The 123,939-nt window shown below is 44.0% G+C and overlaps 2 protein-coding genes and 1 non-coding gene across 8 annotated transcripts; all 3 read right to left on the reverse strand.

The window, feature by feature from the left end:
- Nucleotides 1-19,839: 19,839 nt before the first annotated feature.
- LOC127492211 (small nucleolar RNA SNORA70) lies at nucleotides 19,840-19,973 on the reverse strand. The gene has a single exon (XR_007921371.1). It is a non-coding gene; the product is annotated as a small nucleolar RNA SNORA70 (small nucleolar RNA).
- A 17,092-nt stretch (nucleotides 19,974-37,065) lies between these two features.
- LOC100348315 (early activation antigen CD69) lies at nucleotides 37,066-98,342 on the reverse strand. Of its 6 annotated transcripts, XM_070048421.1 has the most exons (9): nucleotides 97,500-98,342; nucleotides 55,766-56,410; nucleotides 48,595-48,663; nucleotides 48,181-48,249; nucleotides 44,870-45,263; nucleotides 40,794-40,916; nucleotides 39,640-39,839; nucleotides 39,187-39,290; nucleotides 37,066-38,164 (listed from the first exon to the last, which is right to left on the reverse strand). In XM_070048421.1, the coding sequence occupies exons 5-9, from the start codon at nucleotides 44,937-44,939 to the stop codon at nucleotides 38,056-38,058; spliced, it is 606 nt and encodes a 201-aa protein (XP_069904522.1). In that variant the 5' UTR covers nucleotides 44,940-45,263; nucleotides 48,181-48,249; nucleotides 48,595-48,663; nucleotides 55,766-56,410; nucleotides 97,500-98,342; the 3' UTR covers nucleotides 37,066-38,055. The 6 variants fall into 6 exon arrangements, with proteins under 6 accessions (XP_069904522.1, XP_069904521.1, XP_069904523.1 ...); XM_070048420.1 differs by having other exon boundaries at nucleotides 44,870-48,249; XM_070048422.1 differs by adding an exon at nucleotides 70,671-70,809 and having other exon boundaries at nucleotides 44,870-48,663.
- A 10,311-nt stretch (nucleotides 98,343-108,653) lies between these two features.
- On the reverse strand, nucleotides 108,654-120,889 carry KLRG1 (killer cell lectin like receptor G1). The gene is made up of 5 exons (XM_008259801.4): nucleotides 120,710-120,889; nucleotides 116,620-116,721; nucleotides 113,670-113,839; nucleotides 109,759-109,859; nucleotides 108,654-109,419 (listed from the first exon to the last, which is right to left on the reverse strand). Exons 1-5 carry the CDS (start codon nucleotides 120,795-120,797, stop codon nucleotides 109,308-109,310), a joined length of 573 nt encoding a protein of 190 aa, XP_008258023.3. The 5' UTR covers nucleotides 120,798-120,889; the 3' UTR covers nucleotides 108,654-109,307.
- Between the last annotated feature and the right edge of the window lie 3,050 nt (nucleotides 120,890-123,939).

Consider the following 123,939-nt stretch of genomic DNA (forward strand, 5'->3'; position numbering starts at 1 on the left):
AGACCAAGTCCTTGCGCCCCTGCAGTCACGTGGGAGACCCGGAAGAAGCTCCTGGCTCCTGGCTTCGGAATGGCGCAGTTCTCGCCGTTGCGGCCAATTGGGGAGTGAACCAGCTGATGGAAGATCTCTATCTCTCTCTACCTCTCCTCTTTCTGTGTAACTCACTTTCAAATAGATAAATAAATCTTTAAAAAAAAAAAAAAAAGGATGGAAGAGGATTGAGGGAGAGAAGGAGAGAGAGTAGTATGGCTATCTTAGAAGTATACCTATGAAATACATTAAATATATTCTCTATATTAATAAAATGAGCTAGTGGGCTCTGTTCATTTAACCCCTCTACTAAATTCCATGGATTCCTTGTGTTTGAATCATGCCATGAATGTTCTCACCTACAGAGCTTCTACTCCCCATAATAGGAGGTAGTTCTCAAATTCAACAACAAAATATTTTCACTATTCACATCATGCTAAGATCATTGTAATCACATTATATTATTTTGATACAGGTAAAGATAGACACTTGTCACCCTCTATTTCAAAGTAAGGTGCTTGAGAGACAAACATAAAATAATGGATTGACAACGTTTTTTAAGCTGAGTTGTAAGACATAAAATTCTCTCCATTGTTATATGTTGAATTTTTATTCAATAGATATAATTACACATCTCCGTAATAATTTTTCTATAGTCAAGCAGGTGTGTATATGGGGGGGGGGGAGAAATTGGGGAAATCTTTAACAGATTATATTTTTCAAACCTTTAGCTCTAGTACAAATTTTCACAAAATTTAAAGTACTGTTTTAAAACCATAAGTTTTACTTTTGTATCCTTGGCTATTGCCATATTACAGTATTATTAGTGCTATATTACAAAGTATACCTCAAACTCTAACCAAAAGTAACATTTTGCCCTCTTACCAGAGTGTCCCGTGTTGGTTGAGGGTTGTCTGATCCAAGCATGCTACTGCAGGTCAGCCTGTGCACATCTCCTGCTGTGTCTGTTCTCAGGTTCAAGCTCAAGAGGCAGCAGCTCCTAGAAGCTCTTCTGGTGGAGAGAACAGACTGCAGGAGGAAAAGCCAAGCACTGGGTGAGCTCCACCACACTGTGCAAGCTCCACCGCACTGAGGACTTCCCTGTTGGCTCAGCTTCCCTCCCCCACTGACCTCCAAGGAGTAGGGAGGAGCCCTGTTTACTGCCAATGGAAGGAGTTGAAAGCCACACAGCCTTAAGCTTCGCTCCAAGGAGCAGTGAAGGGGGAGTCAGTAATTCACCAGCCAAAGCTTTCTGTAGTATTTCTTGAATCCTCCTGGTCAAATGTTTCCTTTGGTCTGTTTTTTTCAATCTTTTTGATTAAAAAAATTGTTTTGCCTTACAACTAAAGAGTTTATCTAGGAGTGCTGCTTTCAGCCTCATTCCCTTTCCTTTGTGAGGAACAGTGTCTTTATATTTGGTCTTTCTCCACTGTCCTATCATTTTCTGAAAAGTTCCCTCACTCGTGGTAACTCTGGACTCCTTATACTGATCCTGTTATGCTTTTTTTTTATTATTTTTTTTTGTCTTTTATTTAATGAATATAAATTTCCAAAGTACGACTCATGGGTTACAATGGCTTCCCCCCCAATACCGTCCCTCCCACCCACAACCCTCCCCTTTCCCACTCCCTCTCCCCTTCCATTCACATCAAGATTCATTTTCGATTATCTTAATATACAGAAGATCAGCTTAGTATACCTTAAGCAAGGATTTCAACAGTTTGCTCCCACACAGAAACATAAAGTGAAAAATAATAGATGATTTTTTTAAATGATGATGAAATCAGATCAGACCTATTGTCATGTTTAATCCCAGTGAGAGTCAAGTTGGGAATTGATAATTTCTTTTTTTTTTTTTTTTTTACAGAAGATCAGTTTAGTGTACATTAAGTAAAGATTTCAATCGTTTGCACCCCCATAGAAACACAAAGTGAAATATACTGTTTGAGTACTCGTTATAGCATTAAGCCTCAGTGTACAGCACATTAAGGACAGAGATCCTACATGAGGAGTAAGTGCACAGTGACTCCTGTTGTTGACTTTACAAATTGACACTCCTGTTTATGGCATCAGTAATCTCCCTATGCACCAGTCATGAGTTTCCAAGGCTATGGAAGCCCCTTGAGTTCTCCGACTCTTATCTTGTTTAGACACGGTCATAGTCAAAGTGGAGGTTCTCTCCTCCCTTCAGAGAAAGGCACCTCCCTCTTTGAAGACCTGTTCTTTCCACTGGGATCTCACTCACAGAGATCTTTTTGCCAGAGTGTCTTGGCTTTCCATGCCTGAAATACTCTCATGGGCTTTTCAGCCAGATCCGAGTGCCTTTAGGGCTGATTCTGAGGCCAGAGTGCTATTTAGGACATCCGCCATTCTATGAGTCTGCTGAGTATCTCACTTCCCATGTTGGATCACTCTCCCCTTTATTTATTCTATCGGTTAGTGTTAGCAGATACTAGACTTGTTTATGTGCTCCCTTTGACTCTTAGTCCTTTCATTATGATCAATTGTGAACTGAAATTGATCACTTGGAATAGTGAGATGGCATTGGCACATGCCACCTTGATGGGATTGAATTGGAATCCCCTGGTATGTTTCCAACTCTACCAATTGGGGCAAGTCAGCCCGAGCATGCCCCAAATTATACATCTCTTCCCTCTCTTATTCCCACTCTTATGTTTAACAGGGATCACATTTCAGTTAATTTTCAACACTTAAGAATAACTGTGTGATAATTACAGAATTAAACCAGTCATATTAAGTAGAACAGACAAAAAAAAATACTATGAGGGATAATGTATTAAGTTGTCCATTAGCAGTCAGGGCTATGCTGATCAAGTCACCATTTCTCATAGTGTCCATTTCACTTCAGGAGGTTTCCTTTTTGGTGTTCAGTCAGTTGTCACCGATCAGGGAGAACATATGGTATTTGTCCCTTTGGGACTGGCTTACTTCACTCAGCATGATGTGTTCCAGATTCCTCCATTTTGTTGCAAATGACTGGATTTCGTTGTTTCTTACTGCGGTATAGTATTCTAAAGAATACATATCCCATAATTTCTTTATCCAGTCTACCATTGATGGGCATTTAGGTTGGTTCCAGGTCTTGGCTATTGTGAATGGTGCTGCAATAAACATTAGGGTGCAGACCGCTTTTTTGTTTATCAATTTAAACTCCTTTGGGTAAATTCCAAGGAGTGGGATGGCTGGGTCGAACGGTAGGGTTATATTCAGGTTTCTGAGGAATCTCCAGACTGATTTCCATAGTGGCTTGACCAGTTTGCATTCCCACCAACAGTGGGTTAGTGTCCCTTTTTCCCCACATCCTCACCAGCATCTGTTGTTGGTAGATTTCTGTATGTGAGCCATTCTAACCGGGGTGAGGTGAAACCTCATTGTGCTTTTGATTTGCATTTCCCTGATTGCTAGTGACCTTGAACATTTTTTCATGTGCCTGTTGGCCATTTGGATTTCCTCTTTTGAAAAATGTCTATTGAAGTCCTTGGCCCATCTCTTAAGTGGGTTGTTTGTTTTGTTTTTGTGGAGTTTCTTGATCTCTTTGTAGATTCTGGTTATTAACCCTTTATCTGTTGCATAGTTTGCAAATATTTTTTCCCATTCTGACGGTTGTCTCTTCACTCTCCTGACTGTTTCTTTTGCAGTACAGAAACTTCTCAATTTGATGCAATCCCAATAGTTGATTTTGGCTTTGACTGTCTGTGCCTCCCGGGTCTTTTCCAGAAATTCTTTGCCTGTGCCAATATCTTGAAGGGTTTCTCCAATGTTCTCTAATAACTTAATGGTGTCAGGACGTAGATTTAGGTCTTTAATCCACGTTGAGTGGATTTTTGTGTAAGGTGTAAGGTAGGGGTCTTGCTTCATGCTTATGCACGTGGAAATCCAGTTTTCCCAGCACCATTTATTGAATAGACTGTCCTTGCTCCAGGAATTAGTTTTAGATCCTTGATCAAATATAAGTTGGCTGTAGATGTTTGGATTGATTTCTGGTGTTTCAATTCTGTTCCATTGGTCTATCCATCTGTTTCTGTACCAGTACCATGCTGTTTTGATTACAACTGCCCTGTAGTATGTCCTGAAGTCTGGTATTGTGATGCCTCCGGCTTTGTTTTTGTTGTACAAGATTGCTTTAGCTATTCGAGGTATCTTGTGCCTCCATATGAATTTCAGCATCATTTTTTCTAGATCTGCGAAGAATGTCTTTGGTATCTTGATTGGGATTGCATTGAATCTATAAATTGCTTTTGGGAGAATGGACATTTTGATGATATTGATTCTTCCAATCCATGAGCATGGAAGATTTTTGCATTTTTTGGTATCCTCTTCTATTTCTTTCTTTAAGGTTTTGTAATTTTCATCGTAGAGATCTTTAACGTCCTTGGTTAAGTTTATTCCAAGGTATTTGATTGTTTTTGTAGCTATTGTGAATGGGATTGATCTTAGCAGTTCTTTCTCAGCTGTGGCATTGCTTGTGTATACAAAGGCTATTGATTTTTGTGCATTGATTTTATATCCTGCCACTTTGCCAAACTCCTCTATGAGTTCCAATAGTCTCTTAGTAGAGTTCTTTGGATCCTCTAAGTACAGAATCATATCGTCTGCAAAGAGGGATAGTTTGACTTCTTCCTTCTTGATTTGTATTCCTTTGATTTCTTTTTCTTGTCTGATGGCTCTGGCTAAAACTTCCAGAACTATGTTAAATAGCAGTGGTGAGAGTGGACATCCCTGCCTGGTGCCAGATTTCAGTGGAAATGCTTCCAACTTTTCCCCATTCAATAGGATGCTGGCTGTGGGTTTTTTATAAATTGCTTTGATTATATTGAGGAATGTTCCTTCTATACCCAATTTGCTTAGAGTTTTCATCATGAAAGGGTGTTGAATTTTATCAAATGCTTTCTCTGCATCAATTGAGATAACCATATGGTTTTTCTTCTGCAGTCTGTTAATGTGGTGAATCACATTGATTGATTTGCGAATGTTGAACCATCCCTGCATACCAGGGATGAATCCCACTTGGTCTGGGTGGATGATTTTCCTGATGTGTTGTTGTATTCTATTGGCCAGAATTTTATTGAGGATTTTTGCATCTATGTTCATCAGGGATATTGGTCTGTAATTTTCTTTCAGTGCTGCATCTTTCTCTGGCTTAGGGCCTGTTATGCTTTTAAAAAGGGTGAGATACAGAACACATCAACGCTTTGCATGGGATAAAGTTATGTAACAATACAAAGGTTCTTCAAAAATTCCGTGGAGAAGTAGGCAAGTAGCTTAACAATTAAGATACCCATGCTCCACATCCCGGTACTTGGGTTTGACTTCCAGCTCCCTGCTCCTGCTTCCAGCTTCCTGCTAATGGGCACCCTAGGAGGAAGAAAGTCATGACTCGAGTACTGAGGTCCCTGCCATCCACATGGGACCCTTCAATTGAGTTCCTGATTCCAAGCTTTGGTCCTGGCCAAGAATCTGAACCAGCAGGAAGGGATCTCTCTCTTTTTGATTGCTTGCTCTCTCTCTTCTCTTCTCTTTCAAATACAATAAAGTCTAAGGAAAAACAGAATCAAAAGATAAGTTTATTTATGTGCCAAATATTTTAAATCTGTGAATATGAAAATTCTTCTAAAAGTTCATAGAAATGAATATTATGAAAATAATTTGCATTGATTTTAAGATTCTTTGGATCCAAAAGAAACTTATTTTTTTCAATTCTGTTTTCCCACTAAAAGTGTAAAGTTTCCTTATACAAGTAGTCAGAGCCATGAGGAATGAAACGTCCCTGGAAATCATCCATTCCAATCACTGTATTTTAAAGATGAGAATGAATTGAGCATAAATGAGCTAATTATACAAAGTCACTGAGATAGTCAGTGCAGGACTCAGATTCCCAGTTTGCCAGTTGATTTTCTTTCCAACATCTTTGTCCACCTTAGTAGATAAATCAGAGTATGATTCCATAGCTTATTCACTGCTCTTATAAAATATTCAGACTAGAAACTTGGGACTCACGTTCAACTTGTTAAGGTCTTTTACTCTCAACCTGCGATTGGTCAGCAATATAAATGAACAGCTCTCTAATTTTATCCTTCTCTCTTACCGGAATTTTACTAAATATTTTGTTCTATTATCATAATTGGACATTCATAACAGCCTCTTAGCAGAATGATTTTCTAGTTTCATTTTTCCCTTTTGATGCAATTTTCACATTACTAGCAGAACTGTTTTATTCTAGAGCACAAGTCTATTCATAAGCTTGATTGCTTTTTTCTCAGTTCTTTTCTATTTATCCTCAAGATAAAAACTCAACATCTTAGAGTGGTTCTTAGGGAACCCAATGCAAGCTTCCACTTCTTTCTTCACTTCTTTCTTTTCCAGAGTGAACTTTGCAGAATGCCATAATGAATCATGCTTATTTCTTCATAACTGTCTCCTCCTAGAAACTGTTGGATCCAAGATAAAAGGAACTCTGTCTTGGCATCTTTGTAATTCCATGCAATGATCAACCCTAAATAAAGTATTAGAATCAACATCTCTTGCATCAGTAAGTGAATGTTCCAGGTTCTTTTTACACTGCTTCAGCATTATTGAATTCATCCACGCTTTCTCTTAAAATCCTGTTTAATCATAAGGTCGGGGTGCATTCCTGTCTACCTGCCAGTTTCTGGCTACATCCCTCATCCCAGGATAAATTGCTGAGAACATTTTCCCATAGTCTAGAAAAGTATAACTCTCCTTAGAAGCCGTTGAGCAAACTAATACTATTTTCCTTTTCTCCACTTGTCCTTAATTTTGACAGGGGTACCTGAATCTTCAAAATTGTTCATGAATAGTCCACCAGAAAACTACATCTTGCTCCATAATAACCAGAAACACTTACTAGTTGCCAGATTACAAACTTCATGGTATCACGGAATCCACCCCCAACATCCATCTGGTTATGCTCCTTGTGAAATTATCCCTGTATGTTGTTACTTTGAAACTGTGTGTTAAATGATCTCTATATTCATTCCTCTAACTCAGACTTTCAAGAATTACTCACAGAAACTTTAGCAGAAAATTATCTAACGGATTTTTCCTTTCAAGTCCCTTCCTTGCCTGGTGGCCCAGGTAAGCACAGTTCTCTCTTGGCCCTTCCAGCATTTCTTAAACTCTAATTCATTGATATATTTATCAGGCATACAACACTTAGCACAGAAGTCTCTGAGCACTGTTCCTATAAAAACGAAGATGCTAACCATGGCATCTTTAGGTCATCGGTCTAATCCGTACAATCTTCTGACCTCTGCAGGATCTATCCTGAAAGAAACAACAACAACAACAACAAATGATTCATGTTTTTAATCATATTGTGGAAAGAGAGAGGCTGAGGCCATAACTGTATCCAAGAATCTGAGCACATGGAAATGTCCTAAAATAACCATGAGTCTGTGTCTGTAAGGAGGGAGGGAAAAAAAGCAAAATACATGATCATCTAACGGAAGCAAGTCTAAAGCAAGGGTGGGGACCAGGGAGGCATGATGTGCCAGCCAAACTGGAAGTCCCCTTGGAAGCTAAGCACAAAGCTTCACTCTTACATCCTGTTAGGATTGCAGCGTCAGTCGCCCTTCTCTTCACGAACATTCAACGCTGCCTAGAAAATAGCTATTGTGGTGCTGGGAGTTACTCAGAATTGTTCACACATACACCTGCTATTGCTGATGGTCTCACAGGCATAGGAAACGGTGAGCAAATGAAATCTTCCAGGCTGACGATGCTTAGTGCTTTGTTCCTCAAGCTCTTGCCCATCTCGTCTTCCTCTTAGTGGGGACTACAGAACCCACCAACTCTGAAGGTGAGAAATAGATCTGAAAATATTAAAAGGTAGTTTTACCACTTCGGTTAAATCACTTTTCATATTTTCAGTGAAAAAACACTTTTTCCCTGCTATGCCCAATCATTGCTTTTTGAGATCCTTCTTTTTTGTATGGGAAAAAAAGGCATTTTATTTCAAAACTTGTTTTTTATGATATTAATATTTTCAATATTCCTGAGAGTTAAATTTATAACATTGGATGTGAAAATTCTACTTAAGACTAGATTGTGGGGCGGGTGCTGTGGCGCAACGGGTTAACGCCCTGGCCTGAAGCACCGGCATCCTATATGGACACTGGTTCGAGTCACAGCTGCTCCTCTTCCAATCCAGCTCTCTGCTACAGCCTGGGAAAGCAGTAGAAAATGGCCCAAGTCCTTGGGCCCCTGCACCCGCATGGGAGACCCAGAAGAAGCTCCTGGCTCCTGGCTTTGGAGCAGCTCAGGCCATTGTGGCCAACTGGGGAGTGAACCACTGGATGGAGGACCTCTCTCTCTCTCTCTCTCTCTCTCTCTCTGTCTCTCCTCTCTCTGTGTAACTCTGATTTTCAAATAAATAAATAAATCTTTAAAAGAAAAAAGACTAGATTGTTTTTTCAGACCAAACTACTTAACACTGTACTAAGGACTGTGATTCTAAATAGAAGAAGGAAGAAGAGAAGGAGGAGGAAGAGGAGGAGGAGGAGGAAAGAAGAAAGAAAGACAAAAGGAAAATATAACCAAACTAAAACATACATTACAAACCAAGTTCTTGAACTTCAAGGGATTCATGAACCATATGTAGATGCTCCCCAATTTATGGTGTTTTGACTTAGGACAACTTTACAGTGATGGAAAAGCAATTCACATTCAGTAAAAACCATACTTTACTTGACAGACACAAAGAAATATTTGGGAGACACTGAGAGGGAGACAGAGACAGAAATCTTCCATCTACTGGTTCACTCCCTAAGTGCTCACAACAGCTGGACAGGGCCAGGCCAAAGCCAAAACCTGAGAACTTCAACCAAGTCACCCCTGTGGGAGGCAGGGACCCAAGTACTTGACCCAAGCAGCACTTGATGCTTTCCTAGGTATACATTAGCAGAAAGCAAGAAGTAGAAGGGAGCCAGGACTCAAACTCAGGCATTCTAAAGGATGTGTGTGTAACATGTGGGATCTTAACTATCCTGCTAAACACCCATCCCAGAAGCTGTACTTTGAATTATGAATTTCCATCTTTTTGCAGTCCACCCATATGCAGGCCAGGCCTCCCTAGCTATGCTGGGCAGTGGTGGGTTTCAAAGACTGGGAGTGAGATTGCCCAGTCACTGGTTCATTCCCCAAATGTCCCAACAACCAGGGCTGGGTCACTTCTGAAGTTAGGAGCTGGGAACTCAATCCAGATCTCCTACACGTGTGGCAAGAACCCAATTATCTGGTCATTGCCTCTGTCTCCCAAGGTCTGCGTTAGCAGGAAGTTGGAGTCTAGTACCAGAGCTGAGAGTTGTGCTGTGGTGTGGGATGCAGTTGTCTTAACTGCTGGATCAAACTCCTACCCCAGCAGGATGGCTTTCTTTCTTGTGAAACCTGAGTGGCCCTATTTTCCACATAAATAAATTACACCACCTCCAAGGACAGCAAATAACTTGTCACTTCATTTATATTTACATTTATATTTATATTTATATTTATGAGCCCTGTGTATTCTTTCCGAGCAACTGCAGGCAATAAAAGCTTAATCCTCATCATCATGATTTCATAAACAGCATGCACTACAATAAATACAATATTTCCATTTTGATAGAATGATTTGGGTTTAAAATTTTTTTAATTATTTATTTAATATTAACCCAGAAGCAAGCATTTTGTACATAAGCAGATTTTCTAGGTAATTTATACATTTAAGAGTCAACATGTAAATAACTAAATTTGAGACTAAATGTCTCAGGTGCAATTTTTTTTTTATTTATTTTTTTTTTATTTTTTTTGACAGGCAGAGTGGACAGTGAGAGAGAGAGACAGAGAGAAAGGTCTTCCTTTGCCGTTGGTTCACCCTCCAATGGCCGCCGCGGCCAGCACGCTGCGGCCGGCGCACCGCGCTGATCCGATGGCAGGAGCCAGGAGCCAGGTGCTTCTCCTGGTCTCCCATGGGGTGCAGGGCCCAAGCATCTGGGCCATCCTCCACTGCACTCCCTGGCCACAGCAGAGGGCTGGCCTGGAAGAGGGGCAACCGGGACAGAATCCGGCGCCCCGACCGGGACTAGAACCCGGTGTGCCGGCGCTGCTAGGCGGAGGATTAGCCTAGTGAGCCACGGCGCCGGCTCAGGTGCAATTTTTAAACATCATATCTGCTCATACCCACACTGAATTGTAAGCTTCATAGATCAACATGAAATAATTTATTTTTTTCCTTTTTAGAAAATTTACTTTTTTACTTGAAAGAGAGAGAGAAAGGGATCTTTCATCTGCTGATTTACTCCCCAAATGCCCTCAATGGCCAAGTCTAGGAAAGGCCAAAGCTGAGAGCCAGGCATTCCATCCGGGTCTTCAGTGCTGATGGCAGGGACCCAAATACATGGACCATCATCTGTTTATTTCCCACATATGTTAGCAGGAAGCTGGGTTGGAAGGCAAAGGAGTCAGGACTGGAACAAGCACTCTGATACAGGATGCAGGTGTCTGAAGTCGGAGCTTAATGAAGTGCACCATAACTCCTGCCCCAAAATAATCTTACTTTTTCTTTCAGTCCAAAAGTTATAATTCTGAGGGGCCAGCACTGTGGCGTAGTGGGTAATGCCAACGCCTGCAGTGCCAGCATCCCATACAGGCACCAGTTCGAGTCCCAGATGCTCCACCTTTGATCCAGCTCTCTGCTATGGCCTGGGAAAGCAGTAGAAGATGGGCCAAGTCCTTGGGCCCCTGCACCCGCGTGGGAGACCTGGAAGAAGCTCCTGGCTCCTGGCTTCAGATAGGCATAGCTCTGGCCATTGCGGCCAAATGGGGAGTGAATCAGCAGATGGAAGACCTCTCTCTCGACCTCTCTCTCTCTCTCTCCACTTCTCCTTCTCTCTCTAACTCTGACTCTCAGATAAATAAATAAATCTTTTTTTAAAAAAAATTATTTTAAAACATGGATTTCAAAATTTTTTGCACTAAAATTAACTTATCTTTTAATTCCACTTTCCCATGAACGTTTTGAAGTGTCACAGTGTGTGGGTCCTTCGTGAAAAGTCAGCCAGTACTTTGTCCTTTGTCCTTGGTATTTGCATCACCCTGAGTCTCCCCGTGCCGTGAGCCTGGGCTAGTGCTGTCACAGGTGAAGACATAAGGTCTTCTCCACTCCCAAAACTTGGATCCACTACTGCCTGTGCATTCAGGGACCAGGCAAACATTCTAGTTACTACAAGGCCTCGAAGCAAGGACTTTGTCTCGAGATGCCACTCTACCTAGTGTCTATTTTTCCTGAAGGGAGTAAGTGCTTCTGCCAGCTGCTCCTGACTCTCGTACCTCGTCTGAGACACTTGCTCTCCTGCTGCAGACCTAGGCAGGTGCCTCAGCCCCTCCCTCTTGTAATATCCGAGGCTGCATCCTTCCTAGTGAGCATCAACAGGGCTGGCCTGGCTCGAGTGAGGAAAAGTGGTAAAGGGAGTTAGGAAGTGCGACGTTTGTGTTTATATCTTCCTCTTTTCCAAAATGGAAAGTAAGTTTGAGGTCAAAATTGGGGTGTATTAACCAAAACCAAAAAACTTTCTGAAAATTTCTGAAAATTATAGTTAACATGAATTCCTGCTGCCTGCGAAAAAAGAAAAAAAAAGGGGGGTGGGAACAGATATTTAGTACAGAGGGTAATCAAAGAAAGGGCATCCAACACTGAAAAACAGTGTGTAGCAAAGGGCTGCGATGACCCTTCAATGCCACGGTATTGGATACCGTTTCTTTATTTACCTGTACTGAATATCTGCTTCTCTTCCTTTGTTCGCGGCTTCATCTTATCAGACAACAGCTCCCAGCATTTCCGCTTCCCTTTAAGACAAATATCTCTGGAACCTAATCAAGACCCACTGAGACTCAAGGATGTGCTGCCATCCTACCAAATAGTTCCAAAGTCATGCACGTGGAAAACACTGACCAGTTAGAATGTCCATTACTCAAACACAAAAAAACAATTTGGTAATGGAAGAGGGTGTGGGAACACAGGTCAAATGGGCAATCCGTTGATAATCAAACTGACTTATGGGTACATGAGGTTCCATTCTATTTTCTCTGCTTTGTTTACTCTTGAAACTTTCCTTAATAAACTTCTTGCTAAATGTTTAAAAAAGAAATTACTTTAGTAGATAATGTCCTGAACTAAGTCTTTCCTAAGTGTAATATGGGGAGTGGGGGAAGGATGAGATTTCTCTTTCTCTAGGGTCAGAAGTTGTCAAGAGTCTACACTGAAGCAATTTTCCAGCCTCCTGGAGGAAGCAACCTGCAAATGAAGGCCAGATTCACAGTAAAAGAGAATAAAAGGATGATAATACAGATTTCAGAAGAAACCAGTGGAGTCCTAGAATCCAGCCTTATACTGTAGCCAACAGAATATGCTTTATTGATAATCCAGAACATTGCATTTGATGGGTAGGTCATATTTTTGTATATCCATTTTAAAGATCAGGAACCAAAAGAAACTAAATAATCAGTTTCAAGCAGCTGAACCTAGCTAGATTCTCTGATTCTAAACCATACAGTTTTTTAAATTATTTATTTATTTTGAAAGTCAGAATTACAGAGAGGGAGATCTTGAGTCCATTGATTCAGTCTCCCGATGACCACAACAGCCAGGGCTGGGCCGGACTGAGGCCAGAAGCCAGAAGCAAGGAGTTCCATCTGGGTCTCCTAAGTGGATGGCAGGGCCCTAAACACATGGGTCATCTTCCACTGCTTTCCCAGACATTACCAGGGAGCTGGAAGGAAATAGAGGAGCTGGGACATGAACCAGTGCCCGTCTGGGATTCAAGTGTCACAGGCAGCAGTTTAACCCGCTACACCACAACAGTGGCCCATAAACCATATATTTTTTCTATTGCAATTCTCCTCAAAAGACATCTATTTGCTGCTTACAAGAAACACATCTTTCCAACAAAGATGCATGCAGACTGAAAGTAAAAGGCTGGAAAAAGATATACCATGCCAACAGAAATTAAAAAAGAGTGGGCGTAGCCATCTTAATATCAGACAAAATAAACTTTAACACAAAAACTGTTAAGAGAGACAAAGAGGGGCACTATATAATGATTAAGGGATCAATTCAACAGGAAGATATAATGATTATCAATGTATATGCACCTAATTACAGGGCACCAGTTTATTTAAAAGATATGTTAAGGGACTTAAAGGGAGACTTAGACTCCAATACAATAGTACTGGGGGACTTTAATGTTCCACTCTCAGAAATAGACAGATCAACCGGACAGAAGATCAACAAGGAAACAGTAGATCTAAATGACGCTATAGCCCAAATGGATCTAACAGATATCTATAGAACTCTTAATCCTACATTTACATTCTTCTCAGCAGTACATGGAACCTACTCTAGGACTGACCACATACTAGGCCATAAAGCAAGTCTCAGCAAATTCAAAAGACAAAATGTCTTTTGAATAGTTTATACCTCCTTGAAGAAAGCAATCTTCAATGCAGAGATTCTGAACTGGTAACCTACACATGGGATTCATCCTAGAACATTACCTCAGTGGCATTTTTAAAAGCATTTTGCAACATTTGACAATCAAAAGCTGTCACACAATATGCCAGATTTCTTTAAATTCTTGCCTGTCATCATCAAGTCTGTAATCCACTCTAGAAGCAGGTTTTTTTGTTTTTGTTTTTGTTTTTATTTATTTGACAGATAGAGTTAGACAATGAGGGAGAGAGACAGAGAGAAAAATCTTCCTTCTGTTGGTTCACCCCTAAATGGCCTCAACGGCCAGAGCTACACCAATCTGAAGCCAGGAGCCAGGTACTTCCTCCTGGTCTCCCACGTGGGTGCAGGTGCCCAAGCACTTGGGCCATCCTCCACTGCCTTCCCGGGCCACAGCAGAGAGCTGGACTGGAAGAGGAGCAATCAGGACTAGAACCCGGTGCCCATATGGGATGCCGGCACCGCAGACAGAGGATTAACCAAATGAGCCACGGCGCTGGCCCCAATCTAGCAGCAGTTAATGAGATCTGAGTGATGCTATAAAAGAAAGTAGCGGCCCATCAAATGGAACTCATAAGAAACATTTTGGTTTTAAAGCATACTCACCCTTGGCTCTCCTTTGAGAATAATTCCATTGTAATCTCTGAATGGAGGCTCAGACAGTGCCTCACCTGTGCCACCTCTGTTGGAGGGCAGTGATCTTCTCTTTGCCACTCTCCTCTCACAAATTTCTGGACCTCTGAGATGCTAGAATTTGCTAACTCTATTTTTTTAAGATTTATTTATTTATTTAAAGACATAGTTACAGAGAGAGAGGGAGAGATAGAAAAAAGGCGAGAGATCTTCCATCTACTGTTTCACTCCCCAGATGGCCACAACAGCCATGGCTGTACCAGGCTAAAGCCAGAAGCCAGGAGCTTCTTCCAGGTCTTCCACATGGGTGGCAGGGACCCAAGCACTTGGGCCATCTGCTACTGATTTTCCAGGAGTATTATCAGGGAGCTGATCAGAAGTGGAGCAGCCAGAATATGAACCAGTACCCATATAGGATGCCAGCATTGCAGGCAGCAGTTTTAACTGCTATGCCACAAAGCTGTCCTCTGATAACTCTATTTAATCACATATTCAACTCAAAATTTACCTGAATTTTAGACTTGTGTGTTCAACAATCTAAAGCTTATTTTGTTTTAATTTGATCTGTAATCAGAAAACTGTGTCCTTTTCCTTCCTTTAAAATGTGGCATCTCAACTTGGAAATCATCAGTGCACACTCTGGAAATTATAGAACCCCTCCTACTACAGTTTTTCTATTTTTTTAAACCGTGTATTTAACCTGTTATTTTTTGAGATGACATGCTTTTAATTTATGCATAATCAAAGGCTCAATACTCTGCTAAATAAAGAATTCAACAAATAAAATGTAAAAAGACCGTAGTTGGGCAGGAAAATAGGTAATAATTATGAACAATAATCAAATGAAAAGATGTTCAACTTCACTCATATAAATTTTGAAGTAGTTACAAAATCATTAAAATTATAGCAGTATATAATTCCTATCAATTTTTAACAAAGATTGACAAAACATTGTATTTGCCCCAAAACTGACACAGACATTTCTTTCCTTTTTATTTCTTTATTTTATTGTTGTTAAATTGTAGCTCTCGCACAGAAGGGAAAACAAGTGGTGTTTATCTTTCTGGGTCACTCAACAGGATGTCCTCTGGTTTCAACCACTTTGCTGCAAATGATAGCATTTCATTCCTTTTTATAGTTGAATTATATTACATGTCTGCATTCATCTGATGCTGGACACCTGGTTGATACATATTTTGGCTATTGTGAGCAGTTTTGCTATAAACATGGTGGTGCAGGTCTCCAATACAGTGTGTTCCTGTCCTTTGGGCTTATACCCTGTGGTGGATTGCTGGATCATATAGCAAGTCTATTACTCATTTTTCAAGAAATCCCCAAACTGTTTTCCACGGTGGCTGCACTACCCATCAACAGTGTATAGAGGCCGGCGCCGCGGCTCACTAGGCTAATCCTCCGCCTAGCGGCGCCGGCACACCGGGTTCTAGTCCCGGTCGGGGCACCGGATTCTGTCCCGGCTGCCCCTCTTCCAGGCCGGCCCTCTGCTGTGGCCCGGGAGTGCGGTGGAGGATGGCCCAGGTGCTTGGACCCTGCACCCCATGGGAGACCAGGAAAAGCACCTGGCTCCTGCCATCGGATCAGCGCGGTGCGCCGGCCGCAGCGCGCCGGCCGTGGCGGCCATTGGAGGGTGAACCAACGGCAAAGGAAGACCTTTCTCTCTGTCTCTGTCTCTCACTGTCCACTCTGCCTGTCAAAAAAAAAAAAAAAAAAAAAAAACAGTGTATAGAACTTCCCTTTTGTGCACATCCTCACCAGCATTTGTTACTCTCTGTCTTTTACATTTTAGCCATTCTGACAGGGGTGAGGTAATATCTCATTGTGGTTTTGATTTGCATTTCCCTGATGGCTAGTGATGTTGAGCATTTTTCTTGTATTTGTTGACCATTTGTGTTTCTTTCTTTTAAGAACCATCTATTCAGATCCTTTGCTCATTTATTAACTTGACTGGTTGTTTTGGTTTTGAGTTGTTTGAGTTGCTAATATTTTCTGAACATCAATCCTTTGTCAGATAAGGAGCTTGTAAATATTTTCTCCCATTCTGTTGGATGTCTCTTAACTCAACTGACTGTTTCCTTTGCTGTGCAGAAGCTTCTGAGTTGGATATAATCCCGCTTGTCTAGCTCTGATTTTGTTGCCTGTGGTGTGAGGGTCTTATCCAAGAAGTTGTCCCCTACACCAATATATTGCAGTATTTCCCCTATGTTTTCTTACATGAGCTTCATAGTCTCAGGTCTTAAAGTTAGATCATCAATCCATCTTTTTTAAGACTTATTTTAGGGGCTGGCACTGAGGCACTGCAGGTTAAAGCCCTGGACTGAAGCACTGGCATCCTTTATGACGCCAATTCTAGTCCCAGCTGCTCCTCTTCCAATCCAGCTCTCTGCTATGGCCTGGGATAGCAGTGGAGGATGGCCCAAGTTCTTGGGCCCCTGCACTTGCGTGGGAGACCTGAAAGAAGCTCCTGGCTCCTGACTTTGGATCAGCTCAGCTCTGGCCATTGTGGCCATCTGGGGAGTGAACCAGTGGATGGAAGACCTCTCTCTCTCTCTCTCTCTCTCTCTCTCTCTCTCTAACTCTGTGTGTGTGTGTGTGTCTACCTTTCTCTGTAACTCTGTCTTTAAAATAAATAAATTAAATCTTAAAAAAAAAGAAGAAAAAGACTTATTTATTTGAAAGACAGAATGTCAGAGAGAGAGAGGAAGGGGCAGAGAGAAATATCTTCCATCTGTTGTGCACTCCCCAAATAGCTGTAACAACGAGACTGGACCTGCCAAAGCACTCACGGGGAGCAATAGCCCAAGCACTTGGATCATCTTCTACTGCTTTCAGAGGCTCTCATTAGGAGGGAGTTGGATCAGAAGCAGAACTCAGGGGCTGGCACTATGGTGTTGCAGGTAAAGCCACTGCCTCCAGTGCTGGCATCCCATATGGGTGTTGGTTCAAGTCCCAGCTGCTCCTCTTCTGATCCACTGCCTAGAAAAAGCAGTAGAAGATGGCCCAAGTCCATGGGCCCCTGCACCTACATGGGAGACCCGGAAGAAGCTGCTGGCTCCGGGTTTCAGATTGGCACAGCTCCAGCCATTGCTGACAACTGGAGAGTGAACCTACAGATGGAAGACCTCTCTCTCGGCCGGCGCCGTGGCTCACTTGACTAATCCTCCGCCTGCAGCGCTGGTACCCCGGGTTCTAGTCATGGTTGGGGCTCCAGGTACTAGTCCCATTTGCTCCTCTTCCAGTCCAGCTCTCTGCTGTGGCCCGGGAGGGCAGTGGAGGATGGCCCAAGTCCTTGGGCCCCTACACCCACATGGGAGAATGGGAGGAAGCAACTGGCTCCTGGCTTTGGATCGGTGCAGCACCGGTTGTAGTGGCCATTAGGGGAGTAAACCAACGGAAGGAAGACCTTTCTCTCTGTCTCTCTCTCACACTATCTTTAACTCTACCTGTCAAATAAAAATTTTTTTAAAAAAGACCTCTCGCTCGCTCGCTCTCTCTCTCTGCCTCTCCTCTATTTGTGTAACTCTGACTTTCAAATAAATAAATAAATATTTAAAAAGAAGAAGAAGAACAACAACAACAACAACTCAAACCAGTGCTCCATTTGGGAGCTGGCATTGCAAGAAGCAGCTTAACCTGCTGCATCATGACCCAGCCTCTTTGATCTATCTGTTTTTAAGGATTTATTTATTTGTCTATTTATTTGGCAGACATACAGAGAGAGAGAGAGAGAGAGAGATCTTCCATCAACTGGTTCACTCCCCAAATAGCTTTAATGGCCAGGGCTAAGCCAGGCCAAAGCCAGGAGCCAGGAGCTTCTTCTGGGTCTCCCACATAGATACAGGGGTCCAAGGACTTGGGCCATCTTCTGATGCTTTCCTAGGCTCATTAGGAGGGAGCTGGATCAGAAGTGGAGCAGCTGAGACTCAAAATGGTGCCCATATTGGATGCTGGCACTGCAGATGGAGGCTTAATCTTGTAAGCCACAGCAGTGGCACCCTTTGATCTGTCTTGATCTGATTTGTGTAAATGGTGAGAAGTAGGGATTTAATTTCATTCTTCTATATACATACCTCCAGTTTTGCAAGCACCATTTATTTTTATTTATTCTGAAGATTTGTTTATTTATTTGAAAGGCAGTTGCAGTGTATCAGGGGTAATGGGGATCTTGCATCTGCTGATTCACTCACCAAATGTCTACAATGGCCAGGCCTGGGCCAGGCCAAAGCAGGAGCCCAGAACTACAGCCAGGAGCCCAGGAAATCCATCTGGTTCTTCCACATGGGTAGCAGGGGCCCAAGCACTTGGGCCATCTGCTACTTCCCCAGGCGCATCAGCAGGGAGCTGGATCAGAAGTAGAGCCAAGCCGGCGCCGTGGCTCAATAAGCTAATCCTCCACCTTCGGCGCCCGCACACCGGGTTCTAGTCCTGGTCGGGGCGCCGGATTCTGTCCCGGTTGCCCCTCTTCCAGGCCAGCTCTCTGCTATGGCCAGGGAGTGCAGTGGAGGATGGCCCAGGTGCTTGGGCCCTGCACCCCATGGGAGACCAGGAAAAGCACCTGGCTCCTGGCTCCTGCCAGCGGATCAGCACGGTGCAGCGGCAGCCATTGGAGGGTGAACCAACGGCAAAGGAAGACCTTTCTCTCTGTCTCTGTCTCTCACTGTCCACTCTGCCTGTCAAAAAAAAAAAAAAAAAAGAAGTGGAGCCAGCACTCTCACTGCTGCCCAGATGGGATGGCAATCTCAGGTGTTGGCCTAACCCATTGTCCCACAATGCCTGCCCTGCCAGCACCATTTATTGAAGAGACTATCCTTTCTCCAATACATGTTTTGCATCTTTTTTTCAAAAATAAGTCATCTGTATGTATGTGGATTAGTTTCTGGGCTCGGTATTCTTTTGTGTTGATCAGTTTGTTGGTTTTTATGCAAGTACAATGCTGTTTTAATTAATACAGCTTTGTAGTATGCTTTGAAGACAGGCATTGTGATGCTTATTGCTTGATTTTTCTAATTTTGTAAATAATCATTTCATTGAATCTGTATTTCATTGAATCTATAGATGGCTTTAGGTAGTGCAGACATTTTTATGATATTAATTCTTGCAATCCATAAGCAAATAATTTCTTCCTAATTTTTGTGGTCTTAATTATTTCTTTCATAAATATTTTATGATTTTCATTATAGAGCTCTTTTATTTCTTTTTTGTTTTTGTTTGTTTTTTTTTTTTTAATAGGAATCAAGCTTTATTATAGATGATTAAGGAGCACAGGAGAGTGAAGCCCTCATGAGTGGAGGGCCCGCCACCTGTCCAGGTGACCACGACTGGGGATGTATTTGACCCCACAGCTGTCTGAGATGAGCCGCTTCTCCAACACCATGTCTTTAAATTCATCCGCATTGAACTTAGTAAGGCCCCACTTCTTTGAAACGTGGATCTTCGGTGGCCAGGGAATTTGAACTTGGCCCTGTGTAGGGAGCCACATGTTCCTTGTTATGCAGCTTGGTGTGTATGGACATGATGACTTGGCCATTGTGAACTCTGTCTACTGTGCCTTGGGGCTTTCCAAAAGCACCCCCTCATTCCTGTCTGCAGCCTAGATTAAGAACAGCATGAGGTCAGAGGCATGAATGTCCACTATGAGGGGCTGTCTCCAAGGTCCCTTAGGGCAACCCATACAAACAATAGGTTGCATACACTACCAAGGAGGCTGCTATTTGCAGCCATTGCACACCAGGCCCCATGAAGAAAGGGAGCTGGTCGGCTTAATTAGCTGCAGGTTGTTTGTTTTTTAAGATGTATTTTATTTATTTGAAAGACAGAGTTACAGAGAGAGGTAGAGCCAGAGAGAGAGAGGGGTCTTCCATGGGCTAGTTCACTCCCCAAATGACCACAACAGCCAGAGCTGAGCCAGGAACTGGGAGCTTCTGCCATGTCTTCCAGACAGGTGCAGGGGGCCCAAGCACTTGGCCATCTTCTTTTTTTTTTTTTTTTTTTTTGACAGGCAGAGTGGACAGTGAGAGAGAGAGAGACAGAGAGAAAGGTCTTCCTTTGCCGTTGGTTCACCCTCCAATGGCCGCCGCGGCCAGCTGATCCGATGGCAGGAGCCAGGAGCCAGGTGCTTTTCCTGGTCTCCCATGGGGTGCAGGGCCCAAGCACCTGGGCCATCCTCCACTGCACTCCCTGGCCACAGCAGAGAGCTGGCCTGGAAGAGGGGCAACCGGGACAGAATCCGGCGCCCTGACCGGGACTAGAACCCGGTGTGCCGGCGCCGCCAGGCGGAGGATTAGCCTAGTGAGCCGCGGCGCCGGCCGCACTTGGCCATCTTCTACTGCTTTCCCAGGCCACAGCAGAGAGCTGGATTGGAAGTGGAGCAGCCGGGACTCAAACCGCCGCACATGTGGGATGCGGGTGCTGCAGTCTGGGGCTTTAATCCATTGAGCCACAGCACCGACTCCCAGTGATTTGATGGACCTTATATTTGTCTATTTTTATACCAATACCACACGTGCCATATTGATAACTTTAGCTTTATACTAAGTCTTTAGACTAGGTAATGTTTGTCTTCCAGCTTAGTTCTTTTTCAGCTTATTTTGGCTTTTCTAGTTTATTTAAATTTTGTGTGACTATTAGAAACAGCGTCTACCAAAATGAAACAAAAGAATAAGGAGAAGTTTGCTGAGATTTTCCACAGAATTGTGACAAATCTGTAGATTCTCTGAACTCAAAAGCAGGCTAAGATTAAGCAAATGCACAGTGTGGGGTGGACGCAGACTTCACACTGAGACAGCAGGTCCACTGCTGGCTGATAGTTCTCTCTGAAAGGAGAAGCAACACCTCTGTGTTTCCTTCTCTGTTCCATTTAGAAGAGGGACTTCCCAGAGAGACAATGGCAGCGTCCTAGTCTGCCACCAGAAACTTGCTTTTCTCAGTCTTGAGAACTGAGGTCAGAGATCGGCCGCCATGCACATCCCATCTCAACATCTTCCTTCATTTTGTTTCAACTCTCTGGTTTGCAGAAAATCAAGGCCTTTCCTTTAAGACAACAAACATCTTGCTTCCTAATTGGGTCACTGGGTCACTTTTAAAGAATATTATTTTATTTCTTGATTGAAGCAGGAACTGGATATCCAGCTAGTATACACTGGCTGTGGTGAATATGCCAAGCTAATGTATAACACTTGGGGGAGATTCTTCATCCTAGTATATATAAGATTGATACAGACCTCCATCTCTCTAGCTCTGATCTGAGAATGTTCTGTGTTCCAGGGAGATGTTTCAAGATCCCCATGAGAAGCGAGATACTCAGCAGACTCATAGAATGGCAGATGTCCAAAACAGCACTCTGGTCTCAGAATCAGCCCTAAAGGCATTCGGATCTGGCTGAAAAGCCCATGAGAGTATTTCAGGCATGGAAAGCCAAGACACTCTGGCAAAAAAAAAAAAACTAAATGAAAGATCTCTGTGAGTGAGATCCTGAGATCCCAGTGGAAAGAACAGGTCTTCAAAGAAGGAGGTACCTTTCTCTGAAGGGAGGAGAGAACCTCCACTTTGACTATGACCTTGTCTAAACAAGATAAGAGTCGGAGAACTCAAAAGGCTTCCATAGCCTTGGAAACTCATGACTGAAGCATAGGGAGATTACTGATGCCATACACAGGAGTGTCAATTGGTAAAGTCAACAACAGGAGTCACTGTGCACTTACTCCTCATGTAGGATCTCTGTCCTTAATGTGCTGTACATTGAGATTTAATGCTATAACAAGTACTCAAACAGTATATTTCACTTTGTGTTTCTATGGGGGTGCAAACTGTTGAAATCTTTACTTAATGTATACTAAACTGATCTTCTGTAGAAAGGAAGGAAGGAAGGAAGGAAGGAAGGAAGGAAGGAAGGAAGGAAGGAAGGAAGGAAGAAAGAAAGAAAGAAAGAAAGAAAGAAAGAAAGAAAGAAAGAAAGAAAGAAAGAAAGAAAGAAAGAAAGAAAGAAAGAAAGAAAGAAAAAATTATCAATTGCCAACTTGACTCTCACTGGGATTAAACATGACAATAGGTCTGATCTGATTTCATCATCATTTAAAAAATCATCTATTATTTTTCACTTTATGTTTCTGTGTGGGAGCAAACTGTTGAAATCTTTACTTAATGTATACTAAACTGATCTTCTGTATATTAAGAGAATCGAAAATGAATCTTGATGTGAATGGAAGGGAAGAGGGAGTGGGAAAGGGGAGGGTTGCGGGTGGGAGGGACGGTATGAGGGGGAAGCCATTGTAATCCATAAGCCGTACTTTGGAAATTTATATTCATTAAATAAAAGTTTAAAAAAAAAAAAAGATCCCCATGAGCAGAAGGCTGGGGTGAGGAGGAGGAGGAGGAATCATCTTCAGGGAATCTTACTGTTCACCTCACTTACAGTACCCCTGAATCTCATGTTTTATACCTGTTGAGGTTCCACAAAGGATTTTGTCTGAAAACAGCATTTCATTACTTAAAAAAGCTTGAATACCACTGAATTAGAAGACAATTAGAGTAAGAAAAAAATGGATCTAGTGAAATTCCAAGTGAATTAACTGAATTTCTGCATTAATCAGTATCTATTTAGGACATTGAACCCACACAATAACTGGAACTGGAAAAAAATTACTGTAAATATTACTAACAGAGAATAAGAGAAATTAAGAGTTCTTTAAAAATAGGTTAAAAAGAAAAATACCTCCTTAAAATACAAGAATAACAAATAAATGGAGCAGGTTCTACATCTAGCGCTGAGAAAGGACACTCAACACAGAGGTCTGCCAGGGATGTTGTCATGGTGCAGCAGGTGAAGCCAATGCCTAGGCTGTCCACGTTCCATATTAAAGGGCTATTACAGAAGGCGCTATTAAAAAGTGCTGTTGCAGGGGCCAGCACTGTGGCTCACTTGGTTAATCCTCCGCCTGCGGCGCCAGCATCCCATATGGGCGCCAGGTTCTAGTCCCCGCTGCTCCTCTTCCAGTCCAGCTCTCTGCTATGGCCCAGGAGAGCAGTGGAGGATGGCCCAGGTGCTTGGGCCCCTGCACCCGCATGGGAGACCAGGAGGAAGCACCTGGCTCCTGGCTTCGAATCAGCACAGCACCGGCCATGGCGGCCATTAGGGGAGTGAACCAACAGAAGGAAGACCTTTCTCTCTGTCTCTTTCTCTCACTGTCTAACTCTATCTGTCAAATAAAATAAAAAAAAATTGTAATTGAAAAAGTGCTGTTGCACTTAGAAGTCTGGCCACTCTGCACTTCTGATTCAGCTTCCTGCTAACGTGCCTGGAAAGGCAATGTATGATGGTCCAAGAACTTGGGTTTCTGTCACCCACGTGAGGATGTGGGAGACCTGGATGGAGTTCCTGGCTCCTGGCTTCAGCCCGGCCTAACTCTGGATGTTGCAAGCATTGGGGGAGTGAACCAATGGATGGAAAATCTTTCTCTCTCTCTCTCTCTCTCTCTATCTATCTATCTCTATCTCTCTGTCTTTCAAATAAACCTTCAAAAGTAATATCAGAGGCCTCTGTCCCTAACAAACCAAGGTCTGAGATCCACACTCCAAGAGAGAGAATGGAAGCATGGCTCCGGCGGAGAAGTTAGCTGGCATGACCTCTGCATGAACCTGCAAAGCTGCCCTACTGAGCGCTGGGGAAGGTGCTCTCAGGAAAGTGCTGTAACTGGGGAGCCTCCTCTGAACCACCTGAGAGGAAATGGGGGGCATTTGTCACTGAAGCCACCCTGCTGGCCCCTCCACTGTGAGCGCACCTGAGAAGCTGCCCTCAGGAAGTGGCCCAGGGGAAGGCACCAGATGGATCTGGCCTTTGGGTTCTGAAGAAAACTGAAAATGTGCAGGAAACAGATGAGCAAAGCTCACCAAGTTGGGAAAGAACCTCTCCATCTTCTAGCATCTAGGACCCTCAATTGACAAATCTTCATGCCATGCCAGCAGATGGAGAAGAAATTTTTGACCAAGTCCACTGCCCTTGTAATAAGACAGACAGTGAAGCTAAGATACTACATTGCTAACAGGCCCAATTTTTTAAAAAAGATTTATTTATTTATTTTAAAGTCAGAGGTACACAGCGAGAGAAGGAAAGGCAGAAAGACAGAGAGAGAGAGAGAGAGAGAGAGCTTCCATCTGCTGGTTCACTCCCCCACTTGGCCACAACAGCCAGAGCTGCACCAATCTGAAGCCAGGAGCCAGGAACTTCCTCCAGTTCTCCCATGTGGGTGCAGGGGCCCAAGGACTTGGCCCATCTTCTCCTGCTTTCCCAGGCCATAGCAGAGAGCTGGACAGGAAGTAGAGCAGCCAGGACTAGAACCGGTGCCCACCTGGGATGCTGGCACTGCAGGTGGTGGCTTTACCCACTACACTGGCCCCAGGCCCACTTTCTACACTGCTTAGTTCCCTTGAAATGGACTCCTAATGTTCTTCTGATAGAAACTCAAAATAAAACTGAAGTTTCTGAATTTATGGAATCGCTATTTGGACCCTAAAGAGAGTCAGCAGTTTAATTGATGCTTCCAAGAACCTTGAGAATGAAGAAATCAATCTCATTAACTCATTCGTTTATTAATTCATTTGAATGCCTATCATGTTCACTGCATTGTGCTTTCTGCTACTGGAAGTGCAAAATGCACGTTTGCTCAGGGAATAGTAAGAAGAATAAGTTAAGACTCTTGGGCATCCAGTAACTTATTCTCAAAAAATTCTGGGAGAGACTTTTGTATGAATATAAATCTAGACTGCTGTTGACAGAAGAAATATCTTAAGATGCATTAAAAACAAAACCACACCTACTGATAGCAAAAGTTATTGTAAATATATTTGAGTTGATTTGCAAATCAGACGTAAACTCTTATAGAAATATTCATTTGTTAAAATCAAAGGAAGAGAGACAGCTAAAAAACATCGCTACCTAGTCACCTGTAGTATGAAACTGCAGCCTGCTGAGGCCGATCTGTAAGGGTGTAAGTTACTAGCAGAATGTATAAGTGGTGGTAGCCCTGTCTCCCAAGGAGTTGGCTTGTTGGCCATGCAAGGAAGGAAAAAGAAAATGCTTGCTAAACGTACAATTCCTTATTACTGCTATTTCTAATCGCTAATGTGAAAGGAAAAGGAAGTGCTGCATGAGACTTTGTTGTCGGGCTGAGTGCCACTATTCCAAGTTTTGACCACTAGCCTCAGAGCCACCCACAAAGGGAGAAGTTATGGTGGGACAACAGAAAGCACTGCCCAGCCTTCTGAGTAGGCAGTCGCCGGGGAGGTCAAAAACCAAGAAGTGACTGAAACTCAGTGGCCTGGTATGAAAGAGCTGCATCATTTTGTAGACCAGTATTCCCAAGGAACTAATAAAATGGGATGTCCGAGTGACTAATCAGGGACAGTGCTTTGACTTTAAATGCTGCTGCCGAGTGGAATAACAAGTCTAGGTTGACGCAAGGCCTGTAGTCCCCTACTAAGTAATCACAGATGACTCTCCATGGTCCAGACACACAGGAGGGGACAACTCCAATGCACTGGATCAAAACCACCGTAAAGTGTACTTCCCCTGAGACTGCCAGGTGGGACACCCACAGGAAGCTGCTGATGCGATTCGAGTGCTGACTGTGCCAACCTCCCAAATTAAGGTAAATAATGTGATTAAGGGAGGAGCCTCTTCTGTAAGGGCATTCAGTGTGATCTTATGGCTGCAAGATCAAACAGCACTCTGAGAAGGCTGACTAATGGTTCTTAATGTATCAGGGTCAGTAAAGAAACCAGCAAGTGGGGAGACACGGAAGAGTGAGTCACCCCATCAGTTGGAAGGTTTCGGATGATTATTGCAAAACGGGATGAATATGGCAGACCCTGATGGTGTTGAAACAAAGATGTGGGCGAAGTGTGGCTGCAGACTGGGTGGGCCAAGGGGACCACCTGAGGGTCCTGATGTTAAAGTCCTCTAAACAAGCCCTCTGTGTATACTCCAGCTTGGAGCAATTTCAAAGGCTAGAAGACCAAGATTACAATGAGAAATCCTATCCACAATCTCCGGAGGCTGTGGGTAGGCAGATTAATCAAGGTGATCACTAGTGAGGGATCAAGGTCCTCTGGGCCAGACCCTGGCTGGGGAGACCTCATGGATGTGTGCAGGCAAAGTGGCAGTAGATGGGACCTCTCTGGGACTCTGTAATGGCCATTCCTCTGATTCTGAAACCTGCTGGAGACCACAGAGCTAAAATCACATTGGGGGAATATAAAGATCCAATGGTGATGGGGTTAAGGTGCAGATTTTTCATGTGATTGTTTTTTTTTTTTTTTTTTTTTTCAAAATTTGACTGAGGCTGACAAAGGCTCTCCTTTTACCAAAACTCCAGTTCAACTTCTGAGTCCTTTCTCACTGGGCCCAACCTTGACATCTCTCTCTGTCCTTGTAGAGTCCAGTCTGAACAAGAATCCTGGTTGTCAGGTTAAGTGAGAATTCCCCACACTTGATTATCTGACCATTAGATATCTTTGTCTTTTAAGTATTTATTTATTTACTTGAAAGGCAAAGTGACAGAAAGAAGGAGAGACACATCCACACACACAGAGAGCGAGATTGAGAGCGAGAGCAAGAGAAATAGAGATCTTCCATTTACTGGTTCATGCTCCAGATAGCTACAACAGTGGGGCTGGGTCAGGCCAAAGCTAGAAGCCAAGAGAGCTCCATCTGGTCTCTCATGTGGGTGGCAGGAATCCAAGCACTTGGGCCACCATCTGCTACCTCCTAGGCACATTAGCAGGAAGCTGGATCAGAAGCACAGCAGCACTCAATTGGCACTCTGATATGGGATGCTCATATTGCATATAGCTTAACCTGCTGGGTACAACACTGGTCCCAGTCATGATTTTCACAACAGGTAAAAATTAAATTCCTTTCTCTCAATCCCTGAGCTTTTTGCATGGTATCTATTTGTGGTATTTTCCCCTTCCTTTTCAGCATGCTACAGTGAGTAGCTTAGTTATTGATGTCAATTGTTCCTCTCACTGTCTTAGAAAACCAGAGAGACACTGTTAAGTATCTAATGACCTTTGGTTAGTGGCTCCATCTGCTGGAGACAGTCTGCACTGCTTGCATTTTTTACCAGACACTATGTGCAGGGACACTTGGAAATTTTCCAGGGAATTTTGCCCAGACGTGAAACCATTGTTGGCTGCATTATGAGGGGGCTGTGAGAGAGAAAGTTCTGGCCCTCTGAGCGTTTCCTTTCTTTGTTGCCCTTCACTGGCCACTCCTGCCCCTCATAGAGAGAGTTCATTATTTGGAAAATGCCTTTAGCTCCACAGACAATGGGCCTAATGTAACACATCGTTTAGCAGCGCAGATCCTGCGTTAGAATTTCTGCATTGTCTGTTGCCATCTGGTTTTGCTCAGCTGTGGAATGTATTTGTCTTCATGGAAATCCACCAGCCAGGCTGCTTGGCTCTGAACTTGGAGGGAGTGTGGTTCTTTTCCGTACGCTTCCGTTTTCCTGTCTATCCTGGCTTTTCCACAAAAGCCCTTGTAAGGACTTTAATGTTATAGGCTGATCCAGGTTCCCTGTTACTAGTGGTGGATGGAGCTCCTTTGACTTCTTCTCTGTATGAATGACTCCCAAGACGTATGGAATTCTGAGACGTGGACTACAGGGAGCAGTCTCAAGGAGACTAGATGGCAGTCCTCCTCTAGGCTGTTTTATCTCTGAGGATACTTGATCTGGGATTCTTGAGGACCGTCAAAAGCAGCAGTGACTCAGCCATGTCTGTGCCCCTTCGCCCACTGTGGCTGCAGGGCCCCTGGCCCACTCAGCTAAAAGATCTTGTTAGCCCATTTTCCCCTGCCACAGTGAGTCCTCTGTGGTTGGATTCATGGATCTGTGCACCCAAAGCTGACAGGGAGAAGATAATTCTAGCAACAGATTTATCTAAGTCCAGAAAATCTGGTGTTTCAAAGTTGCACTAACTGTGGGACAACACACTTTATTGGCTCTCCCCATTCCGTGGGTTCTGAAACCTCAGCTGGCTCTAATCATGGTTAATCAGATCTGGCTAAAACACATTTTGATACTGCGAGTGGTTCTAGAACAGAATCTTAAAGGTGAGTTTTCTGATTTGATAATCAGCATTATGGAATTGGTTCTCTAATCTGATTAGATTTAAATGCAGCAATGACTTTTGATCCCAGGGTAAAAAGAGCACTGGTGATCCATGGCCTGATGCAGTGATACAAACAGGCAGAATATCACCAATGGATACTCCTAATCAGACGCTTGTAAAAGACAACTCTGGGTTGTCGTGTATTTGCTACTTGAGAATATTTTCATTACATTGAGATTGGCTGACTGTTTCTGAATGCACTAGAGAAAGTGGAGAAGGAAACAGGTGAGCTTTTTGTCTTCAAATTTCCAGGTCAAGTTCTGCATAACTAACATAGTGACTCTGTATGGACCCTGACATTTCTTATTTCCAGGAGTTGCAGGGCTTGGGTTTCTGAAAAAGAAACTCGTATTCTCATTCTAAGTTAAATTCCCAACGTTGCCTGATATCTTTTGTTGAAGTGAAGGCATTGATTGGGAAGGAGTGGGCCCTGAAAATGGGAATGAGAGTCCTAATCAAGCTAGGTGCATTGAAACCCTAAATTCTATTGAGTCCTTGTTGCCAGTAGAAGTAACCCTTCCAGGGCCGGCGCTGTGGTGTAGTAGGCTAAGCCTCCGCCTGCAGTGCCAGCACCCTATATGGGTGCCAGTTGGCGTCTCAGCTGCTCCACTTCCCATCCAGCTCATCTGCTGACGGCCTGGAAAAGCAGCAGAAGATTGCCCACATGCTTGGGCCCCTGCCCCTGTGTGGGAGACCAGGAAGAAGCTCCTGGTTCCTGATCGGCCCAGCTCTGGCCATTGCAACCAATTCGGAATGAACCAGCAGATGGAAGATCAATCTCTCTCTCTCTCTCTCTCTCTCTCTCCCTCGCTCTGTCTGTAACTCTGCCTCTCAAGAAAATAAATAAAAATAATTCTTTAAAAAAAAAAAGAAGAAACCCTTCCATCACTACCTGTGGAAGTTAGCGTTGCTTTCCCTTGAGTAGAAGAGTCGAGAACCTGAATCACCAAACTAGGGATCCATGACCCCTCAGTCAGTTTCTTTCTCTCTTTGTGTAACTCTGACTTTCAATAAATAAATAAATAAAGCTTTAAAAAATAAGGCCGGCGCCATGGCTCACTAGGCTAATCCTCCGCCTGGCGGCGCCGGCACACCGGGTTCTAGTCCCAGCCAGGGCGCCGGATTCTGTCCCGGTTGCCCCTCTTCCAGGCCAGCTCTCTGCTGTGGCCAGTGAGTGCCGTGGAGGATGGCCCAAGTACTTGGTCCCTGCACCCCATGGGAGACCAGGAGAAGCACCTGGCTCCTGGCTTCGGATCGGCGCGATGCACCGGCCGCAGTGCGGCGGCCGCGGCGGCCATTGGAGGGTGAACCAATGGCAAAAGGAAGACCTTTCTCTCTGTCTCTCTCTCTCATTGTCCACTCTGCCTGTCAAAAAATAAATAAATAAATGAATGAATGAAAGGTGTTCAACCTCAGGATTCATAAGGGAAATACAAATAAACTACAACTGTACCCCCAACCTCTACAAATGAAAATACCAAACTACTCAGTTTTGGCAAAGCGTGTGTTCTACAGGAAATCATATACGACAGGTGGGAATAAATGTATACCACCACTTTGGAAATCTATTTGGCATTATTAATATAGTTGAACGTGCACACACTGTACAAAATCAATAGCAGCATTATTTTTAAAATCATTTACTTGATTTGAGGAGGTAGAGAGACAGAGACAGGCAGACAGAGATCTCCCATCTTCTGGCTCATTCCCCAAATGCCCGCAACAGCCAGGGGCTGAGCCAAGGCTGAGGTCAGAGCCAGGGAATTCAGGCCAAGTCTCCCCTGTGGGTGACAGAAACCCAATTACTTAAGTCCTCACCTGCTGCCTGCCAGGGTGCACCTTAGCAGGGAACTGGAGTCGGGAGCAAAGCCAAGGATGCAGACCCAAGCCCTCAGACATGGGGTGCAGACCTCCTGACTGGCATCTTAACCGCTGAGTCAAACGCCCACCCCAACAGCAGCATTATTTGTAATAGTGGAAAACAGGAAGCAACCCATATCTCTATCAGCCTTGCCTATTTGCACAAGGAAAATTTCTGCAACAATGCCTAGGAACTAACTGCAGCTGCACACAGATGATAGTCACCCATGTGGTGCTGACCACTGATTCCAATTCAAACACTAAATTGGGAGCCAGCGTTGTGGCATTAGGGGGTTAAGTCACCACCAGTGACACCAGTAGCCCATACAGGTGCCATTCAAGTCCCTGCTGTTCCACTTCCTATCCAGATTCCTGCAAATGTGCCTGGGTAGGCAGCAGATGATGGCCCAAGTGCTAGGGTCCCTGCCACCCATGTGGGAGCCCTGGGCGAAGTTCCAAGCTCCTGGTTTCAGCCTGTCCTACCCTTGGCCGTTATAGCCACTTGGGAGGGAATCAGCAGATGGTTCTCTCTCTCTCTCTCTCTCTCTCTCTCTAATTCTACTTTTAAAATAAATTATTTTTTTAAATAGTGTGTTGAAAGAAAGGACTTAGACACAGAGGATTACATACCACATGACTTCATTCATAGAGGACTCACAAACCTCAAACATCAATTTTAGAAATTACTAGAACTGAAATCTCTGTATCTCTGGGAAGAGGCAAGGGACCGAGCTTTGACGGCCACGATGTTCTGCTTCTTGATGAGAGCAGAGGTCTCACAGGTGTTTGCTCTGTGGAAAATCACTGAGCTGTATGCCTTGGGTACTTTTTGTATGTTGCTTGCAAGTTATTCAATGTTGTAAGCAAAATCATGAAAATGTATTGGCTTGTGGTAATTCAGTGTAGCATATACAAAGCATTTTTACATGCACTGTTTCAATTATATGTCATGCTGGGGCCAAGGTTGTGGCATAGCAGGTAAAACCACCACTTGCAGTGCTGGCATCCCAAATGGACACTGGTTCGAGTCCTGACTGCTCCACTTCCGATCCAGCTCTCTGCTATGGCCTGGGAAAGCAGAAGAAGATGGCCCAAGTCCTTGGGCCCCTGTAAGCACGTGGGAGGCCTGGGAGAAGCTCCTGACTCCTGGCTTTAGATTGGCGCAGCTCCAGCTGTTGCAGCCAATTGGGGAGTGAACCAGTGGATGGAATTCCTCCCTTTCTCACTCTCTCTGCCTCTCCTTCTCTCTGTGTGTAACTCTGACTTTCAAATAAATAAATAAATCTTTTTTAAAAAAATTATATCATGCTTAGCATGAAAGATGTTGAGAGGGGCTGGCGCTGTGGCACAGCAGATTAAAGCCCTGGCCTGAAGCACCAGCATCCCATATACACACCGGTTCTAGTCCCGGCTGCTCCTCTTCCAGCTCTCTGTTATGGCCTGGGAAAGCAGTGAAAGATGGGCCAAGTCCTTGGGCCCCTGCACCCACATGGGAGACCCGGAAGAAGCTCCTGGCTCCTGGCTTTGGATCGACGCCGCTCCAGCCATTGCAGCCATCTGGGGAGTGAACCAGTGGATGGAAGACTTCTCTCTCTGTCTCTACCTCTCTTTGTAATTCTGCCTTTCACATAAATAAAATAAATCTTAAAAAAAAGGAAAGATGATTGGAGTGAAAAAAAATTTAAAGATTTGTTCCTTTACTTATTTGAAAGGCAGAGAGAGAGAGAGAGAAATATTCCATCTGCTAGTTCATTCCTCAAATGGCTACAAGGGCCAGGACTAATCCAGGCTGATGCCAGGAGCTTCTTCCAAGTCTCCTACATGAGTGGCAGAGACCCAAGTGCTTGGACCACCTTCCACTGCTTTCCCAGGTGCATTAGCAGGGAGCTGGATCAGAAAGTGGAGCAGCCAGGACTTAAAACAGTTGCTCCAATATGAGATGCTGATGTCAGAGGTGGCATCCTAGCCCATGCCTCCACAACAATGGTCTCTGAGTGAAATATTATCAATTTTAAGTTATTTTTTCTAGATTACAACCATTTTTTTTGTAACTAGAAAAATACAAATGGTGTCGCTGAGATTGATGAATGGCACATCTTCTGAATGAGGCACTACTGAAATAAAAAGTCGTCATCCACTGTGGGGAGCAACTCTGACTAGACTGTTACTGGAATTAAGACTTATTCTATGCATCTGCTCTCCCACAATATGGCGCTGGGAGAGGAGGAAACAGCTTCTACACAGCTGCCTCCAGTTCAACCAATAAACAGCAGGACCTGCTCCTGATTGGAGGAGAGCAGCGTACTTGGCATGTGGGTAGCAGAGTTGGGATTGGTGGAAGAGGACTATAAAGGAGGAGAGAGACAACATGCACCAGGAACATCTATCTGAAGGAACACCTGTGCAGCCCCCGAGAGAGCCGGCCGGCGGTGTGCCGCTCCCCCGCGGAAGTGGGGAAAGTGGCAGGGGGAACCGCACTTCCACGGAGGTGGAAGGGACGGTAGCCAACCCGGGAAGAACCAGCAGCAAACCCGGGGAGGGCTGAGCAGACAAAAGAACAGTGCAGGGTCCTGTGTCGTTCCTCCACGAAGAGGGGGAGCGACAATCCACAGTGCAAATAACCAGGATATCTTTTCAAACATGTATGTATGTATAGGGTATAATGCAATATGATGTATGTATATAATGTAAGAATGATTAAATGAAGTGAATTAAGACATAAGCCACTTCAAGAAATTATTGTCTGTGGTGATAATATGATATTTGAAATTTACTGTTAATTTTTGCATTGCACAGTACATCAATGTTAACTAGTCACCGAGACAAAGAAAAGTGTAGTAGTCTCACTCAGCCACTAGGTGGCATTGCAACCTGGGTGCATCGTGGATGGCGCAGCACCCTAGGGACCGACAGACCAAGTCAGAGGAATTCTTGAAGGTTGTTCCAAGAATTCTATATTTGTGTTCCTAGGTTAACAAGACCAGATTTAACTTTGGACTTTATTCTTTAAACAAATTGTCAGAAGTACTCCTAGTATATTTGTGTAAAGAAAAAACGGTTTTATTTAGAGTAAAAAACTTATTCACTGTAGAAAAGTGTTAAGTTGTAGAAAAGCAGAAAAAATAAATATTACCTGTATATCTACCACGTAGGGAAAAAGAATCGTTTACTAATTTTGCTCTTTCAACATATAGAAACATAAAACGCTTTTATATATTATCAGGCAGTAGTTTTGTGTATATTATTTTCACTGGCAGCAATGATAGTTCGTGCATTCTTTCACATACGTAAATGTTCTCCATCACTGCATATTTTAGTGTTCCCAGAGCCTTTCATCGTGTTGTAGAATCGTATTTAAATAAGTCCTTAGTCTGGGGAAAATAAATGGCTTCTCATTTTTCCAATTGTAAGTAGCCCTTTGATAAACATTGTTGGGGCTACGTTTGACACGTCTGAGATTTTTCTTTTACAATTCTTCCTCCTTTCCCCAAAGCTGCCACCTGAAAGGAAAGGTATGAATCATTTTTATAAATTAAATAAATAATTAATTAATCATTTATAAATATTTCCAAACGGCTTCCTAAATGTTCAACTAAACCAATTTACGGGCAGCAAAATTTCTTGTCATATGTTTTTCCAATATTTTCTCCAGGAATTCATTAGCATTTTAACTTGTTACAATATAGTTTCATGTGTGAAAGCTAATCAAAATTATGAAAATTGATAATAAGGTTAAAAGTGTCATTTTTGCATTAGTGTCGTAAAATTTTTTGAATCACTGAATACTTAGTATGGTGACTAACATTTAAATGGCATTTTATTTTTCTAAAAAATAATTTCCTTGAGGGGCCAGTGTGGACAGCAAGTTCAGCTCCTTGAGACGCTGGCACCCCGTATTAGAGTGCCAGTTTGGGTCCCGGCTGCTCGACTTCTGATTCTGTTCCCTGCTAATGCATCTTGGAAAGCAGCGGAAGATGGCCCAAGTCCTCAGGCCCCTGCACCCATATGGGAGACCCAAATGGAGTTCCTGGGTCTTGGCTTCTGCCTGGCCCAACCTCAGCTGTTGCAGCCATTTGGGGAGGGAACCGGCGGATGAGAGAACTCTGTCTCTCTGCTTTTCAAATAAGTAAATAAATCCTAAAACATAATAATTCCATTGAATCCCTATAATTATGTGAAATAAGTAGACGAAGATAAAAAATGAAATTATGTGGGAAAGCACAGTTAAGACGCAGATAACTGATATCTGCAGTCCCTGTGTGTTCACGTCGCTCCCCGAGGTGAACGTAGTCCTCGGATTGAGCCTTGTGAAAAGAAGCTCAAGGTTTGAAAACATAAGTAAATAAGGGTAACATATCTGTAATGGCTCCCACAGCACCCTACATTTTTCTCTACCTGATGGTTATTGGTTATCATTTACCTTCTTGTGTGTTCTACAGATAGACCACGAATTCCACAAGGCCAACTGTGGGGGCCAAATTTGCTCAGCATTTTAACTCTTGTGTCCACTACAATAGTAGGTGCTGAATAATCACATATTGAATATTTTCATTTATTTTTAATTAATTTATTTTGCATTTGAAAGCCAGAGAGGCACAGACAGACACTGAGAGATTTTCCATCACTCCCCCAACGCCCACAATGGCCAGGACTGGGCCAGGTGGAATGCAGGGGTCAAGAACTCCATTCAGGTCTCCCATGTGGGTGGCAGGAAGCCAAGTACTTGGGCCATTGCCTGCTGCCTACAAGAGTGCATCTTTCCAGAAAAGTAGGATCAGAGTGGAACCTGTGGGGCCTACGCTGTGGTCTAGCAGGTAAAGCCACCTCCTGCAATGCCAGAATCCCATAGAGGTGCCAGTTCGAGACCCAGCTGCTCCACTTCTGATCCAGCTCTCTGCTATGGCCTGGGAAAGCAGTGGAAGATGGTCCAAGTGCTTGGGCCCCTGCACCTGTGTGGGAGACCCGGAAGAAGCTCCTGGCTCCTGGCTTCAGATCAGTGCAGCTCCAGGTATTGCTGCCAACTGGGGAATAAACTAGCGATGGGAGACCTCTCTCTCTCTCTGCCTCTCCTTCTCTCTCTGTGTAACTCTTTAAAATAAATAAACAAATCTAAAAAAAAAAAAAAAAGTGGAACTGAGACTCAAACCCAAGCTCTAGGGGATGGGATGCAGGTGTCCCAAGTAGCATCTTAACCACTGCACCAAATATCCACTCCAAGAATACGTTTGTTAAAAAACTTCACCAAAAGCGGGCGCCACGGCTCACTAGGCTAATATTCCGCCTTGTGGCACTGGCACACCGGGTTCTAGTCCCGGTCGGGGTGCCGGATTCTGTCCCGGTTGCCCCTCTTCCAGGCCAGCTCTCTGCTGTGGCCCAGGAGTGCAGTGGAGGATGGCCCAAGTGCTTGGGCCCTGCACCCCATGGGAGACCAGGAGAAGTACCTGGCTCCTGCCATCGGCCACGGCGGCCATTGGAGGGTGAACCAACAGCAAAGGAAGACCTTTCTCTCTGTCTCTCTCTCTCTCACTGTCCACTCTGCCTGTCAAATAAATAAATAAATAAATATTTAAAAAAAAAAAAAACTTGACCAAAAATAAATTGATATATTCCATAGAAATGCTGCTTTATGCCAATACTAGAAGTTTGATGGCACAGTGTTCCCACTGGTAATAATCATTGCTAATATTTAAGAATCTCTGGGGTTTACTCTGACCCAGACACTGTTCTGAGCTCATTTTTAACCGATTCTAAACAACATAACTAGATAGGCAGTGACTGCCTGCAGAGGAACTCGGGCTCTGAACAGCTCTACTTTCCGCTGACACAGTTCAGACCACACAAATCACAAGACTGTTTTCTAAGGTGACTCAGGAGTAGAATGTTATTATTAATCCTAGAATATTAGGGCTAAGAGGCCGGCCTGTTCCATTCTATAACTTTAGAGACTGGAGATTAAGAATTCTTAACAAAGGTAAGACTCTTCTAGGGACAGGCGTTTGGTGCAGGGGTTAAATCACCCTCTAGGACAGCTGCATGCCATGTTAGAGTGCCTGGGTTCCAGTCCTGGTCCTGCTCCTCACTCCAGCTTCCTGCTAGTGTGCAACCTGCGAGGCAGCAGCTGATTGTTCAAGTACTTGGATTCCTGTCACCCACATGAAAGACTTGAATTCAGTTCCTGGCTCTTGGCTTTGGCTTGGCCCAGCCCTGGCCTTTGCAAGTGTTCAGCATTGAACTAGTTAGCTGATGGGAGCTCTCTGTCGTGTGTGTGTGTGTAACTGTCTCTGCCTCTCAAATAAATATGAATAAATAAATCTTTTAAAAAGAATTTCACATATTGTTTTTCACTAACAAGTGAAACTTCATATGTATATATGTATATATGCACACGCAGGCCATGTTGCTTACAGATTAAAAATATCATATGTATCATACATTTCCAACTTTTAGAAAAGGACAATATTGAAATTTATGTATAAAACAATTTTGAAAGTAATCAGTTTTCTTGATTGAAACACAATATACTGCCTCATTTCTGTTTAGTGAATTATTTTATGCAAAAAACTAAAATATGTAAGAAATAAACTACTTAAAAATTGAACAAGATGTTTTCACAGGGAATATCATGAGGACCAATTATTACTGAGCATCTGCTATACACAGAAAAATGTATCCTTTAGGATACACATGAATGAAAACTACAAAATATAGAAAGCATATTATAAAACCGAAGCTCTTCCACAGATACAATTCTGTTAAAAAGTCACAGCATTCTGTTCTCTGTTTTAATATGAGAATAGTTTTTAATGTATGTTTAAGAATAAATGCTTCTTGGAAACCATTGGGTTGATTCCACTTTTATTTCCACAAATATAAAAGCAGCTTATAACGGTACTGAATTCAAAATGTGAACAAACAAATAGACAAACTTTATTGCACGAAAAAATATTTCACATGAAGTATTGCACATGATCAAATTTATCAGGAAAGACACATCCTTATGATAAGACTGGAATTACTCCAGGCTTGAACAGCGAGGCGTATTTCCTGACAGAGACTTGCCGTGTCACATATTGCACATTCTCCAACTACTTTTATCTGTTTCACAAATGTTCCTCATATTCTTTGCTTTTAACACTTCTCTGCAAAATATTGCATAGAAGGTTTTAAAGGCAGAGAAATATAAACCATTGAAAAATATTCTGCAATTAAGAAAGTAAAATATGTATGTACATAATCAACCCTGTTCTTTTTCTTGGGGAGGAGGGTAGAGCGAGGGGGTGATGAACTGCCAAGTTTCTTTAAAAAGAGAGAAACATTACAAAGCTAATTCCATCAGCATTTGTCCACTTACGATACTCTCTGCGTTTAAAAAATTCATCGGAACTGAACACCTGTCCTACCACTCAGAAGTCCCTCTGTTTACATTCAGTTTGCAATACAAGCCTCTAACTCCTTCAACCAGTGCACGTGCACTGGTGGTCATTCAGCAATAAATAATAACTCAGAACCCAGATGTTTAATTGTCTCTGGATTTAAAATATACGTAAAGTGCATCTGAAAAGTATACAGTCATTCTCATTCTTGTACGTGATGATCAGTCAACCTGTGACGTTCGCATCTCATGGCAGCAAGGGGGCGCGATGCAGACCTTCCCGAAATGTCTGTCCTTTTCCCCACGGTCCTGCTTGGATGAAGATTTCCAAGATGCTGCCAAGTTTTTTCACAAAGTCTTTCTAGAAAACTCCTGGTCATAGAGTAGCATTCCCTTCACACACATTTCCTTTAATTCCATGGCATAATGGTTTATAGTTAAATAAATCTCCTTGTTATTTGGAGGGTTTGCTACAGATCCAGTGTAAGCTCTTGTCACATCCTGTACGGCCGATGCCTGTGCTATTCAGATACGCACAGCTCTCCGACTCTGTAATGTTGAATCTGTCAAATAATAAAGAAACCTAGAATTATTTTCAGTTCATCATCTGCACTGTTATGTGAGAATAAACTTTGCAATGGTGGTGGGCTCTGTTTTCCTTGTGTGTGTGTGTCTATGTGGAACAGTAGGAGGAGGTGGACGATAGACAAGACAAGGTGTCCAATAGACAAGAATCAAAAGTAAATAAGAGTAAAGGATTCCATTCAATTGGTTGGCATGGCAATGATTCACAATCCTTTATGAGTTCATAAGTTCTTCAAAAAATCCTTCCCCAAAATTATATACATCCAACATCATGCATAGCAGTGTGTAGAGATGTACGGACTTTATGCCCCCGATACCATCTGTGAGAATGGAACCATGAGAATTAAAAATCCCTGTACTAAAGACCTGAAGTTTCATTTTTGTTACTGTTTAAGTAGTTATCATAACATTATTAAGAGTGAGCAATTTATTCAACTATGGTTTTCAAATGACAAAGACCAAGATCAAATATATTAAAAATCCCTCAAACTTTAAAATGTGGTTTAACTACATGTAATAAAAGTGAGCCAGTGTTTTTAGTTCTGGAGAAAGTTTTCCACAGAAATTCATAAACAGGCATTGAAAATGTTCTTTATCCTTATTTATTTATTCATATAAATATAAAATTAGGAAACAGTGAGAAGGAATTATTTTCCAACAACCACATCATCACTAAAACAGAACTGAGATTGGGAGTGTTGGGCTATTTTGCATCACCATAGTTATTCTTGGAATATTTCCAAGCTAAGTCTATTACTCATAGTAGACTTCACTAAGAAAATTACTATAAGCATTTATTGTATGAATTCTAAGTGGATACAATAAAAATGATAATAAAGTCTGTCTCTAAAGAAGTCTAGAATTTAAACGTGCAAAAGAAACTGTTTGTTCATAAAGAGCTCAGCCTTCACGTTGGAAGAAGAAAAGGAGGAGAACAAGATGTTTTTAAATGAAGGAAGGAAAGCCAGCCTCAGAGGAAATCCGACTCCCTGAGACGTACCTGTTGCTAAGATCTTTGCCATTAGACCATTTCCATGTCTGGCCAGCCTCGTTTCTCAGCCCAATCCAGTGTCCAGCTCCACCTGCATATCGCTGTAGAAAGCTCTTAAAGAGAGCACAAGGGAGTTGTTAACAAACACCTGGGTAGTTATATAATAAATGGGATTTCTCAAAAGTCGCAATTTGAGTTTTTGTTTTGTTTTGTTTTGTTTTGTTTTAGTTCTAGGGAGGACCAATTCATTTGGATTTCTGATCTTTGAAGCTAAGCAATAGAATCAAATTTGAAAGGCCAAACTGAACTCTCATTTTGATCGCAGATTGATGATACCACTCTGTGGCTAAGGTTTCCTGCATACAAATTAGCTACAAAGTTCCCAAGCAGAAACAGAAAGAAGGCACAGATTAGATACATTAGATCAAACAGCAGTATTTCATGAGATTGTTTGACTCTTACCATGTCCTTTGCAGGATCAATGACTGCAAGAGTAGCACCAAGTTTAGAACAAAAGTTTTGGGCCAGAGTCCAGTTGTATGTTGTAGTGGAAATATAGTAGCATTTCCTCTGGTAACCAATCCAGTCATCTGAGCATGAAGAGACATGGCTCTCTGCGGGTGCTGAGAACTCACACTGGCTCGGACAATTGTATCGGCCCACTGTGAACAGGAAAATGATTTGTTTTAGTAAAAATAGAAACTAAACACCCACAGCATGCAAAACTAGGGATACTGTACTGTGCTGGGTAATAAAATAAAGCACAAAAGTCATGGGGAGAATTCTGGAAAGAGTAAGAGAGCCCACCTTATCTGATCTTCCATGGTGCCCATGACCAGGTGAGATACGGGGAAGGGAAGCCCTTGGGCCATAAGATCAGAAAGTGTGGGGAAAAAAAATTTTTTTAATCCTAAAAATAGTCATTGGACTAGAAAAGATAAAGTGCATTATAAATTCTAACTAAAATTCTGAATCAGAATGCAAGGTGAAGGTATTTGAAGAAGTAATAGCTATGACATTAGATCGGGAGACAAAAAAGAGAGTGTCCTTCAGGAAACCAATTAAAACACACAAAGATCTGGGACTAAGGACCTTTCAGAAAATCACAGAATTTCATATTTGTAAAAGACCAATGAATCTTAGTATAGCGGGATTATTAGATAGGTCACTACTGATGAGGGCTTTCTAGATATAATTTTAAGAATTCCCAACTACCATTCTGTGGTCTTGGAGATAAAAGATAAGATTGACTACTTCCTGATTAATCTATGGTTTTGATATTAATTTTTTCCACAAACACTGAATATGAAGTCTATATTTCTTCTAGCTAGCTGTCTAGTTATTTGGAATTCAAATTAGCCCCTTTCATTCCAGTTGGAAGCATGTGCCTAAATGTAATTTTCTCCTAAATAATACATAAATCATAGTCACTTTTGACATTCATGAAAATATGGCAGCAATCATGCAAGGAACACGTACTTTTACTCAACTTTGATTAGCAAGTTGCTCATGTATGGTCACTGGGATGGCCCTGAAGTAGCAGGAGTTTCTGACTAAAGTGGATGCCTACTGCTTTCAGCTCGGCCTGGTGCTGACAGCCGGAAGCACAGACTCACCTGATAAGGCGATGAGAGCTATAACCAGAATGGTGGTAAAGACCACGTACATTACAGCACACGGGACAGGAACCTGGAGAGACCCTTCGTGACTTGCTGCAAAACGGTAGCTGGCGGCAACATCTGGAAGGGAGGAAACTGAAAGTGAACTCACTTGGATTTCAGACCGGATATTTACCATTCTTGGAGGCATTTACATTTTAAAAATAGCAACATTTTCCTATTTCTTTGTATGACGTCTGTGAGTGAGTTTCCCCAAACTGTGAGTGAATACAGATAGTCCCTTGGTGACTAGAAACAAAACAATTCAGGCATAATACTGAGATCACAAAATAGTTTCTAATTATATGACTTCGGTACTTGTACTTACAACATACAACATACACATTCTGTGGCTGTGAAAATTCTAAGCAAACACCACTGGTTGTTTTAATCAGAATAAGAACATTTACTAAACTCCCAAATGCCCTGGAAGAAATATGAGAAGAACATCCATCCCAGGCACAATTCCTTAATCTGCCTTACTGTTTAATATGTGAATAGCATAAATCTGAGTAATGCAGTAAAGAAAAATCTAGAACTGATATTTAATATCTAAGACTAGAAAGATTAAAAATTTTAAAAACCTGATAGTACTTTTTGGTGAAATTGGTGCAGATGTGTAACAATTAGAATTTTCATTCATTACAAGTAGGATAGTGAGTTGGAAAAATATTTTGGAAACTTTCTTATAAAACTAAATATATAACTACTTATGACCCAGCCTTTTATTCCTATGTGTATCCACAAAGGAAAGGAAAAATATGTTCTCAAAATGCCTTGCATGAGAATGTTCATAGCAACTTTATTCTTTAGAGCCAAATCCTACCTGTAACCCAAATATCCATCAACAGTGGAATAGGTAACAAATTATGGTACAAGGGAAATCTACTCAGCAATTTAAAAGCCTGATACACACAGTGAAATGATTCAATCTCAGGAAAAGAAATGGTGAGTAAAAAAATCAGACCACAAAATATAATATAATGGATATTTGCATTTATATGGCATTCAAAAATAGCTAAGCTTGGTTATGTTGACAGAGATCAGAAAAGTATTTCTCTGTACATGTTTGGGAGAGGTAATTTAACTGGAATGGGATATAGGGGAAATTTCTCAGGTGATGGATATTCAAATGTTGACTGGAGTTGTGGTTATACAATTGCCATAACTCATTAAACTATATACCAATGATCTATACATTCATTGTAAATTATACTTTAGTTAAAAGGACATGTGAATGAAGATTAAAATAACTGAATTTTCCAAAAGAAATTAAAATAACAGAGGAAAGAATAATAGGAGTTTTTTTCCCTTTGCCCTTCTGCATGAAAGTGAAACAAAGTCAAATTTTTCTTTAACCAATAGGAAACATTTCTGTGGAAATATTTAGAATAGGGATATAATGTGAATAACAATTCTTCGCTATTAAGAAACAAACTAGAAGAGTGTCTGAGAAGGATGTCTGTTCTAGAATATAAGGAAATAATTGAAAAAACAAAGTAATTTTGTGATTCAGATTTTGGATTTTGTTTTTTTCAGGATGAGCTAACTGGATTTTAAAAAGGCTCTTGCAATTTCCTATTTTGTTCTCAAATTCCCTGTTACAATTCCCTATTACATTCTCAACAACTAAACTGCAAAATGTCTAGTTTAATGATATTATAATTGACATTGAAAAATAGTCTCAAGTGTAAAAGTATTGTTTGTTTAACATGGATGATTTTCACTACTAAAATTGCATCTATATAGGACATATCTTGAAATCCATGTGTTTTATTCTCCTTACATTTTTCTAAAGTTAAACTAGGTGAAGGGATGTTGCTTTTCCTTGTGGTAATTAGCCATGCAGTGGGTGTCAACATCCACTTTTACTTTTTTCCCAGAATGTTTTTCCCAGCACAGAGCTACACTTGGGTTTTGCAACAGAAGCCTTTACTTCACTCCTTTCTGGTTCTATGTCTCTCAGCTTCTCAGAGCAAATCTTCCTTTTTTCCTTCATGCAGTTATCCCCGGAAGCAGCCTTTGATAGGAAGGGTGGCAAGTTCAGAGCTCTGTCTAGTTTCCTTCTCACCATGTGGGAGTCCATCGTGCTGCGTGGAGTCAACTCAGCAATGGACAGCCCTGGTTCCTCAACAAGACCTAACACATCCAAACAGCTGCTGGTCTCCAGAGCCCAGCCCAGCCAGCCCATCTGGGGAGATGTTTCTCAGATAACACTTTATTTCCATTAGTGAGGGTACAGTTAACCACAATTTGTCACCTAGGTAACAAAACATGCCCCCAATAGCACACTTCTGTTCTGATCACAAGTCTTGTCCATTAATGAAGAAGCTGAAAATAAATCTACAAATTTATTATCTATTTGACCACCCAAGGGTGACACAAAATGATTATTCATACTCAGAAAGCAACTGCAAGGTCAGCATAGACTAACCATTCAACAAAATTGGGATGATCTCTGAAAAAGTCAATTTCTGTATTAGGTCCTTTCAACTGCTGAGTACTCTTATTATTACCACTCTTTTTTTCTTTTATTTCATTTTATTATTCCCTCCCCCTTTATTTTTCAGAGTTCAAATGGGCAAATAAAGTCACAGACTTGATTACCCCAAAATTTATGTGTCGTCTATCTTTCATCTGCACTTGATCTTATGCTTTTAAACAAAGGATTGGGTTATCAAAGTGATTGACGCTTCTCTAAAGTAAACCAACCTAGTACACATGCACTCAGAAAATAATACCTGACTGAAAGATTGCTTTAATTCTCCATCTTTTTACTGGGTAGTCTTGCTTAAAAAAAAAAAAAAAAAAAAAAAAAAAAAAAAAACTCTAATTCCTACTTCCTAAACACTAGCACTTTAGAAAGGCACCTGATTAACTAGGGGGGAAAAAAGAGATATTACAAAAAAAAAAAAAAAAAAAAAAAGCCTTATAGAATCAAGGTTTTGAAAAAGCACTGGGAAAAACCTTGGTAATAGGAAATAGAGTAAGTGTGTGGGTGGAGTAAAGAGGAATATTGATAAGATAATTACATTTTGATGAAAAAAAAAAAGAGAGAGAGAAGAAAGGTCTGAGTTGTATAGAATTTGAGGCCAGTGATTGAAAGGTGAAACAGAAGGACGAATGGCGGGAAAGAGTCTCATAAAGGCTGTCAGAGCGGGGCCTGTGTCCAGCCTAGTGGTTAAGACAGCAACACCCCACTGAAGCTCTGTCCTGACTCCAGCTTCCTGCCAAGATGGGCCCCAGGCCAAGCCCGGAGGATTCAAGTGATCAGTTCCTGCCATCCATGCGGGCGACCTGGGTTGAATTCCTGGCTCCTGGCTTCTGCCCTTGCCATTGCAGGCATTTGGGGGCGTGACCCAGCAGGTGGGAGCTCGCTTGCGCTCTCTCTCTCTCTCTCTCTCTCTCTCCAATAAATAAACAGACTAATAATATTTCAAGAAAAGAATACCAACGCAGAAGAATTCCTTTATTCCCTTTTCCTAATAAATTAGCACTGGGTATTGTAAATGTTCAGACACTCACACAGCTATTCTTTTAAAGACCAGAAACCTGCATGTTTCCAGTAACTTGAGGATGCCATCCTATGAACACAGAATAAGGCCCACAGAAAGCAAAGATACAAGAGAAAGAAACCAAGGAAGCAATTGCGCATGGGAAAAGCAGAATTTTCCATAAACAGAGGCATGGAGTGCATGCAGGTGAACAAGGAACAATGATAGGACTGGGCTGGGGTAGGGAACTTTCTAATTAAGTCTAAAATTCAAGATGATGTAAACTGAAACAAAGAAAAAATCTTGAAAGAGCAAAGAGCTGAAATTCACTCTGGCGTCCTTTCATCTCCATGCCCTCCTACCTTCCCACAGATCAGGAGAAACTGACCTCTTCCCAGTTGATCTTTTATGTTGACTAAAATAAAACCTAAGTTCTCGAAAGCACAAGCTTCATTTTCTTCCCCAACAACCATTACACACCCTTTAATTCCTGTATACAGACACAGATTACTAACATAAAAGAAATCAGGTTTGACTTACCTTTTTGATCACTCTCCAGATGCAAAGAGCTGTTTTCTGTTATGGAACAATCTTCAGAATCCATCTTCATTATCAAGGTTCCCCAGGTAATCGCGGGCCAAGTGAATCCACAGGGAGAGCCTTGGCTGGGCTCTTGGCCAGTCTGCGACTCTCTGAGGCGTCTCCGGGTTTATATTCCGTTACGGTGTCTCCACCCCCTTCCTCTTACCTCCTAACGTGCTCAACTGTGTCAGTTCTCTTTAATTTATGCTCCAATGGCCCAGACAATTTACAGTGTGTTGTGGTGGTGAGGTCTGGGTTTTCCCTGCTGTCTGAAATGTGCTTTCTCACAACCGTAGGTGTCACATAAAGAGACAGGGGGATTTTCCCAGAAGCTCACGCGTGTCTCCTGAAGCTTTTAGAAAACACAAATATGTTAGGAGACGGCATGCTCTCAGTAAAGGCTTGAAAGATACAAGAGTCCTATGTTTTACATGGAAATAATTTGGGGAGAAAGAGCCTTAGTATCTTCCTGGAATCCTATTCACTCATTTATTTACATATTTAACAGCTAATATTTGTTGAGCATCGGCTATGCTTCTGCCATTGAAGGTTTATCACTGAGTCAGAAGGCTGAAGTCTTTAGCCTCACAGCTCTACAGTCTGGGCAAGTTCTAGCTGGGATGCCATGAACTGGCCTTCAGAAACGCATCCATCTCCTCCTCCCTGAGGACTCGTTCTTTGAAGGTGCCATTTGGTAAGTTGTTGCGGTAATGCAGGAAACAGAAATCTTGCGGTCTGAAACTTCCTTGCTAGGTTCTAAAACAGTGTCTCTTACACTATCTGTTTCATTTATCTCCTGCTCATTTTCTCATTGTATTATACTGCCATTCAGGCTGCCTTTAGCACAGCTCAGGAAGATCTTATTTCATTTTTTCCCTGTCTTCCAGGTTATTCTGTTCATATACCTCTGAGGCTTCAGGGATTTTCAGTCTGGTTGCTACTAAAATGACATTGCCGTGGTATCAACTTCATCCAGATAAGTTATTTAGGTCAACCCAGGACTGCAGAAGGTCTTTGCATGGTGATTTAAGAGAAGAACTGAAACACCACTTTGGATGATAATTTTGGTATCAAAAATTTTATCATCAACATCACTTCTTTAAAGACATTCTGTTTTCAAAATAAAGCTTTAATGAAAATGTTGTACTAGGCCATAGGCGTTTGCCACAGCAACTTAAGCCCCTTCTTGGAATGCCCGCATCCCATATTACAGTGCCTAGTTTGAGTTCAGGCTCTTCTGCTTCAAATCTAATTTCCTGCCAAGGCACATCTTGGGAGGCGGAAAATAATGGCTCCAATACTTGAGTCCCTACCACTCACACAGGAAACCCACATGGAGTTCTGGGCTCCTGGCTTTGGTCTCCCCAGCCCTGGTTGTTGTGAGCCCTTAAAGAGTGAACTAATGGATGGAAGATCTCTCTGTGTGTGTCAGTCTTTCTGCCTTTCAAATAAAATTAAAATAAACAAATATTTTAAAATTCAAATTGAGTAGTTGGAAAAGAGGAAGGTAAGAAGAAAGGAAGAAAGGGTGGGAGGGAGGGGAAAGAGACAGACAGAAAATGATATGCCTAGGTGGGATGGACATTATCTACAGCAGTAAACTGAATCATCAAAGACACTACTCCAGCTAAGACACAAAGAGGCCAGCATGGGTTCTAAAGGTCCTCTTTGCTTCCATTCTGTTTTCAGGTCAATTTCTTTGTCCTTCATCTACATAGTAGCTACCGGGTGTATTCAATACGTAAGTCATATCATTTTGGTGAGATGTTCAATTATTCCTCCTTCCACCCTTGAAGGCTTCCTACAAGAAGTACCATAAAATCCAAAGATCTTCTCGGAGTTCAGAAGTGTGTGCATGTGACACGGCACCTGGCACCATGCTATGACTTTCCCTATCATCACCCTCTCTGATACTAACCTCCTTACTGTCCCACAGAAATGCCAAGCCCAACATCACTATAGCGTCTCTACATTTCCTCTCAAAGTTTCTTCCCCCATCTCACTGAGTCTCATGTTCTCCCTTTAACTCAGTTCACTCACTGTTCGACTTGCCCAGGGAGATCTTCATCAAGGTATGTAAGGCAGAACCCCACACTCCATGCCTCTGCATACTTCTACGTCACTGTCAGTATCTGGTTGTCTCTCATCTACTTTCCTTCTTGGGAGGCAAGGACTTTGTCTGACTAATGCCCTCCGTGTCTCTAACACCTGTCACAGAAACTGGAAACTAGCATGTATTCAATGTGTACTTATCAAATACAAGAATGAATGAATAAACAATAGTATAGAATTCTGGGGCCGGCGCCGCGGCTCACTAGGCTAATCCTCCGCCTTGCGGCACCGGCACACCGGGTTCTAGTCCGAGTTGGGGCGCCAGATTCTGTCCCGGTTGCCCCTCTTCCAGGCCAGCTCTCTGCTGTGGCCAGGGAGTGCAGTGGAGGATGGCCCAGGTGCTTGGGCCCTGCACCCCATGGGAGACCAGGAGAAGCACCTGGCTCCTGGCTCCTGCCATCGGATCAGCGCAGTGCGCCGGCCGCAGCGCGCCGGCCGCGGCGGCCATTGGAGGGTGAACCAACGGCAAAGGAAGACCTTTCTCTCTCTGTCTCTCTCTCTCACTGTCCACTCTGCCTGTCAAAAAATAAAAAAATAAATAGTATAGAATTCTGAAACTTTTCTTTAAAGATTTATTTATCTTATTTGAAAGTCAGAGTTACAGAGAGGCAGAGGCAGAGAGAGAGAGAGGTCTTCCACTTGCTGGTTCACTCCCCAATTGGCTGCAAAGGCCAGAGCTACACCGATCCTACGGCAGGAGCCAGGAGCTTCTTCTGGGTCTCCCATTCGGGTGCAGCGGCCCAAGGACTTGGGCCATCTTCTACTGCTTCCCCAGGCCATAGCAAAGAGCTGGATCAGAAGTGGAGCAGCTGGGACTTGAACCTGTGCCCACATAGGATGCCGGCACTGCAGGCAGTGGCTCCACCTGCTACACCACAGCACCGGCCCCCTCTGAAACTTCTAAAGCAGGGTGCTACTCAGGGAGAGCGTTTGAGACATACATGACTTGAGGCTGTTGGCAGACAGTCAGGCTCCTTGGATGGTGCTGGTGAGCAACCAAAGAAGAGTTAAGTTTGATGCTTCAAGAGTAAGAACTTATTGCTAACACTTTTGCAGATCTGAGTGAAAGCGGTTTATATCTTTTAGATGCTTATTTCTCTTCCTGGAATTGGGAGACCCAAGCTAACACCCACTCCCCGCCACTGATTTACACACACCTGTTGCAATGAACCTGTGAGATAATACCACCGTTCTCGATCTGCAACCTCACTTGAGTTTCTCCAAGCCTGTGGAGTGAGCAGAAAGACAAAGAAAATCTCACACACACACTGGTGGCTTTTGCCATGCGTCTTTCCACAAGCAAAGGACTTTTCAGCACTGCTTTGTTTCTTTTAGAAACTGGTGTTTGCTTTCTGTCTGCCTCATTTTGCTTAAGATCACTCGGTGGTTGCTCCTCCCTGTTCAGAGACCTGAGCCGTGGGAGCTGCACACCAGTCTTCAGCGGTGGCTCGGAGCTCCGGTCTTCAGAGAGAATCGCTGAAGAAGCACAAAGGGCACCTGCCGGCCGCAGACCAGTATGCAGTCTCATGCTGATAGCAGTAAACTCAGGAGCTGGGCTGCCGTCCACTCACCCCAAAATCCCTCCTCAGTCACGGCTTTGTCAGCGGCAGCCTGCTCTTCCTTTTCCATCACCCCAGGATCTGCAGAGGAGAGATCAGGCGTGACCTCCCATGGATGCTCATGGGAGATGGCACCACGCATGCACAGAACCCCCCAGGCCAGCATCCGCCACATCAGACCCACTGTGTGGGCTCCCTTGGTGTTGCATGGGTGGCACTGTCCCGATAACGTGGAGGAGAGTAGCAGGGTCAGCAAGTTCACAAAAGATGCCTCTGTGTGGCCGGCGCTGTGGCTCAGTAGACTAATCCTCTGCCTAGCGGCGCTGGCACACCAGGTTCTAGTCCCAGTTGGGGTGCTGGATTCTGTCCTGGTTGCCCCTCTTCCAGGCCAGCTCTCTGCTGTGGCCCGGGAGTCCAGTGGAGGATGGCCCAAGTGCTTGGGCCCTGCAACCCATGGGAGACCGGAATAAGCACTTTTTTTTTAAGATTTATTTATTTATTTATTTGTTGGTGGGAATGCAAACTGGTAAAGCCACTATGGAAGTCAGTTTGGAAATTCCTCAGAAACCTGAATATAACCCTACCATACAACCCAGCCACCTCACTCCTTGGAATTTACCCAAAGGAAATGAAATTGGCAAATAAAAGAGCTGTCTGCATGTCAACGTTTATTGCAGCTCAATTCACAATAGCTAAGACCTGGAATCAACCTAAATGCCCATTAACAGTAGACTGGATACAGAAATTATGGGATGTGTACTCTGTAGAATACTATACAAGAGTAAAAAAAAATGAAATCTGGTCATTTGCAACAAAATGGAGGAATCTGGAACACATCATGCTGAGTGAAATAAGCCAGTCCCAAAGGGACAAATATCATATGTTCTCCCTGATCAGTGACAACTAACCGAGCACCAAAAAGGAAACCTATTGAAGTGAAATGGACACTATGAGAAACAATGACTTGACCAGCCCTTGTCCTGACTGTCGAGGAACAACTTACTACTTTATTCCTTTTAGTATTTTTTTTTTGTTCTACTTAATACCATTGGTTGAACTCTTTAATTAACACACAACTATTCTTAGGTGTTTAAATTTAACTGAAAAGTGATCCCTGTTAAATATAAGAGTGGGAATAAGAGAGAGAGGGAGATGTACAGTTCGGCACATGCTCAATCAGATTTACTCCTAATGGTAGAGTTAGAAACGTGCCAGGGGATTCCAATTCAATCCCATCAAGGTGGCATGTACCAATGCCATCTCACTAGTCAAAGTGATCAGTTTCAGTTCATAATTGATCATAATGATAGGATTAAGTGTCAAATAAGACTAGTGTCTGCTAATACTAACTGATATAATTAAAAAGGAGAGAATGATCCATCATGGGAAGCGGGATGCACAGCAGACTCATAGAATGGCAGATGTCCAAAACAGCACTCTGGCCTCAGAATCAACCCTTAAGGCATTCGGATCTGGCTAAAAAGTTTAGGAGAGTATTTCAGGTATGGAAAGCCAAGACACTCTGACAAAAAAAAAAAAAAAAAAAAAAAAAAAAAAAAAAAAAAAAAGCTAAATGAAAGATTTCCGTGAGTGAGATCCCAGCGAAAAGAATGGGGCCATCAAAGAAAGAGGTACCTTTCTCTGAAGGGAAGAGAGAACTTCCACTTTGACTATGACCTTGTCTAAATAAGATCAGAGTTGGCAAACTCAAGAGGCTTCCATAGCCTTGGCAGCTCATGACAAGAGCCTCAGGTGATTACTGACGCCATAAACAAGAGTGTCAATTTGTTAAGTCAACAACAGGAATCATTGTGCACTTACTCCCCATGTAGGATCTCTGTCCTTAATGTGTTGTACTATGTGAATTAACGGTATAACTAGTACTCACTCAAACAGTACTTTATACTTTGTGTTTCAGTGTGGGTGCAAACTGTTGAAATCTTTACTTAGTATATACTAAATTGATCTTCTGTATATAAAGATAATTGAAAATGAATCTTGATGAAGAATGGGATGGGAGAGGGAGTACAAGATGGGATGGTTGTGGGTGGGAGGGTGGTTATGAGGGGGAAAAGCCACTATAATCCAAAAGTTGTACTTTGGAAATTTATATTTATTAAATAAAAGTTTAAAAAGATTTATTTATTTATTTATTTGAAGGGCAGAGTTACAGAGAGGCAGACACAGAAAGAGAGAGAGAAAAAAAGAGAGAAAGAGAGAAAGAGAAGGAGAGAGAGGGAGAGGTCTTCCACCTGCTGGTTCACTCTCCAAATGGCTGCAATGGCTAGAGCCGAGCCCATCTGAATCCAGGGGCCTGGAGCTTCCTCTAGGTCTCCCACGCAGGTTCAGGGGCCCAAAGACTTGGGCCATCTTCTACTGCTTTCCCAGGCCATAGCAGGGAGCTGGGTCAGAAGTGGAGCAGCCACTAGAACCGGCACCCATATGGGACGCCGGCGCTTCAGGCCAGGGCTTTAATGCACTGTGCCACAGCGCCGGCCCCGAGAAAATGTGAGTTTTATAGGCAGATCATCTTTCATCAGCTTCTCTCCTCCTCTCTATGAGCCAATTACACCGACCTTCATTCCATTCCTCAAAGATGCTAAACCTGTCTTCCTTGTACAGGGCGTGCTGTTTCCTGCTCAGATTTTCATGACTCTTTCCTCTCACTCACATTCATCTCACATATCACCCACTTATCAAACCCTTCCCTGACCACTGTATAAATTACCTCCCATTAGTTCCTAACTACTACCTCACTCCCATGTTTTAGTTTGCAGAATATATCACTATCTAAAATCTTGTAGTTAATCTATTTATATAAACTTTAAAAAACCTTTTTATCTATCTTCTACTACTAGAAAGCAAAGTCTTTAGGGACCAGCATTGCGGCACAGTGGGTTAAAGTAGCTATCCCATCTTGGAGCAATGGTTTGAATCCCAACTGCTCTGCCTCTGATCCAGGTTCCTGCTAACGTGCCTGGGAAGGCAGAAGAAGATGATTCAACTACTTAGGCCCCTGCCATCCACATGGGAGACCTGGATGGAGTTCCTGGCTCCTAGCTTCAGCCTGGACCAGCCCTGGCCATTGTGGTCTTTTGGGGAGTGAACCAGCAGATGGAAGATTCTCTTTCTTTCACTCTTTCTCTTGCTCTCCCTATCTCTTGGCCTGTCAAATGAACAAATAAACATTAAAAGAAAGTCTTTAAGACTAGGGATCTGGGGCCAGCATTGTGATGTAATGGCTTGCTGCCACCTGCAGTGCTGGCATCTCATATGGGCACCAGTTCAAGCCCTGGGTTCTCCACTTCCAATCCAGCTCCCTGTTAATGTGCCTGGGAAAGCCGCAGAGGATGGTCCAAGTCCTTGGGCCCCTGCACCCGTGTGGGAGACTAGAACATAGGCTTATCCCTGTAAGTATTTGCTGGATGATACCTAAAAGAGTCTGTTATGAACAGTGACTCAAACATTTGTTAACTGTGTAGTTTTAGGAACACTATTTAACTCCACTGATCTTTGGCTTTGTTACCTGTAAACTGAAAATATCAACACTCAATCTGTATTTTTATAAAGAAAAATTATGAACTAGAACATCAATTTTCCAGGCTGGTAGTTTAGTGGGTTAAATCACCACCTACGATGCCTGTTCAAGTCCTGGCTGCTCCACTTCCAATCCAGCTCCCTATTAATGGCCTGGGAATGCAGTAGGAGATGGACCCCTGCCACCCACATGGGAAATCTCAAAGAAGCTCCTGACTCCTGGCTTTGGCTTGGCCCAGGCCCTGACCATTGCAACCATCTATGAATTGAACCAGTGGATGGAAGAGGTCTCTCTGTTTCTCTCCTTCTCTAACTGTGACTTTCAAAAAAACAAATCTTTAAAAAAAAAAAAGGTTTAGAAGATCAATTACCTTTATGTTAAAAAAGAAAGAAAATTAATTTTTTACAATAGTATTGGTATCGAACAGGCATTTAATGCAGTGTAAGAGAGCGGAGTTTGATACATGTCATGAAAAGAGAAAGTTCTTCATCTGATGTTACACACTAAGAGATGATAGCAGGAGTCATAGTGTAACTGCTGACGCAGTGTGAAGTGTCTCGTCTGTATGGGACCAGAGAAGATAGAGGAAACTGTTCTCCACCTCAACCTCTTCTGACAGGTTTTACAGCACTAAGACTCCTGCTACGTGCTTACAGTTTCTTGCTCCTTCAGTTACAATCAGGTGAACAGATATTATACATGTAGTTATAAATGTGCATGTATATATAAAAATATTTTATACGTCATACATGATATGTATAGCATTTTTTAATTTTTATTTAGTAAATATAAATTTTCAAAGTACAGTTAATGGATTACAATGGCTCCCCCCCATAATTTCCCTCCCACTCACACCCCTCCCATCTCCCGCTCCCTCTCCCATTCCATTCTTCATCAAGATTCATTTTCAATTATCTTTATATACAGAAGATCAGTTCAGTATATATTAAGTAAAGATTTCATCAGTTTGCACCCACACAGAAACACAAAGTGTAAAATACTGTTTGAGTACTAGTTACAGCATTACTTCACATTGGACAACACACTAAGGACAGATCCCACATGAGAAGTAAGTACACAGTGACTTCTGTTGTTGACTTAACAATTTGACACTCTTGTTTATGGCGTCAGTAATCTCCCTAGGCTCTACTCATGAGTTGCCAAGGCTATGGAAGCCTTTTGAGTTCGCCGACTTCAATCTTATTCTGACAGGGTCGTAGTCAAAGTGGAAGTTCTCTCCTCCCTTCAGAGAAAGGTACCTCCTTCTTTGACGGCCCCATTCTTTCCACTGGGATCTCACTCATAGAGATCTTTCATTTAGGTCTTCCTTTTTTTTTTTTTTTTTCCCCAGGGTGTCCTGGCTTTCCATGCCTAAAATACTCTCATGGGCTCTTCAGCCATATCCGAATGCCTTAAGGGCTGATTCTGAGGCCAGAGTGCTATTTAGGACATCTGCCATTCTATGAGTTTACTGTATATCCCGCTTCCCATGATGGATTGTTCTCTCCCTTTTTGATTCTATCAGCTAGTATTAGCAGACACTAGACTTGTTTGTGTGATCCCTTTGACTCTTAGACCTATCAGTATGATCAATTGTAAACTGAAATTGATCACTTGGACTAGTGAGATGGCATTGGTACATGCCACCTTGATGGGATTGTATTGGAATCCCCTGGCACGATTCTAACTCCACCATTTGGGGCAAGTCCGATTGAGCATGTCCCAAATTGTACATCTCCTCCCTCTCTTATTCCCACTCTTAAATTTAACAGGGATCACTTTTCAGTTTTAAACACCTAAGAATAATTGTGTATTAATCACAGAGTTCAACCAATAGTACTAGAACAAAACAAAGAGAAAATACTAAAATGGATAAAGTATTACATTGTACATCAACAGTCAGGACAAGAGCTGATCAAGTCACTGTTTCTCATAGTGTCCATTTCACTTCAACAGGTTTCCCCTTTGCTGCTCAGTTAGTTATCGCCAATCAGGGAGAACATATGATATTTGTCCCTTTGGGACTGGCTTAATTCACTTAATTCACTGGCTTAATTAATATATGTATAGCATATATTTTACATATATATCATTGACCAAATTAATAAATGTTACCTAGAAATCTTATTTTAAGAAAGTAAATATCCTGGGGCCAGTGCTGTGGCTTAGTAGGTTAATCATCTGCCTGTGGTGCTAACAACCCATATGGGCGCAGGTTTCAGTCCCAGCTGCTCCACTTCCCAATCCTGCTCCCAGCTGATGGACTGGGAAAGTATGGAAGATGGCCCAAGTGCTTGGGGTTCTGCATCCACATGGGAGACCTAGAAGAAGCTTCTGGCTCCTGACTTCAGATCAGCCCAGCTCCAGCTATTGCAGCCATTTGGGGAGTGAACCATCAGATGGAAGACCTCTCTCTCTCTCTCTCCCTCTTCTGTGTCTAACTCTGCCTCTCAAGTAAATAAACAAATCTTTACACACACACACACACACACACACAAAGAAAGTAAATGTCCTGGGGCGGGCACTTGGGTTGTCAGTTAAGATGCCGCTTGATACATTCACATTCCACATTAGAGTGCTTGGATTGGAGTCCCAGTTTCACTCCTGACTCCAGCTTCCTGTTAATGCACATCCTAGGAGGTAGCAAGTGATGGCTCCAATGCTTGAGTCTCTGCCACCCACATGGGAAACCTGAATTGAGTTCCAGACTCCTGTCTTTGGCCTGCTCCAGACCCAGCTGTTTAGACATTTGGGGACTAAACCAAAGAATGGGAGATTCTCTCTGCTTCCCCCATCCAATTTCTCCTCTCCCTCTCCCTCTCCTTTTCAAATAAATAAAATTAGTAAATGCAAAAATATTTTAAAGGCTCATTTTAAAATAATAAAGAAAATATCTTTAATCATTATGACAGTGTGACATAGATCAAAATCTATGACCTCTGTTCTGAAGTCATTTTTCTCTGCGTATCTACAGACAGCCAAGCCATCTTGATAAAATCAACACTTGTGTGAATGGGAGAAATGAAAAAGCAGCCAAATGACTAAAACCTTGTGATCGACAAGCCTCCGAACCGTCCACAAGAACCTAAACTTTCCTACTAAATTAATTCTTCTTTCATTAATCTTTCATAACTCTCTTCCTTTTAAGGGTAAGAAACCTCCCTTTGATTTGATAAAGCAATAAATTTCAATTCACAAAGAACAGGGTTTGCCCAACATTGTCCTGGCTGACGCCTGTTATCTGGTGCCATTGGTGAAAAGCACCATCATGTCACTTGCGAAAGTGCCCTCTGAGGTCCCATAAATTATGCTCATAGAGCTAGTCAATGTTTGTTAAAGGAAAGTCTCCCTGCTTATGAAATTCCAAGAACTAGGACAAAGCAAAGATGGGAGAGGAGAGGCACTGTGGAGGAGATTTTGGGCTCAGAGGGTTTTGCATTTGCCCCTCATTCATCCAAATTTGGAAGCAGATTTCCTTTGTGGTCAGCCCTGATGGGTTTCATTTTCTACAGCAAAGAAACAGAAAGAAACAACACCTGTGCAAAGAAACTCTTTGCACATCAAATACACATACAATCTTAGACAGCTTTCTATTTTTTAGAGATTTTTTAGGTGAGTTCATAAATAGTATGTTGAAAAACTAACTGGTATCCGTGGGGCAGAGTTTATCAACATTCCATAGTTCAGTTGAGAACGTTGAGACTTAAAGAAATCAGCAGCTGGACAAATTTGTAAGAAGCAACTCAGGCACCAAAACGCGATGCATCTGTCCTTCATGTGTGACCTTATATGAAGAATCCGGGGGAAGGTGTCAGCAAGGAAATGAAGTCATGCGAGTGAGATGCGAGCAGAGCAGGGCAGGCAGGAAGGGCAGGACATCAGACAGCAGCGGCAGCAGGATGCTGTAGCCTTGCATGTGCGCAGCAACCACAAACTTCCGACCCGAGACAATTTCCGGAGAGACAAACTGCTCGTCACTTCTTTAAATCACCTCTTTTTTTTTTTCCTTTCAATGGGTGATTCAGGTTTCTGAATGGCTCTTAATCTTCTTGTCAATCAACGCTTAAAAAAATAAGCCATCACCCTCTGTTAAATTCACAACAATTATGCAAATAAGTGAGATTTATTTTTAAATCACAGGTGTGTGCGTGTTTCAGATTGGTTACCGTAAAGCGTCAATAAAGTGAGCATGAGTAAGTGGGGGATTTCCACTTCTAAACACTTTCCACCCTGACCTCCTCTTTGAGTGAACTCTGAACTTTCTTATTTTCCTCTTCAGTGGAACATCTCCTGAAACACAAAAACGAGATTGGAAAGTGTGAGTTGGTGCGTTTCTTCTGGCCCTGAGATGGTGGAGATGAAATACGGCATTCATGAATACACAAATGTATAATCTGAAAAGAAAATGGATTGTTTTGAAAACACTACAGATAAAAGAACTAAGCCAAAAATGAGGCGTAATGTGTAATATTTTTGAGGCTGCTCTCAAAGAAACTGCTGTGGAAATGCCAACTGGAACATGTAGGACTCAAGCAGAACAGGGCCAAGGTTACTACGTGATTATAAAATGCAACCAATTGGGGCCAGCGCTGTGGTGTAGCAGGTAAAGCCGCCGCCTGTAGTGCCGGCATCCCATGTGGTTGCCAGTTCAAGTCCTGGCTGCTCCACTTGCAATCCAGCTCTTTGCTATGGCCTGGGGAAGCAGTAGAAGATGGCCCAAGTCCTTGGGCCCCTGCACCTGTGCGGGAGACCCGGAAGAAGCTCCTGGCTCCTGGCACAGCTCCAGCCACTCTGGGGAGTGAACCAGCAGATGGAAGATCTCTCTCTCTCTCTCTCTCTCTCTCTCTCTCTCTCTGCCTCTCCTCTCTCTGTGTAACTCAGACTTTCAAGCAAAAAAAAAAAAAAAATTGCAATCATTTGCAATGCTTACTGGATTCGTAATGAGCTTCAATAGACCTGCTTCTTGCATTCCTGTCAGGATCTTGCACTCACTACTTCTCTAAAGAACACTGTCCAATACCAATTTTGTCACCAAGATTGCATGCACAGAATTGAATTTTAAAGAATGGGTTATGGGGTTTCTAGAGTTGGCTCCAGATAAGGTGCTAAAACTGAAAGACACTAATGACTCTCTTTCCAGTAGTTAAGGACATACTGAGGGTCCACACATGAACGATTTACAGAAACATTGAAGATGTATGCATCAGAGACCCCTAATCAATCACTTCCCAGAAAGAAGGGGCTACACAACCGCAATGCATTCAGACTTTTCTGGAGGACTCTGAGTCAGTCTGTTCCTTAGGAAATGTGGGATTCCCTTGAAAGACAACTTTGTTTTTAATATCTAATATCACCGCCTTGATAAAAAAAATTTTTTTGACAGGCAGAGTGGACAGTAAGAGAGAGAGACAGAGAAAAAGGTCTTCTTTTGCCGTTGGTTCACCCTCCAATGGCCGCAGCGGCCGGCGCACCGTGCTGATCCGATGGCAGGAGCCAGGTGCTTCTCCTGGTTTCCCATGGGGTGCAGGGCCCAAGCACTTGGGCCATCCTCCACTGCACTCCCTGGCCACAGCAGAGAGCTGGCCTGGAAGAGGGGCAACCGGGACAGAATCCGGCGCCCCGACCGGGACTAGAACCCAGGGTGCCAGCGCCGCAAGGCAGAGGATTAGCCTAGTGAGCCGCAGCACCGGCCTGATAAATATTTTTGTAACTGCACTACGTTCTAACGTTTCTACACCCAATCTTCCACCCTCCCTTCTTTTCACACACTATCATATACTGACTCTGTCATCTTTTCCTGCATCTGCCCTGATTCTTCCTGACCGTGCTAGTCCTAAAAAATATGTTATATATTCAATGCTTTAATGGTGTCTGCCCCTTACAAGACCCAAACTAACACATTTTCCTTGGTTTCTCTAATCCAAAAAATTACAGAGATTCTAATTAAAAATTTCACTTACAACCACTCTGTGGTCTGTCCCAAAGCAAACCCTTAAAAACAATGAAAAATGCACCTTCAAACCAGTAGTTTCTCCAAGTTGTGGTTCTGGTATGGGCCTCTGTAACCCATTCCAGGTTCTCACTCCCAGAGGTAAGAATTCAATACGGCGCATAAATGAGGACAAGATTTATTTAATAAGAGAGAGAGAGAGAGAATGAATGTACATTCATGCATGAGTGTGGGCTGCCTCACATGGAGATTCCCATGATGAGTGGGCCAGACCCATGAAGTCTAACAACCGCATGGTCATCTTGGTGTCTCCTCCTTCCTGGTCCTGGTTGAAACACAGGTACATCCTGGGAAGGTGGGCGTATAAAATCAACAGATAAGGGGCAGAACTACAGCATAGGACTGGCAGAAATTCTAGCTCACTTATTCCTACCTAATCTTCCTGCTTAGTCTCCCATATCAGTTCTCTTCTGCAATATGATTGCTATGAATTGTTCTTATTGAAGCTTACATTACTGTTTTATCTAGTCTGTACAGTTTTAATCAATGCACGTGTGAGTCAGGGTATATATGTTCTGGTAGCAGTGAAGTAGGGAACGCCAACATAATGGAAGTAGAAACAGATTCATCGAGGCTGGTGCTGTGGCATAGTGGCTTAAGCTGCATGTCTACAGCGCCATTATCCCATATGGGCACCTGTTCAAGTCCCACTTCCAATCCAGCTCCCTGCTAATGGCCTAGGAAGGGACGGCCCAAGTGCTCAGGTCCCTGCCATCCACCTAAGAGACCCTGGTTAAGCTCCTGGCTTTGACCTGGCCCAGTCCAGGCCGTTACAGCCACTTGAGGAGTGAACCAGCAGATGGAGGATCTCTCTCTCTCTCTCTCTCTCTCTCTCTCTCTCTCTCTCTTCCCCCTGTTACTCTTTCAAATAAATAAATAAATCTAGAAAGAAAGAAAGAAAGAAAGAAAGAAAGAAAGATTGATTCATTGTTTCTTAATGTTCTGTTACTCCATTGTTTCTTAATGTTCTGTTACTCCCTACACACCGATATGTGTCTTCAGGCTGGATCCATGTGTGTTTACTCATCACCTCTAATATCTTTGAACTTGTCTTGCTTCCCGATAACTGCTTCAGGGGCAGTAAGTTGAAAACCCTGTGCAGGGGTGGACATCTGGCCTAGCAGTTAAGATCCTCACATTCCACATACGAGTACCTGGCTTTCATACCCAGCTTCAGCTCCTGATTCCAGATCCTGATTCCAGCTTCCAGCTAATGCAAACCCTGGGAGGCAGCAGTGACGGCTCAAGCAATTGGGTTCTTGACTCTTAAATAGGAGACCTGGATTCAGTTCCCAGCTCCCAACTTTGGCCCTGGCCCAGGTACAGTCACTGGGCACATTTGGGGAGTGAACTAGCAGATAGAAGCACTTTCTTTCCCTCTCTCTCTCATTAAAAACTGTATGTCAAAGAAGAGGTGTGAACTGACTAAAACAGTAAGGAATCACTTTCTCTTGAAAAGAGAAAATCAGAAGTAAAGCATCTGTATCAATACGATGTGCATGGATATACACAGCAGATTTGACTCAACGTGGCTTAAGCATTACTTTCTAGCCATAGGTGCAAGGCGGTAATTTCAGCAGTTTGGGAGTTCAAGAGTCATCTAAATTTCCATATTTCTGTTGCTTCTTAGTTATCATTATTTCCAATAATGGTCACAAAACAGCTGTATTTGTTCCAATGAACACACGCAGCTACAAGAACAACCAGTGAAGAGAATATGTTATATATATATATATATATATATATATATATATATATATTTATAGTCTGCTGTTGTTGTAGCTGGGGCAACTTTATAAAGAGTTTTATTTAGCTCACAGTCCTATAGACTCACGGTCAAGGTGCCGGCATTGGTTCAGCTCTGGTGAGAATCTCATGAAATGTATGGTGTCACAGTGACTGGAATATGTGGCACACACAGATCACATTTTGAAACAAGAAGTCATTGGAGAATAATTCAAGGTTCACTCTTAAAACAACTGATTCCCAGGGCTGGCGCTGTAGTGCAGCGGGTTAAAGCCCCGGCCTGAAGCACCGGCATCCCATATGGGCACCGGTTCTAGTCCCGGCTGCTCCGCTTCCTATCCGGCTCTCTGCTGTGGCCTGGGAAAGCAGTAAAGGATGGCCCAAGTGCTTGGACCCCTGCACCCACATAGGAGGCCCGGAGGAGACTCCTGGCTCCTGGGTTTGGATCGGCACAGCTCCGGCCGTTGCGGCCATCTGGGGAGTGAACCAGCAGATGGAATACCTCTCTCTCTGTCTCTACCTCTCTCTGTAACTCTGTCTTTAAAAAAAAAAAAACTGATTCCCTTGCATGTTCAGGGGTCCCAGGATGGCAATCTTCACCTCTTCCAAGGACAACTCCCCTAATTATGTAAGGGCCTCCCACTAAGCCCCACCTCTTAAAGGTCCACACCACTTCCCAATATCACCAAACTGAGAACCAAGCCTCCAACACTAGACCTTTGGGAAACATACTCAAACCATGGTCAAACTGAGAGTGAACACTTACAACGTAAAGGCAGGACCCAGCCTCTCATCTGTCTCCTTTACCCCAGGATGTCCTTGCCTGTCCTTTATTAAAAGGATATCAAAATGAGAAAGTGATAAAGCTGACCCAACAAGGTTCTAATCACCACGCTCAAGGAGTCAATTGCAGGGCTGGTGTCCTGGGTGCCAGTTCAAGCCCTGGGTACTCTACTTTCAATCCAGCTCCCTGTTTATTGAAAAATATTTGACAAAATGTACTTTTGGGAGTGGTGTTGTGGTGCACCAGGTTAAGTTGCTGTGTGGGAATCCTGCATTCTCCATTGCAGTGCTTAGGGTCAATTCCCAGCTTTCAATCCAGCTTCCTGCTAATGCTCACCTGGGAAGCAGCAGATAACAGTTCAAGTACTTGGGGACCTACCACTCAAATGGGAGACATGGATGGAGTTCTGGTTCATGAGTTTGACCTGATCCAGTCCTGGTTGTCATGGATATTTGGGAGTGAAGCAGTGGATGTATGAACTCTCTCTCTCTCTCTCTCTCTCTCTCTTTCTCTTTCTCTCTCTCTCCCTCCCTCCCTCCCTCCCTTTCAAATAATTTAAAAAAAAAGAAAGAAAGAAAGAATAATCTTTTTACTGATCTTTATATTCAAGTTCTGGAACTTTTTGTCCTTAACTTGTACTTGTCTTAATCTTCTAACAGGAAATTTAAAACCACAGGAAACTTGATTTTTTTAAATGCTCTTGTCCAAACCCCATGAAGATGTTTTCTGTGGTATACAATTTAAAGAAGTGGGTGGGGAATAACAGGATCAGATAAAGAGGGAACAAAGCAGAACTTGTGTAACACAAGTAGTAAAAGCTTGAAGTGGAGAAGGGCCAACAGACAATCTCACAATACAAGTGGCTGAGCCCTGGCTTGGACACCACAAAGCAATACAATTTGAAGACTGACAGCTACTAGTGCCAGAATGTAGTGGCTATAGCTTACTGAGCCATACCCACCCATTTATTCTGTTATTCATCCATTCATTGGACAAATGTTTCATGAACACCTGCTATGTGCTAAACACTGAAACATATTCTGGAGACCCAGTACAAGCCAATACCATTGCTTTTAGGGAGCCTGCCATCTAGCAGGTAAGCCACATAATTAGTAATTTAGTCCATTCTTAAGTTCTTGGTCTCTCTAACCAAAGGCCTATCAGTGTTAGTGACATTTAAAAAACTCTTTTGTAATTTTAACCTCTTTTAAAATTTTGTATTAATAATGATTTTACTTATTTATGAGCTAAAATTAACTTTTTAGACTTCTGTTTTTCTCTATTACTTTTCTAATCTCCATTTTGTTTATTTTCTCTCTAATTTTCATTATTTTCTTTCTTTTTGCTTTGAGTTTAGTTGTTGTTTTTTTTTTTCTGGCTCCTGAAGGTGGAAGTTTAGTTTATTGATTTTAGATTTCTTTTTGCTTTATTACCATTATTTTATTTGAGAGAAAGTGAGAGAAACAAAGCTCTTATCTGCTGGTTCATGTCCCAGTTGCCTGCAGTAAGTAGAGAAAACCACCCAGAACTCCCACATGGGTGACAGGGACCCAATCACTTGAGTCCTAACCTGCTACCTCCCAGGGTCTGCACTAGCGGAAAGCTGGAACAAGGAGTGAAGCTGGGATTCAAACTCAGGGACTCTAATTTGAGACATGAAGTCTTAATCAGCATCTTAACTGTTAGACCAAATGCCTGCTCCCTCTTTTTTTAATTTTTTGAAGCTCTATTCAATTATTTATTTGAAATTCAGAGACAAGACTGAACTGACTCACTCCCCCAAAAGCCTTCAACAGCCAGGGCTGGGCTAGGCTAAAGCCAGGATCTGAAACTCCAGCCAGGTCTCCCATGTGAGTGGCAGGTACCCAGATACTTGTGCCATCACCTTCTGCTTCTCAGGTGCATTAGCAGAAACCTAGATTAGAAGCAGAGGCAGGACTCAACCCCAGGAACTCAGGTACAGGCAGGTGTTACAAGCAGCGGCTTAACCTGCTATGCCATAACCCCCACTCCCTCTCCTTTCTTTTAATATAGGTATTTATAACAATACATTTTCCCCTTAGTACTGCTTTCACTAGATCCCATGAGTTTTGGTATAATGTTTGTTTATACTCATGTATCTCAAAGTGTTTTCTAATTTCCCATGTGATTTTTTAACTTCTCAGCACCATAATCTTCATTTGTTTTTATCTCATAATTGGTGTTTAATAATATTTTCTACTTGGTGAGACATCATTATCATACATCTCTTTTTTATACATAATTTGCTTTACTCCTTGTAAAGATCTAAAACAGCTGATTTAAAATCTTTGCCTTCATCCCTGCTTTAGGCAGAGCCTTATGGTTAGTCAGAAAGGAGAATTTAAGCAGTCTGAGGAATGAGCAGGTGCACAGCCCTGCACACTCACATAATATCCTTTCTTCCTAGAGATGCATGGCATCTTTTCAAATTCCCTGTAATGGCAGCTCATCCCCTATGTTTCCCTCCTAATTTGTCTGCTCAGCTTTTCCTTTTCCCCAACTGTTATTGCCACCTCAAGCAGAAATTGGTGGTACTTTGTCACAAATGCCCCAGGAGAGAAAGCTGTCTGCACTGACAAGCTCTGTTTCAGATCAAAGAAAGTCACACTCTACGGGTGGGAATTTCCAGAAAAATGCCAGCTGCTTCTGAGACTATTCAAACATTTCTGTCCATTCCAGTGCCTACCTGCTGTTTCCCACAGCTGCTAGAGTCAGATCTTCGGTTTTCAAGGTGATGAAGCTAAGAAGGGAATAGGAACAGAACAAGAGAAACTCCACAAAGTTCCCTGTTCTTAATCAGGTTCAACTGGCTTGATTTCGTATGTGTGTGTGTGTGTGTGTGTGTGTGTGTGTGTGTATTGTTGGTGTTGCTGTTGCTGTTTTGGCTTTTTTTGTAAATGTTTATCAAATTCTTTCAAGTGTTTGTTTAATTTATCATGTTCTGAGGAAGCTGGTTTTCACACTCTGTATCAGTGAAGGACTGTGGTTGGAATAAAGGCGTGATTAGGAAGTATAGTCTATGATTGACTGAATGAGGGCCTTTGAGGAGAGATGATGCAGAGAGAGTCAGGAATGGTTCTCATGTTTTGATTCAGACATCTGTGGATGATAGCCCTTTAAATGATAATCAAGAGGGTACATAATTGGTTTTATGAGAAAATCACATGATGAGTTCAATTTATGAAACTCATTGGGGATTCGATTGGGCATTATTAATAGACATTTGGATATATAGTTCCAGCCCTCAGGAAAGGAGTCTGATAAAGAGAACATTACATATGAAGAATCTTCAAAAAGTCTATGGAAATACATTGCATGAAAAAACTATGCATGGATTTCAAAATTTATGTACCAAAATAAATTTCTGTTTTAATTCCATTTTCCCACAAACTTTGTGAGGTACCCTTATACATACTTTGGCCTGTTTTCTTCATCATTTGATGTAGAAAGTGATTTTCCATTTGCAGTGGATGCAATGTCCCCAGTCTGGACTGAAGCACCCACCCACTTAACCACTAAAAACTTTTCAGCTGGATTGTTGCAGTTCTGCATCTCAGAACCACACTCTCTTCCAGGCACCAGCTACATCAAATGACTTCATCGTGTAGGACCATCAATGCCTGGACTTCTTGCCTTCTATTAGGATAAATGTGAAGGGCCACTCAGTTCTAGAGCCCCTTGTGGCATCTTTTAAAGCCATTGCTGGGTCTGCATCACAGTCCAACATTTTTCTCTGTCTAATCCTTTCTTTCTTACCCATAGGTGTTAATTTTGAGATTCCCTTCCTAAATAACACACTATATGCAAACCTACATCTGAAGATCTGTTTTCTGAGAAACCTGATCTACAACACAATCAGATGAAATGCTGGGAACACATCCTAGGAAAAAGTGTAATATCATCCTTGATCTCTGTACTCTTTGGATGACACGTGTAATATCTACCTGTATCAATATCAGTCAGTCCTACAAAGGAAGGAGTCAAAGTAAAATTTCTCAGCAGTCTATATCTCAAAAATATCTGCTTCTACAATTCCTTGCATTTGAAATTTTGGTTAATTAATCCATTTATTTTTATTTATTTGAAAGGCAGAGAGACAGGGAGAGAAACCGAGAGCTTTTCCATCCACTGGTTCACTCCACAAATTTTGACACCAGCTGGAGTTGTGCCAGTCTAAAGTCAGAAGCCAGAAACTCAATCTAGGTTTCCCACTCAGGTAGCAGAACCTCAGCTGCTCAAGCCATCATCTTCAGTCCCCAGAGTGATAAATAACAGGAATTGGGAGAAGAGTGGAGACTCAAACCTACATACTGTGATACGGAATGCGCGCATCACAAGCAGCATCTTAACCACTGTGCCAAATAGCTTACATCTGGCATTTCATCCACCACATTCTTCACTGTTGATAGAACAAGCTCCTGGGGTTCAAGGCAGCAGTATCAATTGATTAAAAGATTGGTTTAAAGGATAGGAGTACTGGGGCCAGCATCATGGCTCAGCAGGTTAAGCCGCCTCTTGCAATGCTGGCATCTCATATGAGAGCACCAGTTAGAGTCCCAGCTGTTCTGCTTCTGATCCAGCTTCTGGCTAATGCACAAAGAAGGCAGCAGGTGATGACTCAAGTACTTGGGTCCCAGGTGGGAGGCCCAGATAGGGTTCCTGGCCCCTGATTTGGTTTGGAATAGCTCAGGGTTCTGAGCTATTCATACCCCAAGAAAGGAGAGAGAGACTGACCTCAACAGAGACAGGTTGTTTTATTTGAAGCAAAGATATTGGTGACCATCTGTTCTTGGTTAAGGAGGGAATTTGCCATGAGGCAGGAGTGGGGGACAGAAGGAACCTGGAGTAGGGGGCTCTTTGAAGACTCAGGGAACTTTCCCACTGTCTGTTTCACTTGATTCCCTGTGCAGCTTATCTGCTTTGCCATTTGCACTGCAAGTAGTAATGGAAGGGTCTGGTTTGGCACCAAGGGTCTCAACAAAAGGGAGGATGTGGGGCAGAGAGTGGGGAAGGAGGAAGAAAGGGAAGAGGGGAAAGGTGCCACAAGTTCTTTACCCTGGATTCAACCTGCCCTGGTCCTGATTCTTGCAACCATTTGGGGATTGAACCAGCAGACTGAAGAGATCTCTCCCCCACCCCTTCTCTGTCTCTCCGCTCTCACTCTGTTATGGGTAAAATGGTAGTGAAGAAAGGCAACCCCAGTTCTTGTCTCACATGAAAGAAGAATTTCCACATGGGCAAGGCAGAGAGCAAAGCACGATTTATTTAAGTCCGAAATCTGCCACAGCAGCCAGGAGGGGGCTTCAAGAGAGAGAAACCCAAGAAACCAGTGGAAGTGGAGTCTTTGAAGCACAATTTCTGGGGAAAAAAATATAACAGCTAACAATCAATCAGGGGGTGGGACAAAACCCATCAAAAGGCTGAATCTGTAGTCCTGTTTATCCAGTCTAGCTTGCTCATGATAAAACAAAAGGCCATCAGAGGCCGTTTTCATGATAAACACAAACTCTTAAAGATAAAATCAGTACTTCCTTGTTGTTTTTGTGATAAAAGCTTTTGGGGAGAAGCAAGCGTTCTTAAAGAGATTTGCCCTTTCCTCATTCCAACTGGGATCAACCTAACTGCCTATTAGTCCCTCTACGTCCTCGCCACTCCATCTTTCAAATGAAAAAAAATGTCTAACAAAAGGATAGTAACACTGAGGTGAATGTGGTTGAGTGGCAAAGTCAATGTGTCTAGTACCCAGAACTAGATATGCAGAATTAAAGTTATGAATAAAATGGGAAATATTTTTACCCAAACTTTAACACAAAATGCACAATTTTCTCAAGCTTCACAATGAATACTGGAAAAATAAGAACTATTTTTTAAATATTTATTTATTTGAACGTCAGAGTTAGAGAGAGAAGGAGAGGCAGAGAGCAAGAGAGAGAGAAAGAGAGATCTTCCATCAGCTGGTTCACTCCCCAATTGGCCACAATGGCCAGAGCTGAGCTGATCCAAAGCCTGGAGCCAGGAGTATCTTCCTGATCTCCCATGCAGGTGCAGGGGCCCAAACACTTGGTCCAGCTTCCACTCCTTTCCCAGGCCACAGCAGAGAGCTGGATCAGAAGTGGAGCAGCCGGGACTCGAACCAGAGCCCATATGGAATGCTGGCACTGCAGGTGGCGGCTTTATCTGATACAGCACCACAAAGGCCCAAAATAAGAACTATTGAAATGGGATAAGGCAGGTAGCTAAATTAGGGCCACAAGCTGGAAGCCACATCTCTCCTGCCCCATGCAATCCTATCCACCCACCTATCAATCAAATGTAACCATGCCCCCTTTCCAAGCTCAAAAGAAGCCCAGCAACAGGGATGGGCTCTCCCTCTACCCATGGACCCAGAGGAAGCAGGGTACTGAAATTTCCCATCTTTCCTTTCCTGGCCCATTCTTCCTGAACAAGCCCACGTATATGTGTGTGTGTATGTGTGAGTGTGTGTGTGTTTCTCACCTTTTAAATAAACCTTCTCACTTTATATGTTGTATTTGTGCCTGTACTCAGACTACTTCCCCAAGTAAGATGCAAAAGCCTGAAGCAGGAATTCAGACCCCACCTAGCCTGTCGCTCCCCCTCTTCGTGGAGGAACGACACTAGACCCTGCGCTGTTCTTTCGTCTGCTCGGCCCTTCCCGGGTTTGCTGCTGGTTCTTCCCGGGTTGGCTACCGTCCCTTCCACCTCCGTGGAAGGGCGGTTCCCCCTGCCACTTTCCCCACTTCCGCAGGGGAGCGGCACACCACCGACCGGCTCTCTCGGGGGCTGCTCAGATGTTCCTCAGGTGTTCCTGGTGCATGTTGTCTCTCTCCTCCTTTATAGTCCTCTTCCACCAATCCCAACTCTGCTACCCACACGCTGAGTACGCTGCTCTCCTCCAATCAGGAGCAGGTCCTACAGTTTATTGGTTGAACTGGAGGCAGCTGTGTAGAAGCTGTTACTCCCTTCTCAGCGCCATATTGTGGGAGAGCAGATGCATAGATAAGTCTTAATTCCAGTAACAGTCTAGTCCGAGTTGCTCCCCACACTAGCCCACAACACTATGAGAGGTAACTGATGAATAGCATACTTCCTGCTCTCTGTCTGCAGTCTAATTTTAGATATAATCTCATAAATAAATCATTTGACTTATAAAAAAACAATTATGAAATGGTATAACTGGCCGGCGCCGCGGCTCAATAGGCTAATCCTCCGCCTAGCGGCGCCGGCACACCAGGTTCTAGTCCCGGTCGGGGCGCCGGATTCTGTCCCGGTTGCCCCTCTTCCAGGCCAGCCCTCTGCTGTGGCCAGGGAGTGCAGTGGAGGATGGCCCAGGTGCTTGGGCCCTGCACCCCATGGGAGACCAGGAAAAGCACCTGGCTCCTGGCTCCTGCCATCGGATCAGTGCGGTGCGCCGGCCGCAGCGCGCCGGCCGCGGCGGCCATTGGAGGGTGAACCAACGGCAAAAGGAAGACCTTTCTCTCTGTCTCTCTCTCTCACTGTCCACTCTGCCTGTCAAAAAAAAAATAAAAAAAATAAAAAAAAAAAAAAAAGAAATGGTATAACTACACAAAGTGGTAAAAGGGAAAAGTTAATAGAAAACCTTGCTAAGGGGTTGCATGATAAATTGTAGGTGATATGCTAGATAATCTCATTTTCAAGGTTGGAATGGCTTTCCTGGCATCCTGCTTTCAGAAAAACTCACCTTTCCCTTTTCATTAAAATGTCAGATTTATTTGCAACTAAATGAGTGTGAAACTCCTATTTATCTGCCTGCTGAACACGGATCCCCTTGTCACCACAAAAGCTACATCATTTATAGGAAGTCAATTTGGCTTCTTAGAAACAAGAAGTTACAGATTTCAAGGGTATTGGGGGGCAAGTAGTAGAATTTTACAGTTTTATTCAGGGTTTAAGAAAAGAATTGTTAGGGCCCAGTATTGTGGCATAGCTGGTAAAGCCTTCCTCCTGCAAAGCCAGCATCCCATATTGGCGCTGGTTCATGTCCCAGCTGTTCCACTTCCCATCCAGCTCCCTGCTAATGGCCTGGGAAAGGGGGCAGAGGATGGCCTGAGTGCTTGGACCCCTGCCTTTCAGGCTCTCCAACTTGGGAGACCTGAAAGAAGCTCCTAGCTCCTGGCTTTGACTTGGTCCAGCCCAGGCCATTGTGGCCACTTGCAGAGTGAACCAGCAGACAAAAGATCTCTCTCTGTCTCTCCCTATCAGTAATTTTGCCTTTCAAATAAATAAACAAATCTTTTAAAAAAGATGTACACCTGAGCGTGACTTAAGATATAATCTGCCTTGGGCCCTGCACCCCATGGGAGACCAGGATAAGTACCTGGCTCCTGCCATCGGATCAGCGCGGTGCGCCGGCCGCAGCACGCCGGCCGCAGCGGCCATTGGAGGGTGAACCAACGGTAAAAGGAAGACCTTTCTCTCTGTCTCTCTCTCACTGTCCACTCTGCCTGTCAAAAAAAATAATAATAAAAATAAAAAAAAAGATATAATCTGACCCCAGATAAGCATGTCCTCTCAGTTAAAGAAAAGGAAGCTATACTGTGTATAGGACCACCACAAAGAAACAGCTAAGGACATTCCCAAGAATAACGGGCTTCTGCAGGATCTAGATTCCAGGATTTGGGCTGGTGGTCAAATCCTTGTGTGAGACATTGAAGGGCCCTGACACTAACCCACCTGAATGGACAGGAGAACAAACGAGGCCTTTCAAAAGATTATGGATATACTGACAAAGGCCCCTGCACTAGGAATCCCTAAATCTAGATAAGCCCTTCACTCTGTAGCAGAAAAGCAAGAAATAGTCCTGGGTGTTTCCCCAGTGGACTACTTTCCCAAACACTGAATTTAGTGGCCACAGGATGGCCTTTATGCTTGACAGAAGCTGTTGCTACTGTACTTTGTGTGGAAGAAACTACTAAGTTGTCTTTAGGCCAGTCCTCTGATATTCAGATTCCATGTATGGGCATGGATTTGTTCTAATGTTTTCCCAGGTCTTTTTTCTCAACCAGGATAAGCATTTTTTTAAAGATTTCATTTATTTGAAAGGCATCATTACAGAGAGAGAGAGAGAGAGAGAGAGATTTCCCATCTGCTGGTTCACTCCCCAAATGGTGGCAATGGCCAGGGCTGGGCCAGGCCAAAGCCTGAAACTCCATCTGGGTCTTTCACATGCGTGCAGAGGCCCAAGTACTCAAGGACTTGGACTAGCTTCCACTGCTTTCCCAGGGGCATTAGCAGGGAGCTGGATTGGAAGTAGAGCAGGAGACTTGAACCAGTGACCATATAGGATATCAGCATGAGGCAATGGCTTAACCCACTGTGCACAATGCCAGTGTCCAAAGATAAGCATTTCAAGTTGGGACATGTAGAAGGTGTACAAAGTGGTAAGATTTATTTAAAAGGCAAGAAAGTGAATACACGTTAGCATGAGTGTGGGTTGCCCCTCATGGAGAAATACCTGTTACGAGTGGGCCTGAGTTCTGCCCAAAGTGGGAAGGACAGAGAGAGAGCGCCTAAGGAGCACCACCAACCATGGTCCATGGTGAAGAAGAGAGAGCTCTCTCCTATTTTTAGCCTCTTTTATGAGGTAGGAGTGGTGCCTCTACATATGTGAAGCCACCTGGGAATTTTATGATACCTGCATAAGTTCCATGTGGAGCTTAAGTTTCTATGTTTATGGCATCACTCTGCTTCTAGGTCCCGGATGAGATGCAGGAACATATTGGGAAGGTGGCATCTTGATTGACAGGTAAAGGGATAGCATTACACCCCAGGTTTGGGGGGTGGGGGGAGTGGTGGCTTGCAGGGACTTTCCAGCTCACTCAGACCTATCTAGCTGCCTGCCTAGTGACCCTACACACACCAGGGACAAGGCACTCTAGAGGTTAAAGACCACCAGCGGTTAATAGAAGTTATTAGCATCACTAACTACCAGGCTCCTCTTTTGGACTCACCTGAAGTAACTCTGAGAGTGTGCCAAGTCCTCAATCCAGACACTCTCCCACCATCTGAAGGTACTGAAAAGGAGATCTCACTCTTGCAGAAATCACAGAGCCGTTCTACTCCACTAGGCTTGATCACTGAGATGAACTTCTGGAAAACCCAGAAGTTAAATGGTTCACTGACAGCAGTAGTTTCATAAAGGAACTAATGAAATAAGTTCATAATAGATCTTACTCAAGTGGTGGAAACCCAGGTACTGCACCTAACAACTTCATCCCAAAAGGCTGGCCTTATTGCCTTGACTAGAGTCTTTGACTGGGAAAAGGCCAGGGTCAATATTTACAGACTCCAAATGTGCTTTTCTGGTGCTATACACACATAAAACACTTTGCAGAGAGAAATGCCTAGTGACTACAAAACTTACCTATTAAACATGGGCAAGAGATTTTAGCCTCTTCTAGGCAGTGTTAGAGCCTCTAGAAGTGGCTGTTGTCCATGGCAGGGGACACTAAAAGGAGAAGAGCCAAAGGAATTGCTCCAGCATACAGGGCTGCAAAGAAGGCTTCCACTCAGGAGGCTTTGGAAATGGTATGATACTCTATAGAGGGAACTAGAAAGCTCTACTATACCATGCCTGAGGTAGGCTCAGCAATGAGGTTATCCTAAAGATTCCAGTGAGTGGTGGACTTCAAATCATAACCTCGTGCTCCAATGGCTTCTCAATAAAAGAAAAGATTATCAAAGAAATGCATGGCTCTATCTATCTGAAGGAGGGCCCCAGTGCAGATAGATTCTTGTGTCTTTACAAGGAATGGACTATATGCTGTTACAGGGAAAGTAACCCCATCCTGTCTCTTCTGTCTACAACATAACCATGGTGGCCACATCGGACAACCTCCCTTACCCACTTGTTTACCAAGAAAAGGGACCTACCTTGGTGAAGATTGGCAAATAGACTACAGGCATACCCCCTAGCAAATGGTCACAGATACCCATTAGTCTTCATTGATATTTCACAGGATAGACTGATGTGGGGAGCAATCCGGACTAGACTAAGTTACTCGAATTAGGACTTATTCTATGCATCTGCTCTCCCACAATATGGCGCTGGGAGAGAAGTAAACAGCTTCCGCACAGCTGCCTCCAGTTCAACCAATTAACTGTAGGACTTGCTCCTGATTGGAGAGCAGCGTACTCAGCCGAGTTGGGATTGGCGGAGGAGGACTATAAAGGAGGAGAGAGACGGCATGCACCAGGAACATCTAAGGGGAACATCTATCTGAAGGAACACCTGTGCAGCCCCCCAGAGAGCCGGCCGGCGGTGTGCCGCTCCCCTGCGGAAGTGGGGAATGTGGCCAGGGGGAACTGCCCTTCCACGGAGGTGGAAGGGATAGTAGCCAACCCGGGAAGAACCAGCAGCAAACCCGGGGAGGGCCGAGCAGACGAAAGAACAGCGCAGGGTCCTGTGTTGCTCCTCCACGAAGAGGGGGAGCGACCTAATGGTGCCGTGACTCGGATATGAAGCCTAGGCAGGGCTTAGTGTCGTTCCTCCATGAAGAGGGGGAGCGACATAATGGTGCCGTGACTCGGATAGGAAACCTAGCTCGGATAGGAAACCTAGGAGGGAAAGACCGGGAGGAACTGGGAAAATATCGGAGAGAGAAACTAGCAAAGAGCCTAGGGAAATTACCGGAGAAAGAGACTAGTAAACAGCCTAGGGAAAAGCCGGACGAAAAAGGGTGCCGGAAGAAGCTATTGAAAGCCTAGGCATAGACTCGGATACGGACTACGGGGGGAAGCTGGGAGAAATCTCTAAGGTCGAAAGCGAAAGTGAAAGCTAGAACAAACAGATTCGGACGCGGACTGTGGGGAGAGGCCAGGAGAAATGAGGGAGGAATATCGTTGGAGGAAAGCTTGGGGAAACATACCGGGTAGAGAAAAATGTTAGGGAAATTGAAGCCGCGGGGGGCAGGCCAAGGCGGAAACGAAAGCCACTTTGGGGTTCTCAAATTAGCCCGGGAATAGGGGGCGAAAAGTTGAAACCAGAAGCTGAGACGTAAGCCAGATTGGGATCCGTCTGATTAGCCCGGGGAGCAAAGGACGGGAAGCCAAATCGTGGGGCGGAGACGTACGCTGGGTTGAATTCGCCAGGCTAGCCCGGGGAACTTAGATTGAATCCTAGTGGCGGAGACGCAAGCTACGCTGTGTTACTCGCGGAAGCCGCCGCGTGCAGAGAGAGCACGGGGCGTGAATAGATAGGGAACGCTGGCGTAGGCCGTGGTTCAGACGCGAAAGGGTTAAGCGTGGAGACCGCGGAGCGCGCAAAGCCGAGCCGCGCAAAGCCGGGAAGCTGCGCAGATGAGAGAGGCGCGCGGGCTGAAGCGGCGAGGTGCCGGGAAGCTGCGGGGATAAGAGAAACAGAAGTTTGGAAGTGAAGTAAAAGAGAAATGGGAATGCTGGAAGATAGAAGTGAAATGGGAGAGGTAGGAATGCCCGGAGATAGAGAAATAGAGAAAAATAAGGCCTCCCCTCAACATGCCAATTAGAAGGCTTGGATTCGGTCTGCCCGATTAGTGAGGCGATGAGCACCTGGGCGGCTAGCCGCAGGTCACCGAAGACAGGCACGAATTAACATCAGTAAAGCTTCCCCACAATGCAACAATTAGGAGGCTTGGATTCGGTCTGCCTGATTTAAGGCGGTAAGCGCCAGCAAAGCTCGACCAGAGTATGAGCTGCAGGTCACCGAAGATAGGCACGAACCAACACTAATAAGTCTCCCCCACAATAAGGCAATGAGAAGGCTTGGATTCGGTTTGCCTGATAGGTTTTGTAAGCCCCTGCGGGCACAGCAGAGCATGCGCTGCAGGGCACCGAACACAGGCATGCATCAGCGCCTAAAAACCTCCTCACAATGGCGAAGAGAGGACCCGGATTCGGTTTTCCTGATTGATAGGACTTGTAAGAGCCTGTGGCAACTCTAGCAAGTAGAGCAGAGTGTGTGCCACGGGACACCGAAGACAGGCGCGTATCAACGCTAAAAAATAAAAAGAAAGGGGGATCTGTGGGGAGCAATCCGGACTAGACTAAGTTACTCGAATTAGGACTTATTCTATGCATCTGCTCTCCCACAATATGGCGCTGGGAGAGAAGTAAACAGCTTCCGCACAGCTGCCTCCAGTTCAACCAATTAACTGTAGGACTTGCTCCTGATTGGAGAGCAGCGTACTCAGCCGAGTTGGGATTGGCGGAGGAGGACTATAAAGGAGGAGAGAGACGGCATGCACCAGGAACATCTAAGGGGAACATCTATCTGAAGGAACACCTGTGCAGCCCCCCAGAGAGCCGGCCGGCGGTGTGCCGCTCCCCTGCGGAAGTGGGGAATGTGGCCAGGGGGAACTGCCCTTCCACGGAGGTGGAAGGGATAGTAGCCAACCCGGGAAGAACCAGCAGCAAACCCGGGGAGGGCCGAGCAGACGAAAGAACAGCGCAGGGTCCTGTGTTGCTCCTCCACGAAGAGGGGGAGCGACCTAATGGTGCCGTGACTTGGATATGAAGCCTAGGCAGGGCTTAGTGTCGTTCCTCCATGAAGAGGGGGAGCGACAACTGACGCTTTTCAAACCCAAGCAGAAAAAGTACAAGAAGTATCTGAAGTCCTGCTATAGGAAATAATCCCATGTTTTGGGCTCTTGGGGTCTCTCCTAGGTGAATATGCTCTGAAGTAACTCAGCAGATAGCCACTGCTTTAAGATTGCCCTACCATTTCCTTGTCCGTTGAAGATCCCAATCTTTTTTTTTTTTTTTTTTTTTTTTTTTTTTTTTTTTTTTTTTGACAGGCAGAGTGGACAGTGAGAGAGAGAGAGAGAAAGGTCTTCCTTTGCCGTTGGTTCACCCCACAATGGCCGCTGCGGCCAGCGCACTGCGGCCGGTGCACCGCACTGATCCAAAGCCAGGAGCCAGGTGCTTCTCCTGGTCTCCCATGCGGGTGCAGGGCCCAAGGACTTGGGCCATCCTCCACTGCACTCCTGGGCCACAGCAGAGAGCTGGATTGGAAGAGGGGCAGCCGGGAAAGAATCCCACGCCCCGACAGGGACTAGAACCCGGTGTGCCGGCGCCGCAGGCAGCCTAGTGAGCCGCAGCGCCGGCCAAAGATCCCAATCTTCAGCTAAGGTCAGTGATAGGGGCCAACGCATTTCCTTTGGAATAGCAAAGGTGCGCTCCAGCCTTTTTTGGTCTAGGTGTAGACTGGGAGTTAGTTTTTTTGATTGGGTCCTGTGAGTTCCCACAAAGATCTCAGAATAGAGGCTAGCACTGAGATATTAGCAGGCTACCAGAGGGGCAATTCAAGTCTTAATTTAGAGCCTCTTGCCCTTACATCATTTAATCAGTTCATCTCTACAGAGGAAATACAAGCTAAGGAAGAGTTGTGGGGGCTTGGTAAAGTAAATATCAAAGGACGTAAGGGGAAAGGGGCTTTAACATCAACTGCTTAACCTCTCTACGTCCATATCAAATGGGCATCTTGAAATTAAAATGTTCAAAACTTAAAATTCTTTCTATATCAGCTTATTCTCCAATTTTTGGTATCTCCATTATGGTAGCTTCATCACAATAACTTAGGCCAAAAACTCCTGAGTCATTTTGGTTTATCTTAAATGCTACATTTTTTTAGATTTTTTTTTATTTGAAAGAGTTACAGAGAGAGGTAAGACAGACAAAGGTCTTCCACCCACTGGTTCACTCCCAAGATGGCCTCAATGGCCAGAGCTGCGCCGATCTGAAGCCAGGAGCCAGGAGCTTCTTCCAGGCCTCCCACGTGAATGCAAGGGCCCAAGGACTTGGGCCATCTTCTACTGCTTTCCCAGGCCATAGCAGAGAGCTGGATCAGAAGAGGAGCAGCTTGGAATAGAATCGGTGCCCAAATAGGATGCCAGAGCTTCAGGCCAGGGTTTTAACCCACTGTGCCACAGCACCAGCCTCTTAAATGCTACCTTTAACTCATCAGAAAACCCCTTGATTCTTCTTTAAAAGTATATACACAACTATGGGGCCGGCACTGTGGAGCAGCAGGTTAAAACCCCAGCCTGCAGTGCCGGCATCCCATATGGGCACCAGTTGGAGTTCCGGCTGCTCCACTTCCAATCCAGCTCTCTGCTGTGGTCTGCAAAAGCAGTAGAAGATGGCCCAAGTCCTTGGGCCCCTGCACTCGTGTGGGAGACCCGGAAGAAGCTTCTGGCTCCTGGCTTCAGAGCAGCTCAACTCCAGCCGTTGCAGCCATTTGGAGAGTGAACCAGCAGATGGAAGACCTCTCTCTCTCTCTCTCTCTCTCTCTCTCTCTCTCTTTCTCTCTCTGTAATTGTCTGTCAAATAAATAAATCTTTAAGGCTGGCGCCGCAGTTTAATAGGCTAATCCTCTGCCTTGCGGCGCCGGTACACCGGGTTCTAGTCCCGATCGGGGCGCCGGATTCTGTCCCGGTTGCCCCTCTTCCAGGCCAGCTCTCTGCTGTGGCCAGGGAGTGCAGTGGAGGATGGCCCAAGTCCTTGGGCCCTGCACCCCATGGGAGACCAGAATAAGCACCTGGCTTCTGCCATCGGATCAGCGCGGTGCGCCGGCCGCAGCGCGCCAGCCGTGGTGGCCATTGGAGGGTGAACCAACGGCAAAAAGGAAGACCTTTCTCTCTGTCTCTCTCTCTCACTGTCCACTCTGCCTGTCAAAAATAAATAAATAAATCTTTAAAGAAAGAAAGTATATACACAACTAACACCTTCACTGCTGTCACTGTTTTAATTTAACAAATGCTTTTGTCTGCTATTTAAGTGTTCCAATTGTGGTCTTCATGCCTCTGCTCTTATACAAAGTGAATATTACTCATTTTAATTCCAGACCTTGCTTTATTTTTCTTCAAGGCACTTCCCCACGAACTGAATGATTATTTAGTTGCTTATTTTTTTATTTGCTTCCATTTGAATAAAAGCAGCATGGGGGCATCAATTCTGTTGCATTCATTGCTGTGTCCCCAGTGCCTAGAACATTGCCAGGCAGATAAGGGATGTTTAGTGCTCAATTGTTGGATTCATTAATAAATCAGTGCGAGCAACACAGTGAAACATCAAAGGGGATCACATTAGTAAAGGTGATCACAGGGGACTTCTCTGACTAATTTAGGACATTTCTTCAAATCTTCTCTTTTGTAGCTACAATAGTGTCGTGACGGGGTTTGGAAGTTTCCCAGATGGAGTTATTCCAAGTCCTTAGCATGAGAGAAAAATTCAAAGCAGAGACATAGCTAGAGTGCAAGAATGGGAGCAGGGTTTATTTAAAGAGATTATATAGATAGTACACACTCAGGAGTGTGGGCAACTTCGTGAGGGAGAATTTCCCCCACCCCAGTTTATTCATCCCTTTCATCAGGTAAGGAGTGGTGCCCTAACTGAATACACAAAGGGGATGGAGCTTGGGCAGGATGTGGTGCACAGAGTTATCTCTGGAAAGAGTTTGTGGCACCTCCACGTGAAAATCAGCACACACGTGTTCATCACAGCACGATGAAGGAGGCTCAGGTGCATCAAGGGAAAGTGGTTGTAACAACTTGGCACAGATGGGGTTGATGTTTTCGTGGTGCAGGCCTTTGGCAAGGAGACAGCTAGCAGCCCCCTTTCTCCTTTGTTCACTAACTAGCTCCCTGTCCAGCCCTTATCAGCATTTCCCATGACAGATTCAGATATTGCAGAACTGATGTGAACATAGCAAATGCAAGAATTAAGACGCGGAAACCCTCTAAGTTGGAGTGCATGCATCCTCTGTAGTTGTGGCCTGCTTGGAAGGGTACAGGACTCTGTATGTAGGCCTTTAATTTTTATTTCTAATGGTCCAACATATACCCAGCTTGACCTTGTTGAAATTTTTCCTTTTTTTTCCCCAGGCAGGTGATTTTGCATTCTGGCATGGAGGCCAGCCTGAGCAATGAGTTTTTCATACAGTTTGTATTGTGTTATCCACCAAACAGTTATCATGATTTAAGTTCTCAAGACTTTGCCTGTCTTCTCCATTGGAGCACAGTAGGAATATAACAAGAAGCAATACGTAAACTACTGGGATAATTGTAGTGACAAACACATTGGCTTTTGCAAGGTTCTAGGCAAGACCAACATATTGATAGTGTCAGTCTTCACATTCAATCTGACAATTCAAAAATTAAAGAACAAGTTAAGATCTGGGTGGTGATTATATTTACACTTGGGAGGGCACTGTGATTATTATTGTTGCTATTATTTAATATTTGATGGTTGAAAACTCCACCATGTTGTTCTTAAGGGGGAAAAGAAATAACTTATTCTTCTGGAATAATGATAGAATCTTTTTTTTCTCTGTTTGTCATGATCATTATTGATCTATTTATTTCCATTCAAGTCTGAGTCTCTTTTCTCATCGAATATCTCAGAACAATTTCACACAGTTTATCCTTCCCTTTCTTTACATACTTCCTTCCTCTGAATTATAGAAAAATACTGTTGTTAACAACATTAATATCAAAATCACCAGCTTCACCATTGTTAGCACACCCACTGACAGCACCACCATCATTCTTCTCATGTGATTTTGCATAAATCTTGTTCATTGTCTATTAGCTTTCTTGGGTATTTCTTTAAATTAGTTATATTTGAAAGTACAGTATGTAGCTCATTATGTGATCTGATTTGACAGTGGAGGACTGATGTGGAATATTATTTTCATGAGCCTGTGCTGAAATTCTACCTGCACGTGTTAGGTATGTTTTGATCACTTCTTCCTATGAGTGTGTATGTGTACATGTTTGTGTTTGAGAGATCTCAAAAAGTTCATGAGGGGGCCAGCACTGTGGCACAGTGGGTTAACGCCCTGGCCTGTAGCGCGGGCATCCCATATGGGCGCTGGTTCTAGTCCCGGCTGCTCCTCTTCTGATCTAGTTCTCTGCTATGGCCTGGGAAAGCAGTAGAAGATGGCCCAAGTCCTTGGGCTCCTGCACCCACATGGGAGACCCAGAAGAAGTACCTGGTTCCTGGCTTTGGATTGGCGCAGCTCCAGCCGTTGAGGCCATCTGGGGAATGAACCAGCGATGGAACACCTTTCTCTCTGTCTCTACCTCTCTCTGTAACTCTGTCTTTCAAATAAATAAAATAAATCTTTTAAAAAAAAAAAGTTCATGAAAAGATGGAATTAAAACATAAAAATAAATGTTATTTCTCAACATGAGCTCCATCAAGTTCAAGACACTCTTGGAAGCCAGACTATCAGCAATATCATCCACCTAGGGAACAAAAGGTTCTGAGAATTTAACTCTGCCAAGGCAGTCTTTTTGTACATTATTAAATGAAGAAAAATGTTTAAAGAATTTAAGATTAGAAAACAGAAAGAAATGAGGAGGAGCCAAATCAGTACTGTGATTTCTCATTGAAACTCATAAAATCGTCATCATTTGGTGTTAGAAATAAATAGGATCATTGGTATGGTGGAGAAGGACCCTGCAGTGAAGCTTTCCCGGGCCTTTTTCCAATAAAGCTTTGGATAACTTTCTCAAAACACCATCATAACAAGCAGAAATGATCTTTCCTCAGTCCTCCAGAAAATCAACAAACGGAATGACTTGAGCCATCCCAAAAGTCTGCTGCCATGACCTTTGCTCTTTTTTTAAAAAAGATTTATTTATTTATTTGAAAGTCAGTTACACAGAGAGAGGAGAGGCAGAGAGAGAGAGAGACAGAGAGAGAGATCCTCCATCCAATGGTTACTCCCTAGATGGCCACAATGGATGGAGCTGCACCGATCCGAAGACAGGATCCAGGAGCTTCCTCCAGATCTCCCACATGGGTGTAGGGGCCCAAGGACTTGGGCCATCCTCCACTGCTTTCCCAGGCCACAGCAGAGAGTTGGACTGGAAGAGGAGCAGCCGGGACTAGAACCAGCATCCATATGGGATGCTGGCGCTTCAGGCCAGGGCATTAACCCACTGCGCCACAAGACCTTTGCTCTTAACTACTCCATTTTTGCTTTGATTAGATCTCTTCCACATCTTGGTAGCCTGTGCTTTGACTGTGCTTTTTCTTCAGGATCATGTTGGTAAAACCAGGTTTCAGCTCCTGCTACTTTTCAAAGAAATGTGGCAGGTTCTTGATCCCACTCATTTAAATTTTCCATTTTAATCTCTGCTCAAGCATGCAGTTGATCTGAGCACAACAGCTTTGGCAGCCATTGAGCAAAAAGTTTTCTCCACTTCACTTTTTCATTCTGGGTTGTTTAAATGGAGCCAGTTATTTCCATGGTGTTGGCTATTCTTTCTGTTATTGATCATTGGTCCATTTCAATTAGGACATGAATGAAATTAACTTTTTCCTTAAAAATCAATGTGACTAGTGTGCCACTGTGAGCTTCAGCTTCAACACCGTTTTGTCTCAGCTTAAAGTGAATTATCTGTTTGTAAACTGATTTCTTTGGTCATTGCCCTCATGAGCTTTTCATAAAGCATCAATGATTTCACCAGTATTCCATGCAAGTTTCACCATAAATTTATTAGTTCTTGCTTCAGTTTTACCAAAATTCATGTTGTTCTGATTAAGACTTTTTTTAAATTGATGTCTTATCTATCTTAGAACTTCAAGCAAGATCCCAATCAGACATGTAACAGCATTAGTTTACTTGGGTGCAAAAATCTAAAAATCCATGCATAGTTTTTCTATAATATGCCCTTTCCATTAACCTTTTGTAGCCCCCTTTCTCCCTTTCTCTCTCTGTCACTTGGCCTTTCAAATAAATATTTTAAATGATCAGTTGTAATGATAACTTCATTATTTAATTTGAGATAAGGGGCATGTTCTACTTTGTTTTCTTAGTGGAATGTTTGATTGCACTCAGTCCAGTTTGTTGAATTGGTGCCCTCTAGTGGTTGTGAGATGATTTAAAGAAGAGGTTGCTTCTACTGTACTGGGATACACTTGTCCACGTGGAGAATGAAGGACGAGGCTCTCCTATTGCTTACTTGCAAACACTTTGCTTTCCCCATCTGATACCTACATCAAATTCTATCTTTCCATACAATCGTTACCCAAAAACTCATAGAACAAACAAGTGGAGCAGACACTGATGGGAGTTGGAAATACAAAAAGAAAAATCATTTTGCCAATGGTGAAATCTCCCCACCTGAACATGACAAAACAAGCTTATCTTTTAATTCCATTTCCATTAACTTTATGAAATTCCTTCATGTTAATTAAAATTTTATATTCCACTGGTTACTACTGTCAAAAATTACCATGTTCTCAAGATTTGATATATGTATTGTAGCTTTCAACAATCCAAGAGTATTATCATTGTTAAATTAAATAAATGTACATACTGTTCTGTTAGCCCTTAGGCTTTTGATTTCCATTAACCTTTGGAATACAGAACAAAGATCCTATAAAATCCTACCATCACAGTTGCTAATATTGCTCAAAATTGTACTTTTCTAAGTTAAATCAAATGACTAATTTCTTAGATTGTTCAGTGATGCTGAACTGGTATAAATCCTGTTGGGAATATCTGGAACAGCAAAGGGTATTCAGACTTCAATTTTGCTATCACTGCACCTGTTAGATAAATTAGAAGATCTTAATCAAGTTGTCAAAAGTTAAAGACAAAGAGAGAAACCTAAAGACAGTGAGAGAACAATGTCAAGTTACTTATAAAGGAAAACCAATTAGATTAACATCAGACTTCTCAGCAGAAACCCAACAGGCCAGAAGACATTGGGATAATATATTCAAGGTCTTAAAAAAAAAAAAACCTTCCAGCCAAAAATATTAAATCCAGCAAAGCTACCCTTTAAAAGTGAAGGAGAAATAAAGTATTTTCCAGATAAGCAAAAACAGAATTCATCACCATCAGACCAGCCTTACAAGAAATTCTGAAGGGCACCCCTACATTAAAAGTAAACTTGAAAACACATGACACCATCAAATTCACTGCAGAACACGTAGAATCATTATCTAATCAACAAAATTACAAGTCTTAGTTCTTACCTATCAGTATTAACCTTGAATGTAATAGGATTAAATTCACCAACCAAAAGACTTTGGTTGGCTAAATGGATTTTAAAAATCCCACTATATGCTGCCTACAAGGAACTCACTTCACAAAGATTCACACTGAAGGTGAAAGGTTGAGAAGCTGGTGCTGTAGCATAGTGCATAAAGCCACTGCCTGCAGCACCAGCATCCCTTATGGGCGACAGTTCAAGTCTCGGCTGCCCCACTTCTCATCTATCTCCCTGCCAATGCGCCCAAGAAAGCACTGGAAGATGGCCCAAGTCTTTGGGCCCCTGCACCCACGTGGGAGACCTGGAAGAAGCTCCTGGCTCCTGGCTTTGGATCAGCCCAGTTTGGGCCATTGAGGTCATTTGGGGCATGAATCAGCAGATATAAAATCAATCTCTCTCTCTCTCTCTCTCTCTCTCTCTCTCTCTCTCTCTGTAACTCTGACTTTCAAGTAAATAAATAAGTCTTTAAAAAAGAAAGTGAAGGGTTGAAAATGAAAAAAGACATACCAGGTAAATGGAAACCAAAAGCAAGTAGGGATAACTATCCTGGTATCAGATAAAATAAACTTCAATCAAAAACTGTAAAAACAGACAAAGAAGGACATTATATTTTGATAAGAGGTTCAATTCAGCCAGAAGACACACATAACAATCATAGATATTTATGCATCCAACACAAGATCACCCAGATAGATACAGAAAATACTATTAAACCTTAAGGGAGTGAGAGACTCCAATGCAATAATACTGGGTGACTTCAACACCCCACTGCCATCAATAGATAGATCATTCAGATAAAAAAGCAATAAAAGATACATCAGAGTTGAAACATACTATACAGAAAATGGACCTAACAGACATTTACAGGACACTTCACCCAGCAGCTACAAAACACAAATTCTTCTTTTTTAATTAATTTATTTATTTGAAAAGCAAAATTACAGAGAGAGAGAAAGAGAACGAGATCTTCCATCCACTAATTCATTCCCCAAATTGCAGTAGGAGCTAGACTGATCCAAAGCCAGGAGCTAGGAGCTTCCTGTGGGTCTCATACATGGGTGCAGAGGCCCAAGTACTTGAGCAATCTTCCACTGTTTTCCCAGATACATTAACAGAGACTCATATCAGAAGTGGAGTAGTCAGGACTGGAGCAACAGGCAGTGGCTTTATCTATTATGCCACAGAGATCTTCTCATCAACACATGGAATATTTTCTAGGATAGACCACATACTGGGCCACAAATCAAGTCTCAGCAAATTTAAAAAGATTGAAATTGTACCATGTATCTTCTCAAAACGTAAAGGAATAAAACTAGAAATCAACAACAAGAAGAACAATAGAACACTCATAAAATACTTGTAAATTAAACAGTATGCTACTGAATGATCAATGGGTCATTGAAGAAATTAAAAAGGAAATCGAAAATTTTCTTGAAATAAATGAAAAGGACAACACGGCATATCAAAACATATCAAAATTTGTGGGATACAGCAGTAGCATTATTAAGAGGGACGTTTATAGCATTAAGTGCTTACATTAAAAAAGGGAAATGTCTTAAAGATCTGATTATGCATCTTGAAGACATAGAAAAGCAAGAACAAACCAAACCCCAAATCAGCAGGAGGTGAGAAATAATAAGGCTCAGAGAAGAAACAAATGAAATTGAAACTGAAAAAAATACAAAAGATCAACAAAACAAAAAGTAGGTTTTTGAGAAGATAAACAAAATAGATAAACCTCTAACCAGACTAACAAAGGAAAAAACTCAAAGAAATAAAATTAGAGATGAAAAAGGAGATATTACAACCATCACCACTGAAATACAAAGGATCATAAACTACTAAGAAGAACTATCTAAAAAACTGGAGAGCTTCAAAGAAATGGATAAATTCCTGGATTCAGATAACTAAGATTAAATCAGTAAGATTAGACAACCTAGACAGACCAATAACAAGCAACAAGATTGTAGCAGTAATCAAAAGTCTTCCATCGAGGAAAAGTCTGGAACCTGATGGCTTTACTAGTGAATTCTACAAAATATTCAAAGATGAAGTAACTCCAATACTCTTCAAACTATTCCAAAATATTGAGTAGGATGGGACTATGTCAAACTCTTTTTATGAGGCCAGCATCACTTTGATATCAAAACCAAATTAGGCCGGCGCCATGGCTCACTAGGCTAATCCTCCACCTGCGGCGCTGGCACCCCAGGTTCTAGTCCCAGTTGGGGTGCCGGTTCTGTCCCGGTTGCTCCTCTTCCAGGCCAGCTCTCTGCTGTGGCCAGGGAGTGCAGTGGAGGATGGCCCAGGTCCTTGGGCCCTGCACCCGCATGGGAGACCAGGAGGAAGCATATGGCTCCTGGCTTCAGATTGGCACAGTGTGCTGGCCACAGTGCGCCAGCCGTAGCGGCCACTTGGGGGGTGAACCAACAGAAAAAGGAAGACCTTTCTCTCTTTCTCTCCCTCTCTCTCTCTCTCTCTAACTCTGTCAAAAATAAAAATAAAATAAAATAAAACAAATTAAGACACAACACAAAAAGATAACTACAGACCTATAATGAACTTAAATGCAAAAATTCTCAATAAAATACTAGCAAATAGAATACAAAACCATATCTAAAAGATCATACATCATGATCAAGTGGGATTTATCCCAGAAATGCAAATGTGATTCAACATTTGCAAATCAACAAATGTCATAAGTCATATCAATAGAATGAAGAACAAAAACCATATGGTCATCTCAACAGATGTAGAGAAAGCATTTGATAAATTCAACGCCCCTTCACAATAAAAATCTTCCACAAGGTAGGTAGAGAAGGAACATTCCTCAAAATTATAAAGGCTATATATCACAAACCAATAGCCAATATACTGAACAGGGAAAAACTGAGAGCATTTCCCCGCAGATCTAGAACAAGACCAGGATATCCACTTTCTTTTTTTTTTTTTTTTTTTTTTTACAGGCAGAGTGGACAGGGAGAGAGGGGAGAGAGAGAGAGACAGAGAGAAAGGTCTTCCTTTGCCATTGGTTCACCCTCCAATGGCCGCCGCGGCCAGCACGCTGCGGCCGGCACACTGCGCTGATCCGAAGGCAGGAGCCAGGTGCTTCTCCTGGTCTCCCATGTGGGTGCAGGGCCCAAGCACTTGGGCCAACCTCCACTGTACTCCCGGGCCACAGCAGAGAGCTGGCCTGGAAGAGGGGCAACCGGGACAGAATCCGGTGCTCCGACCGGGACTAGAACTCAGTGTGCTGGCGCGGCAAGGCGGAGGATTAGCCTATTGAGCCGCGGTGCCGGCCAAGGATATCCACTGTCACCATTCTTATTCTTTTTTTTTTTTTTTTTTTTTTTTTTTTTTTGACAGGCAGAGTGGACAGTGAGAGAGAGAGAAACAGAGAGAAAGGTCTTCCTTTGCCGTTGGTTCACCCTCCAATGGCCGCCGCGGCCAGCGCGATGCGACCGGCGCACCGCGCTGATCCGATGGCAGGAGCCAGGAGCCAGGTGCTTTTCCTGGTCTCCCATGGGGTGCAGGGCCCAAGCACCTGGGCCATCCTCCACTGCACTCCCGGGCCACAGCAGAGGGCTGGCCTGGAAGAGGGGCAACGGGGACAGAATCCGGCGCCCCGACCGGGACTAGAACCCAGTGTGCCGGCGCCGCTAGGCGGAGGATTAGCCTAGTGAGCCGCGGCGCCGGCCACCATTCTTATTCAATATAGTACTGGAAGTTTTAGGAAGAGCAATTAGGGAAGAGAAATAAATAAAGGGCATCAAAATTAGAAAAGAGGAAGTCAAATTATCCATGTTTGCTGACAACATTATGTTGTATATGGAAAAACCTAAACACTCCACCAAAAAGCTGTCAGAATTGATAAACCAATTTAGTAAAGTTGCAGGTTACAAAAAAATATATAAAAAACAGTAGCTTTTTTCTATGCTAATGATGAACTCAAAGAGAAATCAAAAAAGAAATCCCATTCACAGTAGCCATTAAAAAAATCAAATATTGGGAATAAATTTAACCAAAGAAGTGAAAGGTCTCTACAATTAAAATTATCAAACACTGATGAAAGAAATCATCATGAACATAAAAAATAGAAAGATGATCCTCATTCATGAATCAGAAAAATCAATATCAACAAAAATGCCTACACTTCCTAAAGCAACCTACAGATTCAATACAATCCCTATCAAAATACCAATGGCATTCCTTATAGAATTATAAAAGCAATCCTAAAATTCACAAAGAATCACAAAAGACCCAGACTATCCAAAGCAATCCTGAGCAAGAAAAATCAAGTTGGAAGCATCACAATACCTTACTTCAAAGCATACTAAAAAGCTACAGTAAACAAATAGCTTGGTACTGGCATAAAAACTGATATATAGATCAAAGGAACAGAATAGAGAGCCCAGAAATTAACCCACATACATACAGCCAACTGATTTTTGCAAAAGTGCTAAGACCACAGAATGGAGTAAGGATAGTCTCTTCAACAAATGGTGCTTGCAAACTGGTTGCATATATGCAGAATAATTAAATTAGATCCATACCTCTCACCATATACAAAAATCAACTCAAGATGGATCAAAACCTAAATTTAAGACCTGAGGCTATGAAGTTGCTGGATGAAAACATAGGGGAAACATTCTAAGACTTTGGTGTAGGGACTGACTTCTTGGACAAGACCCACAAAGCATAAGCAACAAAAGCAAACTGAACAAACGGGAATATATCAAATTCAGAAGCTTTGCACAGCAAAGGAAATACTCAATAGAGTAAAGAGACACTAACAGAATGGAGAAAAAAATTGTAAAACATGTATCTAACAAAGGACTAATATCTCAAATATATCAGCAACTTCAAAAAAACTCAACAACAAAAAACAGCCAATCCAGTTGAGAACTGGACAAAGGACTTCGATAGACAGTTCTCAAGAGAAGAAACACAAATGGCCAACAAACATGAAAAAATGCTCAGCATCACTAGCTATCAAGAACATTCAAGTCAAAACCACATTGAGATATCACCTCATCCCTGTCAGAATGGCTAAAATCAAAAATGCAGAGAGTAACAAATGCCGGAGAAGATGTGGTTGAAAGGGGAACACTTACACACTGTTGGTGGGAATGTACATCATTGCAGCCACTGTAGAAAACAGTGTGGAGATTTCTTTGAAAACTAGAAATAGTTTCACCATATGATCCAGTAATCCTACTACTGGGTCTACACCCAAAAGACTTGAACACATTGTATAAGAGATGCCTGCACCACCATGTTTACAACAGCACTGTTCACAATAGCCAAAATTTGGAATCGACTAAGGTGTTCTTCACCAGATGAATGGATAAAGAAAATGTGGAGGGGGTAAAGATGGTGAATTAGGGAACTGCAGGCTTCTTAGGGCTAGGGAGAAACAGCGAGGAGAAGCACAGGACATATACACTCTACAGAGACTGAGAAAGAAAACCTGCCAGGAAGCCCCATGGGTGGAGGAGAATCAGCTTGAACCAGCTTGGTGAGTGTTTGCCTGAACCCAAAGAGCTCAGAAAACCGAAGTCTTGGACAGCCAGAGCTGGCAGCATTTTTGAGACAAGAGGGAGGGAGTAGCATGGATGGCAGCAATCCGTGGGTCATGGGTCTGGTCAAGAACCCAGGGAACTGGTGGCTGCTGGCGGACACCTGAGGTCCAAGTGGAAGTGGAGAGGGTCGACTGATTCAAACCAATTTCTATAAAACAAAACCCACCACCCAAGCAAGAATGGGTGGATACCATTTTAAATCAGGACTACAACCAGAGGAGCCTGCACATGAGCACATAACAGCCCACTGAGAAGGGATGTCTGAATGCAGCACTGGTGGCAACAGTGGGCAGGCATTAAGCCAGTGGCTGTAGTGTAAGACCTGGAGCTAGGAATGGAGGGTACAGCCTGTAGCCCCCACTTTATCAGAGACAGAGCATTAAGTGGCTGGGCAACTCTCTGCTAAGGCCTGGGAAAGCAGTAGAAGATGGTCCAAGTCCTTGGACCCCTGCACCCGCGTGGGAGACCCGGAAGAAGCTCCTGGCTCCTGGTTTCGGATCTGTGCAGCTCCGGCCGTTGCAGCCAACTGGGGAATGAACCATCGGATGGAAGACCTCTCTCTCTCTCTGCCTCTCCTCTCTCTCTCTGTGTAACTCTGACTTTCAAATAAATACATAAATCTTTAAAAAAAAAAAAAGAAAATCGATTTTAGTCAAAAGTAAGAGAATAACAGAGGGAGGAGGAAGGGGATGGGAGTGTGGGTGGGGCGGTGGGCACGATGGGACGAATCACCATGTTCCTAAAGTTGTAATGATGAAATGTATGACGCTTGCATTCATTAAATAAAAGATTCTAGGGTAAATAAGAGAGAGAGAGAGACCCTCAGCCCTTGGGAGTGCGGGCATAGGAAACAGAACTCAGGACCCGAGAGCCTGCCTCTCCTCTCCCTGTCAGTCTCCATCTTCCTTCTTCCTCCCAGCCTCTCCCTCTCCTCTCTCCTGAGCATTTCTTCTCCCCTTTCCCAGCGCCACTGCTTCCTTTGGCCGCTCTCCCTCCCCTCCAGTCCCGCTTAGCGGTGTCAGCCCGCACGCCCTGCTCCGCCAGGGCCTCGGCCACAGTGCCCTGGCTGTGGCCCCCTCTCTCTGCCGGCAGGAAGCGGAGCCACCACCCGCAGCCAGGACGGGGAGGCCCCAGCGCCCTGTTCTCGCCTTCACGGCGGGTGTGAGTCTCTGTGGCGCCAACGCGGCGCCTGAGGCCGGTAGGAGGCTCCCCAGTGACCCGGCGCTGCCCGCCGCCCGACCAGGCAGACGAAGGCAGGCAGGGCGCAGGCGGCTGCAGGCGGCAGGGAGAACCTGCTGGAGAACCCTGTCTTGCTTTGCCTCGAGGAGCTCACGGCTATCGTGCAGAACCAGCAGAGTCTCACCCACCCGCAGCGTCAGCGAACTGACAAGCAGGAGCGGCGACCGGACGAGCTGAGCGCGGAGAGCCCTAGCCTGGGAGAGCAACAGCAGCGGCAGCAAGCCCGCCCTCCGCCGGCTCTGTCGCTGGCCTCGGAGCCACGGACAGCGCCAATCGTGTCCGATGCCGCCCGCGTTCAGCACCACGGACAGCTCACAGCGCAGCCCCGGTCAGGCCCCAGCAGCAGGGCTCGGGCACCTCAGTCGCCCCGGCAGCCCGCGGGAAAGCTCGCAGCCGGCGCCAACTAGGACAAAGAAGCCTCTTTCGGCACAAATTCCCCGCCGCCCTGGACAAGAACGTCCCCGGCAGGAGACCTGAGGGGGTGGGGTAGTAGAGAGGGGGTAGTTGTGGAGGGAGAAAGGGAAGCAAATGTATATGAAGAGGAGGAGGCGGGGTGTACGGTGTACCTAGGGGTGTGAAGGGAGGGTATTGGGGAGGGAAGAGGTGACATGCTTGGGACTAGAAGAGAAGATTTGGGAGAAAGCAGAGAATGACATCGGGTTTGAGGTCTGAAAGATGTTGCAGCAAAAGAAAGTGTCCAACCCATCCCGGGGAAAAGGTGTGAAATGGTATTGAAGAGTATGGAGTGACCTCTGTCACCAACCACTCCCCACACAACCTCCCACTTAGGCCTGGCCCTCCCCACACACTCCATTCCAGAAGGGTCAGAGCCGAGATGTTACCCCAGTTCCACTTTCCCAGTGTGGACCCTACCCGCAGACTGTATTCTTGGGACAAAACACTTGCTCAGGAATCTGTTGTTTTAAATCAGTTTCTTCCTACCTGGCTGGACCTCGTGCTCTTACCCAGATCTGTCTCTGCTCTGAAGCAGACACAGAGAGGGTTCTTTTGACATTGGCTCTCAGCATCTTTATCTTAATGCCATTCTGGCACTCCTGGCTCCCTGCGATTTACATCTCCCACAAGTGTCTCTGTTGCTCTGTGGGGAGCAACTCGGACTATACTGTTACTGGAATTAAGACTTATTCTATGCATCTGCTCTCCCACAATGTGGCGCTGGGAGAGGAGCGTACAGCTTCTACCCAGCTGCCTCTCACCAACTTGACAAGCTGCAAGAGCCGCTCCTGATTGGAGGAGAGCGGCGCGCTTGGCGTGTGGGTAGCAGAGCACGGATTGGTGGAGAGGACTATATAGGAGGAGAGAGACGGCATGGTGGTGTGGGTTGGTTGGAGAGTGCGTTGGAGAGTTCACGGGGAAGTTCGTTACTTTGTTCTTTCTCATTTCTCTCTACTCATTCTTGCTTTGGGAGTTTGCTGTTTACTTATTCTTACTTTACTATAGAAAGGACTTGTAAAAAAGGGAACAACAAGCGTCCGGTCCGGTGCGGCTCCTCCGCGTGCGGAGGAGCGGCAAGTAGGTGTTTTGGACTGACTGGGGACCCTGAAAAGTGGGAAAAGGGAACCTAAGAAGCCTCCTGAGCATTTAGGGGGTGGCCTTGTGTCTCTTCAGCTCAGAAATGACAAGAGGAAACAAGGCCTGCGGCAGGGAGAGAGTAAGAATGAAGACCACCGTGCCATCCTGTTCTAAAACAATTTTGAGATTGCCAAGTGGGGGGCAGGGCCAGAGACAAAGTTGGAGCACCTGGGACTCTCATTTACCTACTGTTTCAGATCTCTGGTGAAGGACTCTCCTCCCATCTGCCTTCCACCTCCCTGGCTTTGTCTTTGTGGAAGACTGTCCTAGGCCATGGAAGTCATGCTCCAGGGGCTCTCTCTTGAGCCACACGGGTCTTGGTCCTTCTTTACTGTCCCACAGAAGAATTTGGTTCATGTTAATGATGCTCTGTGAGTGACGTATAGACCCAACTCACACCTCAGAGAGATGTCACTAAGGGTCTTAGCACCAGCTCCTGCCCACTGCTGTGCCTCTGTGGCCTTGCTATGAGATAAGGTAGCTAGCTAGATTCAGGCCACAGGTTGAAAGACACACCTCCCCCTTCCATCTACCTAGCTGTCAGCAAACAACCCCTTTTCCAGGATGTATCTTCCTTCACCTGGGACCTGAGGTAGGTGCCATGTAACCACTGTCCTTCCAACTTCATAAAAAGAGGCCAGCAACTGGGAAGGGTCTCTCTCTCTCTCTCTCTCTCTCTCTCTCTCTCTCTCTCTCTCTTTTATTTCCTTTATCTCCTCTCTGCAGAAGAGGATGAGACAGAGTGCTGAGGCACTCAATATCTCTCTACTTCCCTCCCTTTCCCTTCCTGGTCCACTCCTGAACCATGCCCACATGTGTGTATGTTGTAATGTGTGTGTTTACTTCCTCACCTTTTATAAATAAATGTTTATAAATAAATGTTACCACTTCATGCACCATATATGTGCCTGTACTTAGAATGCTTATCTAGGTAGGAGGCAAGGACATGGAATAGGAATTTAGACTCCACCTCTCCCACAACAGCCTCAGTCCTCAGAGTCACAGATTGCACCTGAGGTTGCTGTTTTCACCTCCCATCCCCAAATACTGACCCTACTGAAAGTGTCCTCTAAAAACTCAGTAGGCAACACAGGCCTAGGACAAAAGTGCATCTTGATCCCTCATCCTGTAACCAGGAGGGCCAGCCCAGGTCATCTCAAGCAGGAGGCCCCTGCACACCCAGACTGATTTCCCTGGTTGCAGGCATTGCCAGATTCACCACCATCAACTGGTGCTTGTGGCCATGGAGAGGCAGATGGATAACCAGGCTGAGGTGTCCCTGGCTGCAGCCCAGCTGATGAGTACAGTCATGAGACAGCAAGGCAGAGACATGGTGATGGTTGTGTGACAATCATGACAATGGACCTGCCTTGCAATTAGGAGGCTTGCATTCTCACCCAGCTCTGTTACTAACCAGCTAGAGGGTCTTGGGTAAGTCCCTTGTCCTGACTTGAACTGGCTCACCTGTACTATGTAGACTTGGACTAAGTTTTCTCTGGGCCCCCTGAGCTTTGTGTTTTTAATCCTGAGCTTGTAATGGCTTCCTGTCTCAGAGCCAGTTCCTCAGTTAATGACAAACTTGTGCAGGACTATAGGCAGCAGGGGCCTAACTGCCAGAACACAAGGAAGCATTATTGGGAGGGATTCATCCCAGTGCCTGGGGCTTCAGGGCTTTAGACTGTATTACAAACTGACAAGTTCATGAGAAGACGCTAACCTTTAAATATGTATACATTTTTTAGGCTAACATAAAAAAATGGGAAGATTTCACATAAAAATCTTCATTTCCTACTTCATCAGAAAAAAAAAACTTGAAAATGGAGTCACATAGGGGAAGTTTCTAAGTGCCCACTGTGCATTTTATGTGGGACATGGACTCTCTCAGGCCCTCTTACTCTGTATGATTCCTCTGACACCCAATGACTCCACCTATGTATGTGACATCTCGGAGGTACTGCACTGGAATGGGCTTCCTAGGAGCCACATACCAGGAATCTAAGGGAGGAGGCAGCACCCTGTGGTGCTTCTTCCTCAGAGAGTCTTGCCCCTCCTGAGTTATCTGTGAAGCCCTCAGTGGCCTTTGGGGATATAGGCAGGCACTTGCTACAGAAGGCCTTGGCCCCAGTTTATGGAATTCATTCTGTGGTCCCTGCTGAACTGTCTGACCTCAGGCATGCCAGAACTCTGCCTTGAGTTGAAAGTCACTGGCAGGATTGCTGCCAGGCCCTTTAAATTTGGGCAGAGCATCCTCAAACAGCTCAACTCACAGCTGCAGCCCAGCATGAGTGAGACAATGCAGGCTATGTGCTGACTGCCAGGCAACTGCACCCATACTGGCTGCCTCTGCTGCTCAACATGCCCCTGCCTTGGGACTGGTGCCTCTCCCATGGCCAGGGACTCTCTCTGCAGCTCAGGCAACCCACCCCTGCCCAATCGCACATCCAGAATGAAATCACTGCCTAACAAGGCTTTCTCTTGCACTCCTTTCTCTTTGGTCCTAGTGAAGCCTCATCTCCATGCTCTCTGGTCAATTCCTCCTTGGTCTTGCTTCCTCTGACCCCTGACAAGTAGCTCTTCATGGGTCTGAGACCAGACTAGTCTAGGATGATGGTCATCAGGGTCTGTGACATAGCTCTCCCTAGGTCCAGCAAAACTAATCTGGCACCCAGTGACAGAGGACAGTCAGCTTCCTGAAGGTGCACATGGACATCCCGGAAACAGTTATTCCAGAAGGGACTCTCAGGAGATGGACTTCGAGCTGTGGCGGTCAGTACACAGTACAAAAGGAGGCCTAGGACCTGCTGTTTGTGGAACATGAAGGTTGAGATAAAGATCAAAGGGTTTGGCCAGGGGGATCAAATGGACCTAAGATGAGCACTTTGGCCTCATTTTTGTACTTTTCTAAGAAGTACAAGGTGGAGAAGGAACAAGCATCAATCCCTTTGATGGGCATGGCCATTGACATGCAGGATCTCCTGATTCCGGGGATGGCATGATTTTGCTACAGCCCCTGGTGGTGGGGGTGGGGGTGGCATGGAGGATTGGGGTGGACAGCCTGTACCAAAGGCCATCTTCTGCTGCGTCAGTTCCCCTTTCATTTTTTTTTCCCCAGCAACATTGCAGCTTATTTGAGACAGAGACAGAGAACAGGGCAGAGGAATAATGCCCATCCACTGGTTCACTCACCAAATGCCCTGCAATGGCCAGGGCAGGCCAGGCCAAAGCCAGGAGTTGGGGACTTGATCCATGTCTCTCATGTGAGTGGCAGGGACCCAATTGTTTGAGCCATCTCCTGCTGCCTCCCAGGATGCACTTTACAGAAAGCTGTTATCAGGAGCCAGGGACTTGAACTCAGGTACTCTGTCAGAAATGGGATGTAAGCATCTGCCAGAACAAACACCCCTCCCCACTGCCCCACTTCTAATTGTAATGGCACATGGGAGAAGAGAAAGCAGACTGCATATGTGCCTCCCGACACACCTCTCAGCTAAGATGTGGGTTTTCAGTCTTTGGATTTTTATTTATTTATTTATTTATTTATTTATTTATTTATTTTTGACAGGCAGAGTGGACAGTGAGAGAGAGAGACAGAGAGAAAGGTCTTCCTTTGCCCTTTGCCGTTGGTTCACCCTCCAATGGCCGCCAAGGCCGGCGCGCTGCGGCCGGCGCACCGCGCTGATCCGATGGCAGGAGCCAGGAGCCAGGTGCTTTTCCTGGTCTCCCATGGGGTGCAGGGCCCAAGCACTTGGTTTGGATTTTTTTAAGATTTATTTATTCATTTGAAAGTCAGAGTTACAGAGAGAGAGACAGAGAGAGAAATTTTATTGACCAGTTCACTACCCAAATGACCAAAATGACGAGGGCTGGGCCAGGCCAAAGCCAGGAGCCAGAAGCTTCTTTCAGGTCTCCCATGTGGGTATAGGGGCCCAAGTGCTTGGGCCATCCTCCACTGCTTTCACAGGCACATTAGGAGGAAGCTGTATTGGAAGTGGAGCAGCCAGGACTCAACTGGCACCCATATAGGATGGCGGCATTGCAGGTGACGGCTTTACCCTCTGCACCACAGTGGCAGCCCCTTTGATGTGTTTTACAAGCCTGAGTCAAAGTGAGCTATGCCTACAGGGCAGGGTCAGGGGAAACAGGCTCAGATTCTAGCCCAGATTTTTTGGGGTAAAAGTTTGTGACCTAGGCCTGGTCACCTCTGCTTCCCTATCTTCCAGGTCACACATGTCTTATAAGAAATGTCATCTGGCCGGCGCCGCGGCTCACTAGGCTAATCCTCCACCTTGTGGCGCCGGCACACCGGGTTCTAGTCCCGGTCGGGGCGCCGGATTCTGTCCCGGTTGCCCCTCTTCCAGGCCAGCTCTCTGCTGTGGCCAGGGAGTGCAGTGGAGGATGGCCCAGGTGCTTGGGCCCTGCACCCCATGGGAGACCAGGAAAAGCACCTGGCTCCTGGCTCCTGCCATTGGATCAGCGCGGTGCGCCGGCCGCAGCACGCTGGCCGCGGCAGCCATTGGAGGGTGAACCAACGGCAAAGGGCAAAGGAAGACCTTTCTCTCTGTCTCTCTCTCTCACTGTCCACTCTGCCTGTAAAAAAAAAAAAAAAAAAAAAAAAAAAAAAAAAAAAAAAGAAATGTCATCTGAGCCCCTGTGCCAAGAGGCCATACAGGGAGCTCTTCCGGTGTCTGCTGCTGGCTTTGCTGTGTCACCTATCCTGGGTGATGGCACAGAAAGTTCCCATGTAGATGGTGATTTACAGAGCAGAGGGGACTGGGGCAGTAAGGAGAACTGTGACCCTACTAGGTAAGCCTGATGGAGAAATTAAAGGCATCAACTCCTGAGCGCCCTGGACAGTTAGAAAGCAGTCGATTCCTGATGCCCTTGGACTCCAAGGAAGTGGACAGTAAGAGGGCAATAAGAGGGAAGGTGGAACACGGGTGTGGATGTTGCAGTGATATGCACTAGAATATTCTGTTTCCCATTTCCCATCCATTTTTGTTTGTATGCCCTCATTGCCTGACTCACACCCAGCTCATTTGCATGTCCATAATGGTATGCCTGAAGAGATTCAGGGTCAGACTGTCTCCTTGGAATCAGGCTGCTTGGCCTCTGTCTTGGCTTTGTCACAAACTGTCATACAGCAGTCACTACTAGAATCCCATTACCTCATCTGTAAAATGGGAGCTGGGCTCCTAAATAAATGGTTGTCATACTCTTTTGAAACTCTGGAATATTTGATCCAATGAAATCTTATATAGAAATGAAAAATGGGGGCTGGCATGTGTCATAGTGGATAAAGCCACCACCTGCAATGTTAGCATCCCATATGGGTGCCGGTTCGAGTCCTGGCTGCTCCACTTCTGATCCAGCTCTCTGCTAAGGCCTGGGAAAGCAGTAGAAGATGGCCCCGGCCCTTGGGTTCCTGCACCCTTGTGGGAGACCCGGAAGAAGCTCCTGGCTCCTGGCTTCAGATTGGCGCAGCTCCAGTTGTGGCCGTCTGGGAAGTGAACCAACAAATGGAAGATCATTCTCTCTCTCTGCCTCTGATCTCTGTAACTCTGACTTTCAAATAAATAAATAAATCTTTTTTTAAAAAAAAAGGCAGTTTTAATGAGGATAAAAATAGAAAATTCAAAACATAGTTAACAGAGGAAAAGTTATATTAGGAATAACGTTATTCTATACTATGACTTGAGTTAAATACATGTGTGTATTTGTATAAGAATGTACTTATACATCGTTCTATATAAACAGAATATATCTGATAAGGCACACAAAAAGTCAACAGTGTTTTTCCCCAGGAAATGAAAGTGGATGGGCGGGGCATCAGGGGTGGGAGCAGACTCTGTTTTCCCTGATAGAACCCTCTGTAACGTTTTCATTTCCTACTGTGAGCACACCCATGTTCAAAACATGGTAATGATTGTAAGGACGCAGCACTGTAGGGATTCTGCTTGACATTACTCCAGCCACTTTGGACATAATCACCATCTTGCTCTTTAGGTGTCCCTAGAGGTCATCCCAAGCCCTGAGAAAGGGCTTTATCTGATGCCTGGTTTGTTGCTATTTCTTGAGAAAGTCCAGGAGCACCTAGGTGAGCCCGGGACTGTCTCTGTCCAGCTTAACATGCAAACCCATTAACACTGACCAAGACTGCAAGGATCCATTGTCTTGTGGTTGCCCAAGACCACACTTCCGTCCATGAGTCCCCCCAGTAAATGAAAGCCCATGTCATCTTGGATCTGTCCTCTTTCTTTAGTCTCACAACACCTGCCTTTGGTGGCCAGTTCTTACACACCAGGTTATTCCAAAATAAACATACAGGGAACAGTCACAGACTGTGAAAAAAGCTTTCCATGAACCAAGCAAGTGGACGATTAAACACAGGCTCAGAGCTGGGAAGCATTTCGCCCGGTGCCACACAGCAAGTATTAGAAGAAAGAATTCAAATGCAAGTTTGTCTATTGACTCATGGGTGCTCTTCCCAGTGTTCCTATTGCTCTCAAGTAGGGATAAGACACTTTGGAAACAGACTTTTAAAAAGAAAGAAAGAAATTTTTATAGAGTGTCACACTTCACTTAAGAACAGAGATGTGTTCAAGGAAGTACACCAGAGGTAATTTTGTCACTGTTTTCACATCAGAGTGTAGCTGGATGGTACAGTACCCAACCTGGCCCCTTGATTCAACTATGACACAAGGCAAGTACAAGGTGTATGAGGCTGCTGTCAGTGTCATACGATATACTGTTTCACAGCATGTCATTTCTATAGAAGCAGAAAGCATCTCTAAAACAATGATTAAAATACAGTATATATAAACCAGTGACACATTTATTATCATTATAAAGAATTATATGCTATCATTGCATTGCTGCACTTTTTTCAGACAAAATATTATAGGTTTATTTAAAACTTAATTCTCACCTTGTGTATCCAAAATGTTCCATTTTTTAACCGTAGCTTACAAACATACAAAATAGAAGTTTGCTTAACTTTGTACTACATATTTATCAAGGCAAGAAACTACATAATAAAAACATTTGTTCTGCTTACGTCATCCTTGGGAATAAACCATTGTACAAATTATTGCACATCTGAAGTTACAGTGCATGAAAATGTTAAAGAAGTTAAAGTAGGTGTATTTACCTGAGCTAGGTCGTACATGTAGATCAGAAGACAACACACTGTCCTTGTCAAAGCAGGCAGCAGTTTAAGAACTTAGGCTTCCTCACTGGGCACCTGTACCACCAAGACTCACCAAGCACCCTCATTCTTGCTATGCACACACATTTTCTGTAACTGAATTTCTACCTCGTCTAACATGGGAACAATGGCTTTTAGAAGGCAAAGAGAACACAAGGTGATCTTTGTACTTACATTGCACCAAAGCTCAATTCATGACAATTCTGGTCTTCCCTCGCCCCAAGGCTTGGCTCTTCTTGATACCCTGATATCCACAACTTCCAGTCAGTCCCTAGGCGGTCCGTCTAAGTCCAGAAATACTCAAGTTGAATTAGAATTGGAATGATAGAAGATCCGGCCGCAGACCCCACATGCCCTCAGATTTTTGTCTTCCGGATTCCTCCTTTCTCCTGATTATCCATTCAGGAGTTGACTCCTTGGGAACTTGAAAGTGTAGTGCTTTCTGGCTGCGCTTCCCTCGCGTCAGGAAAACAGTGTCAAAGGCTAAAAATACTGAATTCTCTTCCAGCAGCGTGGGTCCTGGCCACTGGCTGGGATTTCAAAGTGCCTCTTCTTGAGTAAGGCGAAGCACTCCGACCCGAAAAACGCCGGAGCGCACCTCTGGCACTGGAACGGCCGATGCCCGGTGGGGTCATCGGAGCAACTTCCACCTACAAGCCATGCCGGTGACAGCGGCACTGTCCCCCACCTGTGTGGGTTCGCAGGTGTGCCTGAAGACGAGAACGTTTTTGCGTGGACTTTGGCCCGCGCAATCGGAAGTGTGGGTGGCCATCCCTTTCCGCGGCCACCACCTCCTTCACCTCTTTGGCTTGGACTCCTCCGCCAGGCAGGAACCGGATGCCACGAGCTCTTGGTGACGGAGCGGCAGTCCCTGCGGCTGCATCTGGTCGGGCAGGAAGGGCGAATGGTTGAGCCCGAGATGGGGCTGGAAGCCCGGAGGAAGCGACAGGGCGGGGTGACAGTGCCCGCTGCTCCGCAGTTCCTCGGGGACCCGGGGCCCGGGGTAGTCCTGCTGGAGAGCTGTCGCCCCAGGGGGAAGTCGTGTGCAGTCGGCCGCTGGCCGTGGCTGAGATCCAGGGGCCCACTGCGCAAGTGGGCCTCTAGGGGCCGACTGACGGCCTCCGGCTAGCTTTCGGGCGCTGTGGGGCGCCGCCAACGCCCGGCGGTTGCCCCCAGAGCCGCCCCTGCTAACACGGACGAACACGCGGGGTTGCCGTACTCGCGGCCGGGGGCGCTCACTGCCTTCAGCCTTACACCTGGCGGTAGCGGTCTCTGCGGCGGGACGGACACGGGGTCCAATCCCGGCCGCAGGAAGCCGCCCGGCGGGCTCAAGTCGTGGCTGTCCGCCAGCTTGGAAGGGAGCCGTGGGAGGGGGCGCAGGCTCCAGGCCAGGGAGCTTGGCCGCCGCCCGGGTCGCCCCCGGGTCGCGCGGATCCGGTGGCTGAAGCTGGCAAGGCGGAGCGCGCACCAGCGAGACCGCTGCATGGCGGGGAGGACGATGCAGAGGCAGACGCCGAGGAGGACGCGGAGGCGGCGGCCCCGAGTCTTCCGCCGCCGGGGCGTAGGGGCGGCCGGGGGAGGTCGCTTCGTGCGGGAGAGCTCCTCCCGCCAGCTGTTATGGGGCTCCCGCGGGGCGCAGTGTCTTCCGCCCTCTCGCCGCGCCGCACGTGAACGCGGGGAAGCGCGGGAGCGGAGCACCGCGGACAGCCACGTCACACTCGCCCGGGGGCCGCCTCACGAATGTGGGGGCCCGGGCGGTCCTCAGGAGCCCGAAGCAGCCAGGGACCCCGAAAACCCCAAAGTCAGCGAAGGAGGGGGGCGGGGCTTAGAAACGAAGTCACAACCTTAGTGGCCCGAGATGCGGCTGCTTTCGATTAAATACAAATTGAAGACGTCTCTTTAAAATTCTTTTATAGACAAAAAGTTATTAGTTATACACTCATAAAAATAGTGAGCAAGGCGGGTACGTAGGTCCGGTGGCCACGCTGCCCTCTGGGCGGCGTCCCCGGCCGCGATCGCGGTCTCTGTGGCCGGAGAGGCGGTGGCGGGCGGCGCGGCGCGGAGAGGGCGGCGGCGGCGGTGCGGAGTCCTGGGGGCTGCGCGGGGCCACGGCCGCGGGTCGGGGTGAGTGAGGGCCGGAGGGTGGGCAAGGGGCGACTCGGCGGCTCCTCTCAAGGCCCTGGAGCTGCCCGACTGCTACACTCGGGTACAACTGGCAGAGCAGCAGTTATGTTCACGCCAGCGCCATTATACACAGGTAAGTAATGTGTTGGAAACGTCACCAGTCAATAGGGATTTTTCAGCTTCCGCCTGAGGCCGCTGTCACCCATGAGGTCCTAGTGGACAGGGACACTAGTAAGAGGCACAGGACTGCATTTCATCTCAAGTTGGGGGTGGGGGGAATGGCTTCATCCCAGCATCTGCCATCTGGCCACCCACCTTCTCTTCCTCCTCCTTGTCTCAGTCTTCTCCCTAACAGGGATCCAGCACTTCCGCCCACCACGTAGTCACCAGATTCTCCACCCTTGAGTTGTAACAGTACTCACAACAGCAAGAATGAGTTAAGGGTTGAAAGTAAAATAAAAGTAAAAAAATTTTTTTTAAGTAAAATAAAATATATAAACTTACACGAAAGCATTTTGGAATAATTTATGTATACTTCCAGGCAAGCGATTTTGGGTGGAACTCTAGAATCTAACCATGGGGGTAGGGGAAATGAGTTCTGACTTCAAAGTAGTAGGGTAGGGCAATGTCTGGAGGAGAAATTGGTCAATGAATAGAAATCTTCAGTTAGATAAGAAAAATAAGTTTAAGAGGCTTCTGGACAACATGGTGGCTATAACGAATAACAGTGAATAGTATTCTTAAAAAGTGCTGAACAGGGGCTGGCATCCTGGCATAGCAGGTAAAGGCACCACCTGCCACCCCACCTCTGATATGGCTGCTGGTTCCAGTCCTGGCTGCTCCACTTCTGATCTAGCTCCCTGCTAATGAACCTGGGAAAGCAGCAGAAAACGGCCCAGGTGTTTGGATCCCTGCCACCCACATGGGAGATTGGGTTGGAGTTCCTGGCTCCTGGCTTTGGCCTGGCTCAGCCCCAGCCATAGCAGACATCTGGGGGAGTGAACCAGGCCAATGGAAGATCTCTCTGTCCCTTTCTGTGTAACTCTGACTTTCAAATAGATAAATAAATCTTTTTTAAAAACTACTTATAACTATTGCTAAATGAGTGGATTTTTAAGTGTTCTCATCACAAAGAAATGATAAATATGTGAGATGATGCATGTTAATTAGTCCAATTTAGTTATTCCACAACATACACATATTTCAAAACATGTACACAATAGGTATATCCAATTCTTACCTGTCAATTTAAAAATACATAACTCTTTATTTAAAGTATATGAATATAAACAAAAAACCTTTCATAAGGTTTAAATGAAAAAATAACAGAAAACATTTGTAACACATATTAACAAGGAGTTATTATCACTGATGTGCAAAAAGTGCCTACAGATTGATAAGAAAAAGAAAAAAAAAAACAGTTAAAAACCTGACAATAAATGGCCACAAGATAAGAATACGTGACTCAGAGGAAATACAAATAACTCACTTGAGAAGATGCTCAAAGATAACAGAAGCCAGAAAAGCAGAAACTAGAACGAAAATATGTCACTCCTCCTCCCTGCAAACGATAAAAACCCAAAATGTAGGCCATTCGGAGCTTGAGGCGCTGAGAAGGGGGAGGACCGCCTGTACCCTCCTCCATTGCTACTGGAAGTAAAATCACTTCAGCTTTTTTAAAAAATAACTTGGCAAGCTGGCACTGCAGCTCACTAGGCTAATCCTCTGCCTGCGGCGCCGGAACTCTGGGTTCTAGTCCCAGTTGGGGCGCCAGATTCTGTCCCGGTTGCTCCTCTTCCAGTCCAGCTCTCTGCTGTGGCCCAGGAAGGCAGTGGAGGATGGCCCAAGTGCTTGGGCCCTGCACCCACATGGGAGACCAGGAGGAAGCACCTGGCTCCTGGCTTCAGATTGGCGCAGTGTGCCAGCCATTGCACTCATTTGGGGGGTGGACCAACGGAAAAAGGAAGACCTTTCTCTCTGTCTCTCTCTCTCCCTCTCTCACTGTCTAACTCTACCTGCCAAAAAATAATAATAATAACTTGGCAGTGCTTTTAAAAATTCTTAATTTGGCATCCATTCTACTTTTAGGAATCTTAGAGAAATCAGGCACATGTACAAAAATGTTAACTAAAGCATTTTATTTCATCTCCTACACAATGACTCCCAAATCTTTTCCTATCCAACATGTTCCTCATTTCAGGGCGCCTACTATTTGGGTTTCTTGTCTACTTCTGGCTACGTCTATTTCTTACATGTGTTTCCTTTCCCTGAAAAGTCCTACCAAATCCCCACTCCTCATTGTTCTTACCTTTTGACCTCGTAGAAGTAACTACAGCTAATTGGATACAGGCTGTGGCCAAGAATCACGCCATAGCAACAGACCGCAGCTGTTACCAAACCCAGATGAATCCGTTTGCCCACATGCATCAAAAGGCCAAAATACAGAAGCCATGATCTTTTGCAGAGAGCAAGGTTATTACAAGGTCGCCAAGTACAAAGTCAGGAGTGATGCTCAGATCTGACTCCCTGAGCAGGGGTCTGGGGAAAATTGCCATGGATTAGGCAAGGGGCAGCTGGTAGGCAAAATCTGGGCATGGCAATTTCTCATTGGAAGGACTTGGTATCAGCCAGCACAGTGCAATGGTGTTTGTCGTAGCTCTCCTAAGAAGGCAGGAACTTAAAAATATGTGTATGATTAGATCCATTGTTAACGCACAGTGTGAGGAAACCTGTAAGAAAAGAGTGAGTAAACACAGCAAGAGGTGTTTGAGTTTAGAGCGCCAGGGGGAATAAAGGGACCATCAGACCTGAGAAAAGCACAGTCCAATATCAAAATTGCTAGCAATGTGCAGCCTCCTTCCTCTCCTGGGCGCTAGGTGGCTCCCAGCAATGTTGTGTCTCAAGGCAGAGGGTCCTCTTTTCTTTTGATGATTATCCCAAAATTCAGCTGTCACATGACCTCAAACCCCTCGTTTCCTCCCTCATTCTTAGCACATGATCTTGTCTTTCATTTCACTGAGACAATGAAGCTCACCAATCCTCACCCAGCCTTCCTCCTTCCAGGGGGAAGGGGGTCCTCTGCATTCAAGTTCACTCCTTCCAGATGCACACTGGGTCTCACATGCATTTACTGTCTATTAAACATCCTGTCTCTTGCGTGATTTTGAGTCTCTCCCTTTCAACTCTCCCTTTTACTTCTAGTTATAAATATGTGACACTCTTTCCCACCTACATTTTAAAATATGGTGACCCAACATAGAACTCCTTGTTGAGATATTATCTCGTTACTTCCTGCCATAACCAAACTTCTCAAAAGAATTTTCTAAACTCAATGTTTCCACTTCCTTATCTTCTATTCATTTGTCAGCTCACTGAAATTTCACCTACCAACATCATACCAGTGAAGAATGATGAACAATGATCTCTATATTGTCATTTTGATTGAATGCTCCCCTCTTTTTTTTTTTTTTTTTTTTTTTTTTTTTTTTTTTTTTTTTTCCTGACAGGCAGAGTGGACAGTGAGAGAGAGAGACAGAAAGAAAGGTCTTCCTTTGCCGTTGGTTCACCCTCCAATGGCCGCTGCGGCCGGCGCACCGCGCTGATCCGATGGCAGGAGCCAGGTACTTATCCTGGTCTCCCATGGGGTGCAGGGCCCAAGCACTTGGGCCATCCTCCACTGCACTCCCTGGCCACAGCAGAGAGCTGGCCTGGAAGAGGGGCAACCGGGACAGAATCCAGCGCCCCGACCAGGACTAGAACCCGGTGTGCTGGCGCCGCAAGGCGGAGGATTAGCCTAGTGAGCCGCGGTGCCGGCCTGCTCCCCTCTTTCTTTACTGGCTTTCCAGCTCTGTGGTATTTCATGCTAACGAGTGCTCGCTTCACCTTGAAAATCACGACAGCTTTATTTTTAATAACCAAAAACTAGAAACAATCTCAATGTCCATCAAAAAATGAATGGCTAAACACAAGGTGATAAAGTCATATAGTGGAATTTTAGCAACAAAAAGGAGTGTTGATACCACAACATGGAAGAATCTCAGTGAAAGGAGCCAGGCCTTGGCGAGAGGAAGTGTGCACACTTTAAGATTCTGTAAAACTCTATGTACGAGGGCTTTGACTTGCAGCACATCAGGTTGGGTCCCAAATGCTCCACTTTCCCATCCAGCTCCCTGCTAATGCTCCTGGGAAGATAGGGGAAGATGGCCCAAGTCCTTGGGCTCCTGTGACCCATGTGGGAGACCCAGGTGGAGTTACAGGCTCCCAGCTTTGGCCTGGCCCAGCCATGAGTGTTGTGGCCATTTGGGGAGTGAACCTGCAAATGGAGGATCTCTCTCTCTCTCTCTCTCTCTCTCTCTCTCTCTCTCCTCTAACTCTGCCTTTCAAATAAATAAAATGAATCTAAAAAAAAAAAAAAACCTCTATGTACTCTAGAACTGTTGAAGATGCAGTCTAATCTGCAGTGACAGGAAGTAGAGCATAGGAGCCTTTGGCACACTCTCTGTCTTGGTTATGGTGATGGTTTCACAGCTGCATGCACATCAAAATGTATCAAACTTTACTCTGTAAATTCTTCCCAGTTGTTGGACATCCATTGTGCCACAATCAAGAGGGAAAAAGAAAGAAAGAAATCAGAAAGCTCTTTGGTTGGAGTCTTAAACAAGTGGAGCAGAGTAGTGCTGTGTCCAGAAATGAAGAAGACTTGGAAACAGGAATGTGCAGAGAATATTTATCCTAGTATTGCTTGTGGATCTGGGGATTCAGAAGCCAGCTAGGTGTCCATCATTAAGAGAATGGGTACAGGGGCCGGCGCTGTGGCACAGCAGGTTAACGCCCTGGCCTGAAGCACTGGCATCCCATATGGGTACCGGTTCTAGTCCCGGCTGCTCCTCTTCCAATCCAGCTCTCTGCTATGACCTGGGAAAGCAGTGGAAGATGGCCCAAGTCCTTGGGCTCCTGCACCCACAAGAGAGACCTAGAGGAGGCTCCTGGCTCCTGGCTTTGGATCAGCCCAGCTCCGGCCATTGCTGCCAATTGGGGAGTGAACCATCGGTTGGAAGACCCCTCTCTCTCTCTACCTCTCTCTCTGTGTGTAACTGACTTTCAAATAAATAAATAAATATTAAAAAAAAAAAAAGAGAGAGAGAGCGAGTACATAAAGCGGAGACTGCGGCAGCAGAAAGTATGACTTACACACGTGGCAGAGAACCACATGTCTAGACCTCAAGAAGATGATGCTAGTGGAAAAAAAAGCAGAACAGTAAGAACTGTTTTTAAACTATTTCATTAAATGTGAGGCAAATAAGAAAGCTACAAGTTTTATAGGAATGCAAACAAGTATGTTCCTGTGAAGGAAAGAGGAAGATAAGGGGGCATACAGGAAGGAGAACACAAGTAAACAAAATGTGAGACAGACATAATGGACTGTTCCAGATGTTGACTCCACAAACTGAGGCATTTGATTAATCTTTATACCTAACCTCCAAAAAAGTGCTTTTTAAAGTACGAGGAGATAATTAAACACAAAATGGATAAGAGTTTAAGTTTTTGCTACATTTCGAAGATTGGGGCCAGCACTGTGTCACAGCAGGTTAAGATGCTGCTCGTAGGCCGGCGCCGCGGCTCACTAGGCTAATCCTCCGCCTAGCGGCGCCGGCACACCGGGTTCTAGTCCCGGTCGGGGCGCCGGATTCTGTCCCGGTTGCCCCCCTTCCAGGCCAGCTCTCTGCTGTGGCCAGGGAGTGCAGTGGAGGATGGCCCAAGTGCTTGGGCCCTGCACCCCATGGGAGACCAGGAAAAGCACCTGGCTCCTGGCTCCTGCCATCGGATCAGCGCGGTGTGCTGGCCGCAGCGCGCCGGCCGCGGCGGCCATTGGAGGGTGAACCAACGGCAAAGGAAGACCTTTCTCTCTGTCTCTCTCTCTCACTGTCCACTCTGCCTGTCAAAAAAAAAAAAAAAAAAAAAAAAAAAGATGCTGCTCGTGATGCTGGCATGTCATATTAGAGCATGTTCAAGTCTTGGCTGCTCTGCTTCTGCTCTGCTTCCTGCTAATGTGCCTTGGAAGGCATCAAAGCATGGTCTGGGTGGTTTGGGCCTCTGCTACCTACGACAGAGTTCCTGGCTTCTGGCTTCAGCCTGGCCCAGCCCTGGCTTTTGCAGCCATTCGGGGAGTGAATCAGCACATGGAAATCTGTGTCTATCTTTCTGTCTCTCCCTCTTTCTCTCTCTCTCACTCTGCTTTTCAAAGATTTATTTATTTACTTTAAAGTCAGAGTTACACAGAGAGAGAAGGAGAGGCCTTCCATTCACTGGTTCACTCCCCAAATGGCTGCAATGGCCGGAGCTGTGCTGATCCAAAGCCAGGAGCCAGAAGCTTCTTCCAGGTCTTCCACGGGAATGCAGGGGCCCAAGTACCTGGACCACATCCTCCACTGCTTTCCCAGGCCATAGCAAGGAGCCGGATCAGAAGTGGAGCAGCCAGGACTCGAACCGGTGCCCATATGGGACACCGGCACTGCAGACGACGGTCCTACCCACTACGCCATAGTGCCAACTCCAAACAAATATATTTTTTTAAAAAGATTATGCAATCTCATTTTTACTTTTCTTACTGAGCCCTCAGATATATATATTTAGAGACAGAAAGCAAGCTGTGACCTTGACAGAGGATTTTCCCTCTCTGAATTTTTTTATTTTTGTTTTGTCAAGCTTTTATCTTTAATGTCTTTTATTTTTTATAATGCTCATCAAAGGAATCAGCAAAGCTCAAGGAAAAAAATTAACTGCTTATTCAAACTCTACTTCACCAGGCAAGATAGAAAATTTGCGTCAACTAGTCCTAACCACTAGTAAATAAACCAGAGGAATAAATAAATGAGAAATAAGCAGTTACTTCTGTTCTAACATCCTTATGGGAGACAAAGCAGTGAACTAGATCCAATTCTGATGACAGAAAAATAAATCAAGTCAGGAGAACTGAACTCTGTCCACAGAGGACAGCTGAGCACACCTTGCCTGCTTGGGCGAGAATTAAAGGGCCCACTCCATCTGTCTTTGAATAAATAAATGAAATCATTTACCCCACAGAAACCAAGCCATTGCCCAAGTGGAGTCACTATTATTTTTTGTTTTAAAGAAAAATGGGATTTATTCAAGTTGGAAACCTCCTGCCCAAGGGCCAAAGAGGTGGGTCCCAAGGGAGGGAGACCCGGAGTCACTATTATTTCATTCCTAACAAACTGGGAGTCACTAGCATCATATCCATAACTAAGGAATATTCCTGCCCCAGAACAAGAGGGGCACAGCAGATTAAGCCATTGCCTGCAATGCTGACGTCCCATCTGAGCAATAGTTCCAGTCCCAGCTACTCCACTTCTGACCCAGCTCCCTGCTAATGCACCTGGGAAGGTAGTTGAGGGTGACCCAAGTACTTGGGCTCCTGCCACCCACATGGAAGACCTACATGAAGTTCTGGGTTCCTGGCTTCAGCCTGCCTCAGCCCCCAGTTGTTGAGGCTCGTTCTCTCTCTCTCTCTTTCTCTCTCTCCCTCTCTCTCTCTAACTTTGCCTTTCAAATAAATAAATAAATAAATGTTTAAGAGAGAGGGAGAGAGAGAACATGAGCAGAGATTTTGTTTCCACCACTTCCTTCTGTGAGCCTAATTTCAGATTAAACTGGGCCTTTGCATTTTATAGTCAACTCTTAAGTGCTCTTATGAGTGGATTAGAGAGAATTAGGATAAACTTTTTCCTGTTTTAATCCCTCTAATTTATGAGCTAATAGGAAAAACTAGAACAAATCTTTGTAAATTCTTGTTTTGTATTCATACATTTATCTAATTTCCACTAAGGTAAGTACTGTCTTAAGTGTTTGGGTTACAGTGGTAGATAGACATAGTAGTCTATGTCTTAAAAACATCTGAGGGGCCGGCATTGTGGCGTAGCAGATTAAGCCTCTGCCTGTGACCCCGGCATCCCATATGGGTACCAGTTCAATACCTTGATGCTCCATTTCCAATCCAGCTCCCTACTAATGCGCCTGGGAAAAGAGCAGAAGATGACTCAAGTGCCTGGGTTCTGCACTCACATGGGAGACCCCAAAGAAGCTCCTGGATCCTGGCTCTGGCCTGGCCCAGCCTGGCTGCTGTGGTTGTTTGGGGAATGAATCAGCAGATGGAAGATCTCCCTCTCTCTCCTTCTCCCTCTTCTCTCCTCTCTCTATAACTCTGCCTTTCAAATAAATTTAAAAAGAAAAAACTTGAAAGACAAGGGTAAATAGATTACTATCCAGTGTCATCAAATCTACAGAATTATGGTCTCCTTCAATATGCCTGTTATACCTTTGAACAAAACTTCCTGGGGTGGGCATTTGGCATAGCCATTAAGACATTGTGTCCTAGGGCTGGCATTGTGGCATAGCAGGTAAAGCCACCACCTGCATTTCTGGCACCCCATATGGGCACTGATTCATGTACCAGCTGCTCCACTTCTAATCCAGTCTCTGCTAATGGCCTGGGAAAAGTAAAGGAAGTCGGCCCAAGTGCTGGGGTCCCAGCTACCCATGTGGGAGACCCAGAGGAAGCCCTTGCTTCCTGGGTTCAGCCTGGCCCAGCTCCAAAAATTGTGGCCATCTTGGGAGTGAACCAGTGGGTGGAAAATCTCTCTGTGTGTCTCTCCCATTCTTTCTGTAGTTCTGATTAAAAAAAAAAAAAATGACACCGTGTCCCACATCAGAGGGTGTGACTTTGACTCTCAGCTCCACTCCTGATTCCAGCTTCTTGCAAATGCAGTCACAGAAGCAGCAGTGATGGCTCAAGTGGTTGGGTCCCTGATACCCATGTGGAAGATCTATATTGAGTTCCCAGCTCTCAGTTTTGGCCTGACCCAGCCTGGCCCTTTCTGACATTTGAGGGAGTGAACAAGGAGATGAGAGCATTTGCACTCTCTCTCTCTCTCTCTCTTTCTCTCTTTCTCTCTATATATATTTCTGCCTTCAAATAATAATAAAAAAAAAGTTAAACTGCACTTTATCTCCTTACATCTGTCCAAATTCTACAAAGAAGAAGTAATAAAATTTATCTTGTTTTGAGGCATTAGTGTCTAAAAGAATTTGGGGGACTCAACCACATAATCTAGTTCTATAAACTTCATCTATGAAAATGCCTTAACAGATTGACCACTGTCGCGAAATTAATACACAAATCACACATTCAGAGCATAGCAAAGATGCCATCACACATTGGTTTATTCAGCCACACCTTTGCATGCTCAGAAAAGCCAAAATCAGTGAAGCAAGTCTTCATGTAAGTGTGAAGCTCTGAGAAGCAGAAGCGCCACTGTCTTCTCACGCTCTCAGCAATCTATGTTCTCCACATGAGCACTATTCTTTGGAATAAAGCATTAACTGGAAAGGGTCATGGTTAGAATAAAAATACAAGATCAAGAAGTAACATGCCAACGCATCAGTACACATAAAATTCCTCTAGTTCATTAGCAAGAGTGAATACTTTCACATGCTGCATTGGCTTGGCTTAGAACATAACAGAAAAAGGTATATTTTTTACAGAGATAGTGGGGGCAGTGATGAGGGAAACAGCATCCATCTCTAGCACAAGAATTACTAATACAAATGTCAATCTATTTCACAAATTTGCCTAGATCTGGTCTTTAACTTGCTCATATCTAAGGAATCTCAAAGGAAACTCAGCAGTAAATCACCGATCCCCAGAAGCTGCATTAACCTTGCATCTAATACCGTATCTGAGTAGCTTCAGCACTCCCAGAGGACACATTATGGCAGCAGCCAGTTCTCTCTTCGCAGGGAGATGTGGTGGATCTGAGGGTCAGGGCAGGGTGGTTGTCATCAAAGTCTGACCTTCCTACAGATCCACCGTAAGAGAACTTCACAGCTAGAGGCTTGGAGACCATACATGTTGACAGAACCACATTTCTGTACTGAGCTACTAGAAATAATCCTGCAAGAAATCAGAAAAGTCAGTCATCAGAGGTGACATGCACTGGAAAGGAGTCAAAGGCATGAAGGGATAAAAGTTGAGAAAATCTTTCTCCCTTTCCAGGCCTTTCCACTCCCAAAGCAGCAGCAAAACCAAAATTGCCCATTAGCTCTCTTGAAAATGCCACCATTTCTTTTATTTTCCCCGCCCACTGTGCATTCCTCCCCTTCTTTCCTCCTTCTTCTCCTTATCCCTCTTCCCTCCCCATGTATTCTCCTCAACTTATTTCCCAAGCCACATGATTTTTCTTCCCTTTTCCTTATTTCTCATTTTTGTGTGCATCCCTTTGAAGCCCCTCACCTTGAAAAGTTTAGAACTGACCCATCTTCCCACCTCCAGCTGTCATTTTTCCGCAGACCAATCCAGTGGAAGTCCTGATTGAGGAACCTGTTGAGTAGCTGCTAAGGGAGAGATTGAACATGACGAAGAAGGGTAAGGAAGATGAGAAAACCAACGAGTTCCAGTGTCATAGCCAAACAATGGTTCCTTACTCCCTCTCTGATCACCAAGGTTAAGGACTGAAAGGTTGTGTCTCCTCCTCAGAATGTGTAAGTTGAAGCCCTAACCCCCAGTGTGATGGTATCTGGAGGAATCCTCAAGGAGACAATCCAGTTTAGATTAAGTCACAAAGAAGAAATTAGGGTTTTTTCCCCCAAAGAAACCGTTTATTTAATGAGTACAAATTTCGTAAGTACAACTTTAGGAATATAGTGATTCTTTCCATCATATCCACCCTTCCATCCTCACTGCCACCTCACCGCTTCCCTCCCTCTCATTCCCAGTCCCATTCTCTTTTAAGATTCATTTTCAATTAACTTTATACACAGAAGACTCTATACTAAGTAAAGATTTCAACAGTTAGCACACACACACACAAACTGGGAACGGAAGGAAGACCTTTCTCTCTCTCTCTCTCACTGGCTAATTCTACCTGTCAAATGAAAAAAAAAAGTACAATACAGAGTATTCATAAGTCTAAAAACAATTTGATCTCCTGATTTCAATTTAGAGGTATTTCAACTGAAAACATGTCTAGAAATTGAATAAAAGCACACATTACTTGAAAATAAATTAATTTTTTAAGATTGATTTTATTTATTTGAAAGTCAGAGTTACACAGAGAAGGAGAGGCAGAGAGAGGTCTTCCATCCAATGGTTCACTCTCCAAATGACCGCAATGGCCAGAGCTGAGCCGATCCGAAGCCAGGAGTGAAGCTTCTTCCTGGTCTCCCACGCGGGTGTAGGGGCCCAAGGACTTGGCCATCTTCCACTGCTTTCCCAGGCCATAGCAGAGAGCTGGATTGGAAGTGGAGTAGCTGGGACTTGAACCAGTGCCCATATGGGATGCCAGTGCTGCAGGCCACGGTTTTAACCCCCTGCGCCACAGCACCAGTCCCTATAATTAATATTTTATAGGCTTGTAGCCTCTAGCATTTACTAGAAGTCTTCAGAAATTTCATGGAAAATGTATATTATAAAAAAATTGCCTGGATTTCTAATTTTTTAGACCAAAATTTATCTTTTAATTCCATTTTTCCATGAACTGCTAGAGAATTAATAACCTAATTCTCTAGTGATATTTTCCAATAATAGAATACCAGTTTTAATAACTCCAGTTATTTAGGTCCATTTAACACTTAAATTTTTTATATCCTCTTTTCATTCAGACTCAAGCATGATACCGAGAATATCACACATAAATCAAAATATTGTATAAAATTTGCCTTGGGAACAAAAGAATAACAATACTAGGTCAAGAGACTCAGCAGATCAGATATAAGTCAATTTGCTTCTATAGAAGTTGACAAAAGCTGGAGCAAGGAAAAAAAAAATAAAGCGAGAGAAACAAGCACAATCTCACAGGAATATGCGTGGTAAAACCTGAGGTAAATATTTGGTTCAGTGATTAAACTGCCACTTGGGACACCCACATCTCACATGGGAGTGCCTGTTCAACTCGGCTCCTCCACTTCCCATGTAGTTTCCTACTAATGTGCACTCTGGAAGGCAGCAGTTATGGCTTAAGTACTTGGGTCCCTGCCACACACATGGGAGACCAGATGAAGTCCTGGGCTCCTAGCTGTAGCCTGACCCATCCCTGGTTGTTGTATGCATTTGGAGAGTGAATAAGTGAACGGATGATCTCTCTGCCTCATTCTCATTCTCTCTCTCTCTCTCTCCCCCTCCCTGCCTCCCTCCCTACCTCTTTTCAGATAAAATGCAAATAAAGAAAGATTTTTTAAAAGAAATAAACTTACTTGTGGATGCTATTAAAACTATCTGATTGGCCGCCGCCATGGCTCAATAGGCTAATCCTCCACCTAGCGGCACCGGCACACAGGGTTCTAGTTCCGGTCGGGGCGCCAGATTCTGTCCCAGTTGCCCCTCTTCCAGGCCAGCTCTCTGCTGTGGCCCGGGAGTGCAGTGGAGGATGGCCCAAGTGCTTGGGCCCTGCACCCCATGGGAGACCAGGAGAAGCACCTGGCTCCTGCCTTCGGATCAGTGCGGTGCGCCGGCCATGGCGGCCATTGGAGGGTGAACCAATGGCAAAAGGAAGACCTTTCTCTGTCTCTCTCTCACTGTCCACTCTGCCTGTCAAAAAAAAAAAAAAAAAACTATCTGATTATTCTGCCTTCTCCAGTACTGACTTAAACCAAGGAGTCTTAAGAGAAAATTAACCCACTGTGGAAATTCAACCAATCTAACTCTGTTCAGTTTACACAACAGTAGATGCAAAAGCCAGGAAACAGAAGGAGAGAAAAGGACAAAACTCCTCTAACACCCTTCACTGCCTCTGGGTACCTCAGCGAAGCAGAAATACTGCAATCCCCAGAAAATCCGCACCTTAATCCTTTCCACACTCGTCTCGTTACACAGTCTACTGTGGCAATGTCTCGCATAATGACTCGCTACTCCGGGGTGTCAGTACTTGCCAAGCAATGTTGCCCACTTCTGCTATTGACTTCAGTCAGCTCAAGTCCTCCAAAGCAGCTATGTCAGAATGAATATAGTTTCCGCAAGCAGGTGCAGAAAGCAGGCGATTATTACCGCAGGCCATAACACTACGATTTTGTGTCTAAGCAATAGGCCCCATGGCATGCTGCCACCCAGCTGAGGAAGAGCATAAAAGAAAAGAAGTCACAGAGGTGGAAATATTTGGAGTTTAGATTCTACCCATAATTTCAAATGATGAGTGTTGTTTTGCCAGAAAACAAGAATCTAGATGCTTTAATCTTTTCTTAAAATAAGAAGTTTTAGCACTTAAGGATTATATATTCTCACCAACTGCTTTAGAGTAATCACCTCTCTGCATTTTCCCAAGGGATGTTTGTAGGGCTGAATTCTTAATCAACTGTTCTCCATGAGCTGATTCCACCCAATAGAAATACCGATATCAAAACACCAAATGTATGAAATTTGCACTAAAAACCAAACTAGAATTTCTTGCTTTCTTCATATGTGTTATTTACTTTGACAAATGAAAATCTGATTGACTTTTGTTCTAAGTGTCCCCAGGATATCAATTCCTTGTATGACCTTGAGATGCCCTAGAACTAACAGAGTTCTCCAAGAGCCCACTGTGGGCAGGGATCTGAGAGCCTGCAGGAGGTGAAACCCCACCCGGTGAGATTTGTGTGATATTTAAGAACACACACACACATAGTCTCCTTCCTTCCATCCCAACTTTCTGCACATTGTTTCTCAATCTGGAACTTATTTAATTCCAATGAATGATCACAGTCTCTGTCCCTATGATCATTTTCCTCTCTTTCTCAAGTTCTATGGCTCATGTATAGAAATCTGCTTCCTCCTCGTTGAACCTGGATGTTTCTGGACTCAAGGCTTCATTTAGTTAGATCTGTATTTTAGGTCTAAGTCCTCCCTGTTATACTCGTCATTCTCCCACCTCCAACATACACATGTGCGCATGTACATGGGCACACACACACACACACACACACAGAGCTGTGCAAGCTTCTGGCTTGCTCTGAGAATTGTTAGGTTGGTCAGTGTAAGAGTAAATAGTGGAGAAAGGAGAAGAAGGCAGGGTGGATGATGAGGGGAAAAAAGAGGAAAGAAGAGAGGGAGGGGGACAGCTTCCCCCAGGATCCTTTTTGTTCCTCAAAGGAGGCCACATGATAGGTTTGAACAGCATTCACACACACACACACACACACACACAGCTACAATTTCTCAATGCTTGCATTTACCATTTCCTGGTCGTCTGCAAACATAATGAGATGTGAGTCTTCAGCCAAGCAGAATCTCAGACTAGAATTCCAGTCTTTTTTCTCCACCGAGAAATAGTAACAGTGGTTCCCATATCGCATCCAGAGGTCTGGGCAGCCAGAGCAGCTGACACAAGTGGAGGGATTGGAGCCTAGAAAGGAAGAGGACTTGGTTCACATCTTTATGCACAACTTGGTCTTGGAAGTTATACGGCACATGAAAGGGAATATGGTAGTCCCAGCGTCTTCCCTGCTCCATCACCTTTCAGATTAAGGATCAGAGTAATGTAAACTGAATTCCTCATAACATCCAACTCCATCCCAACTAATGTGCATTCCACAAAGCAAGGATGTGACCATGACCAAGGGAGCCAGGAAAACAATGTAGTACAATCTGCCTGCAGGCTATGGAGCACATCACTGTGCTAGAGACTTCTATGCCCATGCGGCATATACATACCAGATAAAGTAACTGCCTTCGCAGGATACATACCCGTGTCCTGTCCATATACGTTCAGCACATACAATGTGTAGCTTCATGACGTACACTGCTTAAATCAGGCAGAATCATTCAGAATGCCAACCTCAGCCTCATACCCCTCAATGGTGGACAAGAAAAAGAAGAAAACTAGAAAGAACAAACTTCACTAGAGTGGAAGCTTATACCTTTTTGTTATCACAGATGTGATTATCACATGGGCATTGAATAAAAATACTTATATTTCAACAAAAAGAATTTAGTTTAGATTTTTTTTTAATCTGAAAGACAAGTATATCAGATGCTACATGCAAAGTGGTAGAATTCTCCTTACTAAGCTCTTTTAAACAGAAAAGAGCCTCTTTTATTTAAAGCGGTTGTATTACGGGGCTGGCATTGTGGTGTAGCAAGTAGAGCCTGTGACACCGGCATCCCCTACAGGTGCCAGTTCAAGTCCTGGCTGCTTCACTTCTGATGCAGCCCCTTGCTCACGTGCCTTGGAAAGCAGCAGAAGATGGCCAAGTGCTTGGGCCCCTGCACCCACGTGGAAGACCCAAATGGAATTTGGGGAATGAAACAGCAGATGAAAGAGAGCTATCTCTCTCTCTCTCCCTCTTTCTCTCTCTCATAAATAAAATCTTTAAAATAAACAAATAAATAATGTAACTCATACGAATTGACTTTCTCTAAAAATTCTGCATTACCATTCTGTCAAAATGAAGGGGAATTAATTAGCTTTTGAGGTCATTTCTACCCAAGATTCCACAACGCTATTGATTTCCTACTTCAATGAAACACATTTGCAGAAACTTCCCCAGTGAGCACAGTTTTACAGGAGCAACTAAGAGCCATTACACCATGCCAGCGCATGTGCAGATATACAACTGCAGGAGAGATTACATATCTACCGTAGATTTGGGAGTTGGAAGGTGGGGAAAGCAATCTTTTTTTTTTTTTTTTTTGACAGGCAGAGTTAGACAGTGAGAGAGAGACAGAGAGAAAGGTCTTCCTTCCATTGGTTCACCCCCCCAAATGGCCGCTATGGCCAGCACTGCGCCGATCTGAAGCCAGGAGCCAGGTACTTCCTCCTGGTCTCCCATGCGGGTGCAAGGCCCATGCACTTGGGCCATCCTCCACTGCACTCCCAGGCCACAGCAGAGAGCTGGATGGGAAGAGGAGCAACCAGGACAGATCTGGCACCCCAACTGGGACTAGAATCCAGGGTGCCAGCACCACAGGCAGAGGATTAGCCAAATGAGCTGCGGCACCGGCCAAGCAATACTCTTAATGTAAAGATTAGATAACCTTCCGTGGGAGACCTGCTGTGGCACCAGTGTAGGCTTCTGGAGGCTGGATTAGGTTGGCACTTTATAGCTTTGTAATTTTTCCATACCCACCTTATATCAACAACTCCCAACTTCCCTATGAATCTCCTTCTACCCAGGGTACAACTTGGCTCTATTGTCAGTTATGAGGCTGAACCCTCAGAATCTTAAGAAAATATTTCTATGTAACCTGTCACTAACGATCCTCCCTCAATAAAGTAAACCTAAATTAGGACCCTAGATTGAGAAACAAACTGAGAGTCCTCCAGATCACCAGATTTAAGAACTTGCAGGAGCTAAACCTAGAAAAGTGAGTTCTAGAAAACATCAATGCATCTAAACGGCAATTTAAAAAGTCAGAACATGCTTAATTAAATTATGACATATTATGTGAAAAGTCAAAACTCATTATTTTATAATTTAATTATCACAATAAATATGGTAGCAAGTAGGAACTGCTAATAAAACAATATGAAATTAGGCCTGCGCCACGGCTCAATAGGCTAATCCTCCACCTAGCGGCTCCGGCACACGGGGTTCTAGTCCTGGTCGGGGCGCCGGATTCTTTCCCGGTTGCCCCTCTTCCAGGCCAGCTCTTTGCTGTGGCCCGGGAAGGCAGTGGAGGATGGCCCAAGTGCTTGGGCCCTGCACCCCATGGGAGACCAGGAGAAGCACCTGGCTCCTGCCTTCGGATCAGTGCGGTGTGCCAGCCGCAGCGTGCCAGCCGTGGCGGCCACTGGAGGGTGAACCAATGGCAAAAGGAAGACCTTTCTCTCTGTCTCTCTCTCTCTCACTGTCCACTCTGCCTGTCAAAAAAATATGAAATTAAAAAGCAATATGCAAAATTATAAGAATACTGTGATCAGAATTCCTTCCCATCTTGCTTTGGATAAAAAAGGATGGGAGAGATTTTAAGAGAACTTGATTACAATTCTGTATGGGAAATAAATCCTTATGCAAATCCAAGCGGTTGAAGATGAAAAGACTTTTCTTACGAAAGAACTGCATACAGCTGGTAATTTATTTTGTTTGATTATTTTATATTTTTCAAATTTTCTCCTATGTCATAATGATTGCATAATCTAAAATGGATACATAAAAGATTAAACTTGCTTTAGGTAGCGCTTACCTTGGCATGAAATCCACTGGTACAGCAGCACACTTGCAAGAACTGCTGCCAGAAGCCCCAAAGCTATTGCCACAAGGGAAGAAAGAGAAGGCCTGGAAGAAGCTGCAACAGAATCCAAAGCAAAATCTCAAGTCAGAAAAAAGGTCAAAGGAGCAGAGAGGGTCAGGAAAGTATGCCAATTTAGCCTGGTGGGAACTGAACTTAGACCATAAATTCTTTCCGAGATCTGCCAGGATATTGCCCTAAAGTCCAAGATAACCACTAAAATTTACCTCAAGAAGCATGAAATATTTATCAAGTTAAAGAATACTTTTTCTGGGGCCGGCACTGTGGTGTAGCAGGTAAAGCTGCCATCTGCAGTGCAGGCATTCCAAATGAACACAGGTTCAAGTTCTGGCTGCTCTACTTCCTATCCAGCTTCCTGCTAACACGCCTGGGAAAGCAGCAGAGGATGGCCCAAGTGGTTGTGCACCTGCACCCACATGAGAGATTTGGATGAACCTGGTTCCTGGCTTCGGCCTGGCCCAGCCCAAGCTACTGCAGCCATCAGGGGGGTGAACCAGTGGATGGAGCTCTCTCTCTCTCTCTCTCTCTCTCTCTCTCTCTCTCTCTCTCCTGGCCCAGCCCAAGCTACTGCAGCCATCAGGGGGGTGAACCAGTGGATGGAGCTCGCTCTCTCTCTCTCTCTCTCTCTGCCTCTGCCTCCCTGTAATTCTGCCTTTCATATAAAAAAATAGATCTTTTTTTAAAAAAGAATACTTTTTCTTTTGAAATTGCAGCTGTGTGGTCTCATGCTTTGACAGAAAAACATAAAATGGGACAGCTTCCTGGGAAGGTAACTTTGTAGCAATGTCTGCCAAAATTGCAAAGGCATTTAATCTTTGGCCCAGCAATTGTTTTTTTTAAGAAATTTTTCCTACAGATAGACACACATGTGCAGAATGTTATATATATATATATATATATATACACACACATATATGTGTATATATATGGCTATTTATGGCAGAAATATTTGTAGAAAGAAAAGATTGAACTACAACCCAAATAACTGTCAGTAAAAGATCAGTCAATTATATCAGTCATTCTGATATATCCATAAAGTGAATATTCAATGTCTAACAGAAAAATAGAGACATGCTTTTATTTATTGATATGGAGTGATTTTTAAAATATATAGTTAAGGGAAAGAAAACACCCTGCAGAACGGGTGTATCAATATCTCTGTAAGCACACTCAAGAATCCCATAATGTTTTTGCCTTTGAAGTGGGGAAATGAGTCACTGGAGACAGGGATGGGGGGAGATTCTTTTTTTTTTAAAGATTTATTTGTTTATTTGAAAGGCAGAGTTGCAGAGAGAGAGAGAGAGAGGTCTTCGATCTGCTGGTTCATTCCCCAAATAGCCACTATGGCTGCAGCTGGGCTGATCCAAAGCCAGGAGCAAGAAGCTTCTTCCAAGTCTCCCACGAAGGTGCAGGGGCCCAAGGACATGGGCCATCTTCTACTGCTTTCCCAGGCCATAGCAGAGAGCTGGATCAGGCGTATGTTTTAACCACTACGCCACAGCACTGGCCCCAAGGGGGGGATAATTTTACTGTTTGTTTGTGTTTTTTCTCTACATTTAGAATTTGAGTCATGGGAATATATTACCTACTTAAAGTAGATAATCAAATTTAAATGAAAATAAAGTAGCCTATATCTTACATAGATTAGAAGATTCTTTTTGCTTTGTTTTTGGAAGAAGAATGAGTTTAGGTTTAGGTCATGTTTAGGGATGGAATGTTATTTCAAATTAACTATGTTGTGGGGCCTGCACTGTGGCATAGCAGGCAAAGCCAGCAATGGGCACCAGTTCAAGTCCCGGCTGCTCCATTTCCAATCCAGCTCCCTGTGATGCGCCTGGGAAAGCAGCAGGAGATGGCCAAAGTGTCCGGGCCCCTGCACCCATGTGGGAGACCCAGAAGCAGCTCCTAGCTCCCGGCTTCAGATCGGCTCAGCCCCGGCCATTGCAGTCAATTGGGGCGTGAACCAGTGGATGGAAGACCTCACTCTCTCTTTTGCTGCCTCTGCCTCTCTGTAACTCTGCCTTTCAAATAAATACATGAATCTTCAACTTAACTATGTTGTATACAACCTATATCTAAGAATGCTATTTTTTACAGTTGAAAATGGTAGTATTTTCCCCAAACTTTTATTTCAAAATCATAGATGTCTCACAATCTGATAATATAGAAATTGTATATAAAACAAACAAAAAAACTATAAAATAAGATTTAAATCCAGATTTTGATTCCTTTGTCTGGCACACTTTAGTTAGGAAATTAATTTTGCCTATTTGGGCCTCATTTTCCTATTTAAATTTTAGATAAATTATTCTGTAAATATGTGTGTATTTGTGACATAGTCTGAACTTCTTAAAAGAAACTTATACTGGAGCCAGCACTGTGGCACAGCAGGTTAATGCCCTGGCCTGAAGCGCCAGCATCCCATATGGGTGCTGGTTCGAGATCCAGCTGCTCCTCTTCTGATCCAGCTCTCTGCTGTGGCCTGGGAAAGCAGTGGAGGATGGCCCAGGTCCTTGGGCCTCTGCCCCTACGTGGGAGGCCCAGAGGAAGCTCCTGGCTCCTGGCTTCAGATCGGCGCAGCTCTGGCCATTGAGGCCAATTGGGGAGTGAACCAGTGGATGGAGGACCTCTCTCTCTCTCTCTCTCTCTCTCTCTCTCTGCCTCTCGTCACTTTGTGTAACTCTGACTTTCAAGTAAAATAAATAAATCTTTAAAAAAAAAAAAGAAATTTATCATGAGAGATGTCTTTATGAGAAGAGAGTTCTGCATGACAAATATTTGAACTAATGAATATAAAAAGATTTCTAGTGACATAAAAAATATAATTGCACTGTGAAAGACCATTTAATTAAATAGGTATGTTATTTCCAATATTATGCTAAAGGAAAGAATGGTATCAAAATATAATGATATCTGTTTAACCACTACCCAGTTCAAGAAAGTGAGTAAAGTTATTTTTGCACTTGAACTATCAAGTTCCGACTTATCACACGTTGTGTGACTCTCACTTGATGCTTTAAGACGTACATTGCTGTTGATGTAATGTTTCTATTCCTTAGAAATTAGCACAGATTCAATAGAAAAGAAAAAAAATTATACAAGTAAAGATTTTCAATGCTTTATAATTTATAGTAACAAAAATAAATCTAAATGCTCAAGTATACTGGAATGATTTAGCCAACTATGGAAATTAGAAACCATATTAATAAGACTATGTAGCCAAAAAGAAAAAGAAACCATTAGAAACTATATTAATAGACTATGTAGCCATAAAACCATTAGAAACTATAATAAGACTACGTAGCAAAAAAAAGAAAAATAGAGAGAGGGAAGGCTTATGGAGGGACCTTCTGGGAGTTTACTGTCTCAAATACAAAATCAAGTATTAATTTTCCCATTTACACTATTATGTACCTCTCTGAGATAGCATTCTCTCAAGGCTCTGTGTAAAAATAGCTTTTGTTTTTGTTTTTGTTTCTGTTTTTGTTTTGTCTTCAAATCTCAAAAGAGCCTCAAGGACAACTTATGTGTAGTGTTCTTCATGTATTTTCTTCCTCGGCTCAACACTGGAGGTTAAAACTCCCAGATATGTGAATTAGTCTCTTTCCTGACAAAAGCCTACCATTATCCATTAGCAAAATTGTTGGCATTCCCCTCACTTCATAGTCAGAAAAAAGTAAATAACTTGAATTTAAACAGCCAAAGATTACTGCAAACATGACTAAAGAGATTAATAAAGTCATCCCAAGCAAGTTCTTATATCAGTTCAGTAACAAACAACAGCATTGCTCTAGCTTGCCTTTCTTAAGTGAGATCAAAGAAAGCAACGTTTAGGAAAGAATTTCCCCGAGACCTCTGATCAGATCCTGTACCATACACCTGGTTTTCATATTGTAATTCTTCAAACTTGACAAAAAATATTTCTTCAAATCATCCTCACTGCTTCTGTACCCTCTATCCCAAACTTACTCAGCTCCCCATTCATCCGTAACCCTAGTTTTCCATAGTAACTTGGTTGACTCACCTTTTTGCTGCGGTCTGTCGCCACTCTGGGCTTGAGTTCCAGTAGGCAGCTCTAATATGGAATAAATGACACTGTCAGCCATCTCCATGCAGCCTCTTTCACATTCAGTGGACAGAGTTAAATTACAGAAGTGTGAAGAAACAGTCCCATCACTGAACTGCTAGCAGGAAACTTGACAAAGGCAGAAGTCATTTTTCCGGAAATGATTCAAATTGTGGGGCTGTCCATATTCTATATTGTTAATTTTTTTTGATTCCACCAGAGTCTCTAGCTACTCACGCAATTGATATTAAACTGAATCCCCACCCCCATCTAATTGTATTTAGCAAACAAAAATTGCTCTCAAGTTCTGCAATTTTCATTATGAAAACTGAAATAAAAATGAAAGTGGTTCCTGACTATTAATCCTCTGTCCATTGTGTTTTCTTCACATTCTTCCTGGAAATCAGTTGAATGCAAATGTAAGGATTTATTTCCGGGTCTTCCAGTCTGTTTTCTTGTGTGTATCATATTGTTTTGGTCAGCTTTGTAATATTTTGGAATTAGGAAGTATGACACCTCCAGTTTTGTCCTTTGGCTATTTAGGGTCTTTTGTGCTTCCATATGAATTTTAGGAGTTTTTTTCTATTTTAATAAAGAATGCCTTTGGGATTTCAGTGAAGATTGCACTGACTCTGTAGATCACTTTGGGTAGTTCTATGGTCTGATTGTTTATATGTTGAAACTTAATTGCCAGTGTGAAGATATTAATAGACAGGGCCTCTTGGAGAAAATTCAAATCAAATGGGATAACCCTCACAGCTGTTAGAATGGCTACTATCAAAAAGACAAAAGAGAATTGTTGGAGAGGAGGTATAGCAATGTAGCACAACTGTGGAAATGTAAATTGGTTCAGTAATTGTGTCAATCGATACGGAGATAGCACAAAAACTTCAGAATAGAACTACCACATGATCCAGCCACCCCTTTTTCAGTACATGTCCAAAGGAAATGAACTCATTATCTCCAGGAGCTATCTGCATGCCCATATTTATTGCACCCTATTTTCAATAGCTAAAATATGGAAATAACTTAAATGTCCATAAATGGGTTTAAAAATGTGGCATACGTACAATAAAATATTATTTAGCCTTTTAAACAAAGGAAATCTGGGGCAGAAATGTGGCACAGCAGGTTAGGCTGCCACTTTGGACACCTGTGTTCCAAACTGGAGCGCCAGTTCAAGTCCCGGCTCCACTCCTAACCCAGCTCCCTGCTTATGTTCCTGGGAAGCAGCAGATGAAGTCTCAAGTACTTGAGTCCTTGCCACCCATGTTGGAGACCTGGATGGAGTTACTGGCTCTGGCTTCAGCGTGACCCAAGCCTGGCTCTTGCAGCCATTTTGACAGTTAACCAGTGGTTGAAAGCTCACTCTCACGTTTCTCTCTCTCTCACTCTTTCTCTCTTTTCCCTCATCACCCCCATGTTGCTCTGCCTTTCAAATGAATAAATTAATTAATTGTATTAATTTTTACATATTAAAAAGGAGATTTTCCATTTGCAATAATACTGATAATTCTGAAGAACATTATATATAAACCAAACACAGGAAGACAGTGTGTGAAAACACTTACATGTGAAAAAAAGCAATGAAAGGAAATGTGTGCTGATGGCTATGCTGACTAGCTTGTTTGCGATTCCTTCACAGTGTGTGCATACTCATAAATCAAAACATCAAGCTGTAAGCATTAAATAGCTATCATTTTTATTTCTCAACTATATCTCAATAAAGTTTCCAAAAAAAGCCTCTCCTAAACAGCTGTTTGACAAGAACAAAATTAAAAAGGAAATAATCATTAAAAAGTTTAAAGGGTTTTGAAGAAACAGAACACAAATTACGGATATCAAGAATGAAGGGGGAGGGGGGGTCGGCGCTGTGGCGCAATGGGTAAATGCCCTGGCCTAAGGTGCCGGCATCCCATATGGGCACTGGTTTGAGACCTGGCTGATCTGGCTCTCTGCTATGGCCTGGGAGAGCAGTGCAAGACGGCCCAGGTCCTTGGGCCTGCAACCATGTGGGAGACCCAGTGGAAGCTCCTGGCTCCTGGCTTCCGATTGGCACAGCTCTGGCCATTTCGGCCAACTGGGGAGTGAACCAGCGGAGGCACACAGTGGTTAAGACGCTACTTGGGACATCTGCATCTCATATCAGAACACCTGGGTTTGAGTCCCTTTCTGTTTCTAGTTCCAGTTTCTTGTTAATGCTTGCCTGAGGAGGCAGCAGGTGATGGCTCAAGTCCTCAGTCCTTGCCACCCGTGTAAAAGACCAGCATTGAGCTGATGCCTCCTGGCTTCAGTCTGGCCCATTCCCAGACGTTGCAAGCATTTGGAGAATGAACCTATAGATAGAAGAAGATCTCTCTCTGTCCTTGTGTGTGTGCATGTGTGTGTGTGTGTGTATCTCCTTGCCTTTCAAATAAAGAAATTAAAAGAAAATCACAAACACAAATCTTCTTGAATATAGATGCTAAAATATTTAATAAAATGCCAGCAAACTTAGTCTATAAAAATATATTCAAAAATATAAGTCATTATGACGCCATGTAGTTTATTCTAGAATGTGTAACTTTGGCTTACCATTCCAAAATCAATCATTGTAACTTACCATATCAACAAAACAAAACAAAAATTGATCCTGCCAACTTAAAGCAGAAATAAAGCACAAAAAAAAAAAATTCAAGACTCATTCTTAAAAAATGTATTATGCAAAAACAACAGAAACATTCTCAACTAAATGATAGTTTCTAAAAAACTAGTAACATACTTCAGGTGGAACATTAAAGTTATCCCAGTCAGATTAGGAACAAGGATGTCTGATTTCACCAACTCTATTCAACACAGTACCGACATCCTACACTGGAAAAACAGTCAATAAAAAATGTAAAGAATGAAGTGGTTTTACCAGTGAAGCTACCAGAGCTCACAGTTTGCCCTGAAAAAGACCATAACTACTAAATTAATTTCTTGGGGCTGGTGTTGTGGCACAGCAGCTTAAGTCACCACCTGAGAAACAGATGTCCCATATGAAAACGGGTTGGAGTCCCTGGCTGCTCCACTTCCGATCCGGCTCCCTGCTAATGGCCTGGGAAAGCAGCAGAAGATGGCCCAAGTGCTTGGGCCTCTGCCACTCACCTGGGAGACTGGATGGAGTTCCTGGTCCCTGGGTTCAGTGGGGCCCAGCCTGGGCCATT

The sequence above is a fragment of the Oryctolagus cuniculus genome, chromosome 9, assembly GCF_964237555.1.
Source record: "Oryctolagus cuniculus chromosome 9, mOryCun1.1, whole genome shotgun sequence".
Taxonomy (NCBI): Eukaryota; Metazoa; Chordata; class Mammalia; order Lagomorpha; family Leporidae; genus Oryctolagus; species Oryctolagus cuniculus.

What these genes read in the sequence shown, in the direction of transcription:
- LOC100348315 (XM_070048424.1), bottom strand. Translation starts at nt 44,939, where the DNA reads ATGAAGATGGATTCTGAAGATTGTTCCATAACAGAAAACAGCTCTTTG. An exon ending in TCTGGAGAGTGATCAAAAAG is followed by an intron (nt 40,917 to 44,869) that starts GTAAGTCAAACC and finishes CCTCCCTTCCAG; the next exon opens with ATGTTGCCGCCAGCTACCGT. An exon ending in GGCAAAGATCTTAGCAACAG is followed by an intron (nt 38,165 to 39,186) that starts GTACGTCTCAGG and finishes ATTATTTGACAG; the next exon opens with ATTCAACATTACAGAGTCGG.
- KLRG1 (XM_008259801.4), bottom strand. Translation starts at nt 120,797, where the DNA reads ATGGAGATGGCTGACAGTGTCATTTATTCCATATTAGAGCTGCCTACT. An exon ending in CCAGTGGATTTCATGCCAAG is followed by an intron (nt 113,840 to 116,619) that starts GTAAGCGCTACC and finishes CTTCCTTTCTAG; the next exon opens with GCTCCAATCCCTCCACTTGT. An exon ending in TCAGTTCTAAACTTTTCAAG is followed by an intron (nt 109,420 to 109,758) that starts GTGAGGGGCTTC and finishes GATTTCTTGCAG; the next exon opens with GATTATTTCTAGTAGCTCAG.